Source organism: Neomonachus schauinslandi, chromosome 3 (assembly GCF_002201575.2).
Source record: "Neomonachus schauinslandi chromosome 3, ASM220157v2, whole genome shotgun sequence".
In the NCBI taxonomy this organism is placed as follows: Eukaryota; Metazoa; Chordata; class Mammalia; order Carnivora; family Phocidae; genus Neomonachus; species Neomonachus schauinslandi.
The window spans coordinates 62,204,692-62,348,870 of NC_058405.1; the positions used below are offsets into that span (position 1 = coordinate 62,204,692).

General features: G+C 43.8%; 1 long non-coding RNA gene across 4 annotated transcripts; it reads left to right on the plus strand.

The window, feature by feature from the left end:
• Positions 1 to 13,314: 13,314 nt before the first annotated feature.
• Positions 13,315 to 105,772, plus strand: LOC110570348. Of its 4 annotated transcripts, XR_006539746.1 has the most exons (8): positions 13,315 to 13,457; positions 14,288 to 14,365; positions 18,084 to 18,175; positions 20,057 to 20,093; positions 64,484 to 64,536; positions 97,050 to 97,177; positions 99,697 to 100,462; positions 105,619 to 105,772. It is a non-coding gene; the product is annotated as an uncharacterized LOC110570348 (long non-coding RNA). The 4 variants fall into 4 exon arrangements; XR_006539748.1 differs by lacking the exon at positions 97,050 to 97,177; XR_002479717.1 differs by lacking the exons at positions 64,484 to 64,536; positions 97,050 to 97,177; positions 99,697 to 100,462; positions 105,619 to 105,772 and adding an exon at positions 35,848 to 36,368.
• Positions 105,773 to 144,179: the final 38,407 nt, after the last annotated feature.

Below are 144,179 nucleotides of genomic sequence, written 5' to 3' on the forward strand. Positions count from 1 at the left end.
GAGACCAGTGTTGGATCTGTTAGACTTTTCACTCTGTGCACATGTGGAATTGTTTCTTGGGTGAACTGCTGTATCTGAGATTTGAAGAATCTGTCACCAGTGGCAACTTCCTTCTTTTGATAGCTGCCTGGGGGTCTAGCCAGGCTCTTGCAATGCTTCTGGCCATTTGACCTACTCCAGGGTGTTCTAAACCATGTGGTGACCCATCTGGATGATCCACAAGCAAGGGTCCTGGTAGACTGTAGGAAACTGCTACCAAGGAAGACTGGTGTCCTACATGTCCTGGTGCTCAGAATTCCCATTAAGCTAACCATATGGAGATAAAGGCTTTGGGTTTCTCATAGGCCATTCCTCGAGAAATGTCTAGGGCTCAGAAAGTTGGTGGGAAGACAAGCCCTGGGCAGGAGGGAGGCAACACCATCTAATTCATTATATTTTGCTTTTATTTAACCACCCTTAAAGATCAGGAGGGCAGTTAAGAGTATCCTTAATCTTCAGGTGAAGAAATGGGAATTCACAGGTTTAATGACTAAATTTAATGAAATTTGTAGATCTTGAACCCAAGAGTTTGGTCCAGTGCTGTCTCCACTGGTAACAACCAAAGGACTGTCATTGGGCTGCGGATTCAGGAGGGTCAGAATCAGTGTGTGCTGTCCACAGCAGAGTGTCAGGGCCTAGCTACATGAAACTCAGGAGGAACACGATCTAGTGGGAAACAAGTGAAACTGAGGCAAAGGCCTAATGCTATGGAACGTGTTGCTAAAGTCAGAGATGGAAAGACAAGGGATATTAAGCTGAGATACCAGCTGCTTCACCCATCCCAAGACCTAGCTGAGAGAGGCTGGAGGCTGTTATCATACTCATTCATCAGGTTTTGTTAGGTACTAGGCATGGCAAAAGCTCAGGAGAAAGGAAGCCTCACAAATCTGGGTCACAGGGGCTGCAAGCAACAGAGACTGTATGTAGGGTTCACAACTTAGCTCACAGAATTGCCTTCCTCAGGATGCTTCTCTGCCTTCCCTGCTTCACCACTGTACCACCAACTGAGTGCAGTGAGCAATGCCAATGACGTCAGGCTATGCCGGGGCTCCCTGAAAGTGTTCTGAGCCCACTTGACTAGATTCTCCTCTTTCATGCTGGACCTCAGTTGGCTCATAATTGAAATCTGTGCTGTTCAAGTGTCAGACTTCTGTTTCTGATGATACTCTGAGCTAATTTTAGACTGCTGCATGCCTTCAGTCTCCCTCAAATTTAATACCCATTCATAGCTCTATTTATTCTGCAAAATATTTTGTAGATAATAACACCTTTTGTCCATTATGTTCTCCAAGAGTCCAGTTACATTATGCCTCTCCATGTAAGTCCATGATCTTAGATCATGATCATGTCCAGTTGATTGGGGGGTTCCTTATCCTCCTCCCTTCCCTATCCTCTGTCCTAGGCCTTCAGCCTCAGATTAATATCTAGTAGCTTTCTAGAAGGTTGATAGCAAAGTATCTTCATAAAGAGCAAAGGTCTTTTGTTGTTGTTGTTGTTTGTTTTTTAAAGCTGAGTTTATTTTCATTTGCAGTAGAGAATAACCATAGAAGACACAAGCATGGCTGCTCAACTTCTTTCTCTTAAAATGAATGTTTTAATCGCTCTAAATTAGAACATACTAGAGTGACGGGGTGGGAAAGGCCATGCAGAGTCTACTGTTTAAGTAAAATGTCCAGATCTTGCAGTGATTTAGAGAAAAGCAAAGAAAGTCTTGTGTTGAAAGGCAAGAGGAGTCTCTTTGCATGTGATGCTGTGCCATTTTCAGTCTTCCTTATCTCCTAGTCTTTGTTTTATTTTTATAGGAATTAAAGGTAAATTATACTGAAACACATAGAAATAAATATTGAATGGGGTGCTTTTAAAACCACTTTTCTCTCTGAAACTTTTTTGAAGCTTTGGGATAAGTAAATCAAATGTATTTCTTTTGTTATATAAAACTTGAAGGAATTGAAAGCTAGGGGACAAAATAAAGTCCATAAAGTCTTAGCTAATCAAGCCTCTAGACCCAATGACAAATTTATAGAAAAACAAGAAGCAGAAGAACGTGTTAAAAGACACCATGAGATGCAATTAGTAAAACTTAGATATAGGAAACTAAAGAACAAATCATCTAATTTCTTCTTCTCCCCCCTCCACTCCTCTTCTTTTCCTTCTTTCCCTCCTCCTCCTCCTTCAACAACAACAATAACAACAGCAACACATGGGAAACATGAATGGGGCAACTTATAATTTAATAGAGAATTAAGATCTATAACAATTTATAGTAATTACTTGGATCCCAGTTCAAATAAACAAACTACATAAAAGATTTATAATCTTGGAATAACTTCAGGACAGCCCAGTAGCAATGAGCATTACTGACCTTAGATCGTGGGCTTTAATAAAACACTCTTCACTAAGAGGAACTAAGGTTACTTGGAGAATTGGCCAGTTCCATGCATGATATACAGTATGAATTTAAAAAACCTTGTCATATCAGATAGCAAGGAAGGTATCAAAGACTACCAGTGCCATAGTGAAAGAACTCAAGAGATGGGAAATGTGAGCATCAGTAAGAGTAATTACTGCATTGAATAGAAATAGTTCACATATGTTTGAATTCATGAGTTTATAATGATACTTTAAAAAGTAAAAACTAATTTGTCATCATCAGAGGATGCCAAAGTTGGGTAACTCATGATTTGAAACTGGGCAAACAAGGGGGGGAAGAATCAAACATCTGTTCTTTTTTTCTAATGTGAATGGTGCCATTGTGATAGCCAAGTAGACGAGGGGGAAGTTTCTTGCTGCAGAAGTATTCCAGGTAATAACTGAAAGAGGAATATTAATATTTTGTATGCACTAGTGAATTGGTGGATCTAGGCATTGAACATGAATGAATAGTAAATATCACAAATGTAGAGACAACCAGATATTGTGCACCCCTCAATGGAAGAACATAGCACCCTCATAATATGTCTTCACAAAATACCTGAATATGATTAAGTCTCTAGATGCAACTACCAATTAATAGGAAATACAGAGGGCAAGGAAACAAGTTACACTGCACCATGGGGCTACAATCACCAAAATTCAGGTTGTGGGAATTTTATAGGACAAACAATCCATTTTCTTCAACAAATATATTGCAAGGAATAAAAATCAGGGATGGATAAGGAACCTATAAGATCCAAGGAGATTTAAAGGACATCAATTAATTACAATGTGTGGACCTTCTTTCTATATTATTTTTTTAAGTATTCTAATTTTTAAAAACTATAAAAATGTTCATGACATTTTTGGGATGAGGAAATTTGAACATTGTCTCAGGACTTACTTTGTTAATGTGATACTGGTTATGTTAGAATCTTTATCTTTTATAAGTACATGCTGAAATATTTACAGAAATGATATGAAGTCTGAGATTTGCTTCAAAAGCATAGGGTTAGGAGGAGTGGTCTGTCTGAATGGAGATGAGGCCAGACCGACCAAGGGTTGATGGTTGTTGGGGCCAGGTGGTCATTGTACTATTTTGTCTACTTTGGTATATGTTCAAAATTCTACATCATAAGAAGTTAAAAAAAAAAAAGGGAAATGTGAACACTGCTCAATGTTTAATTATGTTGAGGAGTTAATGTTATTTTTTTTAGAAGTATGTTAGTGGCAGTTTGGATTTACGTGTTTTGAAAAGATGAAATGGTTTCTGGGATTTACTTTAAAATAATCGGTGTTTGTGGGGGTAAAAATGAAATAAAAAGTGGTTGTTATTGTACAAGTTTGAAAATTGCCTAAATTAAAGGCATCATACAAAAGATAGGCTAGGCTGCAATTTAAAAAAAAAAAAAAGGATTGCAGCATGGAATAATTAGTGTAAAATGCCTTGTGTCCATGACACATTGAATGAAAGCCATATGTTCTTTTTTTTTTTTAAGATTTTATTTATTTATTTGTCAGAGGGAGAGAGCACAAGCAGGGGGAGTGGCAGGCAGAGGGAGAAGCAGGCTCCCTGCTGAGCAGGGAGCCCAGTGTGGGACTCTATCCTAGGACCCTGGGATCATGACCTGAGCCAAAGGCAGATGCTTAACCGACTGAGCCACCCAGGCGTCCCTATACGTTCATTGATGTTTCTCATGCTAAGGTGTTGGGTCATCAAAAACAAAATCTGAACACAAATCCACTTAAAGCAAAATGAATGGAATATAAATCTGGCGATATTAAAGAAGACTTCTTTGTAGTAATCCTATAATAAAATAAGGAATTTCTTAGCCCTGTTCCTAACCCCTGTATCATTTGAAGGTCAATAATGCTATTGGGTGTGAGTAGCCAAAGAAAAATTGTCTAGTGTTGTTTACATAAACTGCATGCTAAATTAGTTCCCAAAGTTAAACTAGAAGTTTATCAGTTAGACTTTGAAATTCATATGTGAAAAAGAGATAAATTTACATATTACACAAAAGAAAAAAGATAAGCACATGTTTAGTTAAGCTTTAAAATGGACTGGAATGGGATAAGAAGGCTGTTTTATCAAATTGATAAAATGAGCTACAGAAGAAAAAAGTGACTTGATTATATAAGGTCTTAGGTTCTGGACACTGAAAAGTAGATAGAGGGTAGTGGGCGGGAGAATTTGGCAAAGTCGGAGTCAGAACCTGTGGAGTTTAGACGTCTCCAAATAAAGGGTTGCTGGGGACTGCTCCCTCAATCTCCATTTCAGTCCTCTGGTCGCAGATGTTGGAAATCTAAAACTAATGTGTGCCAGAGTCCTTTGCAGCTAGGATTCTGAACGAGAATTGGGCTCTGTTCATTATATGAAGGAAGGCAGGAGTGAGGTGGGGGCCATCTTACTTTCTTGTTTTTTTCTGCCGTTTTGGTGCGGGTGTCCTACAGAAGCCTGTCTTCGGCCTCCTGGGTATTGAGAAGCAGTTGCCGAGGCAGAGCTGATCTCGACTCTAGCCTCCTGGTCTCTGGATTATGGCTCTTGGAGTCCATACCTTCAGTAGGAGCCTCAGGGGAGCAGCTAGCCTGGCGGACCAGTCCTCATTGTTCTGGGAGTCATTGCTGTAGGCTCACCTTAGAATGTGAGCCTTTCCAAAGACTTTGTGAGCACCCTGTTCCCCATATTAAATCTCCTTCTGTTTAATATGCCTAAAATGATGTTTCCTGCATTGTCTCTGATGGAAACAAGCAGTGGTTAGGTTTTCAGCCCCTCACGAATGTTAGGCCTGCTGAAATTTACTTTTCCTTCTTGCTCCCAGCCCCCCGCCTCAATGACCAGTTCCTCTCACAGGTCTCTCCCTGTCATCCCTATGTCTCATTCTCTTGGTTCCTTCACTGTTTCTTGCCGGTGGTCCCTACATTCCCAGGTGTCAGGAGTCAGGAAGGGACCTAGACTTGAGGGTGGCCAGCTGGAGAAGAGATGCCAGATTGCCCCATACTCAACTGCCTCTAGGTTCATGTGCAGATTCAGCTGTCTTGGAACGTACCAATCTCTCCTCCTCCATGTCTCCTGCCACCATGCTGCTAACATGTAGAGTTTTTATCCCTATTCAAAGACAAGGCGCTCGAAGCTCAGAGATACTAAGTAACTTGTCCAGTGTCTGTGCTTAAGTGGCAGATTCAGCGTTGGATCCCAGTTTTGTCTCACGAGTGCATGAACTTTAGAAAACACAATGTAGGTATATAACAAGCATCATAGTTTAGTTCTACAGCCCTGCCAATGATTGAGTGGGAGTTACACAAGAAACGGAATGATTTCTTTTCTTCTATGCTGTGATAAAAAGCTTCCCGCCTTTCTGTTGGTTAGTGGGAGACAGCCAAGGAAGAGGGCATAGGGAAAAAACCTCACAAAGGATGAGTGAACAAAAGAGACAAAGGGCAGTGGAGGTGAGCCGGTGGTGCTGGTGCTGTGGGTCGTGTTGGCACTTTCATAGTGCTGGTGGCGGTGGTCCTGGTGAGGTTAGTGGTGGTGGTTTATCTGCTGCTGGTGCTAGTTCTGCATCTGGGTGATTTTGGCCAAGTTCCTTAATTTCATTGAGCCTCCATTTCCTCATCTCTAAAATGGGGTGGGGGGGGGAGAATAATACTACTTTGTAAGGTTGGACTGTGAAGAACTAAGTGAGTTAATTATCTAGAACATGGCAGGTGCTTAACACAGGGTATCCATTATATTAGCTATAAACACTTTAAATGGGGTCAATGCATAACCTCACTTGGGGAAGCTGATGAGAAAACAGGCAAATATCAAAGTGTATCTTTTAATTGACTAAAATAGATTTTCCATTAAGAAACTCTTTTCCAAACCTATGCAAAATATTCTAGTTTCTTGCAAATGAAGTGTTGTTTTTTGACTTGACAAGGGCATGGTGTACTCTGAGCCACTTACTGTCTGATGTTAAAAACAGAACAGAACAACAACAAACAATTGGTATTTGGCCTCAGTGACTCTGACCTGAGGTATCTGCCCACAGCCTGATCAAACTCTGCATGCACACTTCAAATAATCCATAGATTATCTCCTCTTAAGAGGAGCCCATCAATCCAATGAGTCATATTAAAGTAATTCCTCTTTCTACATTTGCAGAGTGTTAAATGCTTGTAAACATTATTCTGAACAGCTCTGGTGCCATTAGCCTTAGAGATGCTACAGAAATTTTATTGTCCCCCTCCTTTTCTTTCTTTCTTTTTTTTAATATTCATTTATTTACTTTAGAGAGAGAGAGCAAGCTGGGGAGGGGCAGAAGAAGAGGGAGAGAGAGAATCCTAAGCAGACTCTGCTAAGTGTGGAGCCCGATGCAAGGCTCAATCTCACAGTCCTGACATCATGACCTGAGCTGAAATCACCATTTGAAAGCTTAACCGACTGATCCCCCCAGGTGCCCCATCCCTCTCCTTTTTCATACATGTCTGTGTTTATTTAAAAATAATTTACACAGAGTTGAGAGCTCTCACATTGTATATTTTCTAAAGGGAAGAAGGGAATGATCCACTGGGTGTGTATTTCCCCATTTCTATTCAGAGACCATCCCACAAAGTATCTGGATCTGAAAGTCTGTGAGATTGATAATATGCAAAAATCTATGCTATTGGAAGTTGAAATGAACATATTTAAGTGGGATGTTTTATATAGAGTGTTTGCACAATGCTTAACTCACAACAGTCAATAAATATCAGTTCTTTTGAATATTTACTAGTGCCTTAGTTTGAAGATCCTTACTCATACTATGTTCAGAAATTGTTTCCTTCATTTTGCAAGGAATTCTTATGCCTCCTTTTTTGCAATCTATTGGATATTGAGACCATATCATGATCTAACCTAAACATGATATAACTTCATGGGGGTAGGAATTACATGAAATTGAGGAATGTTCCTAGTACCCTAAGTAAAGGAGATATTACCTTCTACCAGTTTACACGTCATGTTTCAAAACTGTTTGCTTTGAGGTTAAGAGTCAGATCATCCCCTTGCTCTTCACTTAGCTAATTAATTCATTAAACTTCTAAGTAGTATTCAGACAACCTTATTTGTCTCCAGTCCCCATCTATAAAGTGATTATCATGGCTACCCTACAAATGTGTCCATGACTATCAAGGCATACATATTTACTGGGGGCTGATTTTGGCAAGAAATACAAAGCAAGTGTGAGACATCCATAGACTGACTACATAGCCTTATAGACCAAAGTGAAAGAAAACATTGTGAAATTTTTTTGTTGCTGTTCCCTGGGAATGATGCGGTTACAGGGCCAGGCAATTGCTACTTTTGTCTCTGTGTTGAGTGCCCATCAGGCTCCCTGGATAGGCTCCCTGTCCTCCTCACAGCCCAGCCCTTTTGAAGCTGCAGGTTGGGTCGAGATGACAACCTTTCTAGAAAAAGCGATATCATTCTTTGCTATAGGTGCACACATGGCTGGCTCCCTAACCAGAAGTTTCAGGTAAGCTCTCAAGGTCCATTAGTAGAGGAATGAGAAGTGAGATTGAATCAAACCTTAGACTTACACTTTGGGTCTTGAGTTGTATTTAGTGACTGGTTCCTGAAAGGCTTTCCACCCCCTAAGCCCAGCACACTTGGGTCTTCTCCTTGGTCACATGAGGGTTACAGCCCTCAATGAGGAAACTTGGCGTCTGATAAGAAGCCTGAGTTTTGTTGTTGTTGTTATTGTTGTTTTCAGGTAGTACATGGGGGTCAGGAAGCAGGAGTGGAGGATGTCCCCTTGACCTATGAGATAAGAAAACAAACAAACCCATCAGAAGCAGGAATGACTTTTGTTCCAATGCCTAATTTTAGAAGCAGACTGGGAGGAGATGAATTTGAGCATATATGAACAACTCCAATAAACAGTGGAGATGGAATGTCCTTGCTCTCACTCTGAGTGCTGGGAAACCAAAGGGCACAGGGATTTACAAAAACAGATAATTGCTGATAGATCCTAGTTTTCTACTGGAGTGTCTGAGATAGTTTGGCGGGCTCTCTGTGAACTAGGAAATTGACTTGGTAGGAACTGTAGGATGAAAAGTAACTTTTCCTACATTAACCATCCAGGAAGCAATGAGGCAAGTGAAGTATAAACCCCAGAGAGATGACTCTCTTGATTGAATCTTTATGGTGCTCTACAATTAGGGGCTCTGAAGAGGTGTCTGAACATTCCAAGGAAATAGGAAGATGAAAGACTGTCAAGATGAGCGATGGCAGGTACATGGCATATATGCTAACTTCTTCCTTTCCCATGCCATGGCAGACATCATCGATTAATCATGGTACTTCTTCCTGCTAAGATTTGCAGCTTTTCTATGTTGAGATCTATATAATTGTGAAGACCACCTCATCCTGTGTGAGATCTTACTTTGTCCTTTTAGTTGGAATAAATTAGAAATCACAAGACAGCAAGAGACTGACATCAGTCAAAAGGTTTCACTCTTCCTTTTTTCCAGTTTACTATCGTGGTCATGAAGTCTCTTAAAGTGAAGGTGATCTAGGGGACTTCAGTCTGGTTCAGGGACTGGTCTGATTTTTATTTTTTTGCATAATGAGATTAAGGTTGATTTTTCAGCGACAGACTCACACTAACCAAACTTTAGGAAACCGATGTGGCATAATAATAAATATATTGGCCTTTGTACCCATTTCTGACACAGAGCTCCTTGTTATTCATAAGAAGCCCCTTTGAGCATACCTGAGTTTATGCTAATGAGTAATGCTAACTCGGGGTTGGACCCCTACATAGCCTGGGATGGGGCTGGTCACCAGAAAGACCAAACGTTGGAACTTTCAGCCCCACCCACCAGCCACCAGGAAGGTTGGTGAAAGGGGACCTGGAGATTAAAGCTCTATAAAAACTCTTGAACAATGAAATTTGATGAGCTTCCAGGTTGTGAGCCCATCAAGGTGCTGGGATGGTGGTGAACTAGAGAGGACATGGAGGCTCCCTGACCCATCCCTCATACTTTGCCCTATGCATCCTTCCATCTGGCCATTCCTGAGTTGTATCCTTTCATAATAAATCAGTAAACATAAGTGCATGTTTCCCTGAGTTCTGTTAGCCATTCTAGCAAATTATTGAACCCAAGAAGGGGGTCATGGGAACCCTGATTTATAGCTTGGTTGGTTGGTCAAAAGTGCAGGTGACAACGTGGACTTGCCATTGGCCTCTGAAATGGGGGGCTGTATTGTGGGACTGAGCCCTTAACCTGTGGGATCTCATGCTCTCTCTGGGTAGATAGTATCAGGATTGAATTAAATTTGTAGGACACACAGGTGGTGTCACTAAGAATTGGAGAATTGCTTGAGGTGGGGAAAACTCCCACACATCTGGTGTCAGAAGTGTTGAGAGTAGAGGAGAAAGATAGAGTTTCCTTTACAGATGTGTAAACAAAAATGCCACTTCATTAATGCTCAATGAGTATTATATTAGCATTCGTTTGACCTGGGTCTTATCTTCCTCCTAAGTAGAATTATAATTGGAAAGTTTCTTGAGAATTACGGAACCAAAACTGAAAGAGTCAGTTGCATAAATTCATTCATTTATTTATTGTTTCAATTATTGTGCACTGAGCACAAAGTGTCTGCTCTCATGGTGATGCCTCCATGGTGATGAAGGGAACCAATGATGAACAAAGAAACAACAGATAAACAAGGTAATTTCAAATAGTATTAGGTGGCATGAAGAGTATAAAACAGGATATTGTGGGAGTGAATCTAATGTTTAATTGATTCACACTTCTTATCTGACCAGCCTTTCTACAGTTGGTAAATTCATGACACCAGAAACAGGGTAGCTAAGCCAGGTCCAGGACATGCCTTCCCTGGGCCAGTGCTTTAATGGGGACTGCCAAAACATGCCTCAGTGTATCCATTGGTCGCAGCCCCCCAACAGATTAATCAACATACCCTGATGCTGGAAGTAGATTAGAATCATGGTTAAAAGCCTGAGCCCTGCAGATGGAACAGACCGAGGTTCATACCCTGATTGTGCCATTTTTAGTCATTCAACAAAAGTGCATTGAGTTCATTGAATATTACATACCAGGCACTGTACTGGTGCTCTCACAAAACCTATGTGACAAACAGTGAGTGAATAAACATGAAATATGATATATATCTTTGTACACCCATGTTCATAGCAGCATTATTCACAATAGCCAAAAGATGAACGCAACTCAGATGTCTACTGATGGATGAATGGATAGACAAAAGGTGGTATAAACACATGATGGAATATTATTCAGTCTTAAAAAGGAAGCAAATTCTGACACATGTTACAACATGAATGAACCTTGAGACCATTATGCTAAGTGAAAGAAGCTAGCCACAAAAAGACAAATACTCTATGATTCCAATCATATGAGGCACCCAGAGTCCCTTACAAAAGGTACACATAAATTCTTAGGGACGGGAAGTAGAACGGTAGTTGTCAGGGCAGGGGGAAGGGGATTGGGGAGGTGTTTCATGGAGACGGAGTTTCAGTTCTGGAGATGGTGGTGGTGATGGTTGCACAACCACGTGAATGTACTTAACACCACTGACTCACATACATAAAAATGGTGAAGATGGTCAATTTTATATCTTGCATATTTTACTGCTATTAAAGATGATATAAATCTAAAAGAGGGTGATGGTGATAAATGCTTAAACAGGTGACAGGAGATGACAGAAGGGACCTGAATAAAATGAGGGTGCAAGCCATAGGGATGTTTGAGAGAACATTCCAGGCAGAGGGAAAAGCAAGTGCAAAGAGCTTGGGTTGGGAGCATTTTTTTTTTTTTTTAAGATTTTATTTATTTACTTGAGGGAGAGACAGCACAGGCAAGAGAGAGCACGAGCAGGGTGAAAGACAGAAGGAGAAGCAGACTCCCTGCTGAGCAGGGAGCCTGATGTGGGACTCCATCCCCGGACTCCGGGATCATGACCTGAGCCGAAGGCAGACGCTTAACGGACTGAGCCACCCAGGCATGTTTGATGCGTTTGAGGATCAGCCAGGAGGCCCTGGACTGGAGTGGAGTGGGTGAGCAGATAGGAAACGAAGTTTGTGAGGGAGACCGAGGCTGAGGCCGGATCAGGTAGCAGCACTCTGTTGGCCATGGTAAGGATTTTAGGTGGTACTCCAGATCGAATGGGAAGTCATTGGAGGGTTTGACCACAGGAGTGATATGGCCTTAGTCGTATTTTTAAAGGAATCACCCTGACTCCTGGGTGGAGAATAGATTGCTGGGGCTCAAGCATGCCGGCAGGATGGCCAGTAGGAAGGGGATGCAGGTGGAAATGGGTGAGAAACCAGAGTGGCTTGAACTAGAGTGGCATGGGTGGAGACGCAGAGAAGAGGTTGGATTCTGCTTAGGTTGAAGGTAAACACCCAAATGGGATTGTAGCCAATGATGCAACGTTTCTGCGTCATGATAATGGACATCTGCTCATGTCTCACGCCTCCCCACTGTGACAGCTTCATTCCCATTCAGTCTGGGCCAACCCAGCTGCCTCTCACCGCCTCTGCTTCTCCTCACCGAGGCACAGGGGACATCCAGGTCTCTGATGTGGGCTACACGGGCCTGGAGATCTGGGATGCTGCCTCCAGCTCTCCATCTACTTGCTTCCCCCTGCCCCACCTCAGCACCCTTGCTCCCGCTCCTGGTTGGCAATGGTGGGCTGCTCTGGAAGGTCCCCAGGGTGTACTGCTCAGCCTGATGCTTTTGGACTCTCCATACCTAACCCGATGCATGTAAAGCCTTGTCCCATTTGAGAGATGTGGACCTTTGGGGGTGTGGGGAACACCGCCTCCAACCCCTAATTTCTGCCTCTCCTGGTCTTCTCTCCATTCTTCAGGCCACCTGCCCTCTTTCCTGGAGGACACCTCCCTCAGATGACACTCCCAGGGCTGTTTGCCAGGCCTGCCTTTTGAAATGTTAAAGAAGGGTGGATAAAGGGATGTAGAAAACCCCACTCAGTCTTGACTAAGCCTTTCCAGGGATTTGATAATCATATTATGGATGTTAGTAGTTGGAACCTTAATCCTTTTTTTTCCCTTGGCGTTCTCACTTTCACACCCTAATATACCTCCCCCCTAGCTCTCCCCAGTCCACTAGGAAGAAGGTCATTTACAGAGAAATGCAGAAAAGGGAAGCACAGGGATGGAACCCCAAATATTACTTCTCTCACATGATTGAACTATAACTTTCACCAGTTTCTGTAAGTTTCCTGAGGGACGTCACCCGAGCCCCAGGAGCCCTCTCCGGGGTGGTGGGAATAGCACTGGGTAGGGCGGGCGCCAGGCCCATCCCTTTCCCTGGTTGTTTGGCTGAGGAGGTTTTGGGGGAAATCTCCAGAGAAAATTGTTAAAACTAATCGGAAGCAGTTTATCACTGGTGTGGGGGAGAAAGCAGGAGGCGTGGAAACAGGTGGCCGTGCAGTTAGATGTCGGTTTGTGAAAGGTACAAGGAGCCATGGATAAAAACACAGTGTGTGCGTGTCAGGAACCTTCCAGGCCATGGTAGGCATGCCTGGCAGGACGAGAAAGCACCTGACACCTGTTGTAACCAGGCCAGCCCCTGTTTTCAGCATTGGGTTGGCTTCTTGTGCAATGGGGCCGGAAGTAAGGTCAGGTAGTGGTGAGATACGGAAGCTGTGGGCTTTGGTGCCCACACCGTCACTCAGAAGCTGTGTCATTCACCTCCAAGGGCCAGTCTATCAGTAAACTAGGAATCATACTGTAATAACCGCTGCCCAACCCACCTCACATTCTTCTTGGCAATGACGTCCTCCTGGTATATAAAAGGGCTGCATAGATTCCTAAATTGGGACAAGTGAGGGATGGGAGGCAGAAGTTAATGAAGATAGAGACATCGTGATTGAAAGTTTCTTCAATAGCCCCGCTCAGGAGGCCTGGGTCACTTGCTTCCGTCCGGCGTTCAGTAGGCTGCTTATCTCTTACCAGAAGCAGGGGTATTTGGTGGTAAGTAGAAGCTCTTTGTGGTGGCCTCCGGTGGGAGTTGACTGGGTCTGCTGAGAGGGGTCGTCCCGGGGTTGACGTTGGCTCTTAGCAACAGGCATTTCAAAAGCACAATGCATGATTGTGGCCCTTTTGGAATACAGCAGTTGTGAGCAGTGGTCTATAGGACGCCAACTGTAAAATGTTGCTGTGTTCACACTCGTGCTAGAGACAAGGGAAGAGAAGCTAATATATTACTGCTGGAATTCTTCTATATTAAGGGGCAACTTTGCAATTTACCCCACAGAGCCTTCTGGAAGAAATTAGGATCATTTTTTTAAGAGACCTGCGCTAATACAGTGGGGCATTCATTCCTTTTATTTTATTCTTTACACGTTTGCAATAGGAAAATTTTATCATCTTGGAATTATTAAGTAGTTTGGGAGAAGGATTATTTATTTATTTATTTTATTTTATTTTATTTTTTTTAAAGATTATTTATTTATTTATTTATTTGAGACAGAGAGAATGAGAGACAGAGAGCATGAGAGGGAGGAGGGTCAGAGGGAGAAGCAGACTCCCTGCCGAGCAGGGAGCAAGGATTATTTATTTTTAAATTTATTTTTTTTGAGAGCGCCTTTCCTTATTCATTTTCATGCTAAAAAAATTTACCCTCTTGGAAGCCAAGTGTGTGTGTGTTTGTGTGTGTGTGTGTGTTTAAAAAACCTTGGCATGGGCATGAGAGCTGACCTTTGGCTTCAGAGGAGGAGGAAGTGCCTTGAGGGGCGGCCGTGGAGGGCATGGGGGAGGGCGGCATGAGTCAGTGTCTTTGCAACGCCCTCCTCTCTTCTTAGGCGTGAGCCCCGCCGGTCCCTCCAATGCCGTCTTGGAAAAAGAAATCCTGTAGAAGTGACCACTGTGGTGATGACAGTGTAAGTAGTTCCTCTTTTGAAGTCTAGATGCTCCCGGAGCTGTGGGAGCAAGTCAGCTTTCACAGACCTCCCTCAACTACTGACAAGCCCTGAGAAAATGCGTGTTTCCTCTCCAAGATGTAGGATGGTATTGGTGACTACCAAGAACGATCGGCTGTAGGAGCCGGACTAGAAGGACTGGAGGCAGATGGATGGATGGTGTTTCAGGGTGGGCTCCGTGACCATGAACCATCACCTCAGTTTTTGGCCACTGCCTCTCCCGAAAAGGGGAGCACCTGCGTTTGTTATCTGAGAACTGCGGTCTCCTTCTGTGTCTGAGCAGACGGGGTCATCGTCCGTGGTTATCTCTCTGCCAGTAGAAGATGCTCTTGTATGCCTGCCTTCTCCTTCTCTATGAAACCTGTCCTACCTAATGGAAAGGGAGGACTGAGCCTCCTGCTTCCACGTTTCTAAAGCTCAGCTCCCATACACACCATCTTATTCTTGACTTCATGACAGCAGTATTGGGAATGGTATCACCCTCACGCTCCTCGGTAATGGCAAAGTCAGCAAAATGAGCACTGTTTTCATATAGGTCTGGTCTTAGGCACAACACATGCAATGAGAGAGAGAGAGAGAGAGAGAGAGAGAGAGAGAGAGCGCTTCCTTGGAGGGTCTTACATACTATTTGCGAATAGAGACATGCTTTCTTCCCCCAGCCTGCCATTAAAACTCATCTCACCAGGGTCATTGACCTCCTAATTGCCAATCTCAGCAAATCCTTCCCAACACCTTTCCTGACCTGGCTGACATGACTTCATGTTTGAAAATCTTCCCTTGAACCTCTAAGACAGCATCCAGCCTTGGCTTCCCTGGCATCTCTCACAGTACGTCTTGAGGTCAATTGCTTCCTAAACCTGTCCCATAAATGTCGCTGCTCTTTCTCAGAGTTCCATTTTTGGTTTTCTTCTCACTCCTTAATTTTTTTTTTTCTTAGCAATTTCATCTTAGCCCAGACCATGTGATTCTACATTTTAGTAAGCTTCTCAGGTGTACTGATTCCCAAGCAGTTTTGGGAATTTCTGGACTTCTTAATTGCTCTGGTTCTTAGCTTTCCCATCTATAAAATGGGGATAATAATGGTACTTGCCTCATTGGACTGCAGTTAGGATTAAGTGGGTGATATATATGTAAAGCACTTATAACAGTGCCTAGCACATAGTCAGATTTATATAAAGCTCTGGTTGTTCTTATGTTTAGGCAGAAGACATAAGGAAATAGGAAATAAGCTTTCAAAGGAACACTGAAGTCTTTTTGCAGAGACAGATTGTTGTTCCCCAAAATCTAGTCTCCCTTTTCCCCAAATCCCCACAGCTGCCCAGCATTCCTTGTAGCTAGGTATGACCCTATAACTAGGTTCTAGCAACAAAGGCTAAGTGAAAATGTCCTGTGGCGTTTTCTGGAAACTTCCTGGCATGTCAGCCAGCTTGTGCTCCTTGTCCTTTCTTCTTTCTGCTATTCTGCTGTCTGGAACTTGAGGTGATGGCTGCCATCTTGAAAGGTGAGCATGGGGATCATCTATCAAACTTGGTGGGATGGTGAGCTGGAAGCACATGGGTGCTTGAGGACCTCGTGGAGCACAGTCTCCTTAAACCCCCGGCCTATTTATTTATATCTGGGCTTTCACACGAGACGGGGGATAAACTTCTGTCTTCTTAAAGCCACTACTATTTGGGGTCTTCAGGCTGGATTGCAGCCAACCTAATCTTCATTTATCAGAATCTTAACTTAATCTTAACAGAAGGCTGATATAGGCAGTGCATGTTGAATTAGGCACCAAAGGCCAAATTATGTTTTATATGGTAGACAGTAGGAGAACTACTGAAGGTTTGGGGTAACACAATGGGAAATGCACTTTAGGAAGATTAACCTTTCAGTCATGTAATGGTAATGAAAGAGCCTAGAGGTGGGGAGAATAATTAGGAGACTGATAGACAGTGGGCAGGACAGGTAGCAATGACAGTGTCAGGTGGGTGACAGTGGGGAAAATGGACAGGAGACACTGGATGGCATCATCCATGTTAAAAGAGGCTCAGTGGTGCTTTGCAGCAGATAGGGTGTCTTAGTGAAGATGTGGGAGAGGGAAAAGGTGGCTTTAAGGTTTTGAGTGAGATCTTTGGAGGATGGTTCAGTGGTTTGTTGGAACTGTCTTGTACTGGTCTCTTCCCCACTCTATTCATTGAGTTCATGTTGATAGCTTGAAATTGGCCATGGTGGGAATATGGGAACTCTATGGAAATCAACAAATGCTACAAGTCCCTTTCCCCCACAGAGTCAGTTTACCAGCATGTCACTGGTTCAAGTGCCCACAACACGAAAGTCAGGAGGAAGAGCTGGTTTGTGAGACAAAATGAGCTTCACCTTACCCCTGAAGATTTCACGTGTCGGGTAGCTGCAGAGCAGGTGGAAGCTAGTTTGGAAGCAAGCACACAGCAGTAGAAATGCTGAAGCTCTGGGTATAAGAGATCATCCAGGAAGGTCTCCACTCTGTAGACCAAAAATAAAAGGGCAGAGAGCAAAACCCTCAGGAGTATCTCCTTTTAGGACTCAGGAGGAATAGAAACCAATGGAAACAGAAGGAACAGGTGGTGAGGGAGAGGGGAGACACAGGACAGTTTTGTGCCATGGGAATGAAGGGGAAAGAGAGAGAGGCCAGGAGCTGTAGTAAAGTTGAAGCCAATGAGGTCTGAGAAAAGGCTGCTGGATTTGGGGGTCAGCAAGCCATCAGAGGGCAATATTTAGAGAGGGATGACTGCGGAAGCCAGATTCCTCAAAGCCTGAGCCCAAGAATATGAAACTAATTTGTACAGCATCCAGCAAAATTTCTAGTGCATCACAGGCTATGGATAAATGCATTTTGATGCATTTTATAAATGCAAAGTACTTTGGAGATTACTTGACTGTCTGAAGACACTGATCTTTAAAAACTGCATGGAGGTTGGGGCTATCTAATTCACCACAAGAAGAAAAGCAATATTGGGTGCAGTGGAGATTGTATATGGGGTGTGTGGCTTGGCGCATGTGGTCATGTTGTTATCTGTTGACTAAGGAGATGAGCCTGTCCGTATGCAGGGGCTTCGGAGCTGACCACACTGTATGTGCATTAAGACTGCTCTTTGATTTGTAACTGATGTTGCTAGAGTTTTCTCTCATTTGCTCCATGGCTCAGTCCTACCCTTTGCCTGCAGCAGTTGCTTTTTCTTTGGCTGTTCTGTGTTGGCCTTTACATGCTACAACTGTGGTGATGCTTTTCTGCAATTCAATATCCCCAGAGTTAGGGCACCCGGGTGGCTCAGTTGGTTAAGCGTCTGCCTTTGGCTCAGGTCAGGATCCCAGGGTCCTGGGATCGAGTCCCATATTGGGCTCCTTGCTCAGTGAGGAGGCTGCTTCTCCCTCTGCCTGCTGCACCCCTGCTTGTACTCTTGTGCTCTCTCTCTCTCTCTCTGACAAATAAATAAAATCTTAAAAAAAAAAATACCCCCAGAGTTGTGCATGGAAGTCCTTAAAATACTTCTCTATTTCATGGTTAACCTGCTTCTGTTGGGAAGGTGGAGGGATGGAAAAGAGGGAGAAGGAGCAATCATACTTGCAGAATGCCCACTATTTCTTTATTCATTTAACACTATTTATTGAGCACCTCTAATTGCCAGGCCTTTTACATCTCATATCATTCTTCCAGGAAACTTTCTGGAAGGTTATCATCCTGTCCATTTTATAGATGAGCATTCCTGTGCATGTGTGGGAGAGCTGATTGTCATCCAGGACTTTATGGTGGGTAGTTCTTTTTTTTTTTTTTTAAGATTTATTTACTTATTTGAGAGAGAGAGAGGGAGTGTATGAGCAGGGGGAGGGGCAGAGGGGAAAGGAGAGGGGAAGCAGACTCCCGGCTGAACGCACAGCCCAAGGTGGGGCTTGATCTTACCACCCTGAGATCATGACCTGAGCCGAAATCAAGAGTCAGACGCTTAACCGACTGATCCACCCAGGTGCCCTGGGTAGTTCTTTCTTAGCACAGTATAGGTTTGATTCACAGCTGACATACAGATAATGGAATTCTCCAGTACTCTGCATGTAACATCCTCAGCAAGTTCAGTCCTGGAGTTATGACCATGTGTGGGCTTGGACATCATTGAGAGTTCAGTACCTAATCATGATCACATTCTTGTGGATTCTGCTTCCAATCACATGCTCCATATAAGCTCCACATGCTCTCTGTACCTAGGTTGTTGAGGTAGAAATATAGAACTAGGAACACTGGCTGAAACTGGCATCCATTTTACATCCATTCATTCAACAAAAACATAATAAACTCTGACTGCAAAACACTGGGATTATAGAATTGAATAATCCTTTGTTTCCGCCCTCAAGGAGCTTGAATGTTAAAGAGCAAGCTCAAGATGAGAGCTCCTCAGCCAAGTCAAAATCAATGATCAGATACGTAGTACTTTGTGTGTAACGTGTGGTTTCTGAGCAATTTTGCTCTGTGGTTATCCTTACAATATTTTCTCTACCTAATTCGTATGACATCAGCTCCCTTGAGGAGTAAGTGCCTTGAGAGTTGGGACTGTGTCTCATGTGACTTTGTATCCCTACCACCTGGCACAATTTCTGGCACATAGGTGCTCAATGGATGCATGTTGAATTAATGAAGTACAAGGGCTGCTTATTAATTAATATTAGTATTTATCTTTTACATCAAACATGAGGCCCAAAGACATTAATTTATCAGTAAATTTGGCACATACTAGAATTCAAATGTTCTAATTTCTAAATGTTACTGCTTTACTGTTTACTTATGTAATTTATTTTTGGCCTCAAGTATACAGAGTTAAATTCAATATACTTCTTGGGTCATGATTTACTAAAATCAGTGTGCAAGGCCACTCTCTTTGTTATGTTTTATTTTCTTCTCTTACTTTTCTCATCCCCTGCTCCCTGCCCCCTGACACCCACTCTAATTTGTTGTATGCATGCATTTTTGAAGAATAAATAGTGTTTGAATTATGCATGTGTTGCTTGATTTCCAAGCATTTAGACATTTTCTGGTTACCTTTCTGTTACTGATTAAAGAACGTACACCATAAGATTTCAGTCCTTTGAAACGTACTGAAGCTTGCTATATGGACTAAGATAGCCTCTATGTTGGTAAGTTTTTCATGCATATTTCAAAAGAATATTTGATATATATATATATATATATTTCAATATATATTATATATTTCTGCAGTCGTTTGGTACAGTGTTTAATGTGTCTCAGGTCAAGTTTATTAATTACATGGTTCATATTTTTTATATCTTTATTGATTTTTATATCTGCTTGGAGAATTGTGTTAAAATCTCCTGTAAAGCTCCTTTTGCTTTGTATATTTTGATACTATGATGTTAAGTGATTAGATATTTAGGATGGCTGTCTTCCTAGTAGATAGAAGCTTTTTTACTTATGAAATGTCTCTATTTCTAGAAGTGCTTCATGCCTTTGAAGTCTATATTGTCTAATATTAGTACAGCCATATCAGCTTTCTCAGGGTTAGTGTTTGCATGGTATATCTTTTTCATCCTATTACTTTCAGCACGTCTATTTCTATGTATTTAAAATGAGTCTTTTGTAAGCAACAGTCAAAGAAATAATTGGGTTTTGTTTTGATTCCTCAGTCTTTCAACTGGAGTGTTTAGTCAGCTTGCATTTAATGTAAGTATGATATATTTGGAATAAGAAATATCATCTTTCTATTTGCTTTCAATATATTTTACCTATACTGTGTTTCTTTTTTTCTCCTTGTTTGCCTTCTTCTTGACATTTTTAAACATTCCCTTTCTTCCTCTATTAGTTTATAGTATAGTTTATGTATAAACTAATACATTCTTAGTATTGTTTAGTGCTTACTTGAGAGGTAACACGGATCTTTGTCAATTTAAAATCTAACATACATTCATACTGTTACTGTTTTCCAGACACAATAAACCTTAGAACATTTAACCCCACCTTCAATTTATTTACTATTGTTGTCATGTATTTTATTTTATTTTCTTAGAGGAGGGGAGGGACAGAGGGAGAGAGAGAGAGAGAGAGAATCTTAAGCAGACCCCATGGCCAGCACAGAGCCTGATGCGGGGCTTGATCTTATGACCCAGAGATCACGACCTGAGCCAAAATCAAGAGTCGGATGCTTAACCAACTGAGCCACCCAGGAGCCCCTCTTGTCATTTATTTTAATTTTATATGTATTTAAAACCCCATAAGACCATTGTCATTTGATATTGTCAATGTTTATTTAGACAATTGTGTTTATTATGACTTATATTAATTGTGTTTATTTAGATTTGCCATTTGCATTGTTCTTCATTCTTTCCTGCACTTCTGAGTTTTTGTCCAGAATCATTTTTCTTTTGTGTAAAGAAAAGCATTTGGTGTTCTCATTAGCACTGATGTACTGCTGATAGTCTCAGTTTTTGTTTGAAAATATCTTTACTTAAGCTTTACTTTTGAGCGATTTTTTTTTTCTGAGTATAGAATTCTAGATTGGCAATTATTTTCTTTCAATACTTTAAAGGATTCCATTGTCTTCTGGATTCTGTTACTTCCTCTGAGAAGTAAGGTGTCAGTAATCTATTTTTTTCTTCTGATTATGTCTTTGGTTTTTAGGTAGCTTCACTATATGCAAAGATATAATTTTTTTTATTATTATGTTATGTTAATCACCATACATTACATCATTAGTTTTTGAAGTAGTGTTCCATGATTCACTGTTTGCGTATAACACCCAGTGCTCCATGCAGAATGTGCCCTCCTTAATACCCATCACCAGGTTAACCCATCCCCCCACCCCCCTCCCCCCTAGAACCCTCAGTTTGTTTTTCAGAGTCCATAGTCTCTCATGGTTCGTCTCCCCCTCCGATTTCCCCCCCTTCATTCTTCCCCTCCTGCTATCTTCTTCTTCTTTTTTTTTTAACATATAATGTATTATTTGTTTCAGGGGTACAGGTCTGTGATTCATCAGTCTTACACAATTCACAGCGCTCACCATAGCACATACCCTCCCCAACGTCCATCACCCAGCCATCTCATCCCTCCCACCCCCCACCACTCCAGCAACCCTCAGTTTGTTTCCTGAGATTAAGAATTCCTCATATCAGTGAGGTCATCTGATACATGTCTCTCTCTGATTGACTTATTTTGCTGAGCATAATACCCTCCAGTTCCATCCACATCGTTGCAAATGGCAAGATTTCATTCCTTTTAATGTCCATCAACAGATGAATGGATAAAGAAGATGTGGTATATATATACACAATGGAATATTATGCAGCAAAGATATAATTTGTGTGTGTGTGTGTGTGTGTGTGTGTTTCTGGTGTTTGTAGCCTTCTTGAGTGTGTGGCTTGATGTCTTTTTATAACTTTTGGAGAATTCTTAGCTATTCCTGTCTTTCCTGGGATTCCACACACATTAGGCCATTTTCTTATACTCTTTTCCTATACATCTATACTTCATACTTTCTTCTGTATTTTCCTTCCTTTTGTCTTTCCTTGCTTCAGTCTGGACACTTTCTTCTGATATTATCTAGTCAACAAGTTCTCTTTTGAGATAATTTTATAATTTCAGGTATTACATTTTTCACTTCTAGAATTCTCTGATTTAAAAAAAAATGTAGTTTCTAAGTTTTTAGCTCTTGGCCAATATTCTCCATCTTTTTTTTTTTCTTTAATTCTGAAAACATATTAACTATAGTTATTCTAAAGTCAGTGCTTGATAACTTCATTATGAGGATTTCCTTTAGGCCAGTTTCTATTGTTTTCCTCTTGGGTCCCTGACAAGTTTTCTTCTCATATGTCTGGTCATGTGTGTATGTATGTTAAAATATCTGTAATATAAAATTTGCTATTTTAAGTGTACAATTCATTAATTCCAATCACATGTTCTACAACCATCACCACTATCTATTTGCAAAACTTTTTCATCACCCCAAACAGAAACTCTGTACCCACTAAGAAATAACTCTCCCATTCCTCCTTTCTCTCAGCCTCTGGTAACTGCTAATCTATTTTCTGTCTTTATGTATCTGCCTGTTCTAGATATTGCATGTAAGTGAGATCACACAATATTTGTCCTTTTTTGTCTGGCTTATTTCACTTAGCATCATGTTTTCAAGGTTCATTCATCTTGCAGCATGTGTCAGAACTTTATATCTCTTTAAGGCTGAATACTATTCCATTGTATGTATAATCACATTTTGTTTATCCATTCATCTGTTGATGGATACTTGGGTTGTTTCCACCTTTTGGCTGTTGTGAATGATGCTGCTATGAACACTGGTGTGCAAGTATCTGTGTCTTTGTTTTCTTTTTTTTTCTTTTTTTTTTGTATATACCTACAAGTGGCATTACTGGGTCACATGGTAATTCTATATTTAAATTTCTAAAGGAATTTCCAAACCATTTTCCACAGTGTCTGCAGAATTTTACATTCCCAACAGCAATCTAAGAGGTTTCCAATTCCTCTGCATTCTTGTCAACACTTGTTATTTATTTATTTATTTATTCAACTAAAGCCATCCTATTAGATATGAAGCAGTATCTCATTGTGGTTATGATTTGCATTTACCTAGTGACTAATGATATTGAGCATCTTCTCATGTGCTTATTGACCATTTGTATATCTTCTCTGGAGAAATATCTATTCAGGATCTTTGCCCATTTTTTATATTGGGTTGGTTGTCTGTTAGTTGTTGAGTTATAGGAATTCTTTATATAGTCTGGATATTACATCCTTATTACATAAATGGCTTGCAAACACTTTCTCCCATTCTGTAAAGTTTTTTCTCACTCTGTTAATAGTGTTCTTTGAGGCACACATTTTTAATTTTGATGAAGTCCAATTTATTTTTTCTTTTGTTACCTGTGCTTTTTGTGTCATATTTTTAAAAGATTTTGTATTTTTTTTTTTTTTTTTGAGTAATCTCTACACCCAACATGGGGCTTGAACTTACAAGCCCCAGATCAAAAGTTACATGCTCCACTGACTGAGCCAGCCAGGAGCCCCTACTGTGATATTTAAAGAAATCATGGCCAAATCCAAGGTCATGAAGATTTATCCCTATGTTTTCTTCTAAGAGTTTTATAGTTTTAGCTCTTATGTTTATCCATTTTTAGTTAATTTTGTATATAGTGGTAAGGTAAGGGTCCAATTTCATTCTTTTGCATGTGGATATTCAATTTTCCCAGCACTATTTGTTGAAGAGCCTATTCTTTCCCCCATTAAATGGTCTTGACCCTGTTGTGAGAAATCAATTGACCATAGATGTAAGGGTTTATTTCTGGGCTCTCAATTCTACTCCATTGGCTTACATATCTCTCCTTACACTAGTACTGAACTGTTATTTTGTAGTAAGTTTTGAAATTGGGAAGTGTGGGTCTTTCAACTTTGTTCTTTTTCAAGATAGTTTTAGCTACTTGGAGTCCTTTGAAATTTCATATGAATTTTAGGATGACATTTTCCATTTCTGTAAAAATTGCTGTTGGGATTTTGATAATGATGGTATTGAATCTATAGATCACTTTGGATATTGTCATTTAACAGTATTAAATTTTCCAAACCAATGACCATAGGATGTTTCCATTTATTTAGGTCTTATTTAATTTCTTCAATAATGTTTGGCAGTTTTCAGTGTACAAGTCTTGTGTCTCCTTGGTTAAATTCATCCCTATGTATTTTATTCTTTTTGATTTGTAAGTGGGATTGTTTTCCTTCAGATTGTTCATTGCTAGAATATAGAAATACAAGTGATTTTTTGCTCTTCATTATATATGCTATTACATTGTTGATTTTTTTTTTTAGCTCTAATCATTCTTTACATGGATTCTTTAGAATTTTCTGTATATCAGATCATGTCATCTGCAAATAGAGATGATTTCACTTCTTCCTTTCCAATTTGGATGCCTTTTATTTCTTTTTACTGCTTTATTGCTCTGGCTTAGTACTATGTTGAATAGAAGTGGCAAAAATAGGCATCCTTATCTTGTCCCTGATCTTAGGGGAAAGATTTCAGTCTTTCACCACTGAGTATGGTGTTAGCTGTGGGATTTTCTATGTGGCCTTTCACATGTTGATGAATTGCTCTTCTATCCTTAATTTTTTGTGTGTTTTTATCAAAGGTGTTGAATTTTGTCAAATACCTTTTCTGTATCAATTGAGGTGATCATGTGAATTTATTTCTTCATTCTATTAATGTGGTATATTATATTGACTGATTTTCATATGTTGAGCCACTCTTCCATTTTTGGGATGAATCCTACTTGATCATTGTACACAATCTTTTTTTTTTTTTTTGTACACAATCCTTTTAATATGCTGTTGAATTCAGTTTGCTGGTATTCTGTTGAAGATTTTTGCATCTACATTCATAAGAGATTATTGGTCTGTAATTTTCTCTTCTTGTAGTGTTTTTTTTCTGGCTTTGGTATTAGGATAATGCTGCCTTCATAAAATGAGTTTGGAAGTGTTCTTCCTCTTTAGTCTTTTGGAAGCATTTGAGAAAGATTGGTGTTAATTCTTCTTTAAGTTTGGTTGAATTTGCCAGTAAGCTATCTGGTCCAGGACTTTTCTCTGCTGGAAGGTTTTTGATTACTAATTCAATCTTTTTTTCTTGTTATGTGTTGAGATTTTCTATTTCTTCATGAATCAGTTTAGATAATTTGTATGTTTCAAGAAATTTGTCCATTTCTTATAAGATATTTAATCTGCTGACATACAGTTGTTCATAGTATTCAGAAAACACAGTGTGTGTGGATTTTGGAAATTTATTGAGGCTTCCTTTGTGAAACTGCAGGTAGCAGATTTTGGAGAATATTTCATGATTATTTGAAAAGACTGTTTTCTGTGTTTCAGGTAGAATTCTGTAGATCAAACCTTGAGCTTACCAATTATATTATTAAACCTTTGATATTTTTCTACTTTTTTTTTTTTTTTTGGTCTATTTGCCTTATCAGTTTCTGAAAAAGATTATTGAATTTCCAACCAAAGCTGTTGTTTTATTGCATTCTTTTTGGACTTGTTCTTTTATGTTGTGAGATCACATTGGTTAAGTGCACATATATTCACATTCATTTTATCTTCTATTCTTCTTGAGCATTTTACCAAAGTATAATGTCCCCTTTTTCCCATTAAATTCTATATTATGATTATTAATTATGCTGGCTTAGTTTTGGTTCAGATTTTCTTGATTATCTTTTTTATTTCTTTATGATTTTTTAAAAGTGTTCCCTGCAAATTGCATAATACTAAATTTAAGAAATCCAAAACTGATTGGTGAGTTCAACTCATGTACATCTGTACAGTTACTGCTATATTAGGACTTATTTCTGCTAATTTATTTTGTGTTTTCTATTTATGCTATTTTATTCTTATTTTTTTCTTGCTTCCATTATTTTTCTTGTGCTGACTTAAAGCCATTAATTTTATTTATGTTCTTCTTATGGTTACCCCCTAGCTTATCAAAATCATGCTTATGTCCATTTTTCCTATAATTTCATAAGCTAATTGTATCAATATTTTTTGCCTTGAATGAGATACTTATCTTTATACACTCCTGGCTCCTTTTGGCAATTGCTTTTATTAATCCACAATGCCATTTTGACATCATCTGGATTTAATTCTGGATTGTTTTGAATATATTTTTGTTTTTCTTCTTTTCAAAATTTTTTTTCACTTAGACAACTTTACTGAGTTATGTATTCATCCTTACTTCCAATATCTCATGGCATCTTCCTGGATTTACTTTTTTCTTTTCTTTCTTTCTTTTTTTTTTTTTTTTTGTCGCAGTGTTCCTTCTGGGACTATTTTCAAAGAGGGTCTATGTGTGGTTAAACTTTAAGTCCTGTATTACTGAAAATATCTTCATTTCATCCTTAAATGACAATTTGAGGATATAAAATTCTAGATCCAAAGTTCTTTGTCTTTAGCACTTTGAAAATACTGTTTCAATGTCTTCTTCTAGGGTTATTGATGAGGAATTTTTTGTGAATCTGATTCTTCTTACTTTGTCTATAATCCATTTTTACTTCAGAAGCTATTGGAGTTTTCTCTTAGACTCTGATGTCCCTAAGTTTCATGTCCGTTTATGAGCTTTTTTTCTTATTTAACCCATTTGGCACTGCAGGAGCAATTTCTATCCAAAGTGTTACGAGTTTATTTCAATTTTGGAAAATTTTTAGTAATAATTTCTTCAAACACTCCTTCCCCTCTATTTTTTTCTCTCCTTTTTAGGGATTCCTACCATGTGAGTATTGGTTATTCTACTTCTACACTCCATATCTTCTTAAAATTTCAACATCATTTTCCATCTTTTTATCCTTTCTGAGGTCTACTTGGAACGCCCTGGACTTAATCTTCTGGCTTAGTAATTTGTTTCTTGGCTGCTCTCCAACCCATTTATTGAGCTCTTTATTTTAACTAAAATACTTTCATCCCCAGTGTGCTGGTTAATTATGTGTCAACTTGACTAGGCTATAGTGCTCAGTGGTTTGGACAAACACCAGTCTAGATGTTGCCGTGAAGGTATTCTGTAGATGTGCTTAATGTCTACAAACAGTTGACTAAGTAAAGGAGATGACCCTCAACAATGTGAATCAGGCAACGGCCTTTAGAACACAAACTGAGGATCCCCAGAGAAGAAGGAACTCTGCTTCAAGATGTAACAAAGAAATTCTGTCTGAGTTTCTAGGCTGCCAGCCTGCCTTTTGGATTTTGAACTCAGGATTCATTTTAACTCTTGCCTGAGTTTCTAGACTGCTGGCCTTTCCAGGAGATTTCAGATCTGCTGGCCCCAACAGTCACTGAGCCAATTCTTTAAAGTAAATCCTCTCTCTCTCTCTCCCCCCTATTGGTTCTGTTTTTTTCTGGAGAAGCCAGGCTGACACACCCATTAACTCTACTTTCTCATTTTTAAAATTTATAACTGCCTGCTCCTTCGTAATTTCAATATCCTCCCTTATCTCTGAGGATATTTACTCTGCTTCTTTCAGACTCTTTTTCTGTGTTCATTAAATCTGCTTCCTCTCGTGTAGGCTGTTCAATGAGCTGTTGTTCTTATTTAATGGCTCGTTATTTTCCCCTGTGAACCACATTCCCTTGGAAATACTTCAAGAGCCCTTTTCTATTTGTACCTTTTTCCTAACCGGGTGACCTTGCTCCCCAGGGACCTCTTACCTTGGGCTGCTCTGACGTTACCCTTCGATTCTAGTGGGCACTGGGCTGGGCTGGCATTGCTCTGTTTCTATTCCATTTGGGTAATGGGGCAGATACTGATCTTCCCAGGACAATATTGGGGAAAAGGGCAGAAACTGAAAGTGTTCCTTCCCGCCCAGGCTCATCCATGGCACTGGCTCTCCTTTAATGTAGGTGCCATTTCTCCTCCACACAGCGACCCAACCACACTCTGTGCTCCCAAGTGGGTCTCACAGTTGTGATGTCAGGTTTGGGGCCTCACCAAATTCCTTCCTGCTCCTGTGGTATCCCAGAGTTTGGTGTAGGGGAGGAAGCAGTGACCCGTATTAGCTTCCCATCTTATTGGCACTCTTTCAGTCACTCTCCTGCTTGGACTGACTGATGGATTGACTAGCTGATGGAGGAGCCAATGGATGTACAGGATCTCCTGTCTTACAACAGGCCAGTGAGCCTTGATTGTGAGTGGGAATTTCCTATTTCTTCATTCTGAGCAGGAAAATAACCTTACCAACTCAGCCTCACAAATAAAAATTCACTAAAAAGCTGGATAATGTGGCAAACCCACAACAATCTTGTTAGAGCTAACAGATCAGGTATGCGGGAGATGGAGGAAGGTGAGGGAGACAGGGCGTCTTGTTTTGTGACCACCTCTGTTGGTGCCACCTGGGCTGGGACCTGGTTTCTTACATCAGTGGGCAGAGTAGACAAGTGCTTCTCTCCAGACTTGACTACCTCCCTTAGCCCATGGAGGGCATTTTCAGTGCTCTGGGATATGGCTGCTACCACCCACTTAATTGGTGTCACCCTGAATGCCCAAAGCTGCCTTTATATTTGGGTATTGTGCATGCCTGCTGTGTAAATATGAGCGCACTGCAAGGTTAATCATCAGGAAGCTCCTCCTTGGAGCTCGTGGAAAATCCCTAGATCTGCTACCTGAGACCAAGAATTTCTCTTAGAGACGGGCAAGCTCTTGGGGTAGGCTGTGCTGGCTTGAGTGAGGCTGTCTCTATACGGATGAGAATTCCAGGTCATGCTCTGCATATCCACGCAATGTTCTGGTCCAGATGTAGGCAGGGGACTGGTGAGCTACCCGGAGGAACTCCAACTCTGTCAGACTTCATAGTACGTAAGAAGGGGGAGCAGATACTTAAAATTACAATTAAGCTCTCTAGCTGGTGAGTATAGCTGCAGGTCATGCGTAGTGGGGAGTGAAATGGTTTAGAAAAAGTATGTCACCTGCCCTTCATATGGCACGTTTTTAAGTCTCTGGTAACAATCATAACAACTACCAGTTGTAAGAACTTTGTGCCAGGAAATGTGCTAAGTGTTTATCTGGATTGTCTCTTTACGGCACCCCCAAATCATGAGATTGTCATAGTTATTAATCCCATTAGACAGATACCACATATGGGAATTAGACAGACTAATTTGTCCTGTGTCACACTAAGCGAGTGGCCAAGCTGGTCTGTGTGACTCTGGAGTCTTGTGCTGAACCACAAGCCATATTGCTGCTCAGAGCCCTGGCCCTTTTGTTTGAAGGGTGGACTGCTCATTATGTGTTAATCAGCATTTCCCATTAGAAGACTTGCATTTGTACCTTTACTGAATTGCTTATTCAACAGGCCTTTATTAGCGTAGCATCTGGTTCTAGAAGATTGAGTGTTAAAAAAGCAGCAAATGTAATGGAGTAGTAGAGACCTTTAACAGGGCTCCTTTCTTCTGCTGCCATGTTGGCATTTTGCTCCTGGGCCTGTTTCATTTTTCCTTGGCAATGAGCTGGAATACATCAGTGGGGACAGACACCGCCACAGAGCTGCTGCCCCAGGTCAGGAGGTAAAATGGTCAGACCTCTGCTGCCTTGGGGGAGTAAGGAAGCCACAGGTGACCTTCAGAAATTCAGCTGCGTATTTAGTTAGCTTCTTTGAGCCCCCACCCGCTGCCCCCCGTGAGCAAAGATGCAAGTTTCACCTCGATTTTTGTTTGCTTTTGATATTTTTCTCATATGGGTCTGATGATCCCGAGCTTGTGTCTTTGATCTGCTTTACTGATTCACACTGTGTCTTTCTGAAGTGGAGGGAGTAGAATGTTTCAAGCCAGGCACCTTTTCTGTTTCTCTTAAGTCCAGGTATGTTTACATAGGAACTGAATCATGTGCTTCTTATTCACGTTGGATTTACCCGTGTGGACTCTCCTGGATATGTTGAGGAAGCCAGTGAAATCATTCTGTGCATTTTCTCTTTGAACCCAGAAGCTGTATTTAGCCAAAGCTAGATGGAACTGTTGCCGAGGGTGGAGTGGGGCTGAAGGAGTGCATGGTGATATTGTGAGATTTTATTTTGCAAAGCTGGTCCTAAGCCTACTAAAGCAGCTCCTTCTGGCACTTACTTGGGAACGTTTGAAGGACACTCCTTACAAGGCAGACCCTGAACACAAGAATGAGGAATAGAGGAAAAGAGATATAAATAAACCTAAACTATGTCACCTAATAAGATCTGGAAGTCAAAAAGGTTGGACTCCAATTTGGGATGAAGTCGGAATGGATTCCTTTGTTCAGTTCATCCTGAAAAATGTATTTGTACAATCTTCTCTTTCAAAGCGTACCTTTCAAATAATATGGGGGTGGCGTTGGGGGGGTGAGAAAAGGCCTCAATGATGTGATGTCATTTCGATTCCCTTTTCAATGAAAATGTCAACCTTTTTTCATGAACTAGGTTCCAATCTATCAAAACTCTGAGAACAACAGGGAGACATCACCACCTGGCTACAGGTGTAAAGTTGGGGCAAGCATCTGTTCCTATCTTGTTTCCTGATGTATTTTCAAGTCCTGCACACCAGTTGGGGTAATAAAGAAAGCACTTGAGGTTGGCTAAGCAGTTTTCTCTAAGTTGTGGGCTTTTGAGCCTTGCTGGCTGAGCCTTTGCGGCAGGCCGAGGCTGGTCGATTGTCTTGCCAGCTTACAAAAGAGAAAGTAGGTGTCTCGGTGGGAGCGGAGTACAACCATCGTCTTCATGGGGCTGTGTGTACGAGGGACATGAATAGAAGCAGGTTTCAGTGGAAGCCTTACGATTGAGCTTTTTGCTTTTATTATTTGGTTTCCATGGTAAGTCTTTTCAAAAGAGTAGGATTACAGTGTCTTTTACATACCCAGGGTAGTATGAGGAGCGATGCCGTGCATCAGCAGAGGGCTTGAGAGTTTACAAAGTAAGCTTGTGTAAAATGCCTCATTTGATCCCCACAAGAGCCCATTATGGTCATTCCCATTTTGCAGAAGAAGACATTGAGGCCCAGAGAGGCTAAATGGCTTACTCCTGGTGGCACAGAGAAAATGTAGCAATGTCAGGTGTTGACAGAGGCTGGGTGTGGATTTCAGAGGGTGCTCTGCCTAGCCCAGGGTTGGAGGCAACATCTCAGGATCAGTAGCCGCTCCTGCCCTGCAAACCCAATTGTGTACCCACGATTAGATGAGTTCTTAAATGGGAGCGGTACCTGCGGAGGGCATTTGGAAATGTGTGGGAGCTTTTTAGCTTCAGTCATTTGGCGGGGGGGGGGAAACCATTTATATTTAGAGATGGGGACCAGGGATTTAAATACCCTACTACACGCAGGGCTGTCCCATGGAATGAAGACTTCTGTCCAAATTTTCAATAACATTGCTGTCCAGAAACACAGAAGAGCATCTTTTCCTTCTTTAAAAGAAATACATATGGAGTTTATACATATGATTATGTTTGAGCTAAAGAGGTCTCCCCTGCTCGAAGAAACGTTTGAAAGTGCCTGGGCTGGCTGTCCTTTGCAGTACCTCCAGTTCTAAACTCCCACTACTCCCTGTGTCCTTGTTTCTGGCTTGCCCCAAACCTACCCCAGACAGGGGCTCTGGCCTCTCACTGGTCTGAAATTCTGAGATGGAAACACCGAAAGCTGAATATCATTAAAACGTGCAGGTGGCTTGGGCTCTGTGATGGGGACTGGATCATGCCAGTCTGAATCACTCAGGTCAGAGATCCTTAAGTCCTCTCTGCTTACAAAGGGGAATCTGGCTGCAAATGCTGTGATTCTGCAGACAACCAGTTACAGATGTGGGCACCAGGGGCACCAGCTTTCCTCCCTCCCCTGCCGAGAAGACCCGGCGCTCACAGAGTCTTCCATCTTCTCGAAAGCTGCTCTTCCGCACAGGATGAGATTTTTCAGCTGGAAGTGTTAAACTTGGGGGTGGCTGGGGAGAGGGTGTTGCACATGCAGGAACCCGTCTGTCACAGCCATGAGCTGGTGAGAGCTGAGATGTGACAGTTTATTCGCAAAGCCCGAGAGTGAAGCTGGCAGCATCTCAACCCTCGGATCGCCCTGGCCGGCAGGGCTTCCTTACATCTGCTGCTGTCTGCCTCCCCGCAGGAGCTGGGCGCCGCTGGAGAAGCCTGGCATTCGCTCACCAACTCTTAGTTACACTTGGTGATAGAGAGAGGCAGCACCGTAGGTCAGGCTGGAAAGAGAACGCTCTTCAGTGCTGCCTTAAGAATCCTCCCAGATAGGGCGCCTGGGTGGCTCAGTTGGTTAAGCGACTGCCTTCGGCTCAGGTCATGATCCTGGAGTCCCTGGATCGAGTCCCGCATCAGGCTCCCTGCTTGGCAGGGAGTCTGCTTCTCCCTCTGACCCTCCCCCCTCTCATGTGCTCTCTCTCTCTCTCTCTCTCATTCTGTCTCAAATAAATAAATAAAATCTTTAAAAAAAAAAAAAAAGAATCCTCCCAGATATCCCCTTTTGAGCACACCGCACACCCCACAAGAGCCCCATGAGTGGGTGTGGTTATTTCCACTTTACAGATGAGGAAGCACCCAAGACCCCACGGCTTCTAGGCAGTGCGGCCAGGTTCCCACCCACGGCTGCCTGTGCTGAGCTAGCCTGCCTCTGTGAGCTTGAGGCGGCCATAGATCTCCGGGGGCCGTTTTCTTCTGCAAGGACTGCTGGGGTTGTGAGGGGCGAGTAGCCCAGACTCCATGGATGTCTTGCTCGAGGTCAGAGCCTCTTGATTTGGCTGGTGCCTGGCATGTAGGACGTGCTTAGCAGCTCCTGTTGAATGAGTATGCTGGAAGTCTAGGCTTCCTTCACATATCTGTGCCGTGCCAATAATCACATTTTGTTTTAAATTCTACCACCTAGCTGCCTTGCAGACGAAGCAGCCTCTGGATCTGGGGCGGGGAGTTTTAGGACTGCGGGCAGGGGCCATAGCTTTTACAGCAATGGAGCACAGGGGATGGATAATATACAGGTAGCGTGACTAGAGAGGTGAGCTGACTGAAGCAGCTGAGGCCCATGTGAGGTCATATTTCACAAATACAGTAGCCTAAAAGGCTCTATATACTGCCTGGTCTCTGCCCCTCTTGGACACAGGGCTGGGACCAGGTAGAGCAAATGAGGCATTACTGGCTCTAGGCACAAGTTTAAGGCGGAGCCAAAGAGCTCTGCTCTCAAGAAGAATAAAGTTGTAATACACTATTTTTAAAAATCTAAATCGGTGCACAATTTTTTTTTTTAAAGATTTTATTTATTTGACAGAGAGAGACAAAGTGAGAGAGGGAACACAAGCAGGGGGAGCGGGAGAGGGAGAAGCAGGCTTCCCGCGGAGCAGGGAGCCCGATGCGGGGCTCGATCCCAGGACCCTGGGATCCTGACCTGAGCCGAAGGCAGACGCTTAACGACTGAGCCACCCAGGCGCCCCTAAATCGGTGCAAAATTTAAGGAAAGGCAGAAACAGTCGCACCAGTGCTTGGGCTAAGCCATATTAGAGCCTGAGGCAAAAGGGAGAATTCCTCATACTGATTCTGTCTTTATTAAAAATATTTATAGTTTGCTTATCATGGATTTTTGCATGAATTTTGATTTTTAAAAATATTGCATTAAAATATAATTTATCTTGATTCCTGAGCTTTTTGGTGCCCCTTACTTTTGCACCTGAGGTGAATGCCTCACTCTCCTTACCCTAGTCCCAAGCCCGGCCGTGCCCTCGGGTCCTCCCACTGTGCCCTTGTACTCCTCCAGCTGGACAGTGCTTCATGCTGTGCTCCAGACATGGCAAGTACTTAGGCCACAGGGCCTTTGCTCATGCCATTCTCCTTTCCAGGCCCTCCCTTCCCCCACATACCTGAATGGCTCTGTCTCCACCTCTTTTAAATCTTTGCTCCTTTATTTGTTTACTATTCTTTGTCCTATTCCTGTCCACTCTAGTGTAGGTCCTATGAGGGCAGGTGTTTTATCTGCTGTAGCCCAGCATGTGGTAGATGCTCAGTAAATAGTTGATGCACAAAAGAATAAAGGAAATATGAGGAACAGGTCCACCTGTTGAGGAGTCTAAAAGCCATAATGAGGAGTTTTATTCTGAGGGATAATAACCATTGTAGGCTTCTGAAAAAAGAAATCACTATCTATAGCTACTATTTCCATGTGCAGGCACTCTGCAAAGTACTTCTAAGATATATTTTCTCCTTAAATCCTCCCCACAGCCCTCTTCCCCAACGTTTTACAGATGAAGAAAGTGAAACACAGAAAGGAGCACGTCCAAACACAAGGGTCGTGGATTTACATGTAGATCTGTCTGAGCTTCCATGAGGGTCCTTGTTTGTAGGATGCGTTAGATAGAGAAGAGACAGATTGGAAGTCCATGGAAAACCAAGGAAGTAACGTGGGAGGTGAGAGAGGCCACGGTGCAGAACAATTTCCGTCTCCCCCCGTCTCTTCTCCGCTGCCTGTCCACAGGGCACAAAGTCCGGGACGGGTGACGTGGGCTGATCGCCAGTCACTAGAGAGGAGGCCAGAACTGGGCCAAGAGTGGCTGGCAGACTAGTGACCAAGGCCACTGGACTGAGCTCTGTTGACAAGTATGCATTCAGAATTTCTCTTTAAATGAGATTTTAATCAGATTAGCAATGTCATCTTTTGTAATAACAAACAAACCTGTGCTTACTTCTGACTCTGACTTACTAACCAGGGCCTTGCCAGCAGCTGTCCCGTCGGACCAGGCGGCCTGGGAGTCTCTTAGAGCTCTCTGGGGCACAGTGGTACAGTTGTACCAAGCGCAGCCCTTAGGTATCCCAGAAAACCTGGGTCACTTTGGTTCTGTATATGACTTCGCCTCCCGGTGCCTATTTCTTCAGGGTATGGTGATGACAATCCCTTTCTCGCGGGCTGTTGAGAGCATTAAATGGGATCGTTTCTACAGAGCGCCTAGCGGGACGCCCGGCATGCGGGAGGTACCGCACGATGTTCGTGTCCTTTACTCTTTGTTGTTGTTTGTCCTAGTTCTTTGTAGGCTGGTCAGTAGGCCGTAGAAAACGGTGGAGGGCAAGAGCTGAGAGTCCAATGCCGTCTGGTAAACACTGATCAATAGGGCTAGAGGCGACCCTCAAATATGGTCCCTTGATTATAGAAGCACACATTTAAAAGTGGTATAGGATAGGGGCGCCTGGGTGGCTCCGTCAGTTAAGCGTCTGCCTTCAGCTCAGGTCAAGATCGCAGGGTCCTGGGATCAGGCCGGCGTTGGGCTTCCTGCTCAGCGGGGAGCCTGCTTCTCCCCCTCCCTCTGCCGCTCCCCCTGCTTGTGCTCACTCACTCTCTCTGTCAAATAAATAAATAAAATCTTCTAAAAAAAAAAAGTGATACAGGATGATAAAACGACATTTAAAGAATGATATAGCTCTAAGAAGTTCAAAGCACTTTACGCACATGATCTTATCAACCCTAGCAGAATCCCTGGGCAGGTACTGTCTGTCACCTCCATTTTCAAGAGGGGGAAGAGGCCCGGGAAGGACCAAAGACCCATCTGGTCCCTGTTCAGCCCCGTCTCGTGAGCCCACATGGCAAGCAAGGGCCGTCTGGAAAGTCAATGCTGCCTTCTGAGTGCCCGCGTGTCGAAAACTCCCCCTAATCTAAAGCACCTTAATAAAGCGATGCTTTCTTATGGGGGAAAGTAGAGCTTTCCAGGAAAGTTTTCTTGAGATGAATTACTGGAATAGCAACTTCATCTTATTAGAATTAACATGCTCTGGTAGAGCCCACAAGGGGATTTGCTTCATTCCAGAGTCCTGAGGGGGCAAGTTGAGACACGACTAGTCACTATCAATGGATTCTGACTAATCCATGGGATCAAAATTATCCTGAATTTTTGTTTCTCTCTGCTCCTCCTTTTTCTTTTCTTTTCTTTGCTTTTTTTTTTTTTTTTTTTTTTTTTTAGTGTGGGTGGCACTATTGACCTACGGGCACTAAAATGGACAACTCTTTGGGATGAGTTTGGTTAAGAAGAGGAACCAAGGCACAAAGTTCAAGCACTACTGGAGAAAGCTGAACCCCATCTGGGGGAGGAGACTGTAAGTGCTCCCTGATGAAGAGAAAACAGCTTGCTATTTGTGGTAACATTGACCCTGACTGCAGACAACACAGTCATCAAGTGGCCACAGTGTATCTTCTCCTCAGTGTGTTAGATGGACAAAGGTGACCTTCATTCAGAAAGATGCTGGGGAGGCAGGGTGGAGGCTCAGGGTTGCCGAGCCGGGTTTGACTTGACCGCACCAGCTCATCATCCTGCCAACCGGAAGCAACAAGCATTACAAAATAAGGTTGCTGGTCTGTGATCTCGACTGAACCCCTGGCACCCGATGGACCACAATTCCTGAAGCCACTCGAGACTTCTTCAGTTGTAACTGACATGTTCATCAACCCATTAAATAACCATCATACCATGGAGTTTTATATTCATTTATTCAACATGCATTTTTGTGCCTGGCTCTGTAAGAGACGCAAGTAATTTAAGGATGAGGGCGGCACAGAACACTTGCCCAGACGTTCTCTGATTTAATCCTCACAGCAATCTTAGGACAATGAGCATATATTGCTCCTGTTTTATAGGCGAGGTGACCAGAGCTTGGGGAGAAGACTAAAAATTGCCCCAAATCTCATGGATAGGGAGTGGACGGGAATCAAACTCATGTCTTCTGAAAACAAATCATTATGACGACAACTAGTGTTATTGAGCATTAAGTATGTGCAGAGGTAGTGACTTCGTCCCTTTACATGTACAGGATGGCATCGAATTCTTGAAACAATCCCGTGCAGTAGGTGCTATTTTTATGGTACCCAGTTTGCAGATGAGCAAACACAGAAGGGTAGTTCAGGAGAGGAAGTAAGAGACAGAGCCCTTGCTGGTGGCCCAGCTGCAAAGGGGATCCCACTGCCCTCTGTGAGTAGGCCACGTGTTTGAGTTTCCCTTGGGGTGAATGTATCAGCCCTGATCTTTTCGAAATCTCTCTATTCGAACATTTAATGAGAACATGCCACTTTCTGGGCACACTTTCTGCCTGTCCACAGAAGTGGTCCTTTTCCGGCTCTGAGAGGGCCGACACTGGGTGAGAGGGGTGCTGTCTGGTTGCTCTTGGCCTGTTGCTTTTGTAGGGGTTTCAGAAGGAGTTGCTGGTGGTCATAGTAACCACCACTCCCATCATCACGCTACTAACATTTTTTAAAGCACTTACCCCATGCTAAGCACTTGGCAAACATTAACTCATTGAATCCTCACAACATTCTTTTTTTTTTTTTTTTTTTTTAAGATTTTATTTATTTATTTGAGACAGAATGAGAGAGAGAGAGCACATGAGAGGGGGGAGGGTCAGAGGGAGAAGCAGGCTCCCTGCCGAGCAGGGAGCCCGATGCGGGACTCGATCCAGGGACTCCAGGATCATGACCTGAGCCGAAGGCAGTCGCTTAACCAACTGAGCCACCCAGGCGCCCTCCTCACAACATTCTTATTAGGTAACTACTGATATTATGCCCATTTTATAGAGGGGTAAACTGAGGCCGACAGGGCCCAAGCAGTGGGCACGGTTACTCTGCTGATAAGTGGCAAAGCGGGGCTACCTGGTAGACATCGGCGTTTCCCACCTCCCTGGGAAGGCTGCTGTAGTCTGAACTGGCTGGTCCAGCAGGAGCATCGTTTTGCATGCTGGGTCTCATCAATATTCAGTCCCAACAGGCTGTCCACAGGACTGCCTGCTCTGCTCAGAGCCCCTGCCTGCTCCCGGTGACCTTGGGCAGAGACTCTTCAAGGGTTTGGAGAAAGCCTCTCTGGAAGAACAGCTTCTGAGTGATCCTGTCGGAAAGGCACCTCTGGCTGGGGGAGGGACAAGTGAGGGCGGGTGGGCATATGGAGGAGGGAGTGACTCTGTCTGTCTCCAGGTGAGCAATACGGTTTACTTATGGCTCCCCAATTATGCCGTTTTTCTGGTTTTATTCACTCAAAGGTAGACATAATTCAGGGGGGTTAGGGGAAAAGGCAGGGGGAGATACAGAGGGCTTATTTATCTGAGATTAGAAGGGCAGGCTTAATGTTTTAAATGTAGTGGACCTTAGGCTGTGGGGTTGATGAGCCCCCTGACTGCTGGTCTGCTTCACATCTGTATTAGTTTGCTTGGACTACCGTAGGGGAGCACTGCAGACACAGGGCCTTAACAGAAATTTATTTTCTCCCAGTTCTGGAGGCTAGGAGGCCAAGATCAAGGTGCTGGCAGGGTTGATTTCTTCTGACGCCTCTCTCCTTGATGTGTAGATGCCCGTCTTCTCCCTGTGTCTCTGACATGGTCTTCCCTCTGTGTGTATCTGTGACCAAATTTCCCCTTCTTATAAGGACACCAGTATTGTTGGATTGGGGCCCACCCCCAAAGACCTCATTTTAGCTTAATTATTTCCTCTTCTTCTTCTTTTTAACAAAATTACATTTTATTATGTTATAGTGTCAGTATTTTGAGTACAATCTCCCCTCTGTTCTCCAAGTTTTCTGTACTGTGGATCTTCTTCTTCTTCTTTTTTTAAACCTGCTTAATTACCTCTTCATAGACCCTGTTTCCAGTAGTGAGGTACTGGGGTTTAGGACTTCAACATATAAATTTTGAGGGGGAACACAATTCAGCCCATAGCCATATCAGAACAGCGGCATTCCCTGGTGAGGAGTGGTTTTGGTTTCTCTGAGTCCGAATGAAAATGAAGTGGGAGGGATGCCTGGGTGGCTCAGTTGGTTAAGCGGCTGCCTTAGACTCAGGTCATGATCCTGGAGTCTTGGGATCGAGTCCTGCATCGAGCTCCCTGCTCACCGGGGAGCCTGCTTCTCCCTCTCTCTCCCCCTCTGCCGCTCCCCCTGCTTGTGCTCTCTCTCTGTCAAATAAATAAATAAAATCTTAATAATAATAAAAAAAGAAAATGAAGTGGAAGAACGGGATGGGCAGTCAACATGGCTCACTGACCGGTGGGGAGATCTGGGATAACCTCCTTCCCTGCTCCAGCTATGGGCCACTTGGAGACAAGCTGCTCGGGTCAGACTTCAGAACTGGCGGGCAGATCTTGATTGTCCTTGGCTCCTCTGACGTGCACCGTAAGATTCTGCTGGGCTTCCTCCTCCAGTAGAGCCAAATGGGACAGGAGGAGTTGACGCTGGTTCTGAGAGCAGAGGGCGTTGGACCAGAGGTAGCAGCTGAGATGGTGGAGCCTACACCACTCTTGCCTCCAGGCTGAGACTCATTTAGGGCCGGGCCAAAGTGGCCTTTGTCTGAGGTCCAAGGGGATTGTTGGTTTTGTGAGCAAACCTCCCAGGATGGGGCAGCAGCAGAGAAAGTCCCCTTTCCTCATTTGATGGGGCAAAAGCTGGCGGGACACATTCTCCCTGGGGAGGGGTTGGAGGATCTGGGGCCGAGGTCGAGAGAGGTGCCAAGTCAGCTGGAGGGAAGCATGAGCCGGAGGAACAAGGGAGAGGGTAGGAGGCAGAGGGGCCATTCCAGGCCTGGCCACCAGCCACCAGAGATGGGGAAGGCCATCACATGGCCTTTTCTAACCTTTGTCAAGAACTGGACAGCTTGTCATGTGGGGCATATCACTGGGGCATGTGACACAACTTAGGAAATGCCAGGCAAGTTCAACAAGGTTTGTTTTCCAAAATTCAGACACCCTTGGTTTTGAACGGTGGATTTGAGAATTGCCCATGAACTTAAAGCTCCAGATCGGAGTTTTCTTATAAGCTCATCCTTCACCTATTTCTAAGTTACTAAAAACATATATATATATATATATATGTGTGTGTGTGTGCATATATATATATATATATATATATATATATATAGTCACAGAGGAGAAAATTTAAAATAACCCATGAATTCAGAGATAACCACTGTAAAGCTTTTAGGCATTATTATTACTTGCATTTGCACAGATATATATGAATGCATAAACATATATCTATACAAAATTGTTTTTACCAAAGGGATCATTCAAGATTTACTTTTCACTTAATGGATTTTGAACATTGCTGACAAGTTTCTTTTCCTTTTTTAAGATTTTATTTTATTTTTGAAGCAATCTCTATACCCAACATGGGACTCGAACTTGCAACCCCAAGATCAAGAGTCGCATGCTCTACTACCTGAGCCAGCCAGGCGCCCCCGCTGACAAGTTTCTATGTCATAATTTAAATAGCTTTTTAGTAGTCCATGCATAGATTTACCACAATTTCTCTAATTCTCTATTGTGGGACATTTTTTTTTTCACTAATATAAACAAAACTTAATAGAAACCTTTCCATGTCCTGTTTATAATAGGTGTGAACTTCAGTCTTGGAGTCCTTTGACTTTCTGAACCGTATTTGTGCAGGAATTATAATGTGCGTTTGGGAGCTTAGTTGCCAGAGGAGAATCAGGGGTGTGATCCTGGAGCTCACAGACTGGTGTGGGTATGTCCCAAATTAACCCAAGTTTAATCTGGATGAATAGAAACAGTGTCCAGAACGTTATCTTAAGAATTTTGCAAACGTCTGATGTTGATGTTAAGTATAATGGGAAGTGGCAAAATGGAATTTGTTTAGAGCATGCCACAGGGTGTGGGGTTCTTTAAGGGATCCCTCAAAGCAGTTCTAAGTTTATAGAATGGGGGCTGCTTTTTTGGCCATAGAAAGTGTGGACTTGAGTTTCTTTCAGTCATAATGGGCCAAAACATGGCAAAAGGAATGCCAGCAACTGATTGGGTTTAAGCCCAGTACTTTATATAAAAGAAGTCTAGATGACAGGTATGGGGGCTCCACGTTCTTCAGAAGCCTCTGTCTTATCCATCATCCTTAGTGCCTGGCTTCCATCTTGAAGATTACTTCATGGTCCCACAGGACAATTGGAGCTCCAACTATCACATCATCATTTCAGGCAGGGCTGAAAATCAGTCTGAAGGAATATATATGGCCAATTAGTTGTTAAAATGTCAAATATTTCAGAATGAGTGCCATTGCCTCTTTGCATCCTTGGATGGTCTCCAAGATCTGTCAACTAAAGAGTTAACACAAGCCACAGTGGGATCCTCCAGAATTTTGCTCAGGTCTAAGGCTGATGTCCATGTAAATGGTTGAACATATTAAAAATCACCCCCAGTTCCAAGTAGGAAGAAGGAAGGGGCAAGCAAAGGAGCTCACTGTTTCCAGTAAGCTGCCCTCCTTTACAGAACCTTTCCCACAAGTCCCACCCATCAACTTCCACTTACAGCTCATTGGCCACCCGTACCGAAATGCAGGCTGGGAAATGTAGTTCTACAGCCGCCAGAAGATCATCCAGTAACAACGATGACGTTCTCTTTCTACAGAAGCACAAGTGTTGGGTAGATAACCCTACTCAGAAAAACAAAAACAAAAACAAAAACAAATGCTATGGTGGCCCCAGTGGAGGAGGCTCAATCATTCACAGCTTGGTGTGAATGATGTCTCAAATCAAGGCAGTGACATTTTAGGGGGACATAATTCTCCTCCATTATAGTTGTTCTCGTGCTCTGTGTGTGTGTGTGATGTGGAGAGGGGGTCATGGAAGGTTGGAGGAGGATGGGTTATGCAGCTGGGATGTTGGATCTCTGGAAAGGAAAGGAACACGCTGCTGTTTTTAGTTGTCAGGGAAAAACACGATGCCCTCCTCTGCCGAGACCAACTACCTAACAAAACCCCTCCTGTAAGTCTTTAAAACAAAAACAAATAAATAAAACAAAAACAAACCTCCCCCCAAAGCTGGTAGGAGTGTAAATTAGAAGGCAATTTGGCAGTATTTAGCAAAACAAAAAATTCACACATCATTTGACCCAGCAAATCCACTTCCTGGAATCCATCCTAAGGAATATTCATGTGCCTGAGTGAAGATGTATGCACAAAGATGTTGACTGTAGTGTGGCCTTCAAAGGGGGGAAATTGGACACCATATGGACATCTATCAATAGGGGATTTGTTAAACCGGGGTATGGTATATCTATTCTGAAGAATTTTTTAAAAAATGAAGTAGACCCTATTGTATCATCATAGAAGAATCTCCAAAATGTATTTGAAAAGCAATAAGCAAGTTGTATAACAAATTTGAATGCAAGTTTAGTATGATACCACTTCTGTAGGGAAAAAAGTATATACATACCTACGTATAAAAGGAATAGGGAGAAGGCCCCATGCTGTGGACAGTGGGAGGAGGATGGGGGGGGTGAGTGTTGAAGGGACTTTTAGGTTTTGTCCTGTACACTGTTTAACTCTTTCAATTGGAGCATACTCATGAATTATTTATGCAATTAAAAAAGCTCATGATGACAAACTAAACCCGTGGCGACTTTGGAGCAGGTAGCTAAAGCGAGGCATCAGGAGGGGTAGGAAGAAGACTTGCATTTTCAGTACAGCATAAAAATAATGTAGTCACATAATAGACCTATAATAACAATGATTCAAATAATATGGCAAACACGTAGCTTTATTAAGAAGCAGGACAGTTCTAGATAAGCCACGTATATTAACTGATTTAATCCTCGCAACCACCCTATGGGATTGATGCTATGATTATTTCTGTTTAACCGACTTGGAAAGAGAGATGAGGTAAGTTGCCTCAGGTCTCATGGCTGGTTCTGACTATGGAGGGATGCTTTTAACCCTCACAGCGCTGCCTGCGTGCATCTGGAGGGTCACCTGCAGTTTGCAGAGCAAGTTCATCTCCATGATGTCCTTTGTCCCTCAGAGTCCAGTGTTACCACCTGCCTGCTCTGTGCCTGTTTCCTCCTCCTTCCTCATGTCCTCCTCATTGCTCCTCAGTCTCCATTATGCAGACAGAGAAGCAGACTCACAGAATTTACATCATTTTGAAGTCACATGGCTAGCATCTTCATTTGGGTTTCCCCCAGAGCTGACCCCAAGATGAAGGTCTGGTTGCAGGTGGTTTATTTGGGAGCTGACGGGGATACGAGCTGGGGGGAGGGAAGGAAGTTAGTCAAATGTGTTTATGATGCTCGCTGCAGTGACCTGGGCTTCGTCCTGCCGAGGGTCCTCTGACACTGTGCAAAATAGACCACCAAAGATGGAGGGGCCCTGGGTCTTCAGGAGCCATAGGAGGGTTGCTCCCCAGTACTTCCAGTCTGCCCCGGTGAGGACATTCCCCCCCAGGCAGAGGGGCAGGAAGCTGTTAGCTTGCTCATGACCTCTGCATGGGCTGGACAGCCATGGTGGCCACCCACAGCTCCACCAGAGTTGAGGGGAGCAGAACCAGGATTCGAACTCAAGTCTGTCTGATTCCAAGGCTCCTAGATTTCCAAGTCCACCCAGCCAGAAACGCAGGCTCCAGCAGATGCCTCTTGCTTGGCCATCTACAGACAGCTAGAGGAGTGCAGTCACGTGGCTCCAGAAGCAGAGCTTCAATGTGAAAACAGAATCCCGCCAAGAGCTCACTGGTTGCTTCCCTAACCTGTAGCCATGAACGAAGGGCGTGTCAGCTGGGGAAGAAGGAACCTCGAGTAAACACCTGTTGTCCCCACCTCTGCTGTCTTCGGTGCAGCCACCCTGACCCTGGTTCTTTTTTTTTTTTTTTAAGATTTTATTTATTTGACAGATAGAGACACAGCAAGAGAGGGAACACAAGCAGGGGGAGTGGGAGAGGGAGAAGCAGGCTTCCTATGGAGCAGGGAGCCCGATGCGGGGCTCGATCCCAGGACCCTGGGATCATGACCTGAGCTGAAGGCAGACACTTAACAACTGAGCCACCCAGGTGCCCTGTGGTTCTCTCTCTTTTTTTTTTAAAGATTTATTTATTTGAGAAAGAGAGCCTGCATGCACAGAGGGGAGAGGCAGAGGGAGAGAGAATCTCAAGCAGACTCCCTGCTGAGCATGGCTCCATCTCACGACCCTGAGATCGTGACCTGAGCCGAAATAAAGAGTCAGATGCTTAACCGAGTAAGGCCTCCAGGTGCCCCTCTGGTTCTTTTTCTGACACATAAAGCTCAGACATGGGCTTGTTCCCTCTGACTAAATGTCTTTTCCTCAGCTTCCTTGGGTCTTTCCTCCACTGTTGGAGAGAGGCATTCTGTGCCATATCCCATCTTTATGCTCCTTAGCACCCACCATGGGCCAACAGGAAAAGCTTTCCCTCTTCCTCTTAGCTCTTGTCTTTCTCCTGCACTAGAGCACGTATAGGACCATGCACAGGACCATGCATAGGACCATACACTGGAGCACGCATAGGACCATGCACAGGACCATGCATAGGATCATGCATAAGACCATGCACTGGAGCGCGCATAGGATCATGCACTGGAGCACGCATAGGACCATGCACTGGGCCATGCACTGGACCATGCACAGGACCACGCATGGGACCATGCACTGGAGCACGCACAGGACCATGCAATGGACCATGCACTGGAGCACGCATAGGACCATGCACTGGACCATGCCCTGGAGCACGCACAGGACCACGCACTGGACCACGCATAGGACCATGCACTGGAGCACACACAGGACCATGCACTGGACCACGCACTGGACCACGCATAGGACCATGCACTGGAGCACACATAGGACCATGCACTGGACCACGCACTGGACCATGTACTGGACCACACATAGGACCATGCACTGGACCATGCATAGGACCATGCACTAGACTACGCACTGGAGCAGAGGTAGCACCAGGCTGACTCTGCTGCCTGGAGGGCCCCCAGTAAATGCTTTTGATGGAATGAGTGAGAAGACAGGCAGCTTAGGGAGGGGCAAGGAGCTCCCTTGAAGAGCCATGTGGTGGGAGATAGTAGCGATAGGGGTTAAAGGGAATGGGAGGGATCCCTCTGCACAAATTTGTTCTAGAAATATTTTTATTGGAGGCCTATGGCCCCTGGACTCTGCTCCCGACCTGGCCCTGCCTTGTTGGCCAGGTAAGCAGCCTTGCTGGCTTGGGTGGAGGGTGACCGGGTGTTTGGGGAGCCCAGCGTTCCCTCTCTGGTGTGGGAAAGGGGTGGGTGACCGGCGTGAGCTGTGGTGTCCCAGAGCAGGGAGTGGGCATGGTGCCAGGTCCTCTCTGACACACAGGCAGCCCCAGGCTTCCTGTCCGAGCCCATGGCTTGGCCCCGAGGCCCCCGAAAGGCTGGAAAACAGCAAGCTCTCTGGTGCTCTGCGTGTGGGACGCAGGTTGTCTCCTCCAGCGGCAGAGTAATTGGCATTTCCTGCCCCCATGTAGCCCTTGGCTCTCTGGGGTCCTGCTCTTGTCTCTGACCCCCTGAGACAGGAACATCCTTTCCCATCAGGGCGCCAAAGATCCTCTATAGCTTCCGGTCACCACATGTCCCCCCTTGCCATGGCTTTAACTGCCAGATTGTCCGCTTTTTCTGGCCCCAGGAGAAAATCACCACTAGCTGCCGTTTATTGAGCCAGTTAGGCAGGCCCCGGTGCACATTCTCTCTCTCTTAATCCTCAAGCTCCCTTATGAGGCTGGTACTTTTAGTTCCCCCATTTTACAGATTGATACGAATGATTTTCGCAATTTATGGAGGTCTTTCCGTGTGCCAGGCAATGTCCTGAGCACTTGATGATTGCGGCTGGCTCTGCTCCTGTTCCCGAGGGCCTGCTGCCCCTCCCAGTGGGACGGTCACACTCCCCACCCTGATGACGACAGGCATGACTCCTTTCGCCAACGGGACGGGATTGGAAGTGACAGATTTCTGCGTAGAAGTGCTGAGAGCCATTGCGGGTTCGGGTTCTGCCTTTCCTTCCCTCCCTCCCGGCCAGCCCTGCCAGGTCCAGATAGGGGCGGATCCGACATCTCCTTTCCAGCAGAAAGATGTGCAGCCAAACCGCAAAGAACATGTAACGGGGGCAAGAAACAAACCTTTGTTGTTGTAAGCCACGGAGATTTGGGAGTTGCTTGCAGCGTAATCTAGCGAGAGGTGGTGGATACAACATGCATTACCACATTTAATCCTAAAACTAGCCCTGGGGGGGTAGGTATTCATATACCAATTTTCAACATTAATACTATAACCCCACTAAATCCTGGCAAAGGAGTCTCTGGCTCCGTCTTCACGTAGAGTCAACTTTAAAGAAACACTGGACAGGAGCCAAACTCATTAAAAGGGAATTTTATTCTTATGTCTTTAGAAGAAAATTTAAGAGGAGGTCCAAATGAAGCTTTTAATTGAATTTCCTCTCCTCTGCCACCTACTTTTCTCTCACCCACAGCTGCTCCCCAGCACGTCACAGACTCCCCCACACCCCTCTCCCCTCCTGGGCTCCACATGGCTCTCTCCTCCTTGCCCTGCCTGCCCTCTAAAGCAGACCAATTTTCTTCCCACTAAAAATGATCTTGGAAGAGCCTTGCTGGGGGACTTGCTATTTACTGTTTTTTAGGAGAGACACTTTTGCACAGCCTGAAAGTGACCCACCCATTGACCCAGGGGCCGGCCCCATCATTTAGGAGAGCCTAGGTGACATGTTTCACACCAACCCCAGAGAGCGAGAGTCGTTTCTTGCTCAAAGGAGAAGGATGGGGAGTACTGGCAGAATTCTCTTTGATGGGCAGGGGGAAGGGCAAAGGCTGTGGCAATCCCAAGTTAATAATATTTGCCCTGTTATATTAATGATAATAATAATAATAATAATAATAATAATAGAGCAGCTAACATTTGAGAGTTTACCAAATCCCAAACACGTGTCCTAAGTGTTTATATGTCCATTGATTTCATTGATTCCATACTGCAATCCTGTAAGATCACGAAACCCTCATTTTATGGACAAGAGCATCGAAGCAGAGGGACATTGAGAAACTTGCCCCAGGACATAAGCCGAGAAGTGACAGAACTGAGGTTCAGAAGCAATTCTGAACCCTCGGGCTGTGTGGGCAATCCCATGCCATGCTCTGCCCATGCATTTGGATCATAGCTTATAAGCCTCCAGGGGCTTCCCGGGGCCCTTGTGTCCCGTCCGGCCCTGAGCCTGCCCAGGACATCCTTCTTCCACCAGCTTCGTCCCATCCACTCCATGACTGTTCATGCCCCTGACCTTTCCTTCGCGGTGCCAGCCCCGCGGAAGGATACTTTTTGCCCCCGCTCCTGTCCGTTTGCCTGATTAAGGGTGTCAATCCTGCAGCTGCTGTTCAGCTTTGGCCTGCCTCCCCTGGGAAGCTCCCCCTGGACACGCGCCCCCTTGTTTTCCTTGTCATTGCCCGTCTACTGCATCGCTTTCTACTTCCACTCTCGTCCCCAGGGCATAGCACAGGCCAAAGAGCTAGCGTGGCTCAACAAATATGTGTTTAATGAATGGATGATTGATGTTTATTTATTCAATTCATCTGAAACGGATTGTTTGGTGACTGTTATTCTTCGGTGAATATTTCTGGCTCAGGGTTCCAGGCCGCATCTGGATTCGATATCTGTAGTCAGGGGCCAGAAAGCCTGTGATGAGCAACATCTTCCTTCCCGCCTGGCACTTGACTTTTTCATATTTGCCACATGAGATGTTTCACCTTTGCATCTCCAAAGCAGGCCAATTTTTTCCCACTAAAAAAAAAAATTCTTGAATACCCCTTGTCCGGAGAACTCAATGATATTTTCTTCAAGATAGACACTTGTCACAGTTGTCAGGAAGCCTTCTGTTTATGGCCAGGGATCTGTCATCTCCCAGAAATGATGGGATGAGTCCGAGGTCTGGAGAGTGATCTCTTGGAGTCACAAATTTGTCATGTCACATTCTCTGGACTTCAGGAACCTATGACAGCAACATGGATACCGCTTTCATCAAGGGATGAAAAGAATTCTTGCACAACTCATAGTTAAAAAAGAAAAGCAGCGCAAAGGAAAACTAAGTAACAAAAAATGGCAAACGTTGGAGGCGTCACCTGGGATCTTTCAGGCTTCCAAGGCCGAGGAAGGAAAGCAGGGGGACACACAGCTTCCCACAGAACCTTGGAATTCTCACGTTCGATGCATCAGAGGAGTGGACCATATTCCCTGTGCCTCCCCAGGGCTCCGGGCACTTGGCACAGAGAGTGGTTGGGTGGGGATGGGTGTGGGAGAGGGAGAGTGGGCAGGGTCTGCAATCCTGCTCCCTTAGGTCATTTCCGTCCCCACCGCTAGATGCTTACTGATAATTCAGACTTGTGCCTCAGCTAATTTATCCCAAGGACAGATTGACAAGGGGACATGCACAGCTACTCCTGAGAGTGGAGATTCTATCGAGCCCTAGCAGTGTGCTTAGTGGACATATTAGGCTCCAAATCAGTAATTCCTCAGAAATTCAGAATTTCTACAAGGATAAACCAGTATTTATTGTGTGCCAAGCACTGTGCTAGAGACCTTAAATTGGTGGTTCCCAACTGCATCAGAATCACTGGGAGGGCCTGTTAAAACACAGACTGCTGGGCCCCATCCCTGAAGTTTCTGACTCGGTAATTCTGGGGTGGGGCCTGAGAATATGCATTCCAGCAAGTTCCCAGGTGAGGCTGCTGCTGTTGGTCCAGGGACGCCACACAATGAGAACCACTGCCTTGTGTGTGTTCTTATTCCACCCTCACAAGAATGGAAACACGTGACGGTGAAGCACCTAATTCAAGGTTACATCGCCAGCAGCCTCAAGAGTGGGGATTCTAGCCCAGCCTGGGCTCCTTCCAGAGGCTCTTCTCTTTCCCGTAGCTGCTCAGTCTTTCCACCACATTTATCTGCCCTGGGAACTTTGTGCTAACAAACTACAAAACCCAGTCCCAAACACATAAAGGACCTGGTCCTCATGTAGCCCACTGCTCCTTCTGTTTCTCTGATAGGACAAGCTAGTGAGATTGAGTGGTATGGCAAGCAAGTAACAATCCATGCCTGCAAATCAAATGCGTGGCCGGGCCAGGGCTTGAGAGTCTGATTTCTGCCTGGTGGGGAGGTCCCACGGCCACAGCATATTGTAACCGATGTGGACTTCGTTTTGAAAGGGCCCGCGGCGTGGCAGACTGCCATATTGCTCCTGCGTCCCAGCGGCCGTGTCTGCATCGCAGGGAGTGGATGCACAGCCCTTGCGCTGTGGGGGCTGCAGAGGGGCCTCCTGGGAGGTTCTGACATCGTGGAACCTCGCTTAAAGGCTGCTGAATTTATAAACAAGCAGAATGACAGCTGCTAGACAGCTGGGGATCTACAGCCCGAACCAAATGGGCCAGCAGTGACAGATAAGGAGAGTGGATTCTTTTTTAACTTCACAAGGCCAAGAGAAGGGCATTCGACATTTGGCCTTGCAGATGGCTTCTACACAATGCAGACATCATACCAAGAAAAGTTTATGCCTACATATATATCTTCTTGAGTTGCTTTGGAACCCATGGACACATGCCGCATCAGCTGCATCGTCTTCCATTTCTTTTTTTTTTTTTAATTATTTTTTATTTTTTTATTCTTATGTTAATCCCCATACATTACATCATTAGTTTTAGATGAGGTGTTCCATGATTCATTGTTTGTGCATAACACCCAGTGCTCCATGCAGAATGTGCCCTCCTCAATACCCATCACCAGGCTAACCCATCCTCCCACCCCCCTCCCCCCCAGATCGTCTTCCATTTCTTGAGCAAGGGTTGGCACATCAGCATTGTGCTACTTGTGATGGGGCATTGACCATGAGGATGGGGGTGGGTAAACTCCTCAGTGACTGAGCACCATTGTATACATGAAAAGATGAAAATATTCCTAAAGCACCAGAGGTCTCCCTACCTAGACACACACACACACACACAAAATAATAATAATAATAATAATAATAATAAATCTTCAGAGGGCTTTGGTTCACTTTTTAAAGCAATCAAGAGATTTTTATGTTTCCCTTGCAGAGATGTACTTCTCAAAAAATGTAGAAATGATAATAACCAAAAAGACAAGCTAAACTCGACGAAGGGAAACAACCAGCATCTTGTTCAGGCATTAAAAATGAAAATAATCATGGGGCGCCTGGGTGGCTCAGTTGGTTAGGTGACTGCCTTCGGCTCAGGTCATGATCCTGGAGTCCCAGGATCGAGTTCCACATCGGGCTCCCTGCTCGGCGGGGAGTCTGCTTCTCCCTCTGACCCTCCTCCCTCTCATGCTCTCTGTCTCTCATTCTCTCTGTCTCAAATAAATAAATAAAATCTTTAAAAAAAAAAAAAAGAAAAGAATCATGAAACAGACTCAAATCTTTCAAAGATTGTAGACTGCATAAAAGCTTGAAGAACTTCTTAGAAGAAAAGTCCTCCAAATAGGATTAAGAGCTCTGCTGAGCTGAGCCAGGAGGATGGAGACATATATACATTTTTTCAGTGGGAGGAGAAAAATGTGCCTTTATTCTGGGTTCCAGCAGAAACCATTCCCTTGGCTGGTGGCTACCACCCTCTTGGGTCTCCCTTTACCTGCTTTTCCTTTAGCCTTCTCTGGGGTGAGCCCTGACGATTCAGGAATACTGATTTCAGCGTCTGTTGCTTTTTATAAAGCCAGTAATGAATAATAGACAGAAGGACAAAATACCATGAGTGTAGATTCGGCACATCTCATATGTAAGAACGTAGAAGGGACCGAGAGTTCTGTCACCGTCCACTTAGCCATGACACGGCTTGCTCCATGATGGTCGTCCCAGATGAAGACTGTCAAGTAGTGGCCGCTTATCTCTTTAAGCACAGAAACTTGAATTCTCTCTCAGTCATATTGCATGGAAATCTTTCTAAAAGAGACCACACTACTACTCTGCCTTATGTCTCTGTTCCTTATGAACAGAAATTATTTATAGTACAGGGATACCTTCCAGAATTACCCTAAAAAGCCCCAGCTTGTCAATCTTTTTCTTTTCTTTCTCTTCTCTTCTCTTCTCTTCTCTTCTCTTCTCTTCTCTTCTCTTCTCTCTTCTCCCTCCCTCTCTCCCTCTCTATTTCTCTTTCTTTCTTTCTCTCTCTCCCTTCCTCCCTCCCTTCTTTCCTTCCTTCCTTCCTTCTTTCCTACTGCTGTCAAATTTTCCTAAAAGGAGAAACATCTTACCTTTCTTCCCAGTTGCGGTGAGGAGGACTGGGGAGGATGCGTGGCGTGGAGGTGGAATGGTAATATCAGGGTTAGCGATCGTTTGTCATCTCATTTGACACACAGTGTGAGTCAGGCAACTCATACGACTCTTAAAGAAATACCTCAAAAGACACCTTGTTTATGAGGGCTAGCGCTTTTCAAAATAATTTTGTTCAGGAATTTGAGAAAGGGGGAAAAAAAAAAGCACCTTTTTTTGCTTTACGTTTAACTATCTTTAGTCCATCAGATTATTACAGAGGAAGAAGGTGTCCTGAGTAGAGCAGGGGAGAGCTCCTGAGTTGAGCACTGGCTCTCATTCTTCATTCACCTGGAGTTGGGCACCTAGAGGTGGTCTCAGAAGTGGTTCGCTTTAGTTTCTGAGCTGGGAGTGAGGGCCAGGGTGGTGGTGGAGGTGGAGCGGGCCTCAGATCTGAGAAGGCGGCCATGATGTCTCCCCATGTCTTTCTGGTCAATTCATTTCCCTACAACTCCTTGTAGGCTTCGTTTTCTGATCTTCCCTCTAGTTGTTTGCCAGCTCAGGATTTTAAACCTCAAGCAGTTTTCAATGCTCTAGCCTGAGTTTTAACAACCAGCTCTCTGATGTGCTTCTTCCCCAGTGTTATTGTTCCTTACTTGACATTTAAAGCCATTTTCTGTCTTTGTACATGTTGCTAACAGTCCCTTGTGCTGCACAACAGTGATTTCCAAAGTGGCCTCTAAAGATCGCACAAGTTCATCCTCAGAATGGGCTGAGGGAAGTGAGTGGGCTTTCCAGAAATGGCAGGCTGCCAGAAACAGAAAAGGGAAGGTTTTCTCAAAATATTGTAGTCAGGGAAAGATAAAAGATCTAAATTCAAATTACTAGACTCAGAATCACAGAATTTCAGACTACAGAAAGCACGTAGGAAACTCTTGTTTTACAGATGAGAAAACAGAGGTCCAGAGGGTGAAGCTGATTGACCTGTACGTGGCTGAGGCAGGGATGTAAGCCAAGCGTTCTGATTCTGAGTTTAATGTTCTTTCTGCTACCGCCCTATCTCATTTCCCTTTGATCGCTGGAGTGCTTTCATTTCCAGTGGAATAATTTCTTAATTACTGTGGCCTACCAGTTGGGGCAGAATTAAAAATGTACCAGCATGTTAACATCCATGTCAGAAGCATTTTTAAAAATATAAGGCCTAATCAATGAGGGGTCCTGGGATATTTTTTTCATTTTCACCTCCCATCCCACTGCTACGCAAAGCTTACTAAAATCTAAAAAATGCCGAAGAACTACTTAACTTTTCACCATGGAAACAATTTGGCAGTTCCAGAATGAGATTTTTTTTCTGTAACATCAAAGAGTATTATAAATCAAAGAAAAAGCACTTTACCTGTTCTCACGTTAGAGGAAATAAAAGGAATGAAAGAAAATGTGTGGTGGGGGTTTGGTTATCATACACTCGCAGCAAGAAGCTCAGGGTCACTGTCCCTTCGTCGTGAAAGAGCACGTTTGAACCTTGAGCCCAGATTACAGGGTGAACCTTGGCTCCTGATCTTACTAACTCATTTCTCCTAAGTTAACTTTTCTTCCACTTACTCCTCTAGTACTAACATAGAACTTTACAACGTACAGATTACAGCAGGAATTTCTCCAGGCGTACAGGGACATTCTAACTTCCTAGCAATTGAAGAAAAGCTCAGGTGTCATATGATCCCTGTGATTGGTCCGGTTTCATTCATTTCTCATAGAACTTACAGCTTCATTCATTCACCTGACCCGTGACAAGTTCATTCCTAATCAGTTTTTCTTTCTCCTAATGTAAAGCTTACTAAGGACGTTGGCTCAAAGTCATGAACTTCTCTGAAAACCAGTCATGCTCTGTAGTTAGGGTTGCCAAATATTTCATGGGATGTATTTATGCTGAAAAATTATTTCTTCTCGATCTGAAATTCAAATTTCACTGGGTCTCTTGTATTTTAATTTGCCAAACCCAGTAACCCTATTTGAACTGTGGAATAGATACCCTCTTGAGATTTTGTGTTTGGATAAAAATTTTTTAAATGAAATCATACAGGAAATATTTTAAGGAGCTAAATGTCTATCTTTTGATAAAGACATGCATAATAAATCTAGATTTTTTTATACATTTGGTTTGCCTTAGATGTAGCATACCTGTGTGTGTTTTATAAATTCAGTCTTTAAAAATGTTCATTTTATATATCAACCATTGCTCACCCTCCCTAAGTTATTATACTCTCTCATAATTTGCAGACTCTAAGGCACAGTTTAGAAGTATATCATTGTCCACTCCCTTATATATGAGCACTGCATCTATAGCATAAAATAGGCTTTATTCATGGGAAGCATCCAAAATAGAAATGTTGCTGTAAAAGTAATTAGATTTGAATTTAAAAGGATCAGTTCCTCTTTAGGGGTTTCCCTAAAAGGCTTAATGAGGGAAATTAGCCACCAATTATACTACCTTATAATTTGCAGACTCCAAGGCACAGTTTAGAAGTATACCATTGTCCCCTCACTTGTGTACCTACATTTCATGGTTTTTGAGTTCTCTTTCAGGGAGAAGACTAGCCTGTTGTGGATTTTGTGAGATTTTTTTGAGCTCTGAGTCATTAACCCAAATGAGTTTCACCAAGGTCTTTGGTAACCACAGTAACAACATTTATTAAATGTTTACTGTATGCCGATCCATATGTGTTTCCTGTATACATTATTTCTTCCAATCCTGATAATTCAGTGAGCTGGGTCCTATCGTCATCCTCATTTTACAGACGAGGAAACAAAAGGCCCGGTACTTTGCGTCTGGTTTCACAACCGGGAAGTGAAAATGCTAGGATCCAAACCCAGGTCCAACTCCAGCATGCTTTCAGCCGTTGCCCACCCAGAATGTTTCCCTCTGGTGGACAAGGTGGGGCTTGTTGTGGGCCTTGTGGAGGATGGCTGGTGTAGAAACTTCCTGCGAAGAGGGAGACTCTAGAGGCCTCCCATAATCTGCAGGCAGAGTCTGCTTTTGTTACACCCGGTGAAGATCTCACAGAGCGTGGAGACGGTTGTCTCTGCTCTCTTAAGAGATGGGTTTGTCCACAGCCTGGAATTTCAAGACTTATCAGAAGAAAATCACAAATTATTTATAAATGCTTTGAAATCATGCTGTCTGTTACTTTTGTGGACAGACATAGGAATCACCGGGGGCTGGGGGGGTACTTGTGTGAAGATTCCTGAGCCTACACTTAGAGCTTCTGATTAAGTTCTAACTCAGTGGTTCTGCACAGGATCTGAAAACTAGACTTGTCGCCTACAGTTTTGCAGGAACCTATAGTTCCTTATGGGTGCTGATGGGTACACACTTTGAGAAACCCTGCTTGAGCTCTGCATTCCTACAGGGCAGGGATGTGTCTCATCTATCTTTGTATCCTCAAACCTAGAACAGGACCAGATACATAGCCAATACATGCTGACAGGGAATTGAATTACAAGGAATGCAGAAAGGGAAGGGTTTCTGTTGACATTTGGGGCTGCTGGGAATAACCAATTCTAATTCTAACCATGGTTAAAAAGTTTTCTTCCAGCGTTTATAAGTGCAAAGTGTTGACTTTGATCTCCAGGGTCTCCATCTCCAGTGGGTGGTGGCAGGGGCAGGGGAGATGGTGCCGAGGAGCATATATTTATATTTATGTACAGCGAAATCCTTATTACGCTTTATCAGCGAAACCAGGGCACATACTTGTTAGTATGTGAATATGCATCTGTGCCTTCCTTCCTTTCACAGCTGACACTGGAGATTAGATTCAAGCTTTAAACTTGTAAAAAGCCTTAGAGGGAAACCCTTAATGAGGAACTGATCCTTTTAAACTCAAGTCTAATTACTTTTACAGCAACATTTCTATTTTGGATCTTCCCATGAATAAACTCTCCTTTATGCCATTGATGCAGTGCTCGTCCCTCAATCTCTGCAAAAAGAACACCCAACAGGTGGCCTGACCGAAAGATCCCAATGAGAAAGCCAATGATTCTTTTCTGCTTGAGCAGCGGCCTTGATTTCAAAGCCCACCAGGAGAGAAAAACTTGGATCCCATGTTTACAAGCCCTTGAAAATGTTTCTATCTTTTCTCTGCTATTTAGACACTTGCTTCTACTCCTGGAGACTGACATGCAACCCAAGGCCATGAGCCTTTCAGCATGGTCTCTTACGGGACAAAGACAATTGGAAGGGTGATTGTGTGCATTTCAGTCACATGGATATCTGCCTTCTCAATGTCCAACTTTGATGGAAGCCACATGGAGGCACTCTGGCAATTGCCTTTTTATAAATTAGACTTGGGGATGTAACTCTAAGGAAATACTTTGTAGATTGTCCCTTTACCATAGTGTAAAAAGACTAAAAAGCATCCTAGGTTGGTATAGGAGAAATTAAATCTTAATTTGTTTCCACAAATACCCACTGCAACACTATTTTATTTTATTGTTTTTCTTCAGACAGCACATTTTTGGCTAGAGATAGCAAGGCAAAATGCGAAGAATACTAGATTGGGAACTAGGAGGCTTTCACTAATTTACCAAGCTCACCTGAGCTTCATATTGAAAATGCCTCCATGACCTGCAAAGCCTTCTATGAATGTAAGGTGTTAACATTATGGTGTCCACTCACCAAATAAGTGTGGGTAAAAGAGTATAAGGCTGATGTGTGGGTGGGTAGATGTGGCATTAATTAATTCCTTTTACCACGGGAAGAGACTATGCACACTGTACTCCCACCAGCCCCCTGGGGTAGGCAAGGACTGTTGTCATGACCATCCTTTGTACTGGGTTCTGAAGAATGCGTGGCCAGAAACCTTCAGCTACGAAGATGACCATAGGGAAAGAGCACAGGCTGCAAGCTAAACCAGAGGCCCAAATAAAACAGATACCAGATCTGCCCTGTGTGGCTGTGGGCAAGTCACTTAATCTCTTCGAATTCCCATTTCCTCATCTGCAAGAGCCTTCCTGCAGGACACCTGGTGCTAGAAAAGACCTGGCACACTGCAGGTGCTCATCAAGTCAGAGTTAGTATTAAATTACTAGCAGTGGTTCTTTGGTGTCAGGCTTTAGCTTGAGGTTTTTGATGCCACAGTCTTTGTCCAATAATTCCGGTGAGTATTTAGTTACGTTAAGTCAAACTTTTTTTAATGCCTCTCCAGTAGCTCTTCTGTGCTGTGAACATGGTCCACTTGGACCCTAAGATCTTTTCCCCATTTTTAGCATCCAGATAGTTCTCATCAGTATTGGTGAACTGTTGTTGAGATGGATGAAGAGAAATGGGAGAAAGGCCAATCAAATCATTAAATCCTTAAAAATTGAGGAACTAGAATCTCTGAGGCAGTATGGGCCCTGGTGTCAGACCACCCAGGTTCACACGGAGGCATCATCTGTTACTTGCTTGGTGACCCTGGGCAAGTGGCACGACTTCCTTAAGATCTGCTCATTCATAAAATGGACATAATAATAATGCTTATATAGGACACATAGGGGATACTCAGAATGATTATAAGAATTAAATGGAAAGACCTGTGCAAAGTGCTTAGCAGAGTGCTTGGTATACAGCTATCCTTTGATAAATGTGAGCCAATATGAGAAAAGTGTAAAAAAGCTGTAGGTAAAAGCTTAAAAGTGGTTCAAAGTCTATCTCCAAGTATATTATGCAAAATGTAGAGTGTGATAGAAAACAAGAATAAATTGTAGCAAGACAAATTTAGATCATCAGTAAGAATAACATGACTCCAAGGGTGATTAAACACTTGGATAGAATTTTATCCCACTTCCGATGTCTTATAGTTTTCTCCTTCCAGTTCTTAGCTTTTCTGGAGCTGCATATTAATAGAATAGCAACCAAAACAAAGCTTTTAAAAATATAGTTAGAAACATTTGCTCCAAATACAACTCATAGCAAATAAAATTATAGTCAATAATACTGTAATTATAGAACTTAAAAGTGCTCCTGCAGCTTAAACCAGATTCTGAAGCTTCCACAGAGAATGGCTGGGATCAAGAGATGATCAGCAGACGACATTACAGACAAAGTATAAGTACTAGGCAATTAGATACAGAGGTATAAGCCAAGAAGAACAATCAAACTGGAAAGAGGTAATCAAGGGAACAGGGAAGATGGGAGCACTGGTTATGTACCCAGTAGCTGGCAGAGAGAGTATACTGGGCTTCTTACATTTGCTGCTTGTTTATTCTTCCTAATAATATATTATCCCCAGAAAACTGAAGTTCAGAGAGAACGTTAAATAATGTTCCCCAGTGGCAGAGTTAAATAGTGGTGGGGGCAGTGTTCAAATGCAGGTCCCCTGGATGCCACATCGTCATGCATGTAAGGTACAAGAATATAGAGCTACGTTGGTGAAGGACTGTAAGTGGTATCCAAAGGAGGGATGAAGGAGCTCGGTGAGGGGATCTAAGATGGGCTTTCTGGAGGAGCTGGGAGCTGAGCAGGGTTCTGATGATGGGGTGTCCATTCTTTGCAGGCAAGGGAAACCTACTTGGGGCCCCTTAATTAATTAATTGGAAAGATACTGGTGGCTCACAGAACTGAAGCAAAAGCTGAGGAGAAAGAGGGCTAAGGCAGAGGTTCTTAGTGGGAAATGAAGAAGTTAGGAAATAAAAGGTGGCCACATTCCCTCTCAGCTATATTGTCAATTCCACTGTTTTTAGTTTTCAAATTTCCTGATTAAAAAAAACTCTGGTAACAGAATCATTCCAACAATTCCCTCATGTTGTCTTAGGCCAGCCTTATAACTTCCTTCCCAGTCAAACCTGTGGCCTTCTGAGATGCCTACTGGCTAATTTGAAACATGGACGGTGAGTTTTCTCCCGACTGGCATATAGGGTGAAACAGTGGGCAGTGACGTTGGGGGCAATGGGGGCGGGGGGACAGGGCATGTATGGAGTTTAGGTTTGAGACAGAAAGCAATGTGGGGCTACTGACAGGTGAGTCCACTGGATTTGGGGTGAAAGGTCATCCCCAGTGTTTGAGGAACATTTTCTGTGGAGGGATGAGGGAGATGGGAATGCATCCTTTGGGTTATTAATTATAGCTACAGTTCTGAACTCTGGTTCTCCCCTGCTTCGTGCTGATTTGAGAGAACTGTAGCACAGCTGTCTGGTCGATCTGGCTCCTGGGGCTGTAGAAGGCACAGTTTCACTCGGGAGAGTGGGTGGCCGCTGTGGTCACTGACAGCATCTTTAATGTATCTGTTCCACTCGGTGCTGAATGACAGTAAGCAGGAGCTGGGAGGTGCTTGGCCAGTCTCAGTCTGAGGAAGGTGGTGGCTGGGAGAAGAGATAGCAAACCTTGTGTTTGAGCAACAGCAGGTGCACCTGGGCTAGGCTCTCAGGTACCTGTCTGCAGTCAAGCTGGTCTTGTCTAGACGAGCAGCAGGGAGTGGTGCTAGTGAGGCTGGCAGGGGGATGATGCTTCTCTGTGATGAGGCACAGGGACAGCTTCCTTGATGAGCAGCCTTGCATGCAGGGGCAGCTGAAGGTGTGTCTTGAGAGGTCACAGTCGTTAATCTGCCATATTGTTGGAACTTCCCCCACTGATTCTGTTAGGAAGAAATCCCCATGTTACTATCTCACCCACTAGTTCTCAAGCCTGAATCTTCATCCAAATCACCCTGAAGTAGTGTTAAAACACAGTTTGCTGGGGCCCCACCCCCAGAATTTCTGATTTAGTGAGTCTATCATAGGGCCTGAGAATGCGCATTTCTAACAAGTTCCCAGATGGTGTTGATGCCGTTGGTCCATCGATCACATTTGGAGATCACTGCTCTAGAACTCATTTTCTCAAGTGCCCAGGGAGCATTCTTGCATTTTTCTGGGGTCAAGAAGATATTGAACCTGGTGAGCAACCCAGAAGACAAATCCTATTAAAGATCCCACAGTCAGCCACTGAGGGATGCTGGGGAAGTGGAGCAGAGGGTAAGCCTTTAGGCCTACAATTTACCTGGGGCAGAATATATAACATCTGTTAGTTTCTTATTAAAGCTGCCCTCTGCTATGCTGTGACAAGGTGATTTCTTTTTTTGTATGTCATGTGGGAGATTTCCCTTGGTTTCTGGGAGAGACCTTGCACTAAGAAAAGAAAATATGACAGCAGAGAAATCTGCCTTTCATATCCACCCACTGCACTGAGACAGTATAAGTATTTTTAGAAAATGAGGGGCTATTTGCATAGCATCTACAAGGTGCTGGGCACTGTGGTAAGTACTTTGCACACATTGCTTATTGCAATTTAAAAAAATCTGCAAGGTCTCTACTAATTGCATTTTATAAATGAGTCAACTGAGGTTCAGCAGCATTAAGAAACATACCCAGAAAAAAAAAAAAAAGAAAAAAGAAACATACCCAGAATCACAAAGCTAGAAATGGGCAGAGGCAGGACTTAAAAATATGTATCACTCTTATTCCAAATCTGTGTTCTCTTGATTTACCATTGGAAATGCAGAGATCTCTATAAAAACGTGCAGTTTGAAAAAATGAAAGAGTGCTTCTTTAAGTTAAAAACAAGGTCATGTGGTCAGGACCGAGGAGGTATAGGCAGGAATGAGTGGGAATTCGACATAAAGGGAGAAAGAACATAAAGCATGCCTAATCAGGACTTCTAGAGATGTTTACATTGTTCCCACTCGTTATTTTAATGCTTCTTCTTTCTCTCCTCTGCCCACTTTGGTGGCTTTCCTCAGGTAAGTAGGAGTTTAAGGAAACTGAAATAAGATGCAGGGGGCAGACCTGGGGAATCTTCTATGCAAAGCTTGGAGCAGTACCTGACACACAGGCGTTGCTCAGTGTTAGCTGTCACCCTCATCACTGTGTGCCCGCGTGCAGGGAGGGCAAGGATGGGACTTAGGTGGGCACCGCCAGCAGCCGCTGGAATCGAAGAGGAGACAATATATGGCAATGAACAGATTGCTTTAGTCCTGGAAATTACCTGAAAATTCTGGGTTCTGACTTAGAAGGTAAATATGACCTTACTGAAGAAAGTAAGTTGGAGGAATTAGGATCGGGGAGGCAGGAAAGGAGTGGATGTCTGCAAGAGAAAAACGTGGATCGGTGAGGATCGCGTGGGGAGCTCTGCTTGTCAGCCAGGAAGGTAATTCGGAATTTGGGGGTCATCGGACTGCAATATAAACGATCTGATTAGAAGTCTGGCCCTGTACCTGTCAGAGGAACTCTGGGCGGTGTGTTAAGTGTTCCTGGCCGTAAGGCAGCTCTTGGGAAGAAAGGCTTGGCAGGAAAGCCAGAGGGCGAGAAAGCCACCAGGTGAGCAAGAAGCCAGGTGATTGCAAGTGGCGTAAAGTGGGGCGATGACTACACCTGTGGGCCAAAGGTAACGAGATGGCAGGACATTTGTGCACGGAGATCCAGGAGGAGCCCCGACGAGGTAAGGGAAGAAGCGGTTGGCTGTGTAAATGGAAGGGGTCAGAACAGAGAGGGCTGTGGCCGCACACCCAGGGACGACCGATAGAGGAGCTGAGGGGGCAGCGGGGCGGGCCAGGTCAGAGCAGCCAAAGCAAGGCGGTGGCAAACTGATTTCCGCCCGGCCAAGGAAGAAAGTCCAGGCAAGAGGCTGCGCTTCTTTTCCTGGGAGGCTGAAGGGAGCCGAGGACAGGGACGTGCCAACTGCCACACAGCTGGGGAGGTAAACAACTGGCCAGATGTTTTAGAGACAACCTGCGCGGCAACCCGACCATATGGCAGGTATCAGGCCTGGTGCACAAGCGGGGGCCAACCCCGGGCGCTCACGCTGGTGTTCGCGAGCCCCGGCGCTCTCTGCGCCGTGCGTGCGCGCCAACGTGTGCGACGCACGGAGGCGCAGGACGCAGGACGTGAAACCCCAACGTGGCTCCTGTTTCCGGAGAGCGAAGTAGGGAGCTTGGTGACCAAGCAGGAGCCTGGCAGAGAGGTGAGAGACGGAGTTCGCAGGAGCTAGTCGGAACCTGAAGCTCGATGTTCCGTGCTATGATTGATGAGTTGTGGTTCAAGGGTGGAGCCATTTTAGAACGTCCTGTTCCTGTCAGCTCGCGGAGCCGGAGGCATTAACAGCCTGGTGATGGGGCCTCCGGTTAACTCTTTTGGAAGACTGGCCCTTTCAGCCCGTTTCAGCATTCTGTGACCGTGGGGCGGAGAATTCTTGGCACAACTCACAGAGGTCCAGCTCGTTAACAGCCTCTCATTTCCTGCTCCTCCAAGAGACTTAGCCACGGGGGTTTTCAGTCCGAAAGCGGCGGCCTTGAAGGCTGTGGAGGCAGTTGCTGGTGAAGAAGCTAGTTGCCGCCCTGGGCCCTGAGCCCACCGCGGCCTGGAGATGGGGTGCGTTCTGGCCAGCAGTGGCAGGTTCAGGGCCCTCTGCGGCCATCCCTATGGTTCTGTCCAATCTCAATCGAGTGAACTTCCCTCCTTCCTCCAAAGTGTGAACTCAGGAATGAGAATCAACATGGGAGGGAAGTAAAATAAAAGAGCTAGCAAGTTAACACCAACAGAAATTTTAGCTCACAAAATCAAGACTCGGGTGGTGCAAGATGCCCTCAATTACTGGCGAGTCCAGTCCTAACTGAGCAAGTTTCTAGAATAGACATTAGTAATGGGAGAAGAAGGGAATGAGGGAGGGGGAAAAAGTGTCTGGAATGTGAGAGCACAGTGGAGGGTGGCTGAGGTGGATTGGGAGAAACAGGAAGTGTGAGCCGATGGCCAGAGGTGAGGGCCGGTGACCCGCGCGCCGGTGCAGGGGCCACGTGGGTGACAGAGGAGGCCAGTGTCCTGTGGCCAGGCTGGGTAGGGGAGTGAGGACTGGAGGTAGGCGGGGTGCGGAAGTGTGGTGGTTAGGGCGCCACTTAGAAGTGGATTATTAACAGGGACCCAGAGCTTGTGTTGGGGAGTTGGGGGAGGGCTGCACTTTCTTTGGGAATTGGGAAAGAGGCAGAGGACACAGGGCTCAGGAGAGCTGCTGGACATTAAGAAGACCGAGGAGATCTTGCTGAAATAGAACCACTGGGTCGGCATCTAAACTTTCTTGCAGGATGAGTAGAAAATATGGCTTGAGGGGCCTTTGCCTAGAGAAGACCCTTGATAGTTTCTTCTCCCCTTCCCCTTTTCCCCCTCATTCTCACTTTCAAGATTGAGAAAATGCTTTGCCAGCAAATCTGACACTGTCTGGTTCCTTCAGCTCCATGTAATGTTACCTTTTGTGTCACTGTGGGCATCTTGCAAACAAGTTCGATGACTGGGGATTCCAGCTGCCTCTTTCCCCAGTGACTCGCTCAGCAATGATTTCTCTTGTCTGTATTCTGTGCTCTTCCCAAACTCATCAGCAGCACTGAGGCTAGGGCCATTTGCAATTAAGTGGGGTCAATGTTTATTAGCTCCAGGCAAAGGTGTTAGGTTAGCCTTCCGGGTGTGTTAGGGGAGGAGCAAAGGATGGGGACTTAATTAGGCTCATTTGATGAATTCCTCTTAAGTTTTGCATTCTCTCCAACTATATGTGTGTTCCACAAACACGCACTGAACATCAGTTTTGTGCAATATATTGTCCTGGGTTCTTGGGCTTGCAAAGACGGAAGCCACCCCGGTAGCTCCGTTCTTTTCTCTTCGCCGCTGGGTTTCCAGGGAGCATCTGGGGAGCTTAACATCTAGGAATGGACAATAAGGCATTTTCCTGAATAATCATAGCCTAAAGCAGAATGGGGTAAGTACACTAAGAGGTGTCTCGATTTAAATGCTTGGGAGTTCATAGGAGGAGAGATTTAGCATGCATGTTGAAATTGTATTCAAGTACAAGTTGTACTGGGAGGAAATAAATAACCTATTCACTTCATAGTAATATAATAAATAAAATATTATTGACATAGTTGGCAATACTATTTAGGTGTTGCGAAAAAGTCTGATGTATAAATAATGGGGTGTTTGTGGAACCACAGGATCTAGGATGTTAGCAGTACTGCAGGCAAGCTTGAAAGACATCCAGTTCAATCTCCTTATTTTGTGGATTTACAAACAGATGTCCAGATAGGTTAAGTCAATTGCTCAAGATCAGAGAGCTCATTTTCGGCCAAGGCAGGAGAAGAGGCCAGGGCTCGCTCGCTGTTCACACTGGGGTGGTGACATCAGCCACGGTCCTGCCTCGGCTGAATGACTGCCCTAAAAAAACCCTCGTCCCATTTGGGAGATTTATATCCTGATCCCAGCTTTCTTACCAGAATGCCAGTAAAGCTTTTTGTCTTGTTACAGAATGCAATGAATGGGACAGTTCTTTGCTGAGGACTCATGGGCTGGAGTATGAGTTGCTTCTCTAATTATGTTCAAGAAAATGTTGAGAAGTTTCAAGGAGAGCTCTGACTGCCTTGGCCCCCCTCTCTTCCCATCCTGTCTCCCCTCTGCGGCATGCCCAGCCCCTGCCCCACCTTCTCAGGGATCCGCTGCCTCACTCTGCAGCTGTGTGTCCCCCACTCACGCCACCCAAGAAGGGAAAGTCAGCCAGTCCGGCTTGTTCTGTCTCTGTCCATCTCTGTGTCTCTTGGCCAGTCTGCCTGTTAGTCCCTCTCTATCTGTTGGTCAGTCTCTCCTTCCATTTGTCTTTCTGTCTGTCCTTCTTTCTCAGTTCTCTCTCACTCTTAAGAAATGCATGATTTTCCTCTCATCACATTTGTACTACTCTCCTAGCTTAATTTCCAGTTTTGGCTCTTTCATAACAAAAGTCAGCCTTGGCCCCAACTCTGCATCCTGCCTGCGTTGCAGAGTCTGTCTGACTCCCTGTTTCTGGCTCAGTCTTGCCACAGACCCCGGCTCCTATCCCCCTGCACCACATCCGATCGGCTCCGTCCAGCTCTTCTCCCCCGGCTGGGCAGCAGGCTCTTTCTTTTGGACCAGTTGTAGCAGACCAGAGTTCTTTGTACAAAGCATGGCCATCTGCAGTTGTCCTTAAAATGTGATTTATGAGGGATGTGCATGGCTCCGTGTCTCTGGGATCCACTCGGTCACTTCATCAGGACTCTGCCTGGCAAATTGCCCCTTCTTCCATGATGCCAGCCGTGAGTGACTCTGCCCTCCTCTCATCCCGGCCCATTGGTTGTGATGCTCCTGTGGCACTTCTTCAGCTCTGCCTTGGGCCACAGCGAGGTCTGCCAATTCCTTTCTGGCACTAGAATGGAAGTGACCGCAGGCTAGGAACCCTGTCTTGAGCATCTTAATCAGGCTCTGCACACTGTCTTGCACACAGACGGCTCTGAAGAAAAGGCAGATTCTGGCCTTGTTTCAGTTGGGCAAATCTGAAAAACTTGCAGGATTCCTTTTGGGGGTAAAAATCTACTTGGAGGAATAGGGCAAGGGTACACGCAAAGGGTATCGTCATAAAATCACATAGGAGCAGCCATGACACCACCACCACTGCCATCATTTATAGAACCTTTTTGCCAGCCACTATTCTAAAGCGCTAAATATACTTTGTCTCCTTTAATCCTAGCAACAAGCCTTATCTACTCTCTCGTTTTCACAGATAAAGAAACGGAGCCTCAGAGATCGAGAAAGTTACCCATGTTCACAGACCTGGTAAGTGGAAGAGCTGGGTTTTCAACCCAAGGGTGTCAAATGCCAAATCTGATCTACATTGTGGGCAGGCATTGGTAGAATGATGGAGTGATCTTCCTAACCTCTCACTCAACCATCATATAAGAGCTCAAGGTCTCTTGGGCAGCCATTTTGTTTCTAAATCTCTGTTTATTTTCCTCCTTGGTCTACTCCGTGGCATTACCACACAGCTGGTAGTACGCGTTTTTTTTTTTTCCCTTCCAGATTTAACACACAAAACACATCATTAATTGCTCCACTTCTAAAGCTTACGTCATACTCTTTGATCCCTGGCATCAGGATTGTTGTTAAAACGTCTCTTGGACTCGTTCCCCATGACATTCTAGTTGGGGTTCTTGCAGCGTAATTCCACTTGCTGATGTTTTCCCTTGCATTGCATTTTGGATGATGAATGGTCCCCCGATGCTCCTAGAATCTGCCTTCTCGCCCTTGGGCACTGACTGTGTGGGTCTTCTTTTTCCCTTCTAAAGGCCCTGCTTGCCTTCTGGAATGGTTGGGGCTCAGAAGCGCTTGCAGGCAAAGCACCTCTGGACGTTTCGGTTTGCCTCCACCCATGGCCCCTTCTCGTCTTCTTCACTCTGGCTCCTCCACTCTGCCCCCTCTCAGCCTCTGCTCTCCAGCCTGTCGTCGGGACCCACGACACCTTGCCCAGTCTCTCATCCGTCCTTTCGAGGCTTCCTCTGAAGTTTCCGTCACTTGACCTGTTCACATAATCTCTTCCTTGTCTCTCGTCATGGCTGAGGCAGTTCCTCAGATCTGTTTTCCTGAGGCCCTTGGGAAAGGGCTGTCCATTTCAGTCAACGTGCTTTTATTTAGCCTCTTCTGTATGCTGTGGTGTGTGGTTAGAGGGATGGATAACAGAGTCCTAGAATTCTTTTTTTTTTTTTTAAAGATTTTATTATTTTTATTATTTATTTGACAGAGAGAGAGAGACAGCAAGAGAGGGAACACAAGCAGGGGGAAGTGGGAGAGGGATTAGCAGGCTTCCCGCTGATCAGGGAACCCCCGGATGATGATGCGGGGCTCGATCCCAGGATCTTGGGCTCATGACCTGAGCCGAATGCAGACGTTTAATGATTGAGCCACCCAGGCGCCCCAGAGTCCTATAATTCTTAAAAATACAAATAGACTTTGTTGTTTAGAGCAGTTTTAGGTTCACGGCAGAATTCCCGTATATCCCCGGACCGCACCCATGCACAGCTTCCCCACCCTCACTATCCCCCATCAGAGTAGCACATTTGTTATAATTGATGAACCTAGATGGACACTCCATAATCCCCCGGAGGCCGTAGTTTGCATTAGGATTCACTCTTGGTGGTGTACATTCTATGGGTTTGGGCAAATATATAATGACATGTATCCACCATTGCAGTACCATTCAGAATTGTCTAACTGCCTTAAAAATCCTCTGTGTCTCAGAGGAGGCTGGAACACAAATAATCACAAAACAATTCGGACAGTGTTAGAGTAGAGATATGAAAAGAGAGTGTTCAAGCACAAAGGAGGGGTAGCTAATGCACAGAAGTTTTTTGGGGGGGGGCAGGTAAAAAATTTGAGTTCTATATATTTGCAGAGGATAAGAGTCTTGTGAGGCATATGAGGCCAAGGGGCCACCCTGAGCAGGGGCACGCAGGCATGTTTGAGGGAATAAACAATGTGGTATATTGGGGGTAGTTAAGAGAGAGAACTCTACAGTCCCATAGATGGAAATGGGATTCTGACCTCATCATCATGCTTCCTGTGTGATCTTGGTCACATGACTGAGCCTCTGTAAACCTCAGTCTCCTCATTTGTAAAATGGGGAGGATAATAGTACTTGTTCGTAGAGCTGCTCTGGGGGTTCAGTGGATGCATTTAATTAGCCCAGTGCCTGGCCTCCGTGTGTGGATCTGAATGTCAGCCAGTGTTGAAGCAGAGAGGATGCTGGGAATGGTCCTCAAAAGGCAGACTGTAAAGGCCCTTGCTCCACAGGAAGGAGTTTGAACTCCTCCTCTAAGTCAGTGACTTTCAGTGTTGAGGGCACATGAGAATCACCCGAGACTTTGTTAAAAGGCAGATTTCTTAGTTCTTTCTCCAGAAATTCTCTTTCACTTGGTCTTGGCTGGGCCCAGGGATCTGCACTTTTAATGGCTCTGATGTGAGGGGTCCAGATCACACTTTGGACTAGGTCACTGGGAGATCAGAAGCTTCTCGTAATATCTTTACAAAACAAATCAAGAGTTGACAGATGCAGAGACTGCAGAGAGAGGTTTAGGACTTCCTTAAGGTTGGGCAGCAAATCGGTCCGTGGAGCTGGAGCCAAATCCTGGGCAGGCTTCTGGACTCTGAGCCCGGGCTCTTTCTGCTTTATTCTGACACCAGCCACCCAGTGCCGAATGAAAGCCCAACCAAACCCCTGGCTGCTACTGGGCTCACGGGACTGGATGGAACAGCGCGTGTGCTCTGGCAGGCTGGGATTCAATGAGGGGTCTGTGCTGTCACTCAGCACGTGTGAGCTGCACACGTGCAGTCAGCACTGCCCTCCCCACTCCCCCTGCCGCCGACTACTCTACGGATTCAGAGTAAATATGCTTATAAATGTCCACGTCCTGGAACCGGGCTCCTTGTAGCTCTGACAGCACAGATTCTCAGAAAGGTGAGACCAGGCACCCCTTTGGGAGAGGGCTTTTTGCAAAAGAGCATGAAGTCCTCAGGGGGTCTCACCAGAGGCTTCATTCTGGGTGTTGGGGGTGCTCTCCTGTCTGCTTGGCTTCCAGGGAGGACTGTATTTTATTTCCTTGTGTCCTGCTTGCCCTCTCCTGGTTCCTAGGGCTGTGAGAAATTGTCTCCACCTCTTGTTGGAGGGGCCCCTTGCCTTTTGGTGGCCAGGACTAGTTCTTTGAGCTACCTGGACAGCTTTCATTATCACCAAGCTTACAAAGAGAACCCTCCCCCTGCCCCCTTCTTCTCCAAGAGGATCCTGAAGACATTAATTGAGGTCGGTAGGCCCCTGGTCACAAAAAGCTGTCAGTAAATTCTGCATTAGGAGTCCCTGCTCTGGTTTCCAGTTTGTTCTTAAATCCTCCAAATCAGCCAGCCCCTCCTCAAATACAAAAGCTTTGAGTGCTTGAGTAGCCAGGACCTCTTTTTAACTTTTGGCTTTTCCTGGCAAAAATATTTGAGAGCAAATTTATGGGATTGGCTGGATGCTCCCTCTGCACCCTCCCCACCGGTGCCTTTTTTAGTGGGGGTGGGGGGTGGGGGAAGGGGTGAAACCCCATATGAAGTGGCCACAATGGAGCCGAGAAAGGACCAGCTGCATTGGCCCCAAGTCATGGACAGACTTATAAACTAAGTGCTGAGGCAACTGTGAAGGCCATGGCCTCAGAGAGCTGTTGATGCTGAGTCTGGGGCTGACACGGGCCCTTGTTGGGGCCAGTTACCATGGCCAGCTTTAAGCTTTCTGGATGCTCAAGGCTTCGCAGAAATGGTACATAAAGTTTCCCAATCCCACTGTGGCTACAAAAGCAGAGGCATTTCTGCACTTTTCCAGAGGGACTTGAGAGAGCGGGGGGCCCGGAGGTCTCCCTCTCTGTCTACTTTGATGGTGACCCGAGCGCCCCAGGAGTCAGTGACCCTCCTGCACCTCACTCCCTGCTGCCAAATCATTTCTGCTCTCAGGCTGACGCTAAACAAAACAACCTGGTGCTTTAGATGCATTATCTCAAATCATAACCGGCTGGGGAGCTGCTCCCCCATCCCCATTTTACATACAAAGGCTAAACAAGTGACCAGAGCAACTGCACAGCTGGGCTTCACCTGTAGGTTGGCATGAGTCCTGCGCTGGTGCTGTTCCTGCGCCCAAGATCCCATGTTGTGTTGTGTCCCCTGGAGTGAGAGTCAGGTCATTATCCCGGGTGACAAGGAGGTTGCTTGGTAACCTAAACCAGTGGAAAAGCATGAACTGCAGCTTGACAGATTACTCAGGATAAATTGGTCCCAGTCCTGGGCATGTGCCGTTCTGGACATTCCCAGAACTCATGGAATTACTTGGAAAGAAGGCGGTCATAGGGAATTAGAGCCAAAAGAGAGAGAACGTGCTGGAACTATATGTTGACAAGAGTTTGTCTAGTTAAATATGTAGGTTTTAAATTACACTTGCCTCGTGATTTCATGTCTGCTGGTGCCGCCGCCCGAGGCTTCAGCGCCGGCAGCTCAGCTTCCCCAGCTATTCACATGCCAGGAAGGGCAGTATCTGGGGGCACTTGCCAGGGCCAGGGCACTCGGGACCAGAGTGAACTTACCTTCAATGATTGAGCAAGTGGGACTTGGAGGCAACGTTATTATTATCATAGGTTCCACTTTTGAGTCGTATTTTGATAGCTGTGATTCCTGGAGAACACCCATAGTATCATCCTCCCCAGATATCTTCAAGTACATGCTCCACCCTGTCCATGTTGTGAGTGGGATTACGGAGTGGGCACTGATTAGATCTACAGGCTCTAAACCTGATGTGTAGCAGAATCTCTGGGAGAACAAACAAACAGAAACAAACAAGCCCTGAACAATCCAGGAACAGACAGAGTCTCAAGTCTTGCCAAGCCCCGAGATGGATTTGGTAGAGAAATTATGATTTTGAAACCCAGCCAGGTAATCATTCTGGCACATAGCCAGGTTTGAGAGATATTGAATGAACTGTCTTGGGCAAACAAAGGAATTCTAGTTTTTTTATTTGCCAGCTTTTTTATTTCCCGTCTTTGAAATGAAAAGGTAACCTTAACCAAACTTCTAGAGTCAAGGTGATAGCAGAACGACATCATATTTCAGTTGGAAACTTGGAACATGAGGACCTTGAAGAGAGCAAGAGAATAAGCGTTTTCGTAATCATGATGCCGTTTGGGTTGAAAGTAGGAGGTCTCAGTAATAATAGCTGGCTGGGAACATGGGTGGGTCCCTTCACCTTTCCCCACCTACAAAATGAAGGACTCATCCTGTGTGATTTCCGAGTTCCCTGCTAGGTCGAAAATTCTGTTACGAGAACCTCCACACTCTGGAATATCCTTTTATGTCCAGTGTTTTAAATCAGATTATCAGATATTTATTGAACACTCACCATGTGTCCAGGAACTGAAATTCTTTGAAAAATTGGTTCTGGGGTTTAAAAAAGAAAAAAGCGGGGGAGGGGAGGGGGAGCAAGGGAGGGACAGAGACTAGCGAAGAGAGATAGATGGAGCTCAGTGACTAAGAATTTCTGACCTTTAATACTGCTTCACTTTCTTGCTTAGGGCCATTTTGTGTGGTTCAAGTGCAGGTTGCGCTGAGACAATGGACTGAAAGCAGCAAACAAATGTAAAGTGAGCAATGGTAACTGTGTTGCTCAGCCCTTTGGATGGCAAATATTGCTAGGTGATAAAAAGCACTAATGCATCAGGTGCTGATCTGGTGCTAAAATGCTGCTTCAGGAAAAACGCATTCCCAGAAAGGAAATACTGGCGATTTGACTGACAAGAACAGCTGGAGGCCGCTCTATTCGTCCAGATAGGAAGCAGGAAAAAATAAAAAAGAAGTCGTATGTTATACGGAAGAAACTGGTGTGGCCTGTGTCTCTTGAATGTTCTTGTTGCTGAAGGTTTGTGAAGGTGTTGATTATATTATCTCTCAGCTGCCTTCAGGGCTCAGATTCTGGGTGTTATGAACCGTGAAAGTCTCAGGGCACTCAGTGCCGTGGTCCAGGGTGGGGCTTTTCAAATGGCTTTCAGAGTTTCACAGAAGTGCTGAAGGTAGGGATGGGGGGTGAGAGGGAGGTGGAGTGGGGGAGGGTGCGTGGTATCACCAGCAACGTCTCCTTAAATCAGAACAATTCTCCTTCCTGCTGTATATATTGAAGCTCTACATGAGATGTCGGGACAATTAGCCAGTTGGCAGAACTCACAAACTACCTTGGTAGCATTAGTCAACCTATTTGGCAAAGCAAGTTGGACAGAGACTAAGTGCTCAGTATGCCCAGTTGGGCTGGGACAGTGAGTGACAGTGTTTGGGATGAGTTTGCTGGGTGATGTGACCAGATTTCCTGGTACAGAGACCTGGGCAGATAGTACATTTGTTACTCTACACCTTCCCCCACGTCCCATGGCTCTCCTGTCTCCTGGGGTGGTGTGGAGTGAGGGGTGAGGGTGGAGTCCACATAGCGCAAACCCATTAATTTTCACAACAGCTTCTGGGCTAGCTGCTATATATATATATATATATATATATATATATATATATATATATATAGCATATAACTTTTAGAGGGGGAAACTGAGGCTCACAAAATTCAAGGATCTAGGCCTGAGATGACAGAGCCAGTGGGAAGTGCTAGGGAGACATTAAGGTATGTGTTCAGAAGTTACCTCCTAGAGGCGACCCTGAGCACACTCCCAAATAGCCTTGGCCTGGAAGCAACCAGAACCTTCTCTGGGTACCATGGAAACCCAAGAACCTGGAAGGCTGACCTGGCCAGGGCCTTGGAAAAGAAGGGAGGGGCGGAAGTTGGCCTGCTGGTCTTTGGAGGGCTGTGGGGCAGTCTGCAATGTTGTACCTGCTTCAGCTCACAAGCACTATGGTGCTGTGGGGTCAGTCTGGGAAGAGAGGTTTAGGAAGCACTCCATTTAATCTCAGATTGGCCACAAACCTCCTGCAAGTGCTGAATGAAAACCCATCTAGCAACAAAACCAGGGGTCATAAACACCAAGCAATGCCATTGGTAATATGAAGTGATAAATAGTTGACTTCCCCCAAATTTGTAAAGGGTGATGGAAGTAACTCATTATTTTCCCAGAATATAGGTTGATTCATGATCCTGCCCAGTTGAGGGATCACAATTTTACTCTCTGAGGTGAAGAAAGTGTACTGTATGCAGAAGGCACTCCATAAACATTCCCTGAGTGAACAGAAAAGTAACAAAGACAAAGTTATGTAAGGCACTCCTTCTGCCCTGGGGTACATGCGGAAACCTCTACCCTTCGAAGGGAGCTTTACTATGCACCAAACACATTTACTCCTATAAAGCTATGGAAAACTTGAGGTGATTTTGTTACTGCTTCATACTGTGTACATTTTACAAGTCTGAGGTAGGTTTGTTGCTACTTCAGACCCTTTTAAAGCCCACAGTCTACAAAGAAAGGGGCTGGAATGATACCTGTGGCACAGATACCTTCTTTCCATTTTTTTCTTGGCAGACGCCTGAGGCGGAGTTTCCCCTCCAGTGTCCCTCTCAGGATATAGACCTCAATCCAACCTATGGCCTGATGTCCCAGTGGCCTCGCTGAGCCACAGACACATGTTTAGAATTCCTCAGTCAACTGGGAGGCAGGCAAAGAAAGCCCCAGGCAAGAAAGGCAGACCCTGGGCACTTCTGAACTTACTGTGGGTATTAAAGGAGCATTGAACGGGAAAGGAGATGTGAAAAGAGCAGCCAGCGGTTTTAGCTGACTCAAGAGATCGTTCTCCTAGGAGACCATGGGTGCATAGCCTGGTTTGCGGTGTGTGCATTTAAGAGATAACTGTGTGAAGTCCCTCTTACGGGCCTGGTGTCCTCAGTATGCAGAATTAAAGCCTTCTACAAAAGGAGGTGGACTAGAGCTGCATCTCTGCCTCCCTCCAGGTGGGGAGATCCACAGCAGGCTCTATTCTCCTGCCCAGGGTGGGATTCAGCCTGTGTGCATGGGAGTAGGCAGCCTGGTTGCCTCTGGCTGGTGTCCATTCCAACTGGTTCATGTCTGTGTTGTACCTGTTGGTAAATATTTTGAACATCACCCCCGGTCATAGGCATATCCTCCATAATATTGGTTAATGGAAAATCTCTAGCCAGTTTCCACAGACCTCCATCCTTGTTCTTAACCAATGACTTTAAAGAAATGGTAGAAAATGCTATTTAGACAGGAGATAAGCTTGATAAACTGGACTCAATCTCGAGCTCTTCCCTTGGATAACTTCTTGGGTCTTGGCTTAAATGTGACTTTTCTAGAGAGAGCTTCCATGACTCCTACTCTGTATTAGGCCCCCTCTTCTCCGGGCCCACAGCTCGCAGTACTTCCCCAGTTAATGTGCTTATTATACTCCATCGTTCTTACTTGTTTTTAGTGAACATCTGTCCTGTTGCAAGGTGTATAAGGGCAAGGACCTCACGGATCTTGGTCACCCCATGTGCCAGAGCCTAGCATCAAATAGGTTCAGTTAATATTTGTTGAACAAATGAGATGAAATAGGTGTTGAATATTTATTAGATGACAGATGTAATATCTGTCCTCAAGGGGGTCATTCTTTACAGGAGACAGTAAAAACATCACCATATGTTATGGGTATAAATGGCACCTATACGAGGTGTTATAGGAAATGCAGTGAAGGGAGCAGTGAGCTCACCGCTGGGGGCTTGTGGGGGTGGGGGGAAGACTTTCTCATGAAGGCAAGTCTCAAAGTGGGAACTAAGAGTTTGCCAAGTGGGGAGAGCAGTCCAAGAAGAGAGAGCTGTAGATAGAATTTCAGAGGGTACTGAACAGATGTAGCGTATTTGGAAATGGTTCTCATTCAAATTGACAAGAGTTAGGAGCGTCAGGGGAGAAGTTAATAACAGGCTAGAAAGGTCTTCTAGGGCATGCTAGGAGGCCGGGCTCTAGCTGCTATAGGATGGAGAACTTTTACAGCATTTTAACAAGGGCAGTTCATTTTCGCAAAAACACAGCATTAGTTATAAGTCTGGAGAATGGGTTGAAAATCGAAGATTCTGGGAGTAGGGATATTTCCTGGAGGGCAGATCCTTCCTCATTGTAGCATTCAAAGGGTAAGGGAGAGGAAATAGTTATAGATAGCACTGATGGTTCTACGCAGAGGGATGGAATCTGGGTCCTGACAGGCAGGAATGCAGTGAGCTGTGATTTAAGACTCTCCTATGACCTCTTTGTGCCTCAGTAACTGCACCTGTAAAACCTAAGGACAGGACTGGAGGATTTGCCATATCCCTGAACACTAACATTCTAGAACTCTATGGAATCATAAACTAACAAGAGGAAATAAAGTAGGAACTCAGTGCTATATTGCTAGTCCTAATAGTGTTGTGGGGACACGAATTATAAAGAAATCAACACAAATACTGCCTTAGCAGCCAGTCAGCCTGACCAGCAGTGTGAGAGGGGGGCTGGTCCAGAGGAAGAATGTGGAGAAACAGAGAGGTCCTGCTCTTTGGGCGCCAGCCAGGGCATACCTCTACTTGGAGATGGTTCTGGGCTTCCCTTTTTCAGAGGGACATGGACAATCGAGAAGGACAAAGTAGCCGGACTGGTGAAAAGTCCAATATCCAGATCATAGGAAAACTCAGTGAAAGAACTGGGAATATTTAGCTGGGAAAATAGAAAACTGAGGGAAAATGTATTAGCTGCCGACATAGGTGTAAAAAATTTCCATGTGGAAAAGGGGTTTGATTTTATTGGACTTCAGCAATCAGGTTTAGGACCAATGATTGGAAGTTTCTGAACGCATGGTTTGGTCGAATATATGTAAAGTAATCTATCCAGTAAGTAGGTTTTTCAAAAAATGAAAGCGCATTTTTATAAGTTTAGCGCATTTGCCATACCCTTTTCATGCGGGAAAGAGGGAATTCATTTTTGTTCAGTATTATATCGGTGCTATCCATATATAATACCTGTCACACAGCACTTGTTCAGCATGTATTTATTAAAAGAGTAAACAGGGAACGTGTATTGAGTGAGCTGTGAACTGTTTTTCATCCCTGATACTAAAATGAATGTCTCAATCCCTAGCACTCTTTTTTTTTTTTTTTTTTAAAGATTTTATTTATTTATTTGACAGAGAGAGACCGCGCGAGAGGGAACACAAGCAGGGGGAGTGGGAGAGAGAGAAGCAGGCTCCCTGCCGAGCAGGGAGCCCGATGCGGGGCTCGATCCCAGGACCCTGGGATCATGACTTGAGCTGAAGGCAGACGCTTAACGACTGAGCCACCCAGGCGCCCCCCTAGCACTCTTATTTATACAGCCCTTACCATGTTATATTCTAATTTGTTCTTTCCATATCTCTTTTCCTACTTAGGCTGAGAGCTCACCAAAGCGAGGGGTTGTGTGTTCGCTGTGTCTTCGGTGTTCACTCTGGGCGCATAGCAAGTGCTCATTTGAGTAGGGTGCCATCTCATTTATTATTCAAATCAGGATTCTTTAAGAGCGAATGGGGTGCTGACCCGATGGGCACCGATACCACAGCATAAGATGGCACCGTGCTGGGCAAACCAGGCCGTGTAGGTACCCTAATCAGTAAGTGCTGTACAAAGTGAATGAGTTTATGGAGCCTGCAGATGCACGCTGTAGGAATGCTCTCCTTCTATTGAGACTAAAAACTCCCTGGGAATTCCACCCAGTGGGCTCAGTTCTGTTTGACTAGACATGCAGAATGCATCGAGACTTCCTTTCATGTGGCATTGAAATATTGAATTCATCTACTTCTTGCCTTGAGCCGAATGTTCTCTCTTCTGGCCTACACATTCCTAGTTTCTTTAGCTATTCTGTTTTACCGGGAGGTTAGCCTCACTTCATTTGTGGTTCTCTGGTTCTGGATGGGCTTCCATTTGACAAGGGCAGTTTGGGTGTTGTAGGCCTTGGCCCCCCAGGAGCCACACATCTCCATCCTCCTGTATTGGCCCCCTCACATCTGTCTCCTCACACCTCAAGTCCTTTGACCCCTACACTTTCCCTGCCCGTGCAGACTTGGCTGGGTCTCCAGGACCAGTTGTGATCACAGACAAGAGGGATTTAGAAAGTCTGAGCCAACGTTCTGCAGCTTAACCTCGTGTGAGCTTTGCCGCTCGTCCAGCCCTGACCTAGTGACCTGATTCCCATCAGTATGCTTGGGCCTCACTCCAAGATGCGACTCCCTGTGGCCCCAGTTCTGATAACCAGGCCTCTGTCCTAGTTCCTTGGCCTGAGTACTTGTGTTGGTCACCTGCAGAGGGTTCGTCTTGTTCTTCTCTGTCCCCCTCTTGCCCCATGGATGAAGACTTAGCCCTCCAGGCCCTGCTGGGAAGATGTCCAATCACGATGTTTGTCGTGTCAGATTCCCGGCCGTCACTGCCTACCTGCAGGAGTGGGGCTTAGCTCCTTGCTGGTAAGTCTGGATTGGGGGTTCTGCCTGCTGCCTTGGAGGCCTTCCCCATACCTGTCAGCAGCTGGGCTGAGCCATCCCTGGATGTGGCGTCCTTGCCTTGTTTCTTCACTTCATTGGTGGTCTTTATCTTCTTTCTTCTCTGTTTCCTCTCTTTTACTCACCGTGTTTTCCTATTTCTCCCCCTTTCATTTTTCTTTCCTCTAGATTTAACCAATCTTCTCAAGGAATGTAGATAGCTCTCAGTTTTTCAGTTGCTGTTTGTTTATATGGCGGCAGGGGAGGGGGGTGTAGAAAATTCTCAGGGATCCTAAACTCCTTGCAGCGAGAGGTTGAGTCTTCTGCTTCCTCTGTCTGAGTGCTGCTTCCTTTGCCATACCCTTTTCATGCGGGAAAGAGGGTATTGGACATTCACGTGTAAATATGTGGGAGATCCTCAGAAAGTTACAAATAAAACTCCTGTATGATCCAGGTATTCTACTTCTCGGTGTTTATCCAAAGATAACAAAAACACTATCTTGAAAAGATATCTGCACCCCTAAGTTCATAACAACATTATCTACAACAGCCCAGCTGTGGACACGACCTCAGTGTTCACCGATGCGTGAATGGACAAAGAAGCTGTAGCATATACATACAATGGATATACAGTAGATATACACCCCCACCCTGCCATGCTGGGAACTGGGCAATCTACCCGTAAACTGACTGAGCACTTCAAAAAATAACTGAGAGATACTAAATTTTGATGATCCCATTCCCCTAGCAGAAAATGCTCCATATAAATGTACAACATTATTGTAAAATTGCTAGAAAGCCCTGAAGAGGGAACTGACCTTTTTCAAGTTAAGTCACATTATACCCTTGAGCTGCATGTTCCATAAATTCTGGAATAAAAGCCAAAGCCTCCAAAAGTTTAGTAATCTCAACTGGAGAGGGAATATTTTTTTTCAGGAAAGGATGATGATCTTTCTCATAAGCTTCTAGCACTAGGTTAGTAGGTTCAACTGCATTTATGGGGAGGGGCGGAGGATGGAAGAAATAAAACAACATACTGTTTTCTCTTTTTTTCCCTAGTTTTATTGGGAAATAATTGACATACATCACTGTATTTAAGTTTAAGGCGTACGGCATGATGGTTTGATTTACATGTATTGTGAAATGATCACCGCAACAGATTCAGCTAATGTCCACTTACCATATGGATACAATAAAAAGAAAAGAAAGAAGAGGAAAGGAAAAAAGATTTTTCTCCTTGTGATGAGAACTCTAGGATTTCCTCTTTTAACTTCCCTATATATCACACAGCAGTGCTAGCTGTAGTCATATGTACATTACATCCCTAGAACTTATTTGTCTTATAACTGGAAGTTTATACCTTTTGACCACCTTCTCTAATTCCTTCTCTCCCCAACCCCCTGCCTCTGGTAACCACAAGTCTGATCTCTTTCTCTATGAGTTTTTCTTTTCTTTTTTTTAGATCATACTTACATATGGAGTATTTGTGAGTATCTGTCTTTCTCTGTCTGACTTATTTCACTTAGCAGAATGCCGTCCACCTCTATGCATGTTGTCACAAATGGTAAGACTTCCTCATATTTTTTAATGGCTGGATAATATTCCATTGTATGTATATGCTACAGCTTCTTTGTCCATTCACCCATCGGTGAACACTGAGGTCGTTTCCACAGCTGGGCTGTTGTAGATAATGTTGTTATGAACTTAGGGGTGCAGATATCTTTTCAAGATAGTGTTTTTGTTATCTTTGGATAAACACCGAGAAGTAGAATACCTGGGTCATACAGGAGTTTTATTTGTAACTTTCTGAGGATCTCCCATACTGTTTCCCATAGCAGCTGTACCAATTTACAGTCTCACACACAGAGCACAAGGGTTCCCAGTCTCCTCATCCTTGCCAGCATTGTTACCTCTTGTCTTTTTTATGATGGCCATTCTAGCAGATGTGAGGTGATATCTCATTGTAGTTTTAATTTGCATTTCCCTGAAGACTAGTGATGTTGAGCATTTTTTTTTTAACGTATCTGTTGGCCTTTTATATATCTTCTTTGGAGAAATATCTACTCAGGTCCTGTGCCCATTTTTTTAATTGGGCTATTTGTTTTTTTGCTATTGAGTTGTAGGAGTTCTTTATATGTTTTGGATAGTAACCCCTTATCAGATATATGAGTTGCAAATATTTTTTTCCATTCCCTAGGTTATCTTTTCCCTTGTTATTGGTTTCTTTTGCTGTGAGGAAGCTTTTTAGTTTGATGTAGTCCCCCTCATTTATTTATTTATTTATTTATTTATTTTTTTAAAGATTTTATTTATTTATTTGACAGAGAGATAGCGAGAGGAGGAACACAAGCAGGGGAGTGGGAGAGCGAGAAGCAGGCTTCCTGCTGAGCAGGGAGCCCGATGTGGGACTCGATCCCAGGACCCTGGGATCATGACCTGAGCCGAAGGCAGACGCTTAACGACTGAGCCACCCAGGCGCCCTTTTTCTTTTTTTTCTTTTTTTTTTTTCCCCTCATTTATTTTTTATTTTGTTGCTTGTGATTTAGATGTCATATCCGTAAAATCATTACCAAGACCTATGTCAAGGAGCTTTGTTCCTATATTTTCTTTTAGGAGTTTCATGGTTTCAGGTGTTATATCTAAGTCAGTAATCCATTTTGAGTTAATTTTTGTGAGTGCTGTAAGATACTGGTCCAGTTTCATTCTTTTACATGTGAATATCCAATTATCCCTGCACCATTTATTGAAGAGACTGTCTTGTCTTCATTGAATACGCTTGCTTTCCCTGTCAAATATTAGTTGACCGCATATACTTGGGTCTATTTTGGGCTGTCAGTTATGTTCATTGGTCTATTTGTCTTTTTTATACCAATACCATGCTGTTTTGATGACTAAAACTTTATACTATAGCTTGAAATTAGGAAATGTGATGCCTCCTACTTTGTTTATCTTTCTCAGGGCTGCTTTGGTGGGTCTTTGGTGGTTCCATATACATTTTAGGAGTGTTTTTTCCTGCTTCTGTAAAAAATGCCATTGGAATCTCAATAGAGATTGCATCAATTCTATAGATTGCTTTTGATAGTTTAGACATTTTAACAATATTAATTCTTCCAATCTGCAAACACAGTATTCCATTTATTTGTGTTTTCTTCAATTTCTTTCATCAATGTCTTGTAGTTTTCAGTTTACCTCCTTAGTTAAATTTACTCCTAAGCATTTTATTGTTTTTGATGCTACTGTAAATGGGATCAATTTCTTTATTTCTTTTTCAAAAATGTCATTGTTCATGTATATAAATTCTACAGATTTTTGTATGTTAATTGTGTATTCTGAAACTTTGCTGAATTTATTGATTAGATCTAAGAGTTTCTTGGTTGAGTCTTTAGGATTTTCTATATATAAAACCATGTCATCTGCAAATAAAAACTATCTTACTTCTTCTTTTCCAATTCTGATACCTTTTACTTTTCTTGCCTGATTGCTCTGGCTAGGACTTCCAATACTAGATTGAACAGGAATGGTGAGAATGGGCATCCTTGTCTTGTTTCTGACTTAAAGGAACAGCTTCCACCCTTTCACCGTTGAGCATGATGTTCACTGTGAGCTTGTCATACATGGCCTTTAATATGTTGAGATATGTTCTTTCTCTGCCTAATCTGTTAAGAGTTTTTATCATGAATGGATGTTGAATTTTGTTGAATGCTTTTTCTGTGTCTAATGAGACGATCATATGATCCTTTTCTTTCATTCTATTAATGTGATGTATCACATGGATTTGCATAGGTTGAACCATCCTTGCATTTCAGGGATAAATTCTACTTGATCATGGTGACTGATTCTTTTAATGTGTTGCTGAATTTTGTTGAGAATTTTTGCATCTATTTTCATCAGGGATATTGGCCTATAATTTTTTTTTTTCTAGTAGTATCCTTTTCTAGTTTTGGTATCAGGGTAATGCTGGCTTCATAAATGGGTTTGTGAATGTTCTCTCCTCTTTGAAATTTTGGAATTTTAAGAAGGATTATGTTAACTCTTTTTTTTTTTTTTTAATATTTGGTAAGATTCATCAGTGAAGCCATCTGGGCCTGGACTTTATTGAAAGATTTTTGGTTATTGGTTCAGTCTCCTTACTAGTAATTGGTCTATTCATATTTTTATTTCATCTTGATTCGGTCTTGGTAGGTTGTATGTTTCTAAGAATTTTTTTCATTTTTTTCTAGGTTGTCCACTTTGTTGGCATCTAATAGCCTCTAATAATCCTTTGAATTTCTGTGGTATCAATTGTAATGTCTCTTTTTTCATTAGTAACTTTGTTGATTTGGGTTCTTTCTCTTTTTTCCTTGATTAGTTTAGCTAAGGTTTTGTCAGTTTTGTTTACCTTTTCAGAGAAATAACTGTTAATTTGGTTAATCTTTTTTATTGCTTTTCTGTTTTCTATTTCATTTGTTTCTGCTGTAATCTTTATTATTTCCTTTCTTCTAATAACTTTGAGTTCAGTTTGTTCTTTTTCTAGTTCCTTAAGTCATACAGGTAGGATGTTTATTTGGGACCTTTCTTCTTAATGTAGGCATTTACTGCTATAAACTGCTCTCTTAAAACTGCTTTTGCTGTATTGCATAAGTTCTGGTGTGTTGCATTTCCATTTTTATTTGTCTCAAGGAATTTTTTTATTTCTTCTTTAATTTATTCTTTGATCCATTGGTTGTTCAAGAGAGGGTTGTTTAATTTACATGGATCATGCATTTTTCAGTTTTCCTCTTGTTATTGATTTCTAGTTTCATGCCACTGTGGTAAGAAAAGATACTTTGTATGATTTCAGTCTTCTTGGATTTGCTAAGACTTGTTTTATGGCCTAATGTATGATCTATCCTAGAAAATGTTTCACACATACTTGAGAAGAATGTGTATTCTGCTATTGTTGGGTAGAATGTTCTGTATATATCTGTTAGGTCCATTTTGTCCATAGTGTTGTTCAAAACTGCTGTTTACTTATTGTTTCTTTGTCTAGATGGTCTATCAGTTGTTGAGAGTCAGGTATTAAAGTCCCCAATTATTATTATATTACTATATATTTCTCTTTTTAGCTCTCTTAGTTTTTATTTTATATATTTGGGTGCTTCAATATTGGGTGTATAAATATTTATAATTGTTATATCTTTTTGATGTATTGACCCCTTTATTGTTACATAATAATCTTCTTTGTCTTATTTTTCTTTTTATCATTTTTAGTTTAAAGTCTGATATAAGCATAGCCACCCCTGCTTTTTTTTTTCTTTCTTTCTTTTTTCTTTTTTGGTGAGCATTTGCTTGAAATGTCTTTTTCCATCCCTTCATTCTTAGCCTATGTATGTCTTTAGGGCTAAAGTGAATCTCTTTCTAGGCAGCATATTGTTGGATCTTGTTTTCATTTTTGTTTTTTAATCTATTCAACTGTTCTATGTCTCTTGGAGAATTTAATCCACTTACACTTAAAGTAATTATTGATAGGTAAGGACTTACTATTGCCATTTTGTTAATTGTTTTCTGGTTATTTTATAGATCCGTTGTTCCTTGTTACTTATCCTGCTGTCTTTTTGTATGTTTTTGTGTTTTTTGGTATCAGTATGCTTTTACTTCTTTATCATGTTTTTTTGTGTAATAACTACAGGTTTTTCCCTTGTGATTACCATGAGGCTTACATAAACTATCTTAAACTTATAACACCTTATTTTAAACTGTTAACAATATAACTTCAATAGAAGTTACACTTTACACTTTTACTTCTTCTCCCCCTCACATTTTAGGTTATTGCTATTATAACTTATATATATTTTTTATATTGTGTAGTAACAGATTGTTGTATTTATAGTTATTTTTGCTACATTCATTTTTAAAAACTTTTAGAGTTGTGAGTTATATTCCACTATTACCACATTGCAGAATCTAACTGTGACTATATATTTACCATTACCAGTGAGATTTATGCTACCTTTTTGAGTTTTTATGATGTTAATTGGTGTTCTTTTACTTCTACTCAAAGAACACCCTTAGCATTTTTTTGTAAGGCTGTTCTGGTGGTAATGAACTCCCTCAGCTTTTGTTTTTTTGGGGGAAGTCTTTATCCCTTTTAAATTTCTGAAGGAGAGCTTTGCCAGGTGTGAAATTCTTGCACTGAATTCTTTGGTCAGGTGAGGCCAATGGTTTTGCTCTGCAGATGGGGGAAGACACGGGCTGTGCTCTCTGTTCAAGTGCCACTGTATGTAGGGCTGTTGAATGGGCTACGTAGCTTGCTGTGTTCTCTGGTCAGACAGGCTAAAGGCTGTATTCAGTCATGAGCGGGGCTACAAATTACATTCCCTGCTCAGGTGCAAAAGGGGAAGTGGCTTTAAAACTGGTAAAGCTCTTTGTTGTCTTAACACAAGCTGACCACATCCCAAGTTCCTTGGCTCAACAGGGCCACTGGCTCTGCTCCACAAGCTATTGGCTCTGTCTGCCAGCTCGAGCACCAGTGGGCCACACAGCTTTCCAGTGTTTTCACCAGCTCTTCTGGTCATATGGAGCTGGAAGGCACTTTCAAGGTGGGTGGAACCATGACTCAGCACCTTGCTGAGGTGGGGGCAAACCAGGCTCTAGGGCCAGCAAAACTCCTTGTTTGAGGCTCCACATCAGGCAGAGCTGCACCACACTGGGTTCCCCAGTCAGTATGTGCCTTCAACTTGGTTCTGTAGATGAGCAAAGTCGCTGGTTGGGGTTACTACTTGGTAACTCAATCTGCCAAGATCCCCGAGTGCTGGTTGTTGCAAGCCCTTTCCCCCTTCTCTGTCACAGATTCTCAGTGGCTGGGCCCAAAGATTGCCCTGCAATCCCTCTGGTAGGAAATCAGAGTAGGGGCTCCCACAAAGTGACCCAGAATGCTGGGGGATCTGGTTGTCCCTCCTGGGTTTTCTTTCCCCACTGAAGGAAATGGAGGCTCATGGGAGACCTCTCCACATAGCGCTGTGCTGTCCTGGAGGAGAGGCAATGTGGTCAGTGTGTAGCTGCTTGTCGTACTCTCTAATGCAGTCTGTCTTGGTCTCTCAGGGGCTTAGTGGTCCTTCAGCCTCATTGACACATTCTAAGATTCTCTCAGTGGTGTCTTATTCTTGAATAGATGTTAGTTGTTCTTGTGTGGGGGAGGAAAGTCAGGAACAACGTATGTCACTATCTTGGTGATGTCATTTGTCAACATACTATTTTCAACTCCTAAAATATTATTTTTGTTCTGCCTTTTAGGTAGTTTTGGGATTCTAGGAAAGCCATTTCACCTCTCCAGGCTTTGCATTCTTATTTCTAAAATGAAGGTTTTGACTGAATGGTCTTTAAAACCCCTCTTCAGCTCAGTATTTTATGATTTAACATAAAGGTTAAGAAGTAACTGTTGTGTTGGGCATGTAGTGCAGGTAGATGCAACGTTTTCTGTGATTGTACATGGCTTGCCATGCATGGGAATGGCAAGCTCCAGTCAAAAGAGGGTCTCACTAGGATTCTGGAGTCTGAAAGTTCATGTAGGCTCATTGGTTGGAGAAGCAGGCAATATATGGTAGTAGTTCAGAGCTCAACGGACCAAGGTGGAGATGTAGGTGCTGCTTCTTCCTCAATGTGTGACATTGGACTTAATACTTAAAATCTCGTGTGTCAAATGTGAATAATAAGAGTTCCAACTCTGAGGGGTTGATGGGGGATTAAAAGAGGTGCTGTGTAAATGCTTGACATGGTTCTTGGGATGTAGTACATGGTCAGTAGAAGCCTATTATCATTGTTGATTTGTGTAGACGATCTCATGGATGATCTCTGTGGTCCCATTCAACTCTAAATGGCTGTAACTTTTATGGCTTTGTGTAAAATGTAGTGGCAGATGACCTCCAGGATGTTTGGTTAGCTGGAGTTTGGAGAATGAGGCCAAAGATCATATGAAAGCTCCAAGCCTATGATAATGGTAAATGCTGTTTTTGAGTTATGACACATTTACTGACATAACAGAGGCCTTTTATTAAACATCCCTCTTGCATGCATTTCTGTTTTGCAATTGCACTGACATTTTTCTGGGAGGTGGGGGAAACTAGGGAAGTATTTTGTGACACCCCCTGCTAGAGGCTAAAGAGTTGGGGCTATTAACCTATTAGAAATGCACTGCCTGAGGAAAATGGTTCCTTTAGTAAATCTGAAATGATCACAAAGGCTATAAGGTCATATCTGGGCACTGATGGGGAGGAAGCGCTGGCTCAGGGCTGTGTCTGGCCTTGCTCACAATCTAGCTGTGGGTCCAAAGCCCACAAGCCCGAGGCTCTTTGCTGAATCTGCTTGCGGATGACTGCCTTTGACTTGTGTGAGTGATTGTTCTTCTGGGTGCCCTGGCCTGGACTCTGACCACACGGGAACATCACTGGGAACCTTTGTGAGTCTCTCCAGCTTATGACTTAGCTCAGCACGGCATGGCTGGGGCAGGGTGGTAAAAGGTAGCTTGCATGTGTGGACTGGTGTGGCTGGGCTTGGAAGGCCGCCTCGCAGAAGAAATAAGTGATTCTGATGATGCATTCTGAAGCCCAATGCACAGTAACTCTCTATTAAGGGGCTAGTTTATTGTGATGTTTGGCCTTAAATCTGTTGTATCGCATGCCTGACTTTTAGGGTGAGATTAAAAAATAAAATTAAAAGTTAAAATAAGTTTTTCACAAAATCAGTGTAAGACATAGTAAATTTTGAGGAAAACAATGCATACCAATTCAAAGGCTGTCTGTATTTAATAGTAAATAATAGAATCTGTAAACCAAATGGAATGACCTGTTCACTGCATGTCAAAGGAAATTAGGGCCAATGCAAATTTAGAATAAGTACTGTACCTGGTATATTTAACTGGGACATTGCACTTTAAAATCCTCTCTACCATGTCCCACCCATCCCTTGCATTTCTTTCTCAATGGGCAGTACCAGTCTTCCTAGAGAAGAATTGTAAGGAGTTTTATCTTTTCAGGTTTAGGGGCCTCTGTGTTGGCCTTGGAGTTACTACAGTATCCGTGAGACAATGTCATCTGGCACAGGGCGAGACTGCTGATTAGTAAGATCGGTGATATGATTGAAGGCATATAGATGAAGAATATCTTAAAAATTCAGTTATTCATTTTGAGCCCATTTAATCAGGTACAATTAAAACAGAAGTTGAGAACTAAAATCAAAGAAGCCAAAATAAATCACATTTGACCCTTAGCTCCTACCAGTGCCTTTTTACGTATCAGTCTCCAAGATCAAGTGAGTGCCACCTCCCAGGAGTGGCCTGCTTACATTGATCCCACATCTTCCAATTCCTGCCCCCACCTGTGCCCCTGGTATGTGTTTGGTGGTCAAGTAGGACATCTTCCTTGTTATCTCTGCCACCTTTGATGTACATGGGCTTCTGCATGGCTCTGATTTTGTTCCAGTCATGGTGAGCTACTCATAGCTGCAGTTGGGCTTCAAGTCTCCTCTCTGGGTTGGAGCTGCCCATCACAGGCAGTGCTAAGTCTAGTCTGCAGTGTGAATTGCCCGCCTGGGAGCTGACCCTCAGTTTGCACTTTGCCCTTTGGCCTTTGGCACACATGCTCCTTTCTGACTTCTGACTGCTCACCTGGTTCCACCTTTGGCTGTGTCCCTGCCTATTGGCATCCATGCTTCTTGGGTTCCATGTGCTCCTGACCCTGGTTTTCCCAGACACTCTCCTGTGCCTGCCTTCTCCCCTTATCTCCTTTATGTGTCACTGTCTCTGGGTGATGATCCCACAGACCAATCCCTTTCACCCCTATTCTTTTCATAAGATGCTGCCCTAGAATCCCTGCTGGCTCTCCGGGTTACAGGGTATGTCATGGAAGAACAGTGGGCTGGAGTCACACTCTGGTCCAGACTTTCTACTTGCTAGTTGTATAACTTCAAGTCACATGACCTCTTTGCTTGTGTTTCTTCATCTGCAAAATGTGAATAATAACAATAATAATGGTACCTACCCCGCTTACCTTAAAAGTGATTATTAGAACTCTTGATGCTGGGCATATTTTTTGGGATTTTTATTTGCTAGTCCTATATCTTCTCTGGAGAAGGGACTGTTCAAATCTTTTGCCCATTAAAAAAAAACCAGATTGTCTGCTCTTATTGAGTTTTTAGAATTCTTTACATATTCTAGATATGTCTTTTACCAGATACATGCTTTGCAAAAATTTCCTCAAACTGTGCTTGCCATTTCATTCTCTTAGTAGTATCATTAGAAGAGCAAAAGATTTTAGTTTTGAAAAAGTTTAATATGTTATTTTATAAATACTATTGTTTTTCCTTTTGTGTCCTATTTAAGAAATCTTTGCCTACCCAAATATGTTTTGCAACTATGGTTTTTTCCTAGAAGTTTTATAATTTCTGTTCTTATATTTATGTCTATCATTCATTTTGACTGTGTGTGTGTGTGTGTGTGTATATATACATGCCATGTGAGGTCAGGGTTGAAGTTCATCATTAGTCATTAATGAAATAACCACAATTTGCTATTACTACATAGCTATAAGAATAGATAAAACTAAAGACTGACCATACCAACTGTAGTAATGAGGATTTGGGGGAGATGAAGCCTCATACACTCCTGGTGGGAATGTAAAATGCTACAACCACTTTGATAAACAGTTTGATAGTTTCTTAAAAAGTTAAACATACACTTAATTTAGCTGTATAGATATTTACCCAAAAGAACTGAAAGCCTATATCCCTATAAGGACTTACACATGAATATCTACAGCTGTTCTGTTTGTAATCACCCCGAACTGGAAACAACTCAAACATCCAATCCATAAGAGAATGGATAAACAAATTGTGGTATATCCATTAAATGGAATACTAGTGAGCAACAGCATGGCTGAATCTCAAAATAATTATCGTGAATAAAAAAGAGATAGATATCATATAGGTCCATCCAAATAAAATTTTAGAAAATGTAAACTAATCAATAGAAACAGAAAGCAGACCAGTGGTTCCCTGGAGATGGGGGTGGGGTCAGCGTGGAGTGGTTATGAAGGGGCATGAGGAAGGTTTGTGGGGTACATTCACCTCCCTGAATGTGGTGATGGCTTCACAGAGCATATATATGTAAACATACTAAACTGTATGCTTAAAAACATGCAGTTTAGTGTATACCAATTATCTTACTAAAGTTAAATGGGGAAATATTGGAATAAATATCCACCAATGTGAAAAAAAAGGGAGGGTTACAAGTCCCCAGCGAGGTAATGCCTAGAAAATTGCATAAACAGCCTTAATCTGCTCTAGAAATGTGTATTGTCATCATTATCTGTGCCACTAGATAGACTGGGAAAGTTTCTGGTAAGAGAAGTAGACCAGTTTCTGGGGGACCTCAGAATCTAGTTTTCCCAGCTCCACCCAGTGGAAAATGTCAAATTAAGATTGTAACACACATGACTGGACAAAGGCCTGATTGCACACTGGGACATTCAGACCCTCAAGGGATTTCTCTTGACCATATCCCAGTCCCCTCATCCCTCTCTCTCCCTCCCAACAAACAACAAAAGAGTAGCTTAAAGTGCAAGGGTTTGCCTGTATTTAGGAGTTCTGGGCCCCGCTGTACAGCAGAATTACAGGGAACATTTGGGAAATGCTGATGCCTGGCTCTGTACCTAGAGATTCTGATTCACTTGATCTACATTCTTAAAACTCCTCAAGTGATTCTAGGTGATTCTAAAGTGCAACTAGAGTTTGAGCCCCATGTCAGGTGTAGAGATTACTTTAAAAAAAAATAGCGGTGCCTGGGTGGCTCAGACGGTTAAGCGTCTGTCTTCAGCTCAGGTCATGATCCTGGGGTCCTGGGATCGAGCCCCACATTGGGCTCCCTGCTCAGCGGGGAGTCTGCTTCTGCCTCTCCCTCTCCCTGCCGCTCCCCCTGCTTGTGTGCATCTCTCTCTCTGTCAAATAAATAAATAAAATCTTTTATATATATATATATATGGTGCAACTAAAATTGAGAAGCACTTAAGTGGAGCTTGGACCCTCTACCATCACCTGCCCCACCCCTGTGGCCATGTCATTTCCCAGCTCATTCTGTGCATCTCTAAATTTCTGTTCAATCAGTGTTAGAAAGTACTCAGGCGGGACCAATTATGGTAATAATAATAATAATTGACATTCAAATAGTGGTTGGCCTTTTTTCAAAGAATTTCCATGAGCATATTCTCATTGTGTCTCATAAATAACCTGAGAAATAGGTAAGAGGGAATGATATTATTTGTAACCCTTATTGTTTTTTTCCTAATTAATTGTAAGTGCAATAAATGGTCACTTAAGAATATTTTAGAAAACAAATATGGAAAACTATGAATAGAAAAAAATAATCTATAATCCAACCTCTCAGAGAAAACCAGGGTCAACATTTGGTTTCTTTTAATGCAGTTATAATATATGCACTTAATTTTTTAAAACAACATTGGACACAAGCTGTATCACTGTTTTGTGTCCTGACCTTTTCACTTAATACGTTATAATTATTTCCCCTTATCCATAAATGTGTTTTGAGAATAATATTTTTAGTGACTGTTTTCTAGTACATTTCACAGAAACGTGATTTATTTAACTAATTCCCTATTGTTTGATAGCTTGTTTCCAAGTTTTCTGTATTAAAATAAGTATATCTTTGGGGTGCCTAGGTGGCTCAGTCAGTTAAATGTCTGACTTTAGCTCAGGTCATGATCTCAGGGTCCTGGGATTGAGCCTCGTGTGGGGCTTTGTGCTCAGCGGGGATTCTGCTTCTCCTTCTCCCTGTGCCCCTCCCCCTGCTTGTGCACGTGCTCTCTCTCTCTCAATAAATAAATAAAATCTCAAAAAAAATACGTATCCTTATGTGGAGTACCTGGAACCTCTCCTATACGTCTAGGGGGGGTTATAAATTCATACAGTTACTTTGGAAAATGTTTGACAGTAACTACTAAAGTTGAATATGTACATATCCTATAACTCAGCAATTCCTCTCTCAGGTATATACCCACAAAAATGTGTACATATGTTCAACAAAAGTATTCATAGTTGCACTTCTAGTTATGGCCCTAACTGGAGACAACCCAAATATTCCTTAATAATAGATGTGTAAATTAACTATAGTATATTCATGCATTGGAATACAATATAGCAACAAAAATGAACGAATTACAAGGATGCCCAACATCATAATGACTCTCACAAACAATAGTGAGAAAAGTCTGACACAAAGAATACATAGAAACACAGCATGATTAGTTTATCCTGTTAGGAATTGGGCTAGTGATTACCTTTGTGGAAGGGGCAAAAGGAGTTCTGGGTTTGTTTCTTTGTTTGGTTTGTGATGATACTATCCACTTTATGAAAACTCATTGAGCTATATTTTTATGATCTATATATTTTCCTGTACGTTTATTTCATTAAATTGACAAAAGCTTACTATAAACTTTCAAGGCAACTCTTGCTGTCTCCTTCTTTTGACTGGGTAAAATGTGGCTTTGAAAGTTGTGGGCTGAATTGTGCCCCCCCCCCCCCACCAAATTCCTGTGTTGAAGCCCTAACCCCCAGTACCTCAGAATGTGACTGTTTGCAGATCAGGGCTGTAAAAAGGTAATTAAGCAAAACTAAGGTCATAAACAATCCAGTCTGACCAGTGTCCTATAAGAAGAGGAGATTAGGACACAAATACGTAGCCCAAGAGATGCCCATGTCAGGATGCAGTGAGAAGTTGGCTACATATAAGCCAAGAGAGAGGCCTCAGGTGGAACCAAACTTGCTGACACCTTGATCTTAAACTCTAAGCTCCAGAATTGTGAGAAAATAAATTACTGTCATTTAAGATGCCCAGTCTGTGGTATTTTGTTGTGGTAGCCCTAGCAGACTAATATGAGAACTGAGGTGTTTTGGTTTTTTTTCGATATCAAACGTATTTTATGTGTCTGAGCAGGACTTGAACATTCATTGTCTGACTTTAAATTTTACCATCTCACCAACACCCCTGGTTTTTCATCTTTCCATGAGAGATTGATGGTGGTGCTGTGAGGCAGCTAAGGAGAGCACCATCTCCATGGATCAGCTGCTGCTGCCAGGAGGCAATGTTTCTGAGTACCCAACAGGTCACATTCTAAAAGCATGCCAGAGGCACCTGGCTGGCTCATTTGGAAAAGTATTTGACTCTTAATCTTGGGGTCATGAGTTCAAGCCCCACATTGGGTATAGAGATTACTTAAATTTAAAAAAATTAAAAATAAAAGGAAGCCAAAGCATCCTTTCTTTCTATCAGGTTACTTGCTTGGGTGTGATGACTGCCACGTTTAGGCTTGCTGAAGGAAGGTGCATTCTTTTTCCAAACTCAGAACTTTTGAGACACAGTGCTGGTTAGTAATGAATTGTTGCTGGTCATTAAAGTCATCTCATTTTCTGAAACATCCTGGGAAGTGGCTGAGAGTGATAGTAATGCTATTTCCTGTTCCTCTTGTTACTTCCATCCCCTCAGATTTGGCCTTCTGGGAGCTGAAACATTTTGTTTTTACATTTATCTGTCCTCAGTGATACTATAATGTTCACATTTTAAGGACTTATCATATTAGGACTTCCTCAGGATATTAAAACATCTGTTTATAACTGTCAAAGAGAAGAGAGGAAAAAAATAACATGTATTTGACTTTTAATCCTAAATGTAACAAAATAATATGTATGTTGACCTGACTAGCTTCTGGAATTTTCCTGATAAGCATGTAGAATAAAGGGATGAGAAGGAGATTTGGAATATAAGTTAGGGAAGGTCACCCATCCCATGGGATCTTAATTTGCCCTACTTTGGAGAGTGTATACAATTTTCTTTCAGTTCAACAAGTATTAGTTGAGATTGTACTCCTTGTTGGATATCATATCATAAACAGTGTAAGAGGGGGTCCCTTCTGTTAAAAGATTTTGAGCTTGTTGTGTTGATAAGTAAAGTGGCTCTGCCTATGATTTCTATAACTTATGCCTTAAGAGAATTTTCAGGCTGTGCTGTGGAGAGGAAGTACCTAGGAGGGGACTGGTGGTCTCTCTGGGTTGAAAAGTCTCCAGGGTTTAGAGGGCAGAGCACAGGAAAGGAGATTGCTGCACAGAAAGGAAACTCCAAAATCTTCAGGGGTCCCCTTGAGCATTCAAGTGAGTTCTGCTCAGTGTATGCAAATGAGGAAACCACTTGCAGGGAGGGAAAGAACTATCCAAAAAGACTAGAGGAAGCAGTGCCCAGTGTTCACACAGGACCAGGAATAGTGTCTGTCCACACCAGCCAGGCTGGAAACACTCATAACACATGGGGCATGAGGTAGAGTCCTCAGAAAAGTTGTCCTCAGTAATGGACTAGTTAGCTGTAGATTGTACAGTGCTCTGGTCTTGTTTAAAAAATCTTAAAAGCGGGGTGCCTGGGTGGCTCAGACGTTAAGCGTCTGCCTTCGGCTCAGGTCATGGTCCCAGGGTCCTAGGATCGAGTCCCGCATCGGGCTCCCTGCTCCGCGGGAGGCCTGCTTCTCCCTCTCCCACTCCCCCTGCTTGTGTTCCCTCTCTCGCTGTGTCTCTGTCAAATAAATAAATAAAATCTTTAAAAAATAAAAATAAAAAATCTTAAAAGCAAGACCCCCAAATAACAATTTTTCCAATGAACGTAACTGTGTACTAGAACAAAATATAAGAATTTAGGAATACAAAAATATTCAGAAACACAGTAAAATTCATAATGTCTGGTGTCCAATAAAAAATTACCAAGCATGTAAAGAAGCAGTAAAATACAAACAAAATGAAGTTAAAAACCAATCAATTGTAACTGACACATGTAACTCCACAACTGAAAAATGCTAAAACTGTCAGACAAGGACATTAAAACAGTTATTATAATTATATTCTATAGATTTAAAAAGGTAAATAGAGACATGGTAAATATAAAATACCCAAATCACAGTTCTAGGGATGAAAACTACAATATCTGAGATGAAAAATACACTGGATAGGATTAAAGGTAGATTACATATCACAGAAGTAAAGATTTTAAATTTGAAGGCATAGAAACAGAAACTATCCAAAGTGAAACACAGAAAAAATAAACTGGGGGGAAAAGCACCAATGAACTGTGGAGTAAGTTCAAGCAGCATATTTGGACTAGATTCAGAATCCTCCAAGGTGGAGGGGAGGAGAAGGATTTTTGAAGAACCAATGGCTTGAAGTTTTTTAAATCTGATGAAAACTATCAACTCACAGATACAGCAAGTTCAATGAACCCCAAGAACAAGACACATTAGGAAAACTACATCATCACGTCCTAATCAAATTGCTCAAAATCAATGATAAAGAGTAAAAAATTAATGATAAAGAATAAATCTTAAAAGTAGCCAGGAAAGGAAGGAAAAAGATAAGAAGGGAAAAGATAAGGAAGGTAGCAGATTTCTTCTTGGAATTATTCAGGGGTGGGGTCAGTGGAACAATATCTTTACTTAAAAAAAAATCCATCAATTTAGTATCTATACTCTGCAAAAATATCTTTTAAAAAATGAAGGCAAGGGACACCTGGGTGGCTCAGATGGTTAAGCATCTGCCTTCGGCTCGGGTCATGATTTCAGGGTCCTGGGATCGAGTCCCACATCGGGCTCCTTGCTCAGCGGGCAGCCTGCTTCTCCCTCTGCCTGCCACTCCCCTGGCTTGTACTTTCCCTCTCTCTCTCTCTCTCTGGCAAATAAATAAAATCTTTAAAAAAAAAAAAATGAAGGCAAAATAACTTTACAAACATTCAGGTGTTGAAGCAACTCATTACCACCACACCCACATTATAAGGAATTTTAAGAGAAATTCTTCCGGCAGAGGTAAATAATATCAGATGGAAGTCTGGCTATACGTAGAAATGAAGAACCCCAGAAATTTATAACAGCAAATAAGATTTTTTTTCGTATTAAAATCTCTTTAAAAAGATAATTTGCTGTTTGAGCAGAAATGATAATCATGTGTTTATTACATCTATAAAATTTAAATGCATGACAGCAAATTAAATCCAACATAAGCAAAAGAAGGAAAATAATAATGATCAGAATGGAAATCAAAGAAATAGAAAAAGAAGAAAAGAAAAGAAAAAGAGAAAAACAATGAAACCGAAAGCTGGTTCTTTGAGATAATCAATAAAGTGAATAAAACTATAGTTAGGCTGATCAGGATAAAAAGAGGACACAAATTACCAATATCAAGAATGAGAAAGGTGGCATTTCTAGAGATTCTATAGATATTAAAAGGTTAATGACAGAATACTATGAACAACTTTATGCCAATAAGTTTGACAACTTAATTGGAAGGGGGAAACTTTTTGGAAGGCAAAAGCTACCAAAACTCACTTAAGAAGAAATAGATAGCCTGAATAGCCATATACCTATTAAAAATACTGAATTTGTAGTTTTAAAATCATTCCATAAAGAAAACTCCAGATTTAGATCATTTTGTTGCGGAAGTCTTCCAAACATTAAAAAAAAGCAATTATACCAACAATACCAAAAATACAAACTCTTCTAGAACATGGAAATGAAAGAGATGCATACCAACTCATTCAAAGAGACCAGCACTACCCAAATACCAAACCAGAAAAGACATTACAAGAAAAGAAGTCTGTAGACCAATATCACTCATAAATATAGATGCAAAAATTTTAAAGCAAATTTTAGCAAATCTAATCTGACAAGGTGTAAAAAATGTACATCATGGCCATGCGGAATTTATCCCAAGAATGCTGCCTTAACATCCCCAAATCAATCCATTTAATTCACCATATTAACAAACTAAAAAGGAAAAAAACATAGCATCATCTCAACAGACATAGAAAAAAAGCACTGGATGCAGTCTCACATCTATAGTTGAAGAAAACTCTCAGGACACAAGGAGTAGAATGGAACTTCCTCTGTCTAATAGAAAGCATCTATGAGAACCTAGTGAACATTATACAAAATTAACTTAAAATAGATCACAGATCTAAATGTAAAGACTAAAACTCTAAATACCTAGAAGAAAACATGGGAGAAAACCTTTGCAGCAGACCTCAGAATAAGAAGAGCCAGAAGAGTTGTTGACTGGAAGGACTCTGCCATCTTTGGAAAAGTCAAGGTTGGAGGCAGCATGGGCAGGTCAAACAAGTGGACTTTCTTCTGGTGCCCCCTCTGTAGAGGCCCCTGGAAGCATGATATCTCTTCTTCGTACTCGGTGCTTAATAGCCCTTGAAGGCAGTAGTGTGTCTCCAAGGCAAAGCAGCCAGTCAGTATAGGTGAAGTTTCAAGGGGGCCAGTCATTGTCGGTGGGACCATGCTAGAATGCAAGGTGCAGAGAGCAGGAAACACCGGAGGTGCAGTATCTGCACATGAGGGTGCACACTACCTGAGGTCAGGTAAGCTTTCACAGTTGGATTATGGTGCTCTGCTCATCAGAGGCAAGGCCAGGATCTGAGTCTACGTGGGGGAAGTGGAGTATGTGTGGGGAACATACATGTATTAACACCATTCTATGTTACACACTTGATGTGTGTCGTTTCATTTCATTCATATAGTGATCCTGGTAATAGGTATTATTATTCTCATGTCATAGGATCGTAGAAGTTATGTAACTGCTAAACGCTGCTTATGCCATTTTTTCCTTTCCTTTTTTTTAAGATTTATTTATTAGAGAGAGAGAGAGAGAGAGAGACAGCACATGAGCAGGGGGAGGGGGAGAGGGAGAATCTCAAGCAGACTCCCTGCTGAGCATGGAGCCTGATGTACGGCTCCATCCCATGACCCTGAGATCATGGCCTGAGCTGAAATCAGGAGTCGGATGCTTAACTGACTGAGCCACCCAGGTACCCCTATGGCATTTTTTTCTGCCTAGTGCTTTCCTTCACTCTATTTCTGGCAAGCCAATTCCTGCCCACTGGGTAGACCCTGGCTATCTATTCATTTAACAGCCAAACGACATTTCCCAGCCTCCCTTGCAGTTAGGGGAGGGTGTAACTGAGTTGTACCACTTCCAGGCCTTGCTTATATAAACATGCCAATTTACTTTCCCCCTAGTGTCTTGTCTGCCTGCAAACTGTAGTAAATATCGGAACAGCTCTGTTATGCAAGTCAAATGTGGAAGGTGGCAGAGCCTTCATCTGTCTTGTCCGTGAAAGATTGAGTGGCAGAGTCTCTCCCCCATGGTTTTGAACTTTTCATGCGTTAGAAAAAATTACTATTGGGTCAAGCTTACCACATTGGGGGATTTCTGTCTTAGGGTAGCAAGTGTATCTTAACAAATGTGTATCTGTCCTTCAAGTCTGGTTCAAATTCTCTCTTTTCTTTCACATCTACCTTTATTGCTCCAGGCAAAAGTGATGCCTCCCTCCTTTTAATTATCATAGCATAGAGTTCTGAATTTTATGTTGATTTTATTGTATGCACTCCAGGCCACCTCAGCGTCCTGCCTACCTGCCTCCTGAAATTGTCCCTGTACCCACACCTACGCTGTTTTCCTTTCCATAAGTCCCTTGGAGGAACAGGAAGTGCCCCTCCTCATGTCTTAGACCAGGCCCTGCCCTCGAAACCTATCTCCCTTCTGCTGCTCAGGGATCCTGTTCTGCTGTGTCTGCGTGGGATTACAGATTTTCCCTGAACTGGTTCTGTAGCATTTGACAACACGCATTGTTACTCGCTTCAGAGAACCCATTTTCCTTCGGCTCCTGTGGCTGCATCAGTCAGGATAGGCCAGGTTATGCTACAGTAACCCAGTGAGTGATCCCCAAATCTCAGTACTTGCAATGGCAGAGATTTATTTCTCACTTGTGCTCTGTGTTCTAGGCCAGCTGCAGATCTGCTCTGTGTTCTCATCATTCTGGGCACTCTGTGGAATGTGGTCCCTCTTCTATCAGAGGGAAAAAAAGAGATCACAGAGAAGCACATACCAGCTCGTAAAGCTTTCCACCAGCAAGTGAGTGACACAGGTCCCCTAGGGGTGCTCACATTCCATTGTCCAAAGCAGGCGACATGGCCCAGCCTGATGTCAGTGAGGCGTCATGTGGAGTCCCTCCCAGGCAGGGCAGGGTGACAATGCAATCCGCCACAACACTGCCTTCCCTCGCCTGTCCCACTTCCCTGTCTCATTGGTGGTTTCTAGTCCCCTGAATTCAAACTTGCATGTCAGATACAGCCCACATGTTCATGTTGCTTGACCTGCTTAGGGTTTTCTAATTGCTTTTTACTGTTTAAAAGCTGGATCATCTCACCCGAGGGGCTACGGGTATCACTTTTCTTGAAGAATCCGAAGATGGGGCAGGCCTGGGCAGCATGCCCCTGTGGTAGCCTCTGCTGGAGCTAGGCTATGGCTGCCCTGTTTAGATGGACTTGTGCGCTATAATTGCACACATTCTCCTTTTGTGTTTATAGTTTGAGTTGCTGCCAGCCTGCTTGGCATCCCTGTTTGTTAGGCCTTCTTTAAATGCCAACTAATGACCCTACAGTTTCCTCCTTGGCCTCTAGTCTACTTACTCTGCATATTCTCCTGGAAGGAACTTCTTTTTCCCTGTGGCTTCAGTTTCAGTGCTAATCCACACCATCCTCTCTGTCTACCCCACGAATGGGTTACATTAGGTCCTCATCACCTTTTACATGGCTAATTTTGTCAGCCTCCTACCTGCTCGCTTAGCCTGTAGTCTGGCAGGAGCTCTGATCTATCCCCAACAATGAATGCCATGATCTATTATAAAGCGTACATCTGGTTCTGTAAGCACTCCTACCCTTCCCCACCATGCATTTCTCTGACACACCATTGCGATGGAACTCAGCCCAGTCTCCTTAAGGGGGCTCTCCTCCGGGCCCTGCTATCTTCTCATGTCTCTCTTCTTGCTTCCACTCTTGTGCTGTATGATTTGGTCACATGAAATTACTTCAATAAGCTGTACTCTCATTCCAGGTCTCTGTATGTGCCACCTTTTTGTTCAGTGTGGGAGCATCTCCTTCTCTTGGAAGCATTCCTTGACTGCTCCCCACCCTTACCCACACTGGGCTAGCTGTCCTATTTGATGCTTCAGAATCACCTCGTATCTTCTCTACCATAGTCCTTAGTACCCTTCATTGTAATCACGTTTTAATTTCTCCACTTCTCCAAATAAATGGTGTTAGGGGCTGAATTTTGTCCCCCCATCCCCCTCTCACCAGAGTCATATGTTGAAGTCCCAACCCCCAGTACTTCAGAATGAAACCATATTGAGAGATAAGCTCCTCAAAGCAGTGATTACATTAAAACAAAGCAGTTAGGGTGGGACCCTAATCCAATCTGACTGGTGTCTTTGTAAAAAGGATGTGTGCTCACAGAGGAAGACCAGGTGAGGACACGGAGAAATGGCCACCTGTCAGCCAAGGAGAGAGGCTTCTAAAGAAGTCAGACTTGCAGATGCCTTGATCTTGGATTTCCAACCTGCAGAACTGTGAGAAAATAAATTGTTGTTGTGTAAGCCACCCACTCTGGTATTTTGTTATGGTAGCCCTCGTGAACTAGTACAGATGGTAAGCAATTTGAGGACTGGTTCAAGTCTTTTTCTTTTGGTATTCTTACATATTCTCCAAAGCCTGTCACGTAGTAAAGGCAAAATAAACATTTATGGAATCAGTCTATTGATAAATTGACTGATAAATGGGTAAACGAATTTGATATTAATCAATGAAGTCCATTTTGAGAGGTATTTTGAGATGACACCTTTGAACGTAACTAAGGAGCCCTATTATGAAAAGACTTGCAAATCACAGATATGCATGAAAAATGCTTTGGTTAATAAATAAGAGGGTCATATCCTAATAGTGTTTTGTGTTTATAGTAGCTTTTCTCTCAGTAGCAAAAAAGGCTCTGGCTCCTCTGGGAACAGCAGTAAGAGGCCCCAGGATTTGGGAACTTTTAGGGAACCCGTGGTGTGAGGGGACAGGCGGCTGGCCTGGGGCTTGAGGAAGCCTGTGGGCTGGCCAATACCAAGTGCTCTGCTGCCTGGTGAAGCGCCGAGTCCTGCTACCCGTCCTTTGGGATGATCCTTACAAAACTCCGATGACATTACTCAGCCACACTTGCTCCAGAATGACAATTGCACCTGGAATGCGCCTTCTGTAATGGCAGTGAAGGGAAAGAAATGGCAGATTTGAGGAGAGCAGAAGATCACTCTGTCAGAATTTTATATGACAACAAGCATCTGGGCAAGAAGTTTCTGCAGGGTCAATCAGACATCCAGATGTTTTCTATCCATAAACATGACAATATCTGGAAACATCTGGGTGGTGAGTGGAAAGGCTTGTGTTTTTCTACACATGTGGCAGATTTGGGCAACCCCAGCCAGGAACAGCCTTGGTCAGAAGGAAGCAGATGAACTGTTGCCACATTCCCTGCAGGTTGCACTGGATTGGAAGAGGCTGGGTTTGGCCAGAGTTGTGGTTTACCAGGCATGTGCACACACACACAAATGCAGTCCGAGGCTGCTTATGTGGATCCAGAGAGATTGCATGCTAGGAGTTCCAGAGTGAGGAAGGCTCCCTTTGGGACTGAAGTATGCCAGGCAGCAGCCTACTAGACCCACAGCGTTCGATGCATCAAGCCATCCCAACCCGTGCACAAGATGGTGACTGGTATTGGTGACTGGCAGCAGCGACAGCCAGAGAACACAGTAGGATAGCGTGCTCAGAGAAAGAGGAACAGTAGGATCAGGCCAGTGGTAAACATATTGGTGGTCAAGGTGGTTGACATGAACGGGAGTCAGAAGACAGGCTTAAGTTTCAGTTCTTAGGAGACAATATCGCCTGCAGGGAACAAAGAGGACTCACAAGGAAACAGGAATCCTGGATCACAACCCCATCTCACCATGAATTCCTGGAGTTATGGGTTCATCAGACTTGAGAGGGTCCTGAGACCAGATTACGTAATGCTATCATTCCCATTCATTCAATCTTCATCTACTTGACCATATTTATTGAATGCCTACAATGCATGGATCAAGAATTCCAGTAGTTAGTGGAGATTAAATAGGAAACTTCTAGTCTATGGAGGATATAGAGAAAATAGACAGGCCCTGGCAGCACAGTGGAACAGGTGCTCTGATGAGGGAGCTGTGCGGGACCATGAACGCTCACCCAGGCCTGACACCTCCCTACTTCCTGGAGGAAGTGATATCCATGTGAAGATCTGAAGGGTGAGTGGAACTGAGCCAGGGAAAAGGAGGGCTAAGGAGTTCACCAGAAGAGAGGGCACAGCTGTAAAGCAGCTCAGAGGAGGAAGAGTCAATCGTCAGAAAGGCTGGACAATTTGGTGGGAGAAACGTGGCAGGAGACATCAATACGGCTGGGTCCTGGGAGAATTTGTTCCTCCTGGTGGTGGGGATGGACCACTGGCAGGCTGAGTTTATGGGCTAAATCTCAGAATATAGAGTAGAGCAGGAGGTAAAGGTTAGGGAATTGCTTGTATATAAATATCACCGGCCTGGGAATGAGTGAAATCCCTACCAGAGAGTGTCCAGAGTGAGAAGGCAGAACCCAGGACAGAATCCTGAGGATCCTCAACATTTAAGGGATGGGCAGGGTGGCAGGGGCACCTGAGGCCAGCTGGGATGGGCAGCCAGAGAGCTGGGAGGAGAATCAGGAGAGGTGGCAGTGAGGTCGGTTCCCAAAGGAAGAGCAGGTTTGAAGATCAGGGTCATGCTTAACCGTGTAAAAGGGGCTGAGAAATCAAGTCAAATAATTGAAAAACAAAAATGCCTCCTAAGCATTTGGGGATCATGGTGAGGTCAGAAGCTTTCTTTCTTTCTTTTTTTTTTTAACTAGTGAATACAATTTAAATTGCCTTAAACAACAGACAGACAGACACTCCAGCCATTGGCGACTGCAAATCTAGGGTGCAGCCCTGAACCACTCACACCCTTGCTAATAACAAGGGTTCACAATGCACACTCTGATCTCCTTCTTGTCCTTGCAGCTGCGAAACTGGGAGCTTTTGAACCTCTTCTTGACAGTCATGTAGCATCCTGGATCCTGCCGCCATGCGGTTTGGTGCACTCAGACCAGGCTGTCCACGGGCGCATCCTGTAGCCTGGGAACTGCTCGCCATCAAACTCTTCCCGCAGCTGCTCACTCCTCCGGCTCTCGGGCTTCCCTCCAGCGCAGCTTCTGGATGGATGGATTTTTCAGCATTTCCAGATGTGGCACTTTCCCCACGGCACAGGGTGCACCTCCAAACTGAGGCTCCATTTGGATTCCTCAGTGTAGGGAGGGAGTAGAGGGGAGGAAGAAGAGAGAAAACAGTGTTGCAAACTTTTTAAAGAATTCTGGTCATGATGGCGAGAAAGAGATCCTACCAGAACCAGAGGACTTTGGTGTGGAGGCACATTTAAGATGAAAGACAGAAGAACGTATCTGAATATCACCGAGTGCCTTGGGGAGCTGAGACAGTTCAGGAGGGATGGGAGTGGGTCCCAGTGTTTAAAGGAGTGGAAGGTGTGCACTACCTTACAGCAAGACTGGAACTTGTTTAGATGCTGTGTGGTTGTAAGGGACTGAAGCCCTGGGGTCAGACTGCGTAGATTTAGCCCCACCTCTGCCATCTCCCGGCTGTGTGCCTGTCAGCAAGTCACTTAAATTCCCTAAGCCAGAATTTCTTCACCTGCAACAATGGGACTTACCTTGTAAGGCTATTTGAGATATCAAGTTCCATAATGTACATAAAAATGTTAGCACAATGCTTGGTAAGTACTTTCTTAACATGACTGCTTCAGGAGGATGGCTGCTGGTCAGGAGCCTGGCCATAGAGGGCAGGGGATAGGAGCCTCCTCATGTCATCCTCTAGCTTGAATGGGGTGAGGCCTCCTTCTCTCTGCTCTGCTCGCTGCTCTTCCCCAGGCCCGGAAGCCACACAGCACTTGTTGATCTCTGTGATCTCTATTGTACTTACTGTGAGGGGCCTCTGACAGGGATAGTGGCTGGGGACACGCCTACTGGCATCTCAGCCTTGCATGGTAGGTGATACCTCAGGGGGAAACCACAGCTTTGTACCTCTTCACTGGAAAGCCCAGCTGCCTGTTTTTCTGTAGACCAGGATTGCCCTTAAAGGGAATGCAGATTGGCCTCCTGGAACTGTAAGGTACTTCCGCAATGGTTCCTTTGTGTTTAAGCATCACCACAATACAATGTATAATGTGATGGAACAAGAAGGGAGCCGCCCCAAGAGAGGGCAAGGCCAGGCCTCGCTCTCTAAGCCAAATTCTCCGCTTTCTTTCACTTTTGTTGCCTGCCCCAGTTTCTTCCCAGCAGTGACTGAGGGTGCCTCCCCCCACCCCACCCCCCACCTCCCCAACCCTCCAATTAGAGAGCTAGATAGGCTTATTCCCACAGAATCAGACAGGGAGCCAAAGAAGGAGCTGGGGGCTGGGTTGAGAATCCAGTGCCTAGAGAGGAAAATGAGGCTCAAGGTCACTCAGTGAGTAACTCGGTGGCCAGTCCAGGACTCAAAACTTGGACCTCCTACCTCCTGCTACAGTGCTTTTTTTCAGAGCTTCTCCCGGTAGATGATGAGGATTTTAGTAATCCACCCATCTCGCTTCAGCCTGACTGTTGCTGACTTACTCATCCAAAATGCTCTGCACACCTCCTGTGAGTCAGGTCCTTTCTAGGCACTGGGGACGTATCAGCAACCAGAAATCAATCTCTGTTCTTGTAGGGCTTACAGTTCAGTGAAGGGAGATAGATAATAAATATGACAAACAAATAAAGGATAGGGATATCCTCCACAACGTCTCCCCAGGGAACATTTTCTCAATAGAATGCCACTTGAATTATCAAAGCCCAATTTCATGGAATGTATGTAACTCTTAATGCAATGTGTTTTTTTGTTTTTTTTTTGGTCAATGATGATATAGAAAAACACACACATGTGACCCCCAAACTCCATACAACATTTAAACTAAATGATTTGTAGAAATAGTTTTGAGTTACAGTCTAAAAACAATTCCTAGAAAGTCAGATTTTGTTTAAAGGCACGTGGAGTGTCGGCATGAGGTGCATGCCTTGGTTGTTGTTAGAGCTAAGAGAGGGGCCACAGCACATCAAGCAACTCTTCGTGACGAACATAGTAATTTTTTGGTGATCAGGAAGCAATGCTTGCAGCATCCTAACATGCATATACTATATATGTGGATATATAAGTGTTTTAGACTGTATTAGTTACATTTTAAGAAATCGGTTGAGAATTTTGGGTTGATAACTTTTCCCAAATGAAGTTATGGGAAATAGGCTTGTGCTGAAGGCTGATATTTAAGAATCTATCCTGTTCATTACATTGTGGGAAGGTGAGAGGTGTTATAAACTCTTAGGGCCATATATATTTTTTTTTTATAAAACTTTTTTTTTTTTTGAAGATTTTACCTATTTATTTGAGAGAGAGAATGAGATAGAGAGCATGAGAGGGGGGAGGGTCAGAGAGAGAGGCAGACTCCCCGCCGAGCAGGGAGCCCGACGTGGGACTCGATCCCGGGACTCCAGGATCATGACCTGAGCCGAAGGCAGTCGCTTAACCAACTGAGCCACCCAGGCGCCCCAGGGCCATATTTATTGCATTTTCTCATAGCAGTGTCTGGCTGGGACCATGGTTGCAGTCTCAGTGTCCCCTTGGGTGACAGATTCCTTTCGTGGGGGAGCTAGCACAGAAAATGGTCTTTAAGTCAAAGAGGTTTAGGTGGACACCCTGGCCATGAACATGTCCTCCACTAGGAAGCTCGGTGATGATGAACATGACTACTTGCAAAATAGATTCAACAGGAAGAGCAAAATGATCCCCTTGTCAAGTTCAATGCCTGACTTTTGCCAGGAGGGGTGGCGCAGTTCCATGAGCTTTTTTTTTTTTTTTTTTTTTTTGAATGGTAGCTATGGAATGGTAGGAAGTCTCCCACAAAGGATTTCCTTTGGTCATTGTTGTTCTTTTGCTTAGAAAAAACATGCAGTGGGGGAGGGACAAGAATCTCCCTCCTTTGTGAATTCTGTGATTCAGAGTTTAAAAGGCTAGTGGCAGGATCTGGGTCACAAACTCAGTTCCGTTCTTGTGTGGGGCCTTGTGCTTCACACGCCTGTCCCTTTAAATGTTGAGACGAGAGCCCTCATTCCGTCCTATTCTTATATTTGGTCACATGAGTGAAAGGTGTTTTCCTTGAGGTTAGATTCTGTACAAGGGAAGTACCAAGTACTGGAATAACCAAATCTCAAATTTTAGCTCTGTAAAGACTTGAAAGGTCACTTGGTTCCACCCCCTTCTCAAAGCAAAACCCCCCTCCTACTCCCAGAGCCAGCTATGTGAGAGTGTGTGCTCTGGGCACAGCTGAGTGAGACGAATGTATTAGTCAGGGTTCCCCGGAGAAACACAACCGACAGGATATGTATATGTATAGGAGGAAATTTACTTTAAGGATTGGCTCATGCAATTATGGGGGTGGGCAAGTCCAACATTTGCAGGGTAGACCACAAACTGAAGACCCAGTATTGTGGTCTGAATGTCGGTCCCTCCCAAATTCCTAGGTCGAAATCCTAATGTCCAGTAGGATGGTGTTAGGAGGCAGAGCCCTCGTGAATGGGCTCAGTGTCCTTATACAAGAGCCGAGAGAGATCCCACCCCTTCTGCCAGGTGATGAAAAGTCGACAGCCAGGAAGAGGGCCCTCACCCAACCATACAGGCACCTTGATCTTGGACTTCTAGCCTCCAGAACTGTGACAAATGAATTTGTTGTTTATAAGCCACCAGTCTGTGGCATTTTGTTACAGCATCCCAAACAGACTAATGCTGCAGTTCAGGTCTGAAGGCCATCTGCTGGCAGAGTCCCCTTCTTGCTCAGGGGAGGTCAGTCCTTTGTTCAATCGAGGCTTTCAGCTGATTGGATGAGGCCCACCCACATTATGGAAGACAGTTTGCTTTACTCAAAGACCACTGATTTAGATTTACATCTCATCCCAAAACACCCTCACAGAGACATCTTGAATAGCGTTTGACTAAATATCTGGGCACAGTGGCCCAGCCAAGTTTACACACACACACACACACACACACACACACACACACACACACGGATTGAACTCCCCTCCCCCCCCCCCACATGGATTGAACTCCCCCTGTGCAGAAGGAAATGAAGAGCAAGCCTTGTGTGGGGACTGTATCTCCTCAGTGCTTTCTGCCTAGAAAAACGGGTGGGCAAAGGATATGACACCTGGGCCTGGATACTGATTAGGAGCAACCTTGGCTTCAGAACTTTTTAAAAGCTGGTCTTAGCCAGCTGCAGAACTTCCTGCATCCCTCAATTTGCATGGGGACTGAAAAGGACAATTAACTGGGATGTGTGTGTGTGCACATGTGTGCATGTGTGAAAAGTGTGCACCCATCCACACATGTGAAACAGCGTAACAGAAAGGTTAGCTGGTGCATGGACTGGGGAGCCACACTGACCACTTGGAATCCCAGCTTTGCCCCTGAGTTACTGTGTAACTGTGGGCAAGCTACTTAACCTTTCTGTGCTTAACCTACTGTAAACATCATCATCATATACAATGCATTTCAATTGTTGTCATGATTACTTTTTTAAGATTTTATTTATTTGTCAGAGAGCACAAGCGGGGGGGCAGCAGACAGAGCAGCCGAGAGAGAAGCAGGCTCCCCGTTGAGCAAGGAGCCCGATGTGGGACTTGATCCCAGGACTCTGGGATCATGACCTGAGCTGAAGGCTCAGGAGAAGCTTCATATGTTGATATATGTCATATAAGCTCGGACGCTTAACTGACTGAGCCGCCCAGGCTTCCCTGTCATGATTATTTTTAAGCAAAGTCCAAAACTCTACTAACATAGTGTTGCAGAGCCCATGCTGGATACTGCTTCATAAGATGTATGCTTTGGTACTTCATTAATGAAACTCCTTTGGACAGGATCCAGATCCTATCTGTCTTGAATTAAATTAATTTTTTTAGTGAACAGTGTTATAGCAAGATGCTGGCTTGACATTGGAATAAATTCAGCATTTTGGGTTTGCAAGGATCACCTGTAGACATGCAGCCTTTCAGCTGGGGAGAGGGGCATGCAGGCAGCTTCTCTGCTTGCTTGCGCACATACTCGGCCAACATGTTGCTGGCCACCTGAGGCTCAGGTGTGCCCGAGGCTGTTGGAACGAGAGGGCAGATAATGACAGCTGGTGGGCTCCAGTGTGATCCGGCTCATTCTCCCTGATAAATGGCTTCACAGATGTTGCCAGCTTCATGCTCAATTAATCTCAGTTGAATTGATCATCCAGTTATAAAGAAAATCATTAGCAATAAGGCAAAACTTCCCAAAGAGCTTTTATGGGGAGGAGGAAAGGAAGTGAATTGGTTTTTTAAAGAAATTAAGATGATGAACCGTGTTTGAAAAGAACACAGCACCAGCCTTCTCTCCCCAGCTGACTCAGCCCCAAGGGGGTGGGATAATAAAGTAATTTTTTTCACCTATTCATCTTAGAAATCATTAAAAGGAAATCTCTTTTAAATAAGCAAGCACGGGGCGCCTGGGTGGCTCAGTTGGTTAAGCGACTGCCTTCGGCTCAGGTCATGATCCTGGAGTCCCTGGATCGAGTCCCGCATCGGGCTCCCTGCTCGGCAGGGAGTCTGCTTCTCCCTCTGACCCTCCCCCCTCTCATGTACTCGCTCGCTCTCATTCTCTCTCTCAAATAAATAATATAAATAAATAAATAAATAAATAAAGCAAGCACGTATAAGGCTTATCCTGTGCCAGACTTTATTTGAAGCTGAGAAACTTTACACATACTGTTATCAACTTAATTTAGATTTCCAGCAATGCAGTTGGAACAACAAAAGGTATTCTTTTTCACCTGTTTTGCAGATAAGGAATCTTAAAAAAAAAGCTTAAGTAACTTGTCCTGCATTACAAGTGGCTGAAGTGGGATCTGAAGTCTGTGCTCTTTGGGCATTTGCTCCATGTGTTACATCACTCTACTTTTGGGGGACCCAGACTCCAACGGGGCCAGTCCCCTCACCCCACCTTTCCTTCAGGTGCTCATCACCAGATTCCTGACATGTTACATTCACATTTCTGATAGCACATGCATACCTTCAAAAAGTAACTCTGTTACTGTATATGTATTACATGTTCATTTTAGAAAAAAAGCAATAGAGAACCCGGGGGAGCAAACAAAAGAAAATAATAATTATTCATGCTCCTCCACTTACTACAACCCTCGTTAACATTTTGGTGTTATCCTTCTAGTTTTTTGTCTATGTACATCCTTTCCTTTTAAGCAACAGTGAGCTCATATGCATGCTGTTCTATAATCTGAGGTTTTTCACCTAATAGTAGAATGTCTTTTCATTTAAATAAATACATTGCTATGACATCATTTTTAATTCTTAGAAAGAGTTCCACCGTATGGAAACATTACAAATTACTCAACTAATCCTTGCTTTTTGAACAACTCACGTGTTTCCAAATTTTGAAATTAGAAATGAGCCTACTGTAAACATCCTTTATAGCTCACCTCATAGGCACACTAAGCATATTTTAATTAATTAAATTATTAATATTTATTAGTATTAATATTTTTTAATGATTATTATAAATTCCCAATAGCTCAAAGGTTTATTTCCAAACCACCACCCTTCTTCATTTCAAGATACTGCTCTGTTAAGGAAGGTGATCATTGGGATCAGTAGCAAGTTCTCATCAGTTTTCATTAACATGAATCTTGATTTCATTAAAATTGTATGAATTCAACATTAAAACTGTTGTGAATTGTGTTTTAATTTTTTAGAAGATAACTGATGGCATATGAATAAAACATACAGGAAGTGGCATATTCTGACAAGCTCTCAGGAGACCTCCCTGTAATTCCTCGTACGCAAGACCCCGGCGGGGTGGGAGACCAGAGCTGATGGATGTTGGTCTCTCTTTTCGTTGTGTAGTGGTTTGAGATTCAGGCCTAATATTCCATGTTAGGGCAATGCTTCTGCCACTCCTTTGGTTCAGGCCCTCATTAACCTCTTCTGGAAATCTTTCCTCAGCCTCCTGCCTGGCTTCCTACCTCCTGGAGCTTCCCCTCCCTAAAATGCACATTGCTACCAAATTTAGCTAACTCGCCAGGCTGATACTGCTCAAATACCCAAAAACCTTCAGAATGGTTTCTCATTAAAGATTAAGAGTAAGAGATGAAAGTGCAACAAAAGGTTTAGCCCAACTATCAAGGTGTGTATCTCCCACTGTTCCAGAACACTCCCCTGTCCAGGACCAAGCCTGTGCTCTGCCCCTCTACGTTGATTCAACAGATAGGAAAAGCTCCTGCTTGCTGGGGGCGGGGGGGGTCCTCCTTCCCTAACCCACTTTCCAGAAGGTTTGGTCTAGGCTTCAGGTAGTCAGGGTCCCTCTGGGTGGCAGCTGGCCATGAGGCACCCGTCCCCTCCCGCAATGCGCACCTGCCCGTAGGCCGCCTGCCCTTCTGGACCAAGAGCCAAGATTCTCCTCATTAAGAGTACTTCCTATCTCTCTCTCTCTCCTTCCCCCAAACAGCTAGATGTATGTTTTCAGTGCCTCTAAAAGAATTGTATTCTTCCTCTAAAAATGTCTTAATTGGGGAAGGAGAAGCAGCAGGAATTTATAGTCAGATCAGGGGACAGTATGACACTTGTTTTCTCACAGAAAAGGTGCTTGTGAGGAATTTTATCCTTATTAATATGACTCGGATGGAACTGAGCTTGAAAACAGATGAACTGAGCTTGCAGGGTATCTTTTAAGGATGTTGGGCTCTTGGGGAGAGTTGGTGGCTTATCATAACTTTGCATATTTTAAATGGTTTTATAAAAAAATAATCATTCTCTCTCTTTCCCTTCTGAGGTCCCATGTGCCTGTGTACCCAGAAATTGTGGCCAGCATCACAGTGTTCCCATAGTTTGGCCTAAGGCATGGCACCTACTATGTGGGGGCAATTGAAGGCAAAGATGGGGACACTTATTAAGTGTCGAGTGTCTCAAACAGTGTTACCGAAATGAAAAACAGTACTTGTATCGTGGAGATGCAGGCCTAATGACCTGGTTCTTTAACTGGCATTTCTTTGTATAAATCTCTTTATTTTGGCTGATGCTTAAATGTACAGAACACTGTTGCTTAAGTAACCTCATTTTAACTCAGGGAAATGGATTCAGTGAAGTCAAGAGGCTAGTCCAAAGTCACGCTTCTTTAAGTGGTCAGTGTTAGACTGACTTTCGATCCAGGTCTTTCCATTCATATGAGAGTGTGTTTTGCTAAGAGCTATTTCTGTGCCATTTTCTCATTGCCTGTGTGCACGGATTGCTTGCATTTGATGGAATTGCTAGCTAAAATCATGAGATTAAGTTTTCAATGTGAGCCCCCAAACTCCACCTTTGCCCCAGTGTGGGTATCTGTGGGAAGGAATGGCTTATGAGTGTGGGCCTTGGTGGGGCTGTGGTGGGGGGCAGGAGGGGGTGGGCGTCACAGGCATTGGGACACAAAGTACAAATGTTAGGGCTTGGTTTCTTCAGTAGTCCCCCTGCCCAACTGTACTTGTGGGACTGTTGGATGTCCACTGCGTAAGTGGGTCTCCATTCCAAAGAGTCTGGTTTCAGTCACAGTTCAGGAGAATTTGGGAGGGTCCAGAGGGGAGAGGGAAATGGCAAAATGAATTTCCTACAGTGTTCTTGCCACTCTTCTTTCTTACCTTTAGCGGCCAGACAGTTCCTCAGGACAAAGCAGCAACAACGTTTACAGTGTTACTTGATTTGCAGATACTGCAATTAACTAGGAATACATTTGAACTTTCCCTTCTTTATGCCAATATTTTGTTTTCCTGCTAGACTGCTACTGAATGTCAAAAAAGAAAAAAAAAGTGACATGGAGGAATAGGTTGACCTTAAAGGGGTCTACAGTTATTTTCCTAAGCACTATTTGGCCGAAGTGTTGACAGTCTCAGAGATGAGCAAAGGTAAAGACTATGAAGAATCCTGACTGCTGTGACTGACCCTGGGAACAGGCTGCCAGTGGAAAGTGGAGGTCAGCAGTAGAGTCCCGAATCCCTGAGTCCTCTTAGCGTTATTCCTTTCCATACCTTCTCTCTGTTGGCTTTTGTAAAACCTCATGTCCTAAGACAAATTTAAGAGGAGGCAAAAGGAGCTGATGAAAGAAATAGAGCCCAGCGGAGTGGATGGGAAGCCTCATGGTGTTCAGCTTGTCCTTTTAAACAGAGGTCTCTAACTCTGCTCTGTGTCACACCTTCTTACTGTCTTTTCTTCCCTTTGCATGAAGCAAGGACCTAGATTTGATGTTAATAATAGTGGAGCAAAATGATTTCCATCTCTCTCTGGCCAATTGAGTTAGACCCTTTGGAGAAGAAATAAGCTTGATGTGCCTTGCTAAAAATATGTTCCACATCTGATGGATATTAAGTCAAGCCATAAATCTGCCAACACTATCGGGCGCCTGGGTGGCTCAGTTGGTTGGGCGGCTGCCTTCGGCTCAGGTCATGATCCTGGAGTCCCTGGATCGAGTCCCGCATCGGGCTCCCTGCTCGGCGGGGAGTCTGCTTCTCCCTCTGACCCTCCCGACCCTCCCCCCTCTCATGTGCTCTCTCTCTCAGTCTCTCCCTCTCAAATAAATAAATAAATAAAATCTTTAAAAAAAAAATCTGCCAACACTATCAGCTAATATCAGTCCTTTCCCATTTCGCTTTATGGTATTGTAAAGGAGCTTCTAAAGTGTCACCTTTTGGTGACACTCATTAATGGCCTACCAACGGGTGCTGCTAATAAAACCACCTTTGTAAGCTTGGGCTATGGGATCAATGACTGCTGTAAAATGGCCAGATTCACTTTGCAAATAGTGAGCTAGTAGTCTTCAGGTATTTACTATTCATTCTTTACTCTGCCAACAAGGAGGAAGGTGAGACCCTGTAATGAGGACCATAGGCAGGAAAGGTAGGTGATCATATGGAAGGATGCTGTCCAGAGACAGGGCAGGAGGTTGACTGTAAATTGCTATTACTGCTACTATTTTTGTTTGTTTGTTTAAGATTTATTTATTTATTAGAGAGAGAGTGCACGAGTGGGAGGGACAGAAGAAGAGTGAGAGAGAATCTCAAGCAGACTCTGTGCTGAGCACCCACGGCCATGAGATCATGACCTGAGCTGAAATCAAGAGTCAGACATTCGATTGACTGCACCACCCAGGTGCCCTGCTACTACTCTTGAAAATGCAAAAGTCCAAAATGTAAGATTGAAAATTTAAAAATAGGGTTGCTTTTTGGGTGCTGATTATATTTATTTATTTTTGATAAATATATAACTGTATATCATTATGCATTTATCAAGTACCTGACAAGGGCCAGATGCTGTGCTTGTCTAGGACGCTAAAACAACCCCATATTTTCTCTGGTATTGGGAAGTGGGGAGGAACACCATCTGTTAATTTTCTACCTCTGTTCAATTGCTACCAGAGAGAGTTGCTGCTAACTAGTCAAGTGGACTCATTTGAGTCTGCACTCTTTACCCTTCCCTGTCCTCTGTGACAGTGAACACCAAGGAGCCGGGCTCCAGAAAGTTCTAGAGTGTAGAAGACAGAGTCCAGGGCACTCACCATCCATCCATCTGAGCCCAGGACTCCTCAGTACCTAGAATTCTAACACTCTCAAAATTCATATTAATTACACCTTGATTCTTTATTTTAAAAATTAAGGAAGCTTGCACAAAAAGTACATTACAATAAAGTTGAATGAAATAGAAATGGAAAACTAAAACCAAAGAAAATAAGTCTATGGATATGTTAACCGTAAGTGATTTGCCTTGACTGAGACTTAAATTTGGTTCCCAGCTTCATGGAAGCCCAGACAAAAGGGAAATAAAACAAGTTGCATCTTCTTCACAGCTCCTTGGAGGAGACAAATCAAGCATCAAATCCCAGAAAGGATTTTTAAGGGACCATAATGAGAATATTTGAATTTGAGGGCCACCTGGATTCCTCCCTAAAAGAATAACTAACTCTTTGTACTATGGTCCAGTTTCTTCTTCATTCTTGAATAAAGTTAATAGTAATTGCTCTTCAGGTTGTTCTGAGGATCAAATGAAGGGTTTGGTAGAGTGTATATTGCATGATTATTAGTTGGAATCAACCTAACTTTTGTCATCAGGGGAATGGTTAAACACAGTATGATCCATTTTTATATACTACATCCATCCTCATGCTGCACCCCTCCCAAGCACCACACCCTTTGTCAATGACTTTGCAGTTTCTCCCAGGAGAAGCACAGTCTATTTCCCCACCTCACCAATACTGAACTTGACTATATGACTTGCTTTGGCCAATGAAGTGTGGACAGAAGTGACAGTGAATGGAGCCAGGCCTTAGGAAGCCTTATGTGTTTTCATTCACGCCTCCTGAGCTTCCGCCATCGCTGTAAGGATAGGATCTGCAAGTTGTATGGTCCAAGGATGATAACAGATGCATGGAGCAGGCTGAACCCAACCTGAAGTTCAGAGCCCAGACAAGTCTAGTCTTAACTTCAGTGTGAGTGAAAAAGAAAAGAGAAAAGATAGCTGTTGAAAATCATCGCATTTGGGGCTGATTTGTTATGCAAGCTCACTATGACAATAGCTGACTGATACAGTGGTCTTCTGTGGTCAAACCTGGAGAGATATCTGTGATATATTAAGTCAGAATGAAAGTTTAAAAAGCAAAATCATATAAATTCTCTTTTGTAGAATAATATAAACATCTGGTCTGATTTTGTTTTAAAAAAAGAATATGCTTATATATCTAAATATTAAAAAGTATGGCGGATGACACATCTTTAAAAGTATGAAATGGAAAAGTGTACACATTTTTTAAAACTGGTGGGTTTTTTTGTTTTGTTTTTGCCTTTTGGTGTGTGTGTGTCAAATTTGTGGACTAAAAAAAGCTTACAGATCAAACACAGGACTTTCAAAGCAGGCTGTCACTGCAGGTGGTGGTCACCTGTCTAGGGTCATCGGGCAGACTTTTTGCTCAGACCTGCCCTCCATCATTGTCTGAGTGTTAGAGACTGTCGAAAACCACCTTTCATTCTCTCGGCTACTGTCAGAGGGAGGAAGCACTACTCAGAGCTGTGCAGCTAGGGAGTAGAGAAGTTAGTTCTAGAAACAAAGTTTGCTTCCTTGCTTTCTCCCTCCAGAAATGTTTGTACTGTCGGCATTACACTAAGTGGTAGGGATACTTTAGTGGACAAGAGACTCTACAGAGCCTTGGCACCATCAAATCCTCAGCTAACACTTTATCCTTTCTGCACACTTACATAAGTTTACAGAAGTGCATAAGCACCATCTTATAATCTGCTGCTTTTTTTTCTGCCCAGAGCTGTCACAGTCCGTTTGGGCTGCTATAACAAACTATTGCAGACTGGGTGGCTTATAAACAACAGAAATTTATTTTTCACAGTCTTGCAGCCTGGAAGTCTGAGACCAGTGTGCCACCGTGGTTGGGGGGCCCTCTTTCTGGTTCACAGAGGGCTGGGTTTTTTTGCTGTGTCCTCATAGGGTGGAAGGGGCAAGGAAGCTTTGGGGTCTTTTATGAGAACACTGATCTGAAAAGTGAGGGCTTGACCTTCAGCACCTGAACACCTCCCAAAGGCCCCATCTCCTAATACCATTGTCTTTGGGGTGAGGATTTCAGTGTATGAATTATGGGGTGGGGACACAAACATTTAGACCATTGCAAGTACAGTCTTTTTATTCTTTCCTTTGTTATTTAGGTCCCCTACCTTTCCCTTTTCTGTCCCATTGGATGTTTCATCCCCCTTACCCCACCCCACACATACCCATACAACAACACCCCCAATACCCCACCCCACACATACCCATATGACAACAAACTAGCTTGTAGCTCTCTATACTTTCCTTTGTGATCGTACAACCATGTATGGACATTTACCCTGTGAGGTAGGGAGACGAGTGCTCTTGCCTCTGTAGAAGCTGTGGTCACTTTTTATTTTATAATCAGATTGGAGACATGCAGTTAAATGTGCTCAAGGACAAATCAAGGCCAGATATCAGGTTAATGCCACCGTTCTGGATGATTCCATCCATCATCAGGGTTCTCCTGCTCCTAAGTTCTCTTGCCAATCATTCCACTGATCTTAGTTTGGCAGTATGACCCTGTGTCTGGAGATCATTCCCCCTTCCTCATTTAATAAAAACTCTAGTTTGTCCCAAGTCACAGGGTCACATTCACCTTGGCCTATGGGGGTGGGTAGGGAGGGGGGTAGCAGAAGGACCCTTGGCCCAGAGAGTCCCATTCACGTTGAGACTTTGTGGTTGGGTGACCAGTTCATATGTCATCCAAACTGAAGGCTTTGAGTGGAAAAGGAGCCTCTGTTAATATTCCACTAGGAAAAGAGACATAAATTGATGCTGTCCTTGGCAAACCAAGCCATGTGGTCACAGCTCTTTTAGTGTTACTGGGTGGAGATGAACTGACAATGATTGTGGCTTTGTGCAACTTGCTTTCACTTTTTAGAAGTATTTCAGGAACCCCTTCCCCGCCCCCCCCCCCCCCCCCCCGCCCCGGCCCCTCACCCTCTGAGAACCTGTGGTGTGTGTGTGTCTCTCCCCAAGGAGTCTCTACTTTAATTTTTTTTAGGAAAACATCTCTAGAAGCTATGAGGTATCAATTAGCCTAATGTTTAGGGCCCCTGGCAGGTGCCAGGCATTCACTGAGCAAAGAGGTAGTCACAGTTCTTACCCCAGATGGTCACTGAGAGGCGTAACTGAGAAAATGCCTACTGGGCACTTAGCACAGCGCCTGGCACATGCTAAGCCCCTAGTGGGGTTTTCGGTAATTATTTTAATTATCATTGTAATCACTGCACCATAATAAATATGAATAAGGTAAGATTCTTGTTTTCAGAATTTTGGCAGTTACAACAGGGACACATGAAACAAACATGTAAACACAGTGGTGATAAAAATAGCTACAAAACTATAAAATACCAGAGCTCTAGAACATTATGGGTGTGACTCATTGTGCCTGTAGGTGGAAGCATAGGGTGGGGGCAGGAGGGTGCTCTGTGACTACCTTACACTCCAGCAAGAGGCGCGGAAGCTTCTGAGGAGGAAACTCCTTTTGTTAGACATGTGCTCTCATTTTATGCTGAAGAGAAAGCTTTTGCTTAAAAGGAAATCCGGTATGTAGGTATTTGTATTTTATCGTGGTAAAACAGGCTAGTAATTATGATTATTGTAAAAGTGATCCATCATGGCAGTTTAGAACTTGGGTTTGAGAGCCAGGAACCTGGATTTGGATTCAGGTTCCGCCCTTTCGAGGCATGTGATTTAAAGCAAGTGCCAGAGTCTCTGTGCCTTACAATTTCTGCACCTGTGAAGCAGAGATATTAGTAAGATCTACCTGACGGAGTTCATGAGAGGGTAAAGTGGGTTATCTGTGCAAAGTGCCCAGGGTGGTGCCCCGCACATGGTGAGAGCCCCACAGAAGTCACCTCTAACTTCACACTCAGCATCCCCAGCATTTGTTAAGGTGCTATTCAATAAGCTAACCTCCTTTAAGAAACAGCTAAGTGAGAGGCGCCTGGGTGACTCAGTCGGTTAAGCATCGACTCTTATTTTCAGCTCAGGTCATGATCTCAGGGTCGTGAGATCGAGCCCCACATAGGGCTCTGCGCTCAGTGCGGAGTCTGTTTGAGATTCTTTCTCCCTCTTTCTCTGTGCCTCTTCTCTCTCTCTTTCTCTAAAATAAATAAATAAATAAATATATTTTAAAGAGTTTATTTATTTATTTGACAGAATGAGAGGGAGGGAACACAAGCAGGGGGAGTGGGAGAGGGAGAAGCAGGCTTCCAGCGGAGCAGGGAGCCCGATGTGGGGCTTGATCCCAGGACCCTGGGATCATGACCCGAGCCAAAGGCAGATGCTTAACGACTGAGCCACCCAGGCACCCCTAAATAAATAAATCTTTTAAAAAAAAAAGAAACAGCTAAGTGAATATGAGTTTAAAAGGTGTTTTTTACATAGAAGAAATGTGAATCCATTGACCAAATATAAAGGCTCGAAAAATAATTCTTCTGGTTTCATGGATCTAGTTAGACTGGAGTGCAAAAGATCACAGAGGTTCCCACCTGTTTTTATCAAAGTATAGTATTTACACCTTATGATGGATTGAATGGTATTGTTTTCTTCTAAAATAATAATTTGTCCTGTAGGAGATGGTTTGCCAGTGTTTGCTAGAATAGGAATGGAATGTGGGGCTTCTAAGGAGGGAACTGCAACACTTACTCTCATAATAAAGAAGTTTGAAGTGAGAGCTCCCCCCTTACCTGCAGCCCCAGGCTTGAAGTTGAAAAACTGCCCCTGGGCTGGATGGATGAGGACACAGGGACCCACCAGCACAGCCAAGTAGGCTTCCTGGTAGGGAGAGCAAAAGAGGCAGTGAATAATATAGGTTAGCAAAAGTATTTAAGGATTCCTTCCTTCCATTCAACAAATGTAAACTTATGTGCTAGACACTGTGCCCAGCGCTTTCACAAGGGCTACCCAGCCCTCTGTGGCCATTATCTGAAACCAGGCTGTTGCCCCGGGCGAGCACTGGATGGGTCCCGAGCCCAGGTTTGGTCATCTCTAAAAGGCAGCATTCACCTAGGTGGTGTCTTCAGTTCTTCCCTCACTAATGTTCTTGGCCTGTAACTGCTTTTCTTTAAACATCCAGGAAGATTTCCAGGCCGGCATTCCCTTTGACAACTCTTGGATATTTCATAATTAGCACTGAGCAGTTAGCACAATGACTGTGATTCCCGAGTTCCTCCCTTGCCTGATTGAACAAACTTGCCCTTCTATTCCATTTCCTCCTGCCTGAAACTGTAAATGTTACAACTCTGTAAAATGCAAATAGGATAATACCTATTGCATAAAATTACTTAAAGTCCTTATGACAGCGCTCGACACATACAAATCATCCATTTGTATTTGGCATTATTATGATTATTAAGCATCACCTATGTGCCAGGTACTAGGCTGAGTGCTCTCCATGTGTTAGCTCAGTTAATCACCAGGAAACAATGTATTCACTTTTATGTCTGAAGGATAGAATTTGGGATCAATAGTACTTTCCCTTCTCAATCTTTTTTTTTTTTAAATTTTGTATTCCTGACTCTCTTTAACTGATACCTTTGAATTTTTGATTCCTCTCTCTATTTGAACTTCCTCTCCTTCAGTCCACCTGCTCCTTATCAGATCAGGTGGATTTAAAATTCCTCCCGTGTATTTCCTTGCTTTTTCTTCTCCTTGCCTTAGCCAGGCTCAGTGGACCCTGTCGTAGCTTTCTAACTGGTTCCCGACCATTCCAGGTTAAATACTGCTCTCCAAAGTATCCCACGGTGGAGTTGTCAACAAAATGCCCTTCCTTCAGCCTGGAACTGAAGACCCTTTACCTTCTGGTCTTAATCTACCCTTTGGAACATCTCTGAAGATGTTCCCCTTTATGCACTCTATTCTACTGCCAAAGTGTGCCCTCTACTCCTCCACTTAAAATTCATGCTGCCCCATCTCCCTGGGAGGCTCTTCTTGTAGTAATTCATTTGAATACAATTTCCTTGTCAGATATTAAAGCATTGCACAGAAGTCCTCTTTGACCACTCCCAGGCCCTGCTACCTCTCCCCAGAGAGTACCACCATTCTCGGTCACAGGGCCCTCCTCCCACTCTTGTTCTATGCATTTATATTCATATATATGCACTTAGAATATATGATGGTGCTTGTTGTTTTGTGTGTGGGTGTGTCTATGACATAAATAGTATCCAACTGTGCTTATCATTCTGCAACTTGCTTTTCTCCCCCAGCAATATGTCCTGGCAATCTGTCCATCAGGATGCATCTTAAATGCCACCAAGAATTCCCCCAAACTTTGCAAGATTCCATTGTACTGGAAGTACTCTCAACTGACACTCCTCAGAATCTCTTGAGGAGTTTTCTACCTTATATGTGTGTGTAGTAGGATGATGCATGATTTCTTAATACTTATACTTTTCCATAATTTCAAAAATTCCAGCTATTCCTCCAATATTATATTTAAACAAATAGATGCTAGGTTAAACACACATACACACACACATACATACACACACACATTCTCCTTGTTTTGTTGTAATTTTGTGTTACCCAGTCACCTCCCTGTGACCTTGATATTGGGATTGCAGATGCCTTGGAGAGGCAGGCAAACACAACATATAGGTCACCAGGAAAATGTGCCACTGTGCAAATTCTTCAGACATGCCCAACTCTTAGGCAACATCTCTACTGGCGTATGAGGAGAGCAAGTCTCAGATAAAATCCTGCCACAAGCTGGAGCCTAAGCAAAAGGAAAAATGGGTGCATCTGTATACCTTTATCAAAAGTTTATATTTATATTATTAATATACACTCATGTACACTACACATTAGATAAATATTACAGCATATTATGTATTACATAACTGATTATAAAGGATATATTGTATAAACACATTTTATATGCTAATGTTATATTAAAGGTATTAATATCAAAAGTTAATGAAAGCTCTACAATTTTAAAAAATGACTGTATATCAAGCCCGCTGGGGTTATGCAATCTGTTTGCATGTTATTGTCAACCCCCATAAACTGCACAGTGGGGGGGCCCAGGTGCAGGCCCAGAACCGGGGGCTGATTGCAAACAACTGTTCCCATTCCACAATAGTGCTGGGCTGTAAAACAAACATCAACAGCCTGTCTTTACTTAAAATTTGATATTTTGTCTATCATTGATTGAAAAAAAAATGATTGCATTAAAATACGGGTTTTGGCTCCCTTTTAAATTGTGTACCTGAGGCAAATGCCTCACTGGTGTCTCGTCCTGGCCCTGTTGCCATGCATATAGCCACTCATTCACTAAGTATTTATTGGCAAACAGACTCAAAAGTGGCATGTGAACTGTTCTGTGCACTTGAGGAAATTCCAGCCCACTGTCCACCCGGTGAAAGTTCTCCAGAGGCAATTTTCCCAGATCCCAGAGGTAGGAAGGATTCTGTGACTCTCAGCCTCCATCACACAAGGAGAATCCTCCAAGTTCATGGCTGTTTACACAGGACTATTTAGGTAATGGCCTCGGGCACCAGCCTCAGGGCAAGGCTACAGGCCTCATTAGGGTTTTATACCCTATTCCGGCCAGAGTGGTTAAGTGTCTTAAAATTTTGGTTTTGTGGAGCCGGAGGGTGGGGCAGAGGGAGAGAGGGGGGAGGGGAGGAGAGAGAGAGAATCTGAAGCAGGCTCCACGCCCAGCATGGAGCCCAGTGTGAGACTCAATCTTACAACCTGAGCCAAAACCAACAGTTGGATGCTTAACCGACTGAGCCACGCAGGCACCCCGTCTTTAAATATTTTAATCAATCCACATTTCTGAACTTTACTTGTTACCAATTTCAAACAGTCATCATGCTATTTAAAGTCTTTTATTTAACCAGTTAAAAAAATCCATTTATAGCATTCACTCTGCTAATTAGCAAAGCCTCAGCTATTGACCAAGAAAGACATGGATCATGGCCCGTTTGGTGGCCACTTTGGAGTGTTCTGATGTAACAAGCCAACGACCGTTGGAGTGAGACATGTTTTTTAGGTCAACCCTAGAGTGAAGCTTGAACTAACTGGCACATCCATAACATCACACCATCTTTGCTTTAAATATGCTGAATTACAGACTCCATAACAGTCCCCCATGGTGAATGGACAAACGGATAATCTGGTTTTCTTCTGTCAGTGTACTGGGAGTGTGATCACCTCAATATTTGGCCAAACCACATTTGTCCTTGACCAGCAGAGTTCCAGGGTTGGGGCATCCTCCTGACCCTTGTTGCCCTGGGGGCCCCTCTTCCTTGCCACCCAGCAGGCAACATCTGTGATCAGTGACTACCACAGGAGTGTCTGAACATGGTGGTGCTGGAAGATCAGATCGTGAACCAGAGAGAGTGAGTCGAGACAGGCCAACCACCTGTATGCAACAACAGCAACACAGACTGTGATAACTCAAGGTGTCACAGGAGGTATTAGCCAACAGAGCCCATTGCAAGAGAGGTATGGGAGGCTCATCGTACTGGAATCTGAACTGGATGAGGGCTCCAAGCCAAGGAACCCTCACTGAGCCCGAGGTTGATGTGACAGGAGAATAAAGATTGTGCTTCAATCCTCCCACAGCCTAGAGTACAGACTGGTACATGGCCAGCACGAAGCCAGGGTTCATGGGGTGAAGGAATCATGTTAACCCTTCAGTTCCTGGAAGGGGAGCTGAGTGAACATTACACAGGCCTGGGGCTATTTGACATACTGGACAGGACTCCTCCATACCAGATTCAAGAGACAGTCCCTGGAACTTACTTAACATCAACCTCTGAGATTATAGGTTTGTTTTCTAGGGATCTGAAACTTTACGCTAGAAGAGAATGGCAGGAATAACTTCTGGCTAACGAAAGACCCCAGTTTCCTTGTAGCCAGTTACCAGTTAGCCAATGTATTAGTGATGGCTGTTAACATTAATTAAGCCTTTGCTGTGTGCTATATACAACTGTGTATTTTATATGCATTAGTTTATTCCTATGGTCCAGATAAGAAGACTAAGTAAGGGGTTAAGCCGCTTGCCCAAGTTTAGTGGCAAAGCTGGGATTTGAACTGGGTTCCCTTCGAACCTGTTCACCTATGCTCTACATTGTTGCATGTGGCCAACAGCACTGAAGAATTTCTCAGAAGAATGCATTTTCTTCCTTTTTACATAAAAGATTCTGCTGCTCTGCTGACACATGAACTGTTCTCTGCTTTTGCTGAGAAGTATTGGGGCACTCCTGTTGAAGTGTCCGACTTTTGCAGGACTAGCAATTACTTTGTAAGCTGGGGCAGCTGTAAGCTACACTGGAAGAGCTGTCCTTACCACCAAAACAATCTGAGAATGAACAAAGTGTTGAATTCTCACCCCAGTGCCTAGACCATTGTTAATCAAAAAAGGAAAGCTTAAATGAATGAGTTATGAGCTGCCTTGACATGCATTCACATCCTTGGTATTGTTCTACACGCAAAAAAAATGCTGCCTTCATTTCTGGCTCACCTCTTGCTTGTTGGGTGAATTTAGATCACTTAGTTTCTTTGATTCTCTATATTCTTTTTTTTTTTTTAGATTTATTTATTTATTTGAGGGGGGAGGGGCAGAGAGAGAATCATCGAGCAGACTCCCCACGGAGCATGGAGCCTTACTTGAAGCTCGATCTCATGACGCATGAGATCATGACCTGAGCCAAAACCAAGAGTCGGACGTTTAACTGACTGAGCCACCCAGGCACCCCTGATTCTCTATCTTCTTAATATTAACAAAACAGAGTTTGACAAGATTTTTATCCCATATATAACTTTTTTTTTTTGTTATCCATCCTTTCTCCAATCCTCCCTTGAGGGTTTGGAGTATTTTGCCAGTAGAATAAATTGCATTTAAGTGAGATTTCTTTTGATTTTTGATTTTTTAAAAAATGAATTAGAGACATTTATAATTGCCAACATGACCTTGGCTGAACATGAGAATAATATGATAAAAGCATAGCAGTGCTTTCATTTGCCTGCCACCATTTTGGATAGGTATATGATTTCTATCACAGTCTTGCGGTATAGACTGTGCTAGCCTAGAAGTCTCTGAACTCCATGTAGGTAACTGTGGGATTAAATGACCGCAAAACCCCATGTTGCTTATAAAATTCAAGGAAATTTATGTCTTCCTGTAACTTTGGCTTCCCCGTTTTATCAAGGAAGAAACAGAGGTCCATGACATCTCAATGATTCATGCCGCAGGAGGTCTATGGTGAGCGCATTGCAGAATTCCAAGTGTCCACACACACAGTTTCTGGGCTTAAATATGTACAGAGAATTTATTTTGAAATGAATAAATGATGATAACATTAGTGATGATAACATTAGGAAATCATTCTCTGCAAAATGTCCATCTTTAGAAGATCGAGTAATACTATCAAAGTTAGGAAACAATTGCACCATAATGTTTAACCACCGTACCTGACCATCCCCTCACCGTGCAGATTTCTGGCTTACCACTGTGTCTCTTTCAATCTGAGGACCTTTACAGGTGCCCTATGGGACCTTTGCTTTCCTCCCCTTGTCATTGTCCCCAGACCCAGGAGCCAGAATACATGAGTTCTATTTTCAGATCTAGCTGTGTGACCACCTTACAGAATGGTCAGCTCAAACCAAGCAATGTGTGTGAAAACACTTGCACTCCAGAAATGTGAGGTGCTGCAATTAGACCCAGCAGGTTTTAGGAGTTCAAATAGCTATGGCATTAAAAATTAATGAATAAATGATTGACTAGGAAAAATATTTGAGGTAGCATTTTACTTTCCTGAAGTAATCACATCATTTATCTCCATTTTATCCACGTGATAACAAGATTGGCCATGTGGGAAGGTGGTACAGGCATAATTTCCTTTTTTTTTTTTTAACAGCTTTTAAGAGGTAAGAAAACATTTATTGGAACATATGCATCTGGTGTCAATTTTCCCCACACATTTTATTATGAAAACTTTCATATGGAAATGTTGAAAGAATTTACTGAGAATACCCATAAACCTGCCACCTAGACGCCACCATTCACAGTTTACTGTACTTGCTTTGTTGAGAATCTCCCTATCTATCCATCCTCCCATCCATTCATTAATTTGTCATATTTTATTTATTTTTTTTTTTTTTATTTTTTTTTTTAAAGATTTTATTTATTTATTTGAGAGAGAGAGAATGAGAGACAGAGAGCACGAGAGGGAGGAAGGTCAGAGGGAGAAGCAGACTCCCTGCCGAGCAGGGAGCCCGATGTGGGACTCGATCCCAGGACTTCAGGATCATGACCTGAGCCGAAGGCAGTCGCTTAACCAACTGAGCCACCCAGGCGCCCTAATTTGTCATATTTTAAAAAAGATTTTATTTATTTGAGGTGGGGGAGGTGCAAAGGGAAGGGGGGAGAGAGAATCCCAAGCAGACTCCCTGCTGAGCGTGGAGCCCTACACAGGGCTCAATCCCATGACCCTGAGATCATGACCTGAGTCAAAATCAGGAGGCAGACACTTAACCAGTGGAGCCACCCAGGTGCCCCTAATTTGTCATATTTTTAAATATATTTCAAGGTAACTTACAGACATTAGTAAACTTTGCCCTAACTGGCACACATATGATTAACTAGACCTTAGCATCTGCTTACAGTATTTTTTTCTCTTGATGTAAATGGGATCTAATTTAATGTCATAAAAATCACAGCACAGTGTGATATTTTTTATTTGCTTCTTTGCTCCTGCAGCAAGGGGGACCCTCTTTTCAAGCTCAATCTCAGGAAGAAGCTGACATGTGAAACACACTTGCAGAGCTTCTCTGGATGAAGCAGGCATGGGGGCGGGGAGCACCAGTCCCCAAGCCCCTTGTGGAATGCCTCCAGTGCCATGGATTATTACAATTTCCCCATTGGCACGAGCCTCAGTTGGATCATCTATGGAACAGGGCTTTGCAAAATAACTGTTTCCTCAGGTTCTTTCTAAGCTGCTCTCCACTCTAATTCAGTGATGCTGAAGGACTGAAAGCTTTGCAGACCTCACCTGTCACAAATCTTTAGCAGAAAGCTTTGTCTTGTTTTAATTAGCTCGGTGCAAGAAGCCTCATTTAAGACTCTGGGTCTGAATGCCTGCGGTACAGCGCACACTTGGAAGGGCTGCCTGTGGAATGGAAGAAAACTGGAAAAACAAGAACCTGATCTAGGTGGCCAATTGCAGTAGCCGAACATGCAGGTGGGCGTGTTGACTTGGGGTGCATGACCATAGGGTCCACCCTCGGGGGCCTCTGCCAGGTCACAGCTGAGAGCACCTCCCAGGAATTTTGGTGTCCTGCTGTGAGTGAAGTCTGCTTGGGAGACTTACCTTCTCCTTGTATCTGGAGACATAGCACTCTTGTGGGTGGGGAGGGCAGATCCTTCACTAGTTGGGCCCCAGCCTGGGTGTGTGGGTGAGTCTTGGGCACGTGGCTAGGAGCTGAGGCTGGGACCAGCTTGGCTGGAATCACCTGAGCCAGAGAACTAGGAGAGTCCAGGCCTGTGCCATGACAGGTCTGGGACACGCAGAGGTCATTCTTACTAGGTAGTAAACACGGTGTGGAAAGCTCTGTGAGGGGAGCTCTGTGAGGGGAGGACTCAACTCTATGCCCAGGGCCTAGAAAAGTGAATAGTAAGTAGTAGATAGATGGCTGTATAAATGTTTATTGAGGGAAGGGAGAGAAGAGGGGAGGAAAGAAAAGTAGGATGGGCCAGTCTCCCTGAGTTGTGTAGCAGGGTCTGGGCCACCATCCACACCATTGCTAATGGATTGTCACAGACAATTTAAATCTTACTTCTCAACCAATGGCCAACGTTTTAAACATGTTTTGACCATGATTCACAGTAGAAAAAAAAAAACACTCTTTAAATGGTGACCCACTATGCACATACACGCACACGAAACAAGTCTAAAAATGGGATGGGTGCCAATAATTTTCATTCCATTCCACTCGATCCCATTCCATTCCCCAAATACTGGCTTGTAACCCACAGACTGAAAAACGCTAGGGCCAATGATTGATCTCTTCTAGGACATTATTCTTGCAACAATCACTTTCCTTTCCAGAATTTATAATCTCTCTTCCCTGTATGAGAGTTAATCATTTCTTCCTGCAAACGTATCAGGGTTATTCTGTTTTATAAAAAGCAAAGACTGTTCTTCACTTGACTTCGCTCCCTTTCTGGTGACAGCTCTTCATGACACCTTACTTTTATAGGATTAGCTTTTAAAATAAGTGATCTATACCTGCTGCTGCTTTTCCATCCAGGCTTTCCTTCCCTAGCCCCTGGCAATGAGTTCTCGTCCTCCACCACTTCTCTCCAAGGATTCTAATGACCTTTGGCTGTGCAGATCCAAAGCCGTTTTCTTCTCCCTCCTCTTTCTTCTCCTCCTTTTCCTCTTTTTTTTTTTTTTAAGATTTTATTTATTTATTTATTTGACAGAGAGAGAGACAGCGAGAGAAGGAACACAAGCTGGGGCTGTGGGAGAGGGAGAAGCAGCCTTCCTGCTGAGCAGGGAGCCCAGTGCGGGGCTCAATCCCAGAACCCTGGGATCATGACCCAAGCCGAAGGCAGATGCTTAACGACTGAGCCACCCAGGCGCCCCTCCTTTTCCTCTTCTTAATTCCTACTCTTCTTGATTGGGATACTTTTGAACCCTATTCTCTTAGCAAGGGTCTCCTTTCTTGATATATTGTTGTTCATGCATTCATTTATTTATTTGATTACTTATTCAGCATTGGCTCAAGGGACATTTCAGTGAGTGACATATGGGCCTAGGTGCTAAAGGGAAAACGAAGGTGAATAAGATGCGTAATTCCTGCTCTTAAGCACCTTAAAGGATAGGAAAGGACTTGGATTTACACAGTGCCCAAGTGGAGGGCCACTTGGATGGTGGAATGTGGCTAAGAACTCAGCCTTTGGACCTGGAGAGATTTGGATTCAAATTTTGGCCCTGCCAGTTTCCAGTCATCCGATTTAGAGCAAATTACCTTTCTTCTTGAAATGGCCGCTTCCTCTTCTGTCAATGGTGACTGATATTCATGGTGCCTCCCCATAGAGGTGTCTTGAGGCTACATGATCTCATTGAATTCTCACAGGTTCCTCTGAGGTAGGTACTATCATGAATCTCATTCTACAGATGAAGAAATTGAGCCTTGGAGGGGCCATACTGTCCCTAAGGGGAGACTTGAAATATGAACCCAGGCATTCTGACTCAAGAATCTGTGATTGCAGACACAAAGGTGCCTTATGTCTCTGTTTGTCCCAGAGTCCAGGGTCTAGTCTTTAATGATGGAAGACTAGAAACTAGTTTTATCAGCATTTGCAGAAGTTATCAGATAAGAGACTGATTGATAAGCAAGAAGACCAGTTTATTCATTTGCTGTTCAAGAAATGAGGCTGTGCATCTGCACAGGATACCTTCTCCTGTGCAGATAATAGGGACATCAAAAAATAATACTGCTGACTACCATCAACTGGGCGTATGTTGTTTGCCAGGCAATATACACATAAGGCTCATTGTATCTCATGGTGCTCTGAAAATGTCATTAGCCCAGCTTTACAGAGAAGACTAAGCCTTTTTATTGAGTACATGGTAAAACTCAATACATTTTAGCAACTACTGCTATAATTAATATTATTTATAATAGCAGCAGCAGCAGTAGATGATACGAAAGAATTTTCCTGGTAGTTCCTCACTGGTCTATACCAGAGACTGGACAGGTCTGAGTCCAGGGATAATATTTTTCATCATTAAACCTCACAAATTTGAGGCTCAGAGCAGCTTTAGACAAAAGGGATCGAGTGTCCCTGCAGAATATTTCATCTCATTTGAACTGCTTCTATTCCAGGGAACTATGTCTAGGAAAGAACGAGCCTTGGTTATTGGTAACAATCAGATTCTTTGGATGGCTACAAGTGAAGATGGGTGCCATTGTCCTGATTGACTGCTTTTATTGCTTTTTCCATCAACTACTCAAAGTTCTACCCAATCATTTTAGTCAGGTCACATTCTGATTGATTGAGTGGGTTATAGCTTTCTTTACGGTGGTTGAGTCTAGATCTTTCCTTTGGTGAAATATCTAGTACTGGTCCCCTTGCCTAGAGTCAGAACATATTATCCTTGTATCTGGATCTTTTATACCATCTCTTAGGACAAGATACTTCTTCAGAGGACTCATGTTATATGGTACATGTGGGGTCTTCAAGGAGTTCTATTGCCAAGAGAATAATTTTCTACCCCAGGCCCCTGTCTCTGGGGCAGAGGGATATCTGAGATCACTTCCATGTGATGAGAGACTCTGTGGTGGAGAAATGCAAAGGGCTTCATAACTGATTTTAAGGAATTTGGGCTTTTGTGGTGAGCAGGCAAATGGAAAGAAGAAGTGTAAGATAGCACTGAAGTTGGACCTTAGGTCACTGGGAGAAATGGTGGTAAAATGGCAGAAACTGAGAAGTAAAGAAGAGAAAGAAATGGTCTTAAGATATTTTGGAGAGGTGGGTTGGGCAGGGTGGGCATAAGAGTACAAATGGAGAAGATGAAGTAAGTTTCAGACAGGGTGGATTTGTAGTGTGGCTGTCATAAGTCAATTTATGTCACTCGATGTATTTTTCTGCCTTTTTATAACTGTTAGAGTAAGCAACTTTACACAGTTAAAAATACACGGCAAAGACCATTCATATATGTATGTTCATATCCATATGAATTTATACCAAGGAATTAGGGTTTTACACATTCATGCACAAATATGTAAATATTTACCAAAACTCCTTTAAAAGATTAAACAAGATTTACAAATATGAGAGGAGAAAATTGAGAAGCAGATGAAAATGAAAAATTTCAGCTATCCACAGTAATTAAATAAAAAATGCCTTAAAATGTAAAAATATAATAAATGCATCTGAAAATTATTTTCAGAATATCAAAACAAGACATTCAGTTTAGTAATATGCCTGCATTTTGGTATAGGTATATTTGGTATATGAGATTTTTAGTGTGTTGAAAATGATATACTCTACAAGAAATCAGTAATTCAAAAGGACTCATGGCTGAAGTAGATAGCTTTGATAGGTCTAACAGAAGTCATGAACTAGTTGGACAGAAAATCAAGTCAATAAGTGAAAACAGAATGGGAGGCTGTTGTTCAGTCATCTGAGCTGGTGCTTCAACCACCATAACACATCACGACCAACATAACCAGCAACAGACACAGAGCAAACCTGACTGACCATTTCTGGATCAGCATTTAAATCACAGCATTCTCAAAACTCCTAGGTGTTCCGAAATGTGAGGAGTGATGAGGCTGACGAGTTAGTCGTGAGTGACATGTGTATGCAGAGGGCAGTGTGAGGGATAGATGTGAGAATAAAGAGAAGAGGGCTGAGGGCAGGACCACTGGAAACACTTCCATTTCAGAGATGGGGAGAGGGAAAATAAAGAGTTGGAGCACTTAGAGAAGTAGAAGAAATGCGAAGATGCAGTCCTGAAGAAGCCAAAAATTTGCCAGGTTCATCAGAAGGGGCCTTCTGTTGAAAAGAGGGGAGGATCACAGAGGATGAGGTCTGAGAATACATGGTTGGGTATGGCCATTGTGTGGTTGTGGGGACAGCAGTCCAGAAGTCAGCGAGGATAAAGGAAGTCAGGGGGTAGGTGAGTGGAAGGTGAGGAGGAGGACTCCTAAGAAAAGTTGATGGTGGTGGGGGCGGGGAGAAGGAGAGAGAGAGACTGGGGGTGGGGGTAGGGAGAGGAGGCAGAGAGGGAAAGGGAGAGGGAGAAAGGGAAAGAGAGAGAGGGAGGGAGAGAGGGAGAGAGAGAAATCACTCATGTGGAATCTTGTCATAGTTTTTTTTTTTTTTTTTTTTTACGAGTTTTGAGAAGGCTAATGTTAACATTTGGTGCCACCAAATGATGTGTGTGCCGGAGAATGACCAGTTCTTGGTATCTGAACACCTTGAGTCCAGTGATGGGAGGCAAGAGTGGAGGCGAGAGGGCAGAGGCAATATGTCCCCAAGTGTGTTCTGCAAATACCTGTCTGCATGATGTTACTAGACCTTTGGTAAGCAGGGCACTGAACTCCCCTGTCTCTCACAAAATGATTTTATTCCTCTCTGTCCCAAAGGATCGGAATTATCTAAACCAGCAGGCCTGCTCATTGCTCCATGTTTCCACTCCATTTCTGGTTCATTGAGGTGCTTATTTTGTTTCTATGCTGGGCTATGCCTTCTTTATTTTCTCAGTGTATACTTTGTTTCTCATTGCTGTGTATGTATGTACTACAGGGAGATGAGTTGGGGATTGAACCAACTCTGCCATTTGGACCATAAACCCTAAGCAGAATTTGTGACTGGGGGATGCATCTTAGAGCGTCACGTGCTATGAAATATCCAAGGGGAACAGCCCATGCACTGTTTCCCAAATTTATGGGACCATGGAACTGTTTCTTCACGGTCTCTCCTATTCTGTGAATCACATTTTGGGAAGCTTATAAATGAGATGGTAGAAATGACGGGAAGAGAAGAGAAGATCCTTTAGAAAAACTGTATGAAGTATTTGAATTGAGAATGGGAGGAGGAGCACCCGCTCCAGGGAATTTCTTGTGGCCGAGTGTGCAAGGCATGATGGTGCTTCTGGAAACAGGCATGCCAGGAGGCTGTGTAGGGGGTCTCTCAGCCTCCTTATCCAGGAATGTAACTGGAAAGCACTTTATTTTCTTTAAGGCCTTGGAGCTCAGATTGCTCAGGGAAGGGCACCAGCCTGAGGAGGACCTGTATGTGAAGCGGGGATAAGGCATTTCTAACGACGTGAAGTGCCTGCCATCTGTCCCCCTGCCAAGGGGACTCTGGGTTCTGCTTGCTGTAGCGCAGGAGTTCAAACGTCCTTAAGCACTGAGTGAGGATGCCATGATCTCCAATTATTTTTAGAGGAGAGGGTGCCTATGTGGCTATGGTATATGGTGCTCCTCCACAGCCATGGTCTAAGGAAGAGAATGTTGCTTTCTTCCTTGGATAGTGGTAGAGGAGGAGATATTTGTGTGACTATTCATCAACCTACCTGTGTAACAAATACTTATTGGGCTTCTGTTGTGTGTTTGATCACTCAATAAGCAAGCAGGAGATCAACTGATACAAAGATGAAGTAAAAAAGCAGTTGCAGATCTCACAGAGTTTGAAGTCTAGCAGAGGAGACAAAAAGACATACAGTTAAGAGGCAGTATGTGGGAACCCCAAGACAGGAAGTTCAGGGAGATACGGGATGCATGGAGGGGCACCCAACTGGGAAGCCCATCCAGGATGGACTCAGGGGAGTGCTGTTCAGGCTGAGGGTCAACAGATGGGTTAACAAGTAAGGGGGAGCATTTATAAGTTCTAGGCACAGAAAATAGCAGTTTTGAAGGTCTTCCAACTAATCCTATTGGAGGATGTGAAAAACATTCAGCAGGGCTGGGGTGTAGAGTTCTGGGCAAGGGGTCCGGAGTGGGATTAGGGGGTTGAGAGACAAAGCATGAAGCAGACACCCAGATCCTTTGGGCCAGAGGTCCTCAAGTCGGCCTGCATGACTGTGTCACCAAGCCGGGGCCCCACTCCCAGCCTCTGAGACTTCTGTGGTTCTTTTCCTACACTGATCACGTGTACTTTGTTCTTTTCTCTGCCTCTCCTTCACTTTCCCACCCTTCAAATCTCTCCTTCAGAGAAATGATGCATCGTGTCAGGAGGGGGGTTTTAGGTCACACTGGGAGTGACTAGGACCTGGAAATAAGAACTGCCCACTGGAGTAGGTCAGTGTGGGGAGGACAGCTAGCCCGCTGGGTGGATACTGTACTGAGAAACGAGGGTTATAGGAGGCAGATGGAGCCCACTGAGGCCCAGGGCCAATCAGGAGTGGCCTACAAGGTGGGGGGTGGGGATAAAGAGGGTAAAAACCCGACAGCAGGGAAACTTAGAGCAGGCAACAGGAGGAAATCCGGCCAGGTAGCCATCAGCCATGGGCAGGAGGGCTGCGCACAGGACCATGGCTCACTGAGGCACCTTCTCACCAGATCTGGGATCTAGGAGCAGGCATCACACATGTGACTCGCAGTAAGTGCAAGAGCGTAGCAGCAAGTGTGACTTGATGTTGAGTCACCCAAACTCTGGAACTTAGGCGGCTCCCAACGTCTCCTGGCTCCACACAGCCAGGGAGCCAAACCCAGGCCAAGCCGCAGGTGGAGGTCAGGGGGCTCCACTCTGGGGAGAGGAGGAATCTTGGTCAGGGAGGTGGGCAGGGCATTACCGTGTCTGTTCTCAACTCCCGCATCTTGGTGGATGCCACCCGCCTTGACCTCTTACCTGTCTTCTCTATGCCTGGTTGACCCTCCCTCTTCCTTTGGCTCTCAGCCTAAATGTCACCTCCTCTGGGAAGCCATGCCCAGGCCCCTAACCAGGCCGGGAACCTTGTTCTAGTTCTCATGCCTCTGGGGCTTTCCTTCCTAATCCTCAGTCCCCGCACTAGAATGATTTGGGCGATTCCTCACTGCCTGTCCCCTGTACCAGGGGCAGGGAGCTCGCTGCAGGCAGGGCTCTATCTGCTTTCCTCTCCCTTATTCTTGCACTGCATGGGACAGAATGGCACCCAGCAGCAGCCCCAGCAGTACTCTATGAAAGAGTGAGGAAATGAATACTCCCAAAGGCCCGCAGGGCTTCTGTTAGATTCCTAGTACTGCCCTGTCCACAGGCATCAAAACAGCTGCCCACTCTCATTCTGCCTGGGCATGTCATATCTAGACTCTTGATCTCCATCAAAATAAGGGTTGAGCATCTGAAGCAAATGACACGAGTCCCCCCCCCTTGTCTGAGGTTTCACTTTCTGGGGTTTCAGGTGCTCGCGCTCAACCCCAGTCGGGAAGCAGGTGATCCTCCTCCTGAGAAACCGGCAGAAGATCGTGAGTAGCTTACCGCCGTGTCACAGTGCGGATGCTACTCACCGCACTTCTCACGTCATCACAAGAAGGGCGAGTGCAGTACAATAAAATATTTTGAGAGACGGCGTTCGCATAACTTGTATTGAAGTATATTGTTATAATTGTTCCATTCTGTTATAGCTGTTGTTAATCACTGTGCCTAATTTACAAATTAATCTCTGTTCATAGGTCTGTATGTACCGGAAAGGACATAGGACATAAGGGGTTCGGTCCTATCTGCGATTTCAGGCATCCCCTGGGGGTTCTGGAACGTATCCCCTCAGGTAAGACAGGACTCCTGTATATGTGAATACTTCCGAGACAGATCTGAGTTCCCCATTCCACCTGGGGAAGGTCAGATTGCAAACATTAAATGAGCTTTGAAAAGCTTCAGCCTACGGAGCCAGGAAGCAAGGGGGAGTCAGCTCTGCTTGGTGCAATGCCCCCTTTCCGCACACGCACGCTGTTTGTTGCCTGAAATGCTGACAGCCTCACGGTGCTCAGGTGGAGGTGATGCTAATGATCCAGGTGCCCCGCGTGATTACGTTTGTGAAAAGTGATCTCCTTCATGAGGCAGCAAAGAGCATCAAAATGAATACCGCATTCAGGCCAGCGCACGGAGCAGTTGATATTGCTGTGAAAGCTCTTTGTTTCTCTCTGGCATGTGGATGCACAGGCTTTGATGTTAGAATTTTGGCTCATTAATAACTAATTTACATTTCCCAGACAGCAAATTGTGATCTGACACAAATTTATAAAAGAACTCCAAATGGTGAAACTCTCTTATACAATGAGTCCTTTGTGGGGTTTTTTTTTTCCTTCCTAACTTAAGGAGCTTGTGATTAAAATTTTAATGCAATCATTGAAATCTCATGGGCTACTTAAAAATAAAACACCATGTTATTTCCTTCCTCTCAGAGATCATGACAACTGGCTTCTCCTCTGTGGGCGTTTTACAATTGCTTTTTCATCTGCTCGGAGCCTCAGATAAAGTAGGATTCCTCCATGAACCAGAGGAAAGGCATGGCGAAGCAACGAGGGCTGGTAGCAGAAGGCAGGGGTACTGCACTCTTCGGTTTCCTGGTGCTTCTGGGCAGGTGACAGCGATGGCATATTTTGTACTGGATTGTCCCGCTGTCTCCAGGAGCTTTCAGGGCTGATTCTCATTGCTCCAGGTGCCTCAAAGCCCAAATAGGTCATTCTGGAAACAAAGATGGGCTGATCAGAGTTCTCAAGATAAAGAATTTTATGTAGGTTTGGTTCCTCTTGCCTACATCTTGGAGGACCAGCTGCCTCATGGAAAACATGTCAGGTTGTTGTTTTTTTTTTTTTTTTTGTATTTTACCCCATGTTTTTTTGAGAGAATATGGAGGTCAAGGGAAGTTGCAAACAAGGTTTTGGGAGGCAAATCTAGGTGCATCTTGGTTCTGCTCCTCACCCCACCCCCATTTTGGCAAAAGCTTTGTCATCCCGTGTGTTGATGACTCACAGCCTAGCGGGGGAGGCAGGGCAGGGCTCCTCTCCTCCTGTTGGAAGGAGAAAATGCCATATGCATCCAGTCACCTGGGAACACCTTCTCCAGACCACAAAGGGAGGTCTGTGCCCTGGGGAGGTGAGGAGGTAGACCTGAGAGTGGACCAAGGAGCTGGCCCTCGGGCAGGGCAGTGGGGTGGGGTCGGGGGGAGCAAGACGCTGGGGAGCTTGACCGCTTGCATCATTTCTGGCAACAGGTTCTGTCTACTGAGTTACTCTCTCCTTGGAGAAGGGGTTTAGGGAACAGCCATGGGCTTGTTGTGTGGAATGGAAACATACCCAGAATGAAAAGATTTTGAAACTGGCACCACTTGAGGTCGGATTTTCAATGGTCACACAGCGTGAGCCAAATTGACTCCACGCGGAGAAGCAACAAGCCACCCCAGTTCCCCTATATTATTTTAATAACAGAAAGAATGTATTAGGAATTCTAGGCAAGACCTCCACCTGGGCATGGTCCCAGATTCTAACTCATCTCTTCATGCCTTTTCAAATGAGCCTTTTACAAAGAGGCTGTTTTTCTCTCCAACCTCTTCCGGACCAATGAAGGAATCTGAGATTCTCCCTCCCAGCTTTGGTTGTAGGAAGCAAGAAATCTGAGACACCCCACCCCCCACCACCACCGTCAGCTCTGAGCAGGGTGGCTCTGTGCAAAGTTGGTAAGAAAACTGCAGTGCTGATTGGGGTGGCCTTTTGTTTGTTAAATTAATTAAACAAGGAGGCCATCCCGCTGAGGCTGCTCGAATGCCATGGGGGCCTATGTAAGCAAACCAAAACTTCAGCCTGTAAGTGCCTCGAGGTCACGCCATCAACACATCAAGGACAACCACCCACAAAGAGCCAACTAGGCTCTAAGCTGTAGCCGGTCAATGATTTCCTTACTTAGCTTCCACCTTTTCTCTAGAAACGCCTGGGCCTGAGCTCCCATCGCTGGAAGGCTCCTCACCACTTCCGGTTGGTGTGGTCTGATAAGAATAGAATTTTGCTCAAAGAAACTCGTAAGACATTGGTAATCTGCCTCAGTTTCTCTTTTAACGCATTCAGAAACCAAGGCCCCTCCTAGGAGGTGGCAGAAGGCACAGTGCCCTTCTCCCTGGCTTGGACGTCAGGGAACGGAGCAGGGACCGAGTCAGGTGGCTGTTTCTGTCAGAGTCCGGGCGACAGCTGAAAGTGGATGTCACCACGTTGACAAGGCCGTGGGCTCTACCGAAGTGGCAGGAGGAGCCCTGTGGTGCCTGCAGCCTGCTCTGAGAGCCGGGAGGGAGGAGGGGAGCCTGCGTGTCCTGACAATAATCAGGGTCTTTCTCAGCACCTAGAACATTGCTGACATTTAAAACAGAATGCTGCTGTCAGGCTTGTTAATGTTACCCTCTTGGGCCCTAAACGGCTCACATAACACTTGACTATTTTTCCACATCACAGAGACCAGACTGGATTTTCTCAGAAGGCAGTCATTTCTATTCCCAGCCAGAGAGGGACCAAAAAAAGAAAAAAAAATCTTGTTATAAACATGATAGGTGCCGTACTCGGCTTCTCCCGTCCGTGGGTAGTCTTCAGAGGCAGTTTAGGGTTGAATGCCGGTTCCACTGATCGCTGCTGGGGAGCTTGGATTTGTTACTTGACCTTCATCATTTGTACAAAGCAGGTGATAATAGCTGTTAGGCAGATTAAATGCGAAGTTCTTAGCACATAGCCTGGCACACAGTAAGTGCTCAAAGGGAGCTGCTGGTATAATTATGAGGCTTACCATGGAGCTGGGCAGAAGAAGCCTCTGGAAGTGGTGTCCTCTGAAGTGATCAAACAGGAACATCCTGAGGTTCTCCCCTTATTGCCACTTCTGGGGAGATGTCACCATTGTTATGGCAACCAGATTTCTGGGCCAGGGGAAATCCCTGTTGGGCTCTCTCTGTCTGAGGTGTTTATAGCAGACCCCATGGCCCTCGCTGTCATGGGAAGAGCCCATTCTCTTCAGCACGCCAGGTATGGAGAATAAACTCATAGAAAGGAAGGACCTCATGTGACTTTTTGCATATCATTTTATCCCCAGCAGCTCTTGGCATATTGTGGGCACTCCATGGATGTTTGTGGAAGGAAGTACTGATGGATGGGGCAGAAGGCAGGAGGGCCATGTGGCTATTCCTGGGTCAGATTCAGCTCACCTTCTGCTGAGCACAGTGAAGGGAAGAGGAGTTGTTATCAGTAGATCCTGACTTGGGTCTTAGGGACCTGACTTTGGGCAACTGCACAGATACAAACCAAGATCTCTCTGTAATTATTCAAAGAAGTAGATGTCTTGGAGCAGAGATTTCTCGGGATGTAGAGAAGTAAGAAACAGGTCCAGGTGAGAACTGTATCCTGGTTATACTGTGTTGAAGGTTTTCACTAGTTTCTTAAGGAGAGAAAATTTAGGATCAAGTTTTGTTGTCTAAGAATCTCTAATAAAATACTACACAGTTCTCATTACAGAGCATGAGCCAGTCACTCCTTACTATGTCTTATTGTCAACTGCATAAGGTCTTCAGTTACAGACTCCCTTGGGGATACTGGCTATTAAAGCCAAGATTCTGAGGCTCAGATGGGTCAAAACTAGGGGGTCTTAAAATTTTTCATTCTGTTTTGGCATGATACATGCTATCTCAGTAATAATGCCTTGTATTCTATTTTGGCTTTGTTAATCTATATTCACTTTCATGTTAGCCTCAGGTCATTCGAGAGAAGTCAGCAGGACAGGTAGGGTGACTAATAATACCCTGATTTTATAGTTGAGGACTGCAGGCTTCAGTCTGCCATCTCTGTGAAGGGCTGGATACAGGGCTCTTTGCCTCCTTCCATATCGTGGTTTAAACCGTCTGGACCATAGACCTTGCTCCTTCAGTCATGTCACGGGCCACACCTCTGTCTTTTAGACCAGTGGGTGGGTGATTGCTGTTGTAAGGAGGGACCCGGGAGCGGACTATGGTAACGCCTGGTACAAATGAAGGTGGGGAAGAAGGTAAGAACTCTTAGACCATCCATGGTCGCTTAACTTTTGCTTAACCAGCTATCTCAGCATCTAGACGATCCGGGACTGAGGGTGCAGGTGGGAATGGTGTCTGTGAATAGCAAAACAGCTGTGCCTTGTCCAGTCTGTTTGCATCTCCAGAGCCAAAGAATATGGGAACAGGATGATGGCCATGGCACAAGGTGACAACACAGCCATCATCACATGCGTTGACTTTCATCAACTGACTAGCCTGTCTAGACAGAGAGATGCCTTGCTGTCTAGACCATTTGGCCATCTCAGAGTCATCACGAAGCTGTGGGTGACGGCTTCTCTAGCAGCTCTGGCTGGTGTCATGGGTTGGCTGAGAGTTCATCAAGGATGCAGGTCTTGTGGCTTCCAAGGTGCTTCTGGTTGGCTTAAACCTGGATTGGTTGGAACCGGGAGGGGAATTCTTATAGGAGCTCTTTGTGAATATATAGTGTAGGTGGATTGGGGTGAGAGGGACAGGCCACAGTTTTAGCTTACAGCGCAGATTGCTGTCTCACGATGACAGGAAGGTGTTTTTCATCACGTGCAAGCTCCCTTACCTTGGCATGTGAGAGGCATTAGGATCTTCTATCACCATCAATCTTGCACTGCCTTGAGGTGAGGGCTGTTCGAGGAGCCAGCCTGACGCTGTGCCCAGCACCTGGGGAGAGCTGCGTGCAGCAAGCAGAGAGCAGAGGGCTGCCGGCTGCTTGTTTCCCTGTTCTCATCAAGCCCATCTGTGATTTCGAGCAGCTTCCCATCACCACTCCCCACCTACCTTCCTCCTCCCTTGTTTCCCTGATGTGAAACTTGGAAGATCAACGGTCATGGCATTCTTTGATTCGGTATCTTTGAAACAAATCTACTTAGATAGCAAATACACGTAGCAGTTTCTTTTCTGAAGTGGATCAGACCCATTAGACAAGGTGTTTTTGTTTTTGTTTTTAAATGAGGGTACTCTCTGAATCCTGGAGGCCTAAAGTGAGAGCGCTGGGGGGGGGTCCTCCTTTGCCACTTGCTGTTTCGAGCCGTGGCTTAGTAATGTGAACTCAGAGACTATAGTAACAGAGGCTTCTCTGTGGGCTCCAGAGTGGCCTTGGGAAGGCCACTGTCCTGCTGTTTTGTTACCACACTTATCACCTTGTTTCTGAAACTAGATTTCTTGGGAAATCTGGGAGTCATTTCTAGTGATTTCTGGAAAGATGTGCTTCTTCATGCAACCATTCTGACAGATTGTATTGAACATCTTATGTACAGAGGAGAACAGGTTGGAGTAATAGAAAAATGGCTTGCTGGCAGTCACAAGGCTCCTGATCTGGAAGACAATATGGTCTGGAGGAGAGAAGATGGGCTTTGGAGTCAGGCAGACCATGGGCAAATCTTAGCTCTCCGACTCCATGGCCCGGCACATTTCTGTTTTCTTCTCAGTGAAATGAGGCTGTAACAGTGGGGGTGGGGATTAAGTTAGGTGATCTAGTTGCTGTTGCTTCCCAGATTGCTATCTCTAGTGTCGCTAGTGCAGACCTGTCTCCTGGATTTCAGACCTAATGCCCATGCAGACCTTGTACCAGCATGTCCCAGGCTGAACTCATCCTTTCTCTCCTTCTCCTCCAGACCCAACTATCCCCCTTCTCCAACAGTTCATGTCAATGGAGGGTTTTGTCATTCTCCATTTTCCACACCCGGAGCCCCCACAAGTCTTCCTTCTCCCTCAGTCTGGAAAATTCCATCAGTCACCAAATCCTGCTAATTCTGCTTTCCCTGTCTCCTTGTACTCTGTTTCATCCTCTCCATTCAAGGCCACTCTTAATCTAGTTCCTCGTCATTTCTTGTCTGGGTTACTGCAGTACATTCCATTTTAAATTTTACACTACCATCAGAAGTGAATATCCTGGTGTCACACATTTCTGTACAAGCCTCGTCGATCCCTGCATGAACTTCAAGGGCAAGTTCAGTGTCCTTGAGCTGGGAAGACACGCTCACGATGAGCTGTGTCCCTCCATTCTCTCTAACTCTGGCCCTCGCCACTGCTGTGTTCTTGCCCTAGGTTGACACCGAACCAGAGTCCTTCCTGTTCTGCAGGAGCATCAAGCGCTCTCTGACTCTCCTCCAGGGTTGTCTCTGCCAGAAATGCTTTTGCACTTCTTGTGCACCTGGCTGACTTCCCTGCCATCATTCAAGATTCAGTTCTGGTGTCACCTTCTCTTGGAGGAGGTTCTTCAAGCAGGCTGACTCTGACTTAGACCCTTTCTTTCTGTACCACCAACATTTCATCTATTTATGCATTTATGGTCATGGATTTTTTCTGATCTGCCTTCCCTAGAGGGAAGCTTGGTAACATTGGCCCCTGTACAATGTGGAGCATGGGTGGACATTAAGTACATATGTCTGGAATAAATGATTGAAGGGTATTGAAAGTGACTAGTACAGAGCCTGGTTTATGGGAGGAGCTCACTAAAGGATCTCCCTGATTTTGCCACTAAATGGCTAGTTGATTTGGGAGCCTATCACCTTTTTGGGACTCAAGTTTTTCATATGAAAATAAAATTCATGGGTAATTTATGACAGACACATCCATACATATGTAAAACTTCAAACAATCAACATAGTGTAAATCTGTAGTAGTAAGAAAGGAGTGGAAAGTAATTTATAATAAAATTTCACATACAACGACATTAAAAGACATAATGAAGTGGTCAGATGCTTGCACCTGCTTATCACGAATAAAGCTGGTTTTCAGAGCAGTTAAGACCAAATTGTGCTTACACTTTTTCTTTAAATTTCTTATTTTGGAATAAAGGGTGAATAAAACTATTCAATTGGAGTAACTGTGAGGGGGCTAGCTGAAAATGCAGACTGATGGCGATGTTTTTGTCTTGCTAACACAATGCCTAAAACCGCACGTGGCAATGTTGTTGGTGACATAATTTTCTAAATGAATGTCCAAAATGGTAGATGACGCTTGGTAAAGTTCCAAGCAAAACATCACAATTCTTTTTTCTTTTTACTTTCAATGTACTTATATTCTTGGAAAATTCCCTATGTACAAAAATAGTGCCCAAAAAAGTGTTTATATGTAAAGTGCAGTTAGGCCCTAGGTTCAGTTAATTCTACATGGGTTTTTCACCTACATGAATGTGCAGTGCCAGACAATCACGCCAAAGGTAGCACAATCTTCCCTGATGTGGGGCTGTCCCACATGTTGCAGGATGCCCAGCATTCCTCACTCCCACACAGTAGAGGGTAGTAGTGCCCAGTGTATCAATGAGACATTAAAAGATACCCCATACCCAAGTTTCTAAAATACCTTCTAAGTGTCTTGTAGGGAACTAGGTAAGCCGCACTATCTAGCAATGAAGCACTCCCCACCTGTGTATCTTTTCTCAATGGAACAAATGCACTTGATTTTTCTAAAACTAATTATTGTAAAGTGAATTTGTTTTCTATAATCAAAGATTTGTAACATTAGAGGGAAAGTAACTTATTTCAGTTACGAAGGGATTAAGTGCTAAATGAATACACATAGAAGCAACTTATGATCATTGGGATTTGGTTTGCATTTTCCTGATTGCCACTTGCCTTTCGGGTCATTTTTCTTGATCCTCACCCTTTATCCATTCTAACCCGAGTCATATTCTCTCTTTGCTTAGGAGGTATCCTGTTTCTATAGTTTCAAGATTGAGAAATTTCTCTTCACTCTCCTGCATTCTTGATACTTATAATTTGAATTGCTTTGTGATCATTGGTTGCTTGCACCCCCCCCCCCCCCACCGCCCCCTACTGTACCATGAATTCCTTTTAGATTTAATTCTTATCCCACTCAGCTGGGATTATTTTTTTCAAGTTTGTTTCCACTATTAGTAAAAACTTTGTCACCAAATTTATTGTCTACCTTAAAAGCAAGGCCTTAAGTGGTTCATCTTAGTATCTCCAGATCCTACCTCAGTAATCAGCTACTAGCAAGTGCTCAATTAGCATGTCAAAGGAATGAATGAAGGGACCGCATGATGTGCTTCAGCCTCAAATCTCAGCAAGTTTCATGAATATAGGGTGTGAGGTTGCATAAAAAAAATGAATCTTCTACTTCACCAGTTTTGACAATTTTTAAAAAAAGATTTATTTATTTGAGAGAGAGAGAGAGCATGAGAGAGAGAGACAATCTCCAGCAGGCTGAGCAGGGAGCCTGGTGTGGGGCTCCATCCCATGACCCTGAGATCATGACCTGAGCCGAAATCAAGAGTCGGACACTTAACTGCCTGAGCCACCCAGGTACCCCCATTTTTGACAATTTAAAATCCTATAATATTGAATCTATTTAAAAGGAGCTTAAATGTTTCCTTCTACATTGGGTCCCCCTCTCTGTTGGTGGTACCCACCATTCTACCAGGCTCCCCAGCAGGAAATTCTGGGATCTTCTTTGACTCTTTACATGTCACATTGACCAGTTGCCAAGCTTAAGTTTACAAAGTCTCTCAGATCTGTCCCTATTCCACTTTGACTCAAATAATTCTGTCATCATATCATGCTTGAATTCTAGCAAAAAGCTCTGATCAGGGTTCTTACCTTCGATTTCTCTCCTGCCAAGACTATTTTCACCATAAAGTTGATGTGCAGAGGGAACCACCGTGGTTCTGTCTTGCCTAGAGTCAAGCCCAAACTCTTAGATCCAGCTTTTCCCAGCTGCTCCAATAGTCAGATTGCATACCTTCATTTTTACCAGTCCCCCCTAACTCCCAGCTGGCTATCCTGCTGTAAGGCCCATGTATTTACCAGTCGCCGTACCCCTTCTTGCTTTTATGACTCTCCTCCTCCTCCTCCTCCTCCTCCTCTCCTGCCTGGAAAACTTCTTTGCCTTATATCTGTATATGCTGCTTCTATCCCCCTGCAATGTTTTTTTTGAGACTCCAGCGTATCTTGAATTCTCCTGTTTTGGTGTCCCATCTGCAGCCCATATTATGTAACTGGGCACTTTATAACTTGCTACATCTCTTTGCTTGCTTCGCGAACTCATCTCAGACCATGAGCCTTTTCTCAGGGACTGGTGTTCATTTTATTTGTAAATGACACCAAGCTTACCACAATGTTGGGGCTGTAAAAAGTGCTCCACAAATAAGTTATATCGAACATATGAACATGGTTATAGTTTGGGTGCTTAGAGCAGGGCTTTGCAAACTTTTTCTGTAACGGGCTGGGTAGTAAATGTTTTAGGCTTGTGGGCCTTAGGGTCGCTGTCACCAACAGTCCACTGTGCTATTGTAGTGTGAAAGTAGACATAGGCACTGTGTAAATGAACGAGTGCAACTCTGTTCCAATAAAACTTCATTTACAAGAATCGATGTGGCCAGCAGGATGTTTCCTGACTCCTGGCTTATAGCGTGGTATGAATGAGGCCCATATCGAGACCCCCTTTGGGTCTCTATTGGTAAGCTTAGTTGCAACGTGCAAATTTCTAAATCTGGCCAATAGCCTTAAAGAGAATGCATTGTCACTGTTGGAGAACTGATCAAAGCAGAGGGACACTAGGTGTGGCCCTTGCAGATTGTGTATCAAACAGCTCCAGAACTGCCATGAGGACAGCCCTCTTGAAAAGCCAGTTCTTTCAGTGCCTGGGTGGCTCAGTCGGTTAAACATTTGCTTTTGGCTCAGGTCATGATTCCGGGGTCCTGGGATTGAGCCCCGCATAGGACTCCCTGCTCAGTGAGGAGCCTGCTTCTCCCTCTCCCTCTGCTCCTTTCTGCCCTGCTTGTGCTCTCTCTCTCTCTCTCAAATAAATAAATAAAATCTTTAAAAAAACCCAACCAGTTCTTTCTAGGGCACATGAGTCCTGTTGTCTTCCCGTTGGTAGGAAAGAAAACTGGTATGTGTTTGAGTATCTGCCATGTGCCAGGTATTTTCTATGTTGTCCATCCTTTCAGTAAGTGAAATTATCCTCTGAGGTATGAGTATCATTTCATTTTTCACATAAAGAAACTGAGGCACCAGAAGTTAAATAATTTACCCAAGGCCACAGATAGGACCTGATGGGTCCCACATCAGTCTTTCTGACACCAAAGTTTGTGTTCTTTCTACTCCACCATCATAGAGTTATTATCATAATAAGTCTGGTGCTGGTGCATGAAAAACCAAACAGAATGTAATGTTCCTGGCAAGGCCGACTGATGTAGCAAGTTGTATTTATGGTCTTAAGGTCTTACTGAAATTTTTGTTGTCAGCTTTATTAATTATTACACTTCTTTTATAGTCATTAGAACCTGCCTGTGAATAATGTGCTGGCATTGTCAAGTGCATCTAGATCTCAGAGATCTTACTTCGGAAAGAATCACCCTTCGACATACCAATATTTTTACACAGTAGTAATTGTTACACAATTGCAGTCTCACTTAAGCAAAAAGGAAATTTAACTGGGAGCTAGAATGATACTTTTTCTCATTTTTCCTCTCGTTTTCATGTCTGTTGTGGTACTCCGATGTAAACCTCACTGGATTTTTAAAACCTGATTGTCTCTTCTCTCCACTGATAGCCAACCTCAGGGAAAGCCAGCGGTTTGGGGATGATGTTAAAGAAGACGAGATGAGTAATTCAAAATCCCCGTAGATCCAGATTGTATTACTAAGTCTGGAGGGGGTAGAAATAACGGGGAACAAAACATATTTATGTTAGGATTTTTAAGCTCTAGGTTCCTAAGGCCAAATAATTGTATTTGCTATTTGTTTTGTCTTCTTGCCAACCCATGGTATAAGTTCAGATGCCTTCTTCCTTTCTTGCTGTCTTGTTTTTTCCTCTCTTTGTTCTTTCTTCTTTCCCTTCCTCTCTCCCTGTGTCCATTTATCTGTCTGTTTCTCTGTTCATCCATCTGTCTATGCATTCATCTGTCCATCCATCCTCCAGGGTTTAATAGTGTTCGATGGGCGGGGTCCTCTTATGGTGCCACCGCATCTGTCTTCTCTGTGCTGTATTTTTCTCACTGGTCGTTGACATATAGCTGCCTCCCCAAACAGTCATGGTTATTGTCCCGGATAAAAGAACCAAAGTATACCAATTGTTTAACTTCCATCTCTGTGTCCATTGTTTTCTTATCCCAGCATTCCTGTTACAAAGATCATGTATCATTAGATTGAAGATCCCAGGAGGTGCAGGAGAGTGGGAACTGAATCCCATTGCGCTTGGGGCCTTTTGTAGTGATTTCCCAAAATACTGGATTCGACAACAACAACATTCAAAAAGCACACCACGACTGCCAGCCATAGAAGTTGCAAATCCAAAAGATCACTATCGTCTCCTCGTGCTGAATACATGCTAATGTGTCGTACTTTGAACACACGAAAACCAGGAACCTGCTGGGGGATGCTTCAGTTTGGGACTGAAAGGCATCAAAGGCTTACAGCCTCTAAATGAGGCTTTGAAGTAGAGGGTGGTGTGGCGATGAGAGCAAGCTCACCCCTCTGTGTGGCTATTCTATTATTTCAGGCTTTTGATTTCCGGCTGCAAAGCAAACAAGGCCCCCTGGTACTCTGACTTACCCCAGGTTATCTTTATAGACAGAAAGGGCTAAGTTTCCAACTAAGCCAAAGATTGAGCTAATCAGCCCTGTTTATTATATATTCAGGCATCTGTAAACTCGTCCTTATTTTGATTTCATTATAATCACAGTGCCCTTTGCCATTGCTTTTTGGTGTGAAAATTAAAGCCTAATGAAGTGTAATGGTTTGATTATATACTGTAGTGGAAACCATTGATTGGCTGACTTCACAGTCATGCTCAACCATTTTACTCCTTCCTGCCTCCCACATAGAGAGTGTACCACATACTCACTTCCCCAGCGACATTGGCAGCTGACCCAACTCTAACCAATGAGATGTTAGTCCTGCTGGCGTTTGGAAGAATTTGCTTCTTTCCCTTATAAAGGGGACATTTTTCTTTTTATTTCTTTCTGTCTTATATGCAGATATGATGCCTGGAGCTTCTGCAGCCATTTTGTGACCAGTGATGATTATGTTGATGAAAAGTCAACATACTAAAGATGTTAGAGGTGGTGGAAGGAAAAGACAGAATGAGCTTAGGTCCTTGAAGGTTTTATTAGAAAAAGAGGTCCATATTTGCTTCAACCACTGTTAATTGGGTTTTCTGTTATTTGCAGCTGAAGACAGTCCTAACTGCTACAGATGCAAGAGCCAAACTATGGAAATACCAGGAGAGTTGTGCCTTGCCTTGCCTTCCCTGCCCTGCCCCTCCCTTTCCTTTCCTTCTTTCTTTCCTTCCTTCCTTTTTTTTAAAACAAGTTTTACTGCAGGAGGCATGTTTTAATCACCATTTCAAATAAAGTAGTACAATTTATTTCTAGAAACAGCAGTATTTCACTCTCCAGGTAGAAGACTATTGAAAACATTAAGTAACTGCCCCAATTAGAAACAGGTAAATGAAGACCTTAAAAATAAATAAAAAAGGTAACATGAATTTTCACAAAATCATTCTTGTGCCTAAATCAGACAATTGCTTAGAAAAGGTAGCCTAAAGAAAAAGAAAAAGCAATACATGAATATATTTTCATTTAAGTACATGCTCTCAAGTGAGTTTTAATTAGAGAAGTGGAATTAGGATTTCCGGAGCTGTCAGAGCCCATCTTTGCTGTAGGTAGCAGTCAGGTTCCGATGAGGGTGATGTGCGGTACCAATCACCTCCTTCTCGTGGACTGTCAGAGCTCTCTCCGGTTTGCCAGTGACTATGCTAAGACAGGAGAGCCCAGAGTCCTCCTCTGCACAGTAAATCCATTAACCATGGGGAGAGAGGGCACAGCAAACAAAATCCCCACCTTCTCTCTTACCAGAGCTGAAGCTCCTGACGATCTGCCCTTGCCTGTTCAGGAAGACCACTCTATTTGATCTGTTGCACACCACAAAGTGCTCTGGGTTTTTAGGAAGTAGGATCACACTGCTGACGGTGGTATCTGTCCTTGCAGTGCTGCCCAGCAATTTAAAGGTATTTGAATGTTCTGTGGTCTTCATTTTCCAGATATTTACAGTGCCACCAGAGGATGCCCTAGTAATATAATGTCTAACTTGTGTAAAAGTTACTTTGTTAACAAAGGAGGAGTGGCCGTGAGATTCCTTCAGGGTTTTCCCAGATTTTAAACCGTGAATTCTAATTGTCTGTTCAAAAGAGGACTACGGATCTAACTACTACTGTTAGAAAAGCTTAGACAGGTGACACCTTACTATGTGCCCTTTCAAATCTTCTTAAACACTGTCCACTCTGAATCTTCCTGGAGGGTTATTTCTGACTTCTACTTTTAGCCATGTGACCCA